Source organism: Chiroxiphia lanceolata, chromosome 17, assembly GCF_009829145.1.
Source record: "Chiroxiphia lanceolata isolate bChiLan1 chromosome 17, bChiLan1.pri, whole genome shotgun sequence".
Taxonomy (NCBI): domain Eukaryota; kingdom Metazoa; phylum Chordata; class Aves; order Passeriformes; family Pipridae; genus Chiroxiphia; species Chiroxiphia lanceolata.
Window position 1 is genome coordinate 13,206,320 of NC_045653.1, and position 137,996 is coordinate 13,344,315.

General features: G+C 49.7%; 8 protein-coding genes across 14 annotated transcripts; 5 read left to right on the top strand and 3 right to left on the bottom strand.

Moving 5' to 3' along the window:
* The first annotated feature begins 1,492 nt into the window (after positions 1-1,492).
* Positions 1,493-25,429, top strand: SLC13A3 (solute carrier family 13 member 3). 2 transcript variants are annotated; one of them, XM_032704974.1, is made up of 13 exons: positions 1,493-1,626; positions 10,851-11,116; positions 11,476-11,639; positions 15,443-15,509; positions 16,241-16,426; positions 17,310-17,435; positions 19,755-19,850; positions 21,157-21,261; positions 22,188-22,285; positions 23,538-23,650; positions 23,987-24,148; positions 24,499-24,636; positions 25,235-25,429. In XM_032704974.1, the coding sequence occupies exons 1-13, from the start codon at positions 1,516-1,518 to the stop codon at positions 25,418-25,420; spliced, it is 1,818 nt and encodes a 605-aa protein (XP_032560865.1). In that variant the 5' UTR covers positions 1,493-1,515; the 3' UTR covers positions 25,421-25,429. The 2 variants fall into 2 exon arrangements, with proteins under 2 accessions (XP_032560865.1, XP_032560866.1); XM_032704975.1 differs by lacking the exon at positions 1,493-1,626 and adding an exon at positions 2,481-2,500.
* A 6,230-nt stretch (positions 25,430-31,659) lies between these two features.
* On the top strand, positions 31,660-34,959 carry OCSTAMP (osteoclast stimulatory transmembrane protein). Its single transcript, XM_032705114.1, has 3 exons — positions 31,660-31,703; positions 32,573-33,617; positions 34,618-34,959. Exons 1-3 carry the CDS (start codon positions 31,660-31,662, stop codon positions 34,957-34,959), a joined length of 1,431 nt encoding a protein of 476 aa, XP_032561005.1.
* A 6,033-nt stretch (positions 34,960-40,992) lies between these two features.
* Positions 40,993-50,296, top strand: LOC116795550 (thyrotropin-releasing hormone receptor-like). Its single transcript, XM_032705319.1, has 2 exons — positions 40,993-41,769; positions 46,984-50,296. Exons 1-2 carry the CDS (start codon positions 40,993-40,995, stop codon positions 47,368-47,370), a joined length of 1,164 nt encoding a protein of 387 aa, XP_032561210.1. The 3' UTR covers positions 47,371-50,296.
* A 2,208-nt stretch (positions 50,297-52,504) lies between these two features.
* Positions 52,505-83,539, bottom strand: JPH2 (junctophilin 2). 2 transcript variants are annotated; one of them, XM_032705146.1, is made up of 6 exons: positions 83,131-83,539; positions 76,249-77,032; positions 62,198-62,316; positions 58,298-59,088; positions 57,129-57,226; positions 53,831-56,351 (listed from the first exon to the last, which is right to left on the bottom strand). In XM_032705146.1, the coding sequence occupies exons 1-5, from the start codon at positions 83,507-83,509 to the stop codon at positions 57,146-57,148; spliced, it is 2,154 nt and encodes a 717-aa protein (XP_032561037.1). In that variant the 5' UTR covers positions 83,510-83,539; the 3' UTR covers positions 53,831-56,351; positions 57,129-57,145. The 2 variants fall into 2 exon arrangements, with proteins under 2 accessions (XP_032561038.1, XP_032561037.1); XM_032705147.1 differs by lacking the exons at positions 53,831-56,351; positions 57,129-57,226 and adding an exon at positions 52,505-53,243 and having other exon boundaries at positions 58,617-59,088.
* A 3,939-nt stretch (positions 83,540-87,478) lies between these two features.
* On the bottom strand, positions 87,479-93,340 carry OSER1 (oxidative stress responsive serine rich 1). Of its 5 annotated transcripts, none has more exons than XM_032705041.1 (5): positions 93,256-93,291; positions 91,827-92,027; positions 90,803-90,916; positions 89,023-89,136; positions 87,479-88,285 (listed from the first exon to the last, which is right to left on the bottom strand). In XM_032705041.1, exons 3-5 carry the CDS (start codon positions 90,880-90,882, stop codon positions 87,595-87,597), a joined length of 885 nt encoding a protein of 294 aa, XP_032560932.1. In that variant the 5' UTR covers positions 90,883-90,916; positions 91,827-92,027; positions 93,256-93,291; the 3' UTR covers positions 87,479-87,594. The 5 variants fall into 5 exon arrangements, with proteins under 5 accessions (XP_032560932.1, XP_032560930.1, XP_032560929.1 ...); XM_032705039.1 differs by lacking the exon at positions 93,256-93,291 and adding an exon at positions 92,123-92,613; XM_032705038.1 differs by lacking the exon at positions 91,827-92,027 and having other exon boundaries at positions 93,256-93,340.
* LOC116795371 (oxidative stress-responsive serine-rich protein 1-like) lies at positions 93,304-98,645 on the top strand. Its single transcript, XM_032705044.1, has 4 exons — positions 93,304-93,410; positions 94,230-94,350; positions 95,835-95,945; positions 96,558-98,645. Exons 2-4 carry the CDS (start codon positions 94,274-94,276, stop codon positions 97,240-97,242), a joined length of 873 nt encoding a protein of 290 aa, XP_032560935.1. The 5' UTR covers positions 93,304-93,410; positions 94,230-94,273; the 3' UTR covers positions 97,243-98,645.
* Positions 98,646-102,195: 3,550 nt separating this feature from the next.
* GDAP1L1 (ganglioside induced differentiation associated protein 1 like 1) lies at positions 102,196-115,820 on the top strand. Its single transcript, XM_032705265.1, has 6 exons — positions 102,196-102,669; positions 105,491-105,683; positions 109,008-109,181; positions 111,226-111,323; positions 111,447-111,561; positions 114,434-115,820. The coding sequence occupies exons 1-6, from the start codon at positions 102,490-102,492 to the stop codon at positions 114,775-114,777; spliced, it is 1,104 nt and encodes a 367-aa protein (XP_032561156.1). The 5' UTR covers positions 102,196-102,489; the 3' UTR covers positions 114,778-115,820.
* Positions 115,821-121,673: 5,853 nt separating this feature from the next.
* Positions 121,674-128,718, bottom strand: FITM2 (fat storage inducing transmembrane protein 2). Its single transcript, XM_032705153.1, has 2 exons — positions 128,544-128,718; positions 121,674-126,100 (listed from the first exon to the last, which is right to left on the bottom strand). Exons 1-2 carry the CDS (start codon positions 128,714-128,716, stop codon positions 125,458-125,460), a joined length of 816 nt encoding a protein of 271 aa, XP_032561044.1. The 5' UTR covers positions 128,717-128,718; the 3' UTR covers positions 121,674-125,457.
* Between the last annotated feature and the right edge of the window lie 9,278 nt (positions 128,719-137,996).

Sequence of the window (137,996 nt, forward strand, 5' to 3'; positions counted from 1 at the left end):
GAGCAGTAAAAGAAAGGCAAGACGAAAATCCCCATGGCTTTCCCTCGGTCCGCTCTGTGCTTTCTCCCGGGCCCCGGCAGAAGGCGCGTTTGCCAGCGGGGCCGGGCGAGGCCGGGCGCCAGGCGGATGCCGGATCCTCGCGTTGCCAGCGGCCCCCGGCAGTGCCCGGCAAAAGCCTTTGTGCCCGTTCTGCTGTTTGAAAAGAGCCGCGGTGCCGATGCCGGCACCCTTTAGCCCCTGCCCGGGATGGCTGCGGGGATTAACTGGTTTGGTACTATTTGTGCAAAATTATGTGTGTGCCGTTAAGGAGACGGAAGGGAATGGAGGAGGTGGATCCAGACCCGGAGCAGAGTCCACTCAGACAAGGATGCAGTCCTGTCTCTGATGCTGGTTGTAACACCACACTCTTCCTCTCTAGTTTCTTGTGCCAGTGATCCACGGTTTGTATAAAGAGGACAGAGCTTTCTGGGGCCTGCTTTTTTATCCAACGCATTTGACTCCAACTTCCATGATGCTCTAGGAAGTAGTATCAAGGAGTAGTAACTCTTCAGAGAGCTGATTATTGGTGAAAGGGAAGGGTTTTTCTGCTGAACATGAGTTTTATACATCTTCCATATATATAGGGCCAATTTACCCAGGATTTCAATATGTTTGAAGCACTCAAAGGATACTGGTGAAGTACTAAGGATGCTATTTTGCTTCCCCATTTTTCTCCTCACCACCCAGCTGCACTTAGCCTCCAGTTGTGAGAGTCCAGGTGATGCAAAAAGCAGAGAGAAAAGCCAGCTCCCTTGACTTTGATCTCTTGCTCATCTTGATAGTGCAGCAGCTCTGTCTCCTGGGATGTTTGCTGCTCCCTGCAGTCAGGTGGAGACCAGCGACCTCCTCAGTGTTAACTGAAGTTCACTGTGGTCCGGGAGAGGGGATCCTGTCCTGTCCCATGTACTCCACCAGTTTCTTTCCTATGACCCCGAGACAGGGCAGAGCTGGCAGGAAAACCCTCCCTCAGAGTTCAAACTGGGCAGCTTTTGCATTTTCTTTTCGACTCATGACTGAAGCATCCTTAAGGTCCATCCTGATAGGACACCCAGGGGATAATCCTATGCTCCTCGCTGGCTTGCTTGGGCTCACACTTGTGTGAGCCAAGACTTTGCCTCCTGCTTTTCTGCCATTTCCCATGGCTCCATCCCGCTCTGCACCACTGACCTTTTGTTTGGTGTGTTCGCTTATTTTTAATGAAAAAAAAAAAAGAAAAAAAAAAAGAAAAAAACGGCTGGGAAACTGTTGAGATGGGGGAAAGGGGGGGATATAAGGGCCGTATAAAGGGAGAGTATCAGGGATGGGGGCCAGCATAGAGGGGACGAACTGCGGTGGGGCGGTGCGGGGGCCCCTCCGGTGGGCGAGGCAGGGCGGGGAAGGGCGGTGGGGGTCCCTCCCACCGGGAGGGGGCCCCGCCCCGGCCGTTCCCGGGGGATAAAGGGGGTGCGCGGCGGCGGGCGCGGTGATGGGCGCGGGATGGCGGCGCTGGGAGCGCTGGTGAAGAAGGCGTGGAGCGTGCGGCGGTTCGTGGTGCTGCTCTGCGCGCCCCTGGCGCTGGTGCCCGTCCTGCTCAGCCTGCCCGCCAAGGTACCGCGCCCGGGCACCCGCGGGGAGGGAGGGCACGGGCCGGGCAGTGTGGGTGGGCACTGCCAGGCGAACGGGGGACACCGAGAGGGATGCTCTGACCGGGGACACCGAGTGGGGGACACCAAGAGGGGTCATGGACCGGGGGCGCCGACTCGGGACACGGACCAAGGGTATGAAACAGTGTTACACCCCGTGGAACTCAGCTCTGGGGACACGGACCGGAGACACAGCCTGGGTGCTCTGTGCCACATCTTACCTCGGCCCCAACAATATTCGGCTCGAGAGAGGGTCACCCTCCTGCCTGCCAGGCTTTGCCCCTGGAGGGAGGGGACTGCAAAGCCTGGGGGCTGCCACAGCTCCTCACCCTTCCACACCACCTCAGAGTTCGAATAGAGGGGACATCCTGGGGTTACTTCAGCTTTTTAGGGGGAAGAAGGGATAGATAAGGGATAGATAATGTGAGCTGTTTGTTGCTTATGTAGAGATTGGGAGGTGGAACAAACTTTGGATTCAGCATCAGCTCAAGCTGAGTGGCACTAACTAGTATCGCTTGCTGGTCCCCCACTGCCTTGTAGTTTTTATTGGTGGTGCCCAAATGGCAGCTGGGGTAATGGAGGAGAGGCAGGTCTATGGCCAGCATCCCCCAGAGAGGGGCTGGCAGAGCTCGGGCAGAAGGTAAGTGCCTGGCACTTTGAGACTGCCTGGCATCGCTGTCCCATCCCCCTAGAGATGGGAATGGCAGGGGGAGAGGGACCTGCAGAGCTGGGGAATCGTGCCTGTGCTGCAGGGCTGGGGAATGCCAGGGAGCCACGAGCCCTGCACCCCTGTGGGTGACTCCTCGGGGGACCTTTGGTGCCGTATCTGGAAAGATTTTGTGAGCAAGATATTTGTGGTGGTTTGTAGGCGTGGAAAGACCGTTCTCCTGTTAAGGTTTGTACTTTAGCATGTGTGTTAGGCTGCACATTAAGCAACCTGTTGCAAAACTTTGCAGGCTGAAGGATTTTTGCAGCTGTCCCACATACACATCTCCTGGGCACCAGGAGCCTCTGAGCCTTGTGTGGAAGTCCACGGGACAGTGAAGTCACTGTGGAATTTTGCGCCGTTGACTTCAGTGCAGGCAGGATTTCACTCTTACATTCTGACTCAGATCCATTTGAGATTGACTTCGTTTACATCTGACAATAACTACTGATCAGTACTTAATGATTACAGGATAGTTCAGGTGCTGTAAGGACACAAAGTTGGCACTGAGTCTGTACAATGTTTGTCAGGTGAAACCTTTTCATTTGAGATACAAAATAAACTTCTGAAATTAAAAAATAATATAGAATGATCATTGCTTTATTTAATGACTTTATATTAAAAGAGAAATTTATTTGGATTTAATCTCCCTTTGTTTTTCTATTTTACATTATTGGCTGAGTTCTGAATAGGACTATATTAAATGTCTGCCTCAAAGAGCAGAAAGCACATTGCACAAGAGGTATTTAATTACTTTGCCAATTTATAAGTGGAGAGGTAATTACATTTCTAGGTTCATTTACAGTAACTGAACAAATGACGTCAAGTATATTTAATGGTATCTTGTTTGAGCTTGGAAACTGTAAAATTGTGAGATATGGTTAGAGGGTGAGGAGATGCACTGATCATACAGTGCAAGCTTGTGTCTGGACTGTGCAGGGGCTCTTTGTGAGAATAAATCACAGATGAACCTGGTTCTGTGGGAAGATCTAAATGCTCAGTGTACTGGTAGAAGTGTATAGTGTCACACAGGCTGTGGAAAGATTTGGGTGTTCAGGAAAGGGATTTCTCCACATGTACAGAAGAAAATGTCTCTGCCAGTGCTGTTCACACCTGCTCCACTCCTGCTGGTCACTCTGGGGTGCGATCCAGGGAGGACCTCATGCACAGTCCAGTCTGATCAATGCTGGTTTATCAAAGGAAAAATGGTGTTGGGAAAGGGGAAATGTTTGCAGCTGAGGGGGCGGCAAAGCAGTGGGGCAGCTGTGGGCAAGGAAGGAGACCTTGACAGGGCTGGCTGCTCTGCCACTCACCTTAGGAGTCTGTTCTTTATTTTCCGTGGGCACTAAATGCATTACTGGTGGTAGAGGTGAGACTCTCCAATACTTGTGCTGGTTCCTGTCTAACTCCAACGCTCCCGTGGGTGTTAACCATGTTTCAAGCAAGTCCAGCTGCAGCTTCCACAACTTCTCCCAGAGTCTGGAGTAGGAGTGAACCTGTAGCTGTGAGCTGCTGTACACAAGTGTATCTGTTCATATTCAGGGGTCAATGATTCATCCACAGTTTCAACACTAAACTCTCTCACTTGTTCAGCAAGAAAGGAAACTTGCTGTTGCACCAACAAGGGATTAAGTTCTGACGTCTGGAGCTTGCTTGACCCTCCGTCCACAGCCCGAGCCGAGGGGGGCTGTGGGAGAGGAAGGAGCAGGTTATGCTTTTAGCCACAGTGTGAAAACACCAAGGGGGAGGAACAGGCGAGGAGTCAGCAGGCAGGGGATCAGGGCTGGCAGAGTGTGGACGTTCTCCTGGCACATGATGGGAACCGCGTGCCCTCGGCTGCGCCCCTCGAGTCAGGAGGTTTGTCCCGGTGCGCCCTGGGCAGCCACGTCGCCAGAGCTGCTGCAGGTGTTCCACTGACTGGGCTGCTGCTGGTGTTACTGGGAGCCTGTCCCAGGCAGGGCATCCAGGGAAAGCAGGCTGGGGCAGGAGGAGCTCCTGGGTGAGGTGGGGTCACTGTAACCACCGTGATGCTGCTGAGTGCTCACACGTCTGAAACTCGGGACAGTTGGATGGGCTGGAGAGCCCCGTGTTCCTGCTGGGATGGTCAGTGTGCTGCCTTGCAGGGTGTAAAAGAAACTGGTAGGAGATGAGAAGCAGCAAGGCTCAGCCTTTGCTGGTCCCAGGGTGAGGTTTCCCTTGTGAAAAGGTATCTTACAGGCACCTCTGCAGTACTTTCCTGCTCTGGGAATGCTAAAATATATTCCCATGTCATGTCCCCATTTACCTTCTCCCCACTGGGATGCTCAGCAATTTTAATTCCCCAAGGGATTGCCACCATAAAAAGCCAGCTGAGCTTTGGCTTCAAGGCCAGTGTTTCACTTGGATCTGAAGACCAAGAAATCTTGACTTGAAGCTGATATAACAGAGAACCACAAATAGGATGTGGCTTCTTACATTAGTGTGTTCTTTTGAGTGACACCCTGTGGTGTGGGTGGACTGGGTCTTCCAGTGAAACCTGCACCTATGTGACATCTCCCTAGAGGAAAAAAAATCCTTTGAGGAAAAATCATCCATTAATTCTGGTCTTGCTTACTGCAGATGGACTCCAGCATTCACATCTGCAAGCTGCAATTAAAACTCTGGCTGGCTTTCACCCTGCAGTGGTTGTTCTCCAGATCTCTGTGTGAGTCCCTTCACAGAGGGACAGTGACAGGGCTGGCACTGGTGCTGACGTGATGTTAATTGCCCTTGTTTTTGTTTGATGCCCTTTGTAGGTTGCAGTTGTGGACAGAGAGACTTGCATAAGTGCTTTTGTCTGCAGCCTCCTTTCTCTTAGGTAGAGAAATGAAATTTCTGCTTTGTGAGTGGGTCTGCCAAGACCTCAGGGTGCGCTCCCCAAACCGTGGCTGGAACAGTGGCTTGTGTCTGTCACATCAAGCAGCAGAAGGAAATGCTCTGTGTGGAGCCTTCTCTGCACGAGGGTCTGTGTGTCACCTCCCGCTCCGGTTGCTGCTGAAATGGCTGAATATTTGTCCCGTGAGTGGAAGTGCCTGTGACCCCCCTGCTTGGAGGGCTGTGAATGATTGCAAAGAGCTGGAGCAGGGCAGGAGGGGCTGGAGGAACTGTTCTGCTGGAAGGGGCATGGGGGGCACTTTTAATGAGCTGTGCAAAGAGCTTGTTCCAACAGCTTCTAATGAACTCAATGTCTACAGCCTCTTGGCTTGGTAACAGCTGAGGCAGCCAAATCTGCTAAAAGGAGCTCTGAGCAGGCAAATAGGGCCCAGTGCCTTCAGAGAACAGACTTGACTTCCTTGGTGGCCATAGAGCAATTTAAAATTAACTCGGATGTAATGAGTCCTCCTGGTTAGAACAAGGAGACTTTAGGAACTTCTAGAAGAAAAATTACATTGCTTGCTCTGGAAAGCAAAGACTGTGAAGGGCGGCTTTGTGGGGAGAGGGGTGATGCAAATGTAGGCAAGTGGGGCTGGGAGCAGGGTGTCCTGCAAGGTGGAGTGGAACTGGATCCTGGACTGGAGAGCACAGCAGGAGCTCAGACAGGCAGGGAGCAGTGTAGGGAGCAGCCTGGGCAGCAGAAATAAGTGATTGTAGCCTGATTATACGTTTCATACTCAGAGTCCATCTCTGCTGTGTATGTGCTTGGTGGTTTAGAAAGGGCAGTTTCACAAAACTGGAAACAATGGTCAGTTAAAAGCTGAGAGGAAGAACTTCAGTGGGGAAAGAGGGGTGATCACTGACAGTAGGGTGACTACCTTTCATCATATGCACTGTGAGCTTCAGTTTGGAGAGAGGGCAATCCTGGAGAAAAGTGAGCTGGCACAGGGAGGATGTGAAAGCAGCAATGCTTGGGTGGGGGGAAAGGGAAGTGGACAAGAGTCAGTACGAATTGGATGCTGAGGACCACAGAAAATACGTGGTCGTATTTTATGATCAACGATCATAAAGGTCTTTTCCAATCTCAACAATTCCATAATTCCGTGGAAAGGAAGAACTGAGGAAGAACACACTGGACAGAGTATTGAGTGATGAGTGTAATGGTGTGGTACAAAGGAATCCAGCCCATGGTAATCTGTTGCCAGATGCAGAAAAAGCCATATTTAGTGAAACATTTTTGTTCTGTCCTCAGCAAAGTGCTCGAAGTGCAGTCCTTCAGCATGAGAAGTTGACTGATAATGAAATATTTTTACTGTGACAGTGACTAAAGAGAAGTACATATGTCCAACCCTGGCTACTTTAAAATCCACAGGTTTAAGTAGCTTCCAACCATAATTTTTAAGAGCTGCCTGAGGAGTTCTGTGAATAATAAATAATAAACCAGGTGCATTTCTACAAGCCCCAGGGTGGATGGAGATCCCCAGGAATGCTGACCACGGGTCAGTCTGATTTGTAGCCCCCTGTTGGGAAGTAGATTCCAAAAAGAGGTGTGAGGTAGCAATATGTAACACGAAGATGTCATATCTGAACATGTGTAATATGTTCAATATGTAATTAGTTGGACACAGCAACTGGCCTGGCTGCCCACAGCCAAGAGGGTTGATGTGATATCTGTGTGTGTGGGACACATGCAAGCTGAGTAAGAGTAGTGTGAGTCTATCAGGCTGCTGTTTGCTGGGGCAGTGACTTTTTGCCACACACTCAATTTGCCCACTTTATCTGAGCTTCAGCTATCTTGTTTTAAAACAGAGAAAATTCTTCTTTTTTTTTTTTTTTTTAACTACAAAATACTTCACGTTCAAATAAGTGTTTAATTAGCTTTATGTCATTTTAGCAGAGCAAAACAGGTTCCCTGAAGCTCCTGCAGCTTGTGGTCTTGTGTTACTGGCCCCTTTCTAGCCATTCTGGAAATAGCTGGTGGGAGCAAAATGACTTCACTGGCAGGAAGGCTGGCAAACAGGGCTTGGGTTAGGTCCAGATTACATAATGTTTACAGGAGCTGTGTTAGAAATCAGATTGACACATCCATCCCACTGGAGAGCAGGCAGTGGGAGCGAGGGGGCCACTAGCACAGTGTCAGCTGTGATGTGAGAACACTCAGTGATTTTTGCACCAAGCAGTTCTGCACACTGCAGGTAGAACGTTCCTTTCTGGTAGTGGTGGGACAAAAGGGCTTGGAAAGCTCCGATTCATCCAAAATATCTGTTGGTGTTGGGATCAGGGTCCTGGAGGAGCCCTGTTTGCCTGGGTGGGGGTGGTGAGGCTGTGACGCCCACGTAGCATCCAGAAGTTGGTGGGGAAAACCCAAAGCTTGGCAGTGCCAAGGCAGGGCTTCTCTGAGCACTGGGTCTGCCTGGTGGGGAAGCTGTGGGCACTGGGTCTGATGGAGAACAAGGTCCAGCTCAGGATCCTGGTGGCTGGCAGCGGGGCCTGGTGGCTCATGCATGTCCTGGTGCTATGTCTGGGTGAGCCAGCTTGCCTTATCTGACCTACATTCCCTGCCAGAACCTCCTTTCCCCGGGCACCTCACCTGCCCTTCCTGGAGACCTCCAGCTCTCCTGCCCACAGGAGGTTGCCTCACAGCTTGGCTTCCTCTGCCACGGCTCAGCAGGTCCCCCAGTGTGGAAAATCTCCAGTGCTTTCAGTGTAGAAAGACAGGATCTGTGTCTGGAGGGGCAGAGGTCAATCCCAAGGCTCTTGAGCAACAGGAAGAAGAGCTGCTGCAGTCCAGAGCCATCAGCACTTCCCTGGCAATCATTAAATGGTTATAAAATTAACCCAATCACAAGACCTATTTTAAAGTTCGTAGGTGCCACTATTTTTACCCCTGAACTTTGATAAACTAACGGTTGAAAAAAATAAATCCAAAGCTGCAGGGAGATGAGAGAAGTAGAAGCAGTCTGACAGGGATGCAGCCAAGGGATTGAAGGATAAAGATCATGTGGGGGTGATGGTGCCACTCACAGCAGCAGCTGCAGCTCAGCTCATCCTGGGGCAGCCGTGGCCAAATCCCTGAAGGACCATTCTCCTGGCATTTGTTAGCATTTATTGTCTGTGTACTAAGTAATCATACTGGGCACTGGGGGCATTAATTAATTAACATTTGCAAAATACCTTGAAAGCAAAAAACTTTCAATGTCACATAGAGTTTGTTTCAATTTTATTAATGGCTTTACTTTTTTTTTTTGTTGTTTTGTTTTTTGTTTTTGGGAGAGCCTGGTCCAAATCAAAGTTTTATTCTGAAGCGGTTCTGTTCTTTTTTTTTTTTTTTTTTTTGGATGATGGTCCTATTTTAAATTAAATACTTTATTATATGTGCAATTTGTCCTCTTTTGGGGTAGAATAAATTGGAAAAACAGCACTGCAACTTTCTTCAAGTGGTCTGCTGATGACCAGTACAGGTTTCAGAAATTCAGGGAAATCCTCCTACTAGCAGTTCTTTCTACCCTGTTTCAGTTTTACCCCTTGGCTTTTGATCTTGCAGTGAAGAGAAGTTATTAGATTCATGATGTATTTCATTGCAATGTTTTCCAGAACATTTTCCATACACTAGAGAATAAATATCCATTACTTATAATTAGTTTTGTAAGTTGTACTTCATCTATTTCATAATGTCAATTAAAGCCTTTACTGATATGCTCTTGTATCAACGCACTGTTAAATATTTTCAGTTGCTCTGCTCCTGTAAGAAGCAAAGTGTCTTTATTTTGAAGTTGACTTTGGTGCAACTTTCCTTCCAGGAAACGGAAGAATATTTTGCCAGTGGGAGAAAAACAATTATTTATACAGCCCTTAGAGATCAAATAGAAAAGGGCTTAATGAGAGCAAAGCTGTTTCTTTGGTGTACAAAAAGAACCAGAGTAAAGAGGAATTATCAGTTGCCACAGGAATGAAATCACTAATCTAGTGTGCAAACACTTTAAAATATGACCCCTTGTTTTTGCAAAGTTTGGCTCTGCCAGGTTTGCTGCTCTGGTCCTGCTGGTTTGGGGGAAGTGAAGCTGCCAGGGCTGAGCTGGGAGCCTGAGGATTTTACTTCACACTGTCTCATATGTCATTTTACTGGGATCTAAAATTAGGTCTGAAAGCACTCTTTAAACCCAGATCTTGGGAACTTCGTGTGAAGCTTTGGCAACACTATAATTAATATATGGAGAAAAAAAAATCAGGTTGCTCTCAGCTCTGCAGCGTTCATGTTTGCACGTGCACTGAAGTGCTGGAGCAGTATTGGCAGAACCACTTGTAAAGGCAAAGCCCAAGTGCTGAAAGCAAATCACAAATTCTGTCATTTTGGCCACTTTTCAAGCCCTCACTGCAGATGCATTGAAGGACAAATCCATGTTGGTTTTGACCCCGCTCAGCCCAGGTCTGCAGTGGGTTGTAGGCAGGTGGTGGCTGTGCTGCACCCTCAGGCACTGTGGCTGAGACCATGTTATCCCCAAAACTCAGCTCCCCACAGTCCCCAGCCCATGCTGTTCCCAGCCATGGCAGGGAGCAGAGCCATCGTCTCCCTCGCAGAAGCCCAGTGAACCCAGACCCGGTTCGGGGCAGGAAGGTCCCAGCAGAGGGACAGAGGTGCCTTTGAGTAGCAATTCAACCTGCTCAACAAGCTGGAAAAGTGATAAAATAAATAGGTCCATGGCTTCCAATTGATTCTCAGCTGTTATTTATAGTGCTGAGGGCACTCTGCCACATGGTCACTGACAATATCCCTGGTGACCGAGCCCAGCTCTGTGCTGGGCTCCCCCCGGGGCTCTCCCCTCCTGGGCTTGGGGGCACTCCCTGGACTTCCTTCCATCGCTCCTTGCTTTGGGCATGACTGACATGACAAATGGCTTTGGTCTAGTTTGTGCTTCCTGGGTGGATGGATGGATGGATCCACACTGTGGCCTGGGGGTGCTGGGTCCCTGCCAGCCTTGGCCCAGCCGGGGCAGTGCCGAGCAGGGTGAGCTCCCTGCCCGCAGGAAGCCGTGTGACACCACGGCCCTTGATTTACTGATTTCCGCGGGCACCGGGATGGGTTGCCATGGAATGGTTTCTCACAGATCTCTCAGGAGGCTCTGATCCAAGGAAAGAAACCTTTCTGTGCACTGTCTATTGCCAGTGTGGGGAATATACACCTCCCAAGGCTGTTTGTCCATAGCTGTGCAGAGCACGGTCTGTGGAAGCTGGAGGGAAAGCACAAACGTTAAATGGGTCAGATCCTGGGACACCTGAGGATGTTATCAGCAGTGCCTGCTGAGGATTAGCCCCCAAACATGGCTCTCCAGAGGTTACTTGGTTGATGCCCCTGTGCACTGCCACCCTGCAGCACAGGGGAAGTTCAGGCAACCAAGGAGGATTTGGGTTTTTCTGTGGTCTCAGGGAGTCAGTGCAAGTCCTGAATGCCTACACAGTGCAGGGGAGGAAGATGTGCCTGATGGAAATGATTTGGGAGGAATGTGATATCCTTGAAGGAGTAACTGGTGCATTTTGCTTGTCTAAGTGCCTCTCTAATGCCACATCTCGCTTTTCCTCTCCTCCTTTTGCAGGAAGGAAGATGCCTCTATGTGATCCTGCTGATGGCCCTGTACTGGTGCACCGAGGCGCTGCCCTTGGCCGTGACGGCTCTGCTGCCCATCGTCCTCTTTCCCTTCCTGGGGATCCTCCCATCTAACAAAGTTTGCCCACAATACTTTTTAGACACCAATTTCCTCTTCCTCAGTGGCTTAATCATGGCCTCAGCCATTGAGGAGTGGAATTTACACCGCAGGATCGCGCTCCGGGTCCTCATGTTGGTGGGAGTGCAGCCAGCCAGGTGACTACGGGGGCAGGGGGATCTCCGTGGGGGATGTGAGCTGCAGGGGCTCGGGAGGCTGCTGTGCTGGTCCCTGATGCAAGTGTCTCCCATACTGGGGGCTGTCCACACCCCCTTTTCTCCAGCTTATGGAGCTTGTTCAGCTGTTTGCCTTTGCCCAGAGGCCGTGGAGCACAGGGAGAATCATTCGGTTCAGTCCCATGTTTGTGCCCTGTCCAGTTACAGAATGGTCTCAGAAGTCCTTTTTGCTATTGGTTTTGTTATCCCTGCTCGTGAGCTGTTCCTCCTACAGCTGTAATGTGTCAGAGAACTTGCCAAACTGAAGATATTCTGCTTTTCCTTTTTTTCCTCTCTTTCAGACTAATTTTAGGGATGATGTTGACAACGTCTTTCCTGTCCATGTGGTTAAGTAATACTGCCTCCACTGCTATGATGCTTCCAATTGCAAATGCAATTTTAAAAAGCCTCTTTGGGGAGAAAGACACATCTAAGGATTTGAGCAGGGAAAATGAAGAAAACCAAGGTAATTGAGACAGGGCAGTAGTATAAGCCAGCTGAGTGGATTGTGGATTTGCTGCCATCAAATACGCCCCATTTTATCCACCTCACTGGCACAAGTACCACGTCCCTTAGCTTGCACCTCAGTCTCAGTGCTGGTCCCACTTTCGTGCACACTATTCCCACGGTGGAAGAGTATAGGCACAAAACTCCTTTTTATTCTGCCCCTTCCTCATGTCCTGCAGGAGGAAATGCTTATGGGTTGCCTGGAAAACCAGGAAGCAGCAATGCCCAACCAACCTGCTCCACAAACCTGCTGCTGGCACAGGTTAAAGTCCAGCTCTGTGGCACGGTGGGATTTGTGGGGGTGCCTTGCTGAGGGGATAGCAGGAGCCAGGGAGGGCTGCGGGCAGGGCAGGTGATGAGTGCTGTGCAATGGTGCAGGGACAGGCTGGGTCCCTCCCTGTGGCACACAGGGCTGCCCTGTGCTTGGGGCTGGTGCCTTCTCCTCTTGTTTTCCTATTTGTTCCCCCGTGAAACTGGAGCCTGAGCCAGAGAACAAAGCGAGGACTCAAGGGAAGGCTGGCAGGTTAAATACCTGTTTATTAAGTGCTTTGTGATTTTTCCATCTTGATGCTGCTCTTTGGTGTCATTCCTGAGCAGGCTGTGGACAGGCTGGGTTAAGGGCATGTGATCAGGTAAGGGCTTCCTTCAGCCCTCTCATTTAGCAGAAGTCTGGGCTTCTGGCAGGCAGTGATGAGAAACAGCAAGCCATAAATGAAGTCCCCTTGGCAGTTGTTGCTGATAGCTGGAGCAGCAGTCACAGCTTCTCCTTGCACTAATTAGTAATTCATCTGTCTCTGTGATTTAAAAGCAATGGCTTTTTGGTTCCCACTGAGTCCTAAGGTAGATAAATGAGACGCCAGAAGACGACTCAAACATGCACACTCTAATAAAGTTATAATTAATCATTCATCATTAACATCTAGCAATCATGAGATATTTGCACTCCAGGTTGCTTTATCACATTTACTTTATGAATTTTTGACTGTTCACATCTATTAAAATCAACCCCCTGACTTTCTCGCTATGATTTCCTGTTCTGTAGAAGCATTGTGTTTTGTCAGTCTGCTTTTAACCTTCTTGACCCCAACCTCCAAAAGTATTTGACTGTATAGTTGTGACTGTAAATACAGCAGAGTTTGGGAACACATGAAAGAAAGATGCCCCCTTGTCCTAGACAGTGTCAAGCACAGAATTAACATCCTTGACTCACAACACTTGCAGTGGTGAGAGAAGCCAGAAAAGGCAAAGGGAGAGGCACTCAGGTAGAAGAATGAATAAAGTGATGCTTTGCAAATATCATGGGATGGTGTGATGATGTATTTCTTTTTTGAGGTAGAGACTTTCAAAAGTCAGGGCTGTTGCAGTTAGGTTTTTTTCACAGACCTGATGAAACCTTGCTGAATGTAAGGAGCAAGCATTTGAGAAAAAGGTATCCTTGTTTCACAGTTCTACTAAGTTTTTATAATCCAACTGAATTATAATCTGTGTTCCAAAAAAGATATTTATTTGCTAAGAGGGGCTGTATGTGGAAGACAACTTGTACAATGGCATATGATAAGGTCAGTTTGCAAATCAACTTGGTTTCATAACCCTGTGCTAGAGTCCAGGAGATTAAAAAATACTTGGGTGGCTAAATATAATAATTAAAAATATATTAAAGAATGTGTCATGTAAAAGCATTTGATTTTCTAAAGAAATCTCAACAAGGGTATGAAACCAGCTTTGTGTAGGGCTTTGCTTACACACACAGTGCCAGAATTTGAGTGATCTCTGATCAGTTGGTCACACTTTTTTCCTGATGAGAGAATCCAAAATTATCTACAAAGAGCATTTCTGCCTCTGAGGTATATGAGGTATTTTGGTGAAATTGCCACAAGAATCCTCATTCTGCTCTGTGAGAGGTGTGTACAGCCAGATCCAACCTCAGTTATCCTTGATCTCTTCTGACTTACGGACTTGTAATCATTTTCAATTCCTTTTTACAAGCTTCATAGGAAAGCTCTGCAGTATGCCTGGATTTTCTTTGCATGGTTACCTTTGCAAACCTTTCTTGAGAGAGAACTCACAGATGATCCTGGCCAGATGGGATGGGAGTTTGGGCTTAGCAGGGAGAAAAAGAACTGAAAAACATTGAAGTAGAGCGAAATATGTCTTTGCAGAGCCAGGAGTAGGCTTGAGTTGGGACAGGAGTTAAGAGACCTTGGACTAAATGCATTGGAGGATCAACAGTCAACCACAGGTTAATGTTCATCCTTCTAATTACATCCCTCCATTGTGGCAAGGTTGGGATGAAAGCTCAGCATGTGTGTGCCCAAGCCACTTAACTCCAATTCAGTAAATTAACAATGTGTAAAACATGACACTGCAAAAATCCTTGGTTCGCTGAGCTGGAATGAGCTCGGTGTCTTTGGCACACACATGAGTGAGTCCAGAGACTTTGACCACTGGCTACTCTCCATGCCCTGCTTTAGGTCTCTGGGGCATATTGGGTAGAAAAGGATGGTGTTCCAGGCTGAGGAGGGTGCAAAGAAATTTGGGGACTGCTGGGGTGGCAGCATCAGGAGTTGGGCTCTGCATGTAGTGGCCTGCAAAGCCCAGGGACGTGCAGAGACACAGACCTCAGGACCCAAAACCACACAGAGAGCACAAGGAAAGGCAGCAGAGCCAGCTGTGATGGGGAAGAGCCACCTGTGCTGAAGATGGATAAAAGTCAAAAGTGCTCCAGTCCTGAGAGGAACATGGAAAATAGGGGCTGATAGCACACGTCCCAACCTCAGGAGGTCAAGCCATGACTGCAAATGCCACGAGCCTTAATGTCAGGTCTGGTAACAAAGGATGATTGTACTGCATTCCCATCTTTTGATTTCTGAGTTCTCCCATGTGTATCTGTGGTTGAGTGGTGTGCAACTCCCAGTTTACTGCCAGAGAGCATTGGTGATACTGGTCAAAGTATCCCTTTCCTCAAGGGCTCCTGAGTCCTGGTTGTGTTCCCTGTGGTTGGCAGTAAGGAGGACAGCGAGGCAGAGCCCATGTGAAGTATGCAGGAGGGTCCCTGGGAACTGGGTATGCAACAGAGTCCCCCCGGGGTGGCCCTAAACTTGTGCCAGGGGCTGGCTCAGCCTGTGGGGTCTGTCATTTGTGGGGGGGATGATGGGCTTGGAATGGTCCTTGCTGCCAGGATGCCTTTTGGAGGACCTGGTACAAAACCTAATCCCCAAATATGTTTAAAGAGGGAATCACAGCTTTATGGTGACTGCACTGGATGTCTGCAGGGGGTAAAGTTTTCATCCCGTGGGAATGAAGCTCAGTGACAGGAAGTGCTCCTACTGTACCCTGGGGAACCTGCCTCACAGATACATCAGGCCCAATAGTGTTTCTTCCTAGGAATGACTTACAGCTAATCCTCCCCCCCAAAAAAAAACCACCTCAAACCCATGACTTGATAAGGGATGCCCTGAAACTCCTGACTGTGTTAGAAGATCCCAAAGCCTGACCTGTGGCAGAAGTAGTAAAGGGACCAAGTGCCTGTGGGTGTTGGAGGAGGAGCTGGTGCTGTGGTGGGACTGGAGCACTGGCAGGAGGAGATGGGCTCGTTCATCCCTGCCGGGGGCTCCTGACCCCATCCCCTTGGTGTGAGCTCACCCTTCGTCTGCACAGCCCCTCCTCTAAAATGGTAGTTGTTTCCTCTGTCCCTCTGTTTGGGTCAAGGAGAATTTTCTAGATGCTTTGAACTGTTTTAAAGTCCTCATCTTTCTTTTTCAGCATCTTTACAGCAGAATAAACTTTACACTGTACCAACTGAGATGCAGTTTCTGGCAAGTACTGAGGAGTAAGTTAACTATAAAGTTTGTATTAGAGAGTTGAGAGAGAATTATCCCCTGAGCTAGACCAAGTTTTAGGAATTTGAAATTCAATCATTGCAATGTTTTGATTATACAGAACACCCCAGTCACTAGCAGCCTGATGACAGAAACCCTCCTCTGTGTGTCCAGCATCCCTCTGCATGGCCAAATCGTTGCAGAGGTTTTTTTCAGCCACTCTGAAATCATAGCCAGAGGTGTCTCCTGCTGGGGATTTTTGCCTTGGTTTTCTCAGGAACATCAAATGTGTGAAGTTGATGATGTAAATCACCCCCCACCCCCAGGAATTGCACACTGGTGATGGCCCTGCTTTGATAACAAGGATGGGAAGAAAGCATCTTTTCAGGGACACGGGAACAGATGTTTCTTTCCTCTTGGTGCTATCAAATGTGAGGCGTTTTTCCTTTTAGCAGTCCTGTGGACTTTATGCTCAGGGTCACAAGTTGCTGAGGGGCTGGGCAAGGCACAGGCATCCTCAGCTCCTCCAGACGGGTGCTGGGGGTGCTCTGCCCTCTGCAAGGCTGCTGGTCCCACGTGGGGGTTCACTGAGCAGGACCCCTCTGCAGCTCAGGTGTCCTTGGGGACAGTGTTAGCTTGGATTTCTAAAAACTGGGAATTTTCCTTGTGTCAAGGCTCTGAAGTGGTTGCACTGTATTTAAACCAGGGCTTTCACCGGATTCTCTTTTGGACTATTTTAAAGCAAAGATCTGTCGGAGGAGAAGGAGATTTCCAGCGATGCTCTCTCAGACTTAAAGAAAGAAGAGGAATACAAAACAAATATATGGAAAGGTTTCCTCATCTCAATCCCATATGCAGCCAGCATTGGAGGTACAGCAACGCTGACGGGAACTGCACCAAACCTCATCCTTCTGGGACAGCTGAAGAGGTATAGGAGGCTATCCTGGGGAGCTTTGTAAATCCTGGAAGACAGAGGCGTGTTGTCCATCCCTGTAGGCAATTCCCTTCTGTGTTGAGAGCTGGTCTGGAAAAGTCATGCTGTTCCAGAACATTTTGGAAAATGAAAGCAGAGAGTGGTTGCAGTAGCCTTAGCTGTAATAAGCAGGTTTCCAGTGTAGCCAGGCAGGCTGTCAGCCAAACTGGAGCATATGTGCTTCACCTCATTGATGCTCTTAAACTCACTGAATTTAATGGGACTTGACTCCACGCCTGCAATTAACCTGCTAACAGTTTTGATGAAGCAGGCTGTGCAGTGTTTTGTGAGCAATTATAGCTACTGCTGTATGGTAGAAAGAAAAATAATGAACCCACTACTTCTGGCCTGTTTTCTTAGTTATAAGGATTCCTCCTATGTGCACAGGAGCAGAGATTTGTGCCAGCCTAAGTGCCCACAGATAGTTCTTAACTCTGTTGGCCTCTATAAATAAGTACCTGCAGCCTCTCCTGGGCACTGCAGCATCCCTGTGAGGTTCATGTTCAGACTCTTCAGCAGTTTTTGTAGCAGGGTTTAATCCTGGGTGTTCAGGAGTAGGAAAGCACTGAAGAGAGATTTCCAGATCTTCCCTTGCAGGCTCACACAGCAGGGCAGGGTGAGATGGGGGTGGCAGGGTATCCTGGGGGGTTGTCCCAACACAACACTCCCACATCTCCTGGTGCCCAGATGACTCCTAAGGCACACCCAGCAGTAGCTTTTAAATGCACAGTGGCAGGTTTGTGGGATGTTTCGCTGCTGATTTCAGATGTTTGCTTACCCATAAATGCAAGGCTTGCTTTCCCTTCTTGCATTAACTTGATTTTTCCCATTTGCTTAGTTATTTTCCAGAATGTGATGTGGTGAACTTTGGTTCTTGGTTTATGTTTGCATTTCCTTTAATGCTGATTTTTCTTCTCATGGGATGGCTATGGATCTCCATCCTGTATGGAGGAATTAACCTGAGGTATGTTGATATGCACTATACATATATGTAGTCTGGTTATACTGGCATTGTGAAATACATGCTCATCCTGATTCTCATCCTAAATCTACTGATACCACCCAGGATCATCTCCTGGAAGGAGGGGATTTTATAATTAACTCCAGCATGCTCATCCTATAAGTCATCTACTTTTAAAAAGCTGATATACAATAGGAAAGTTTTAAAGATATCTTATAATTACATATACTTTATCCAACTGAAATACATATGTGTACAGAGTATGTATTACATTCATTTAGTTAAACATACAGTTTTTAATGGTTGTTTTACTGCCTGAACTGGGTCTGTGGAAGTCAGGGGAAGACTTTCACTGGAAAAAAGAAAAGTAGGGTCTAGCTTGGAGGACCAGGATGAAATCTTGGTTCCCCTGAAATAAGAAGTAAAAATCTCCTAGAACATACAAGAGCCAGGTTTTGTTCCTGGGGCAGAAACTTGGGTTTGGAACAGATTACTTCACAACAGGGCTTAATTTTACAACAACGTGTTAATCTGTAACTGAGAATAACATGTTTTTCCAGTAAATCTTTGCTGGATACATGCAACCCCCAGTGTACAGGACTTAAAACAATTGCAGCATTGGCATGCTGCTCGTGTGGAGCCCTTTTTACCCCTCCACACTCTCATGTGTGATAGTAACAGGGACAGAGTCCTGCTTCCTCCGGGGACCCTACGGAATTTGTAACATTTAGAAAAGTCTGTAATTGTTATTTTGAGTTTAAAATGCAAATGGTGGGTAGAGCTGGGGGGAGGAGAGAAGAGGACAGGTGTCCAAATATTTACACTGTCTCAGACGCAGGAAAAAGAAATCAGTGGGAAAGTTTTAATCCAGAAGATGCCAAAGGCAGGTCCTTAACTTGCTGGTGGGGCTTCTTAGGAGGCTCTGTGTGCTGCCCTGGGATGCTTGGCTGGCTGAGACCTGCTCTGCTCCACATCACATGCCCAGGGCTCGTGGAGTATGGAGCCTGAATTCCCGTGTCCTGTGGTGAGGGCTGGGGCATTGTCCCAGCACAGCCCCCGACCATCAGGTGAGGGAAGAGGCCAAAGCCCCTGGTGAGATGCAAAGTTGCTCTTGGGCTTGGAGAACGTGATGCTTTGTGTTTTGTTTGGCCCGTCCCTGCCAGCACAGAGCCCGGCTGTATTGGGATAGCTGGGCCAGCACAGATACCAGTGTTCCCCAGGGGCAAGGCACGTGGAAGAGACACTGCAAAGCTCCACAAGTACAGCCAAGGCTCCACAGGAGCCTGCTGGGATGTTTTGGCTGTGATGACTCGGGGACAGGGGCTGGACTCACTCCTTGGTGTCTGTCTGCAGCACAGCCCAGGCTCCAGCAGCAGCTCAGCTTTGCTTGAATCCAAAAGGCATTAAAAGCCTCAGGTGTGGGCTGGCTGAGCTGAGGCTGCTGTTAATAACACCACCCCTCCAAAAAGAAAAACAAGACATTGAAGGGGCAGGTAGAGGTGCAGGAGCTTCTGAATGATCATCCATACAGAAGATCCAGCCACGATATCCCTTTGAAGCAGTAAATGAATTAAGGAAGGGCAGGCACCACAAGGATGGGCAGATGCATCTGATGCAGCAAATTGGGTTTGTAGGTTTAATCAAGGTCACAGGCAGAGTTAGAAACCAGGTTTATTGTCATGGGGTGTGATGGGAGATGCAGTGTGAGACATGAATATATCACTTGTATGCACATGGTACAAAGGAGCAAACAGTGTGTAGGGTCAGTGCAGCCGGGCTAAGAGGCTTAGCCAGGAGCACATTAACATTCCTGGCCACTTAGAAATTCCTCACATTTTTGTTGATCCTCAGCAGCATCCTGGGATCACCCAGGAAATTACAAGTGACTTGAGAAATGAAGGGACAGATTCATTTTCCGTGTCACCCCATCCCTCCTCGCTCTGCCCAAGTAGGTAACTGCCAGAGATGAATGTTGGGGCTTTTATCTGGCAATCACAGCCCATGCTGGAGGAAACAGTTCAGAATTCAAATGAGAGGAAACATCCTCACCTCTGCAGGGTCTCCTTTGTATGAATGCAAAGACAAAGGATGTATAAAATAGGGCCTTATTGCCTTTATCTCACCAGAGACCTTCACTGTTAGCCTTGATAATCTGAAGATAACACAAACTGAGCTGCCAGAGATGTGCAGCTCTTTGGACCTTGCAGAGCAGGCACTGGAGAAGCACACTGAGTCATGAATGTGCTGCAGCAGAAAATGCAGCATTTACTGCTTGTCACATATGTCAGAGGTATGTAAAAATGTAATTGTGTTTCTTGGCAGGGGCTGGAAAACAAAAAAGTCAAATATAAGAGTGGATGCAGAAGCCCGAGCCAAGGAAGTGATAAAGGAGGACTATCAGAAACTGGGTCCAACAAAGTGAGTTGTAAAGTTGGGATAGAAATGAGAAAGAAATTGAGTGGGTTTGGAAACATCCTGTCTTAAGAGTGGAGGACTGGTGAGAATGGGGTTTTTTCAGAAGAAAATTATACCTGTATTTCCACTCAGCCCATTTGTAACATGCTGGAGTCTGCTTTTTGCATGCTCCAGCCTCTTCCCCTTCGCTGACACGAATAATTGCAAACAGCAGCTTGCACTCAAATCTTCTCAAGAACGACCTTATTACAGAGGGAATTCATGCTGGGTTGTTTAATTACTGCTTGTGATTTTTCTACTCCGGGAGCAAACCCAGTCCTGTGCATTAGGTGCTAACCAACACAGTCTGAATTTCCAAGGTTTGTGAATACCTGTCCTACCAAGCAGGAGGCATTTTCTCGAAAGGCTGGTGAATCATATGATGGATATGAATCATATGGATTGTGGATATACTTTAAGAAATCTTAAAGTATATGGAAAGTAGTCAGATCCATGTCATGGAATACATGATTTTTTCTGAATAATTCCTTCAACTGTGTTAGTTGGGTGAAGACAGAAAAAGCTGGTGCAAATTACACTGATGGGGATCATATTTTGGAGAACAGCACCAGCAGAAGGAAACATGAGTTTTAGACTTGGGAGAAATGTCAAAAAGAAGGGGGGAAGCAGGAAAAGTTGAGTATCTCTAGAAATCAACCTCTGGATATGTCCAACCAGCCACTGATATTCTGGTCAGCCAGGGCTAGTGAAGGTTGTTGAAACTGTAGGCTTTATCCTTAAATGATCTGTGTTTCCCCATCTGTAAAATAATATTTTCATACTCAGGGCAATACTGTGAAGATTCAGCAAGGTTTGTGTCGTGCTATTGACATTGTAATTATTGCTGTTGTGTGGAACATGGAGTGGCTCTTCAAAGACAATTGTCTGTGCCTGTGCTGTAAATGAAAGAAATTGGTTTATTTGTTCCATCCAGTACATTATCAAGCAGCCTGCAAAATGTCTCTGAAAGAATCAAAGTCCCACTTTGAGATCTAGGAGTGGGCAAGTCCATTAAGCTGAGCTCTACCAATTTGATTAGCAGCCCCATAACTAAAAATCAGCACAAGCTGCCTCTTCCCAAAGGCTGATATGCCCCTCCTTGTGCTCAGAGAGATTTTAAACATCTATTCCAATGTTTCACTGTGGTTGTTTTTAGAAAACCAACCTCCTTTCTCACCCAACCTGCTTCAGCTGGAGCTGGATACTTGTCCTAGCTTGGATCCACCCCTTTAGCACATCAGCATTTTAACCTCATTTCTTTTCATTTCAGGTTTGCAGAACAGGCAATTTTCTTCTTCTTCTGCATGTTTGCAATCATGCTGTTCTCCAGGGATCCCAAATTCATTCCAGGTTGGGCAAGCTTGTTTGCACCAGGGTAAGACTTTATTTTCATTTCACTGTCCCATTTTTCAATAGCATTTCCAAGTCACTGAGATTCCTGGGTTTCTGATTGTACTGCTTAACACTATTACCCTGGATTCCTGGAATAAATTAAATTGAGAATCAAGTAGCAGAGCTGACTTTGTTTCTGTCTCCCAGAGGAGGTACATGAAGCCAGTGAGGAGTTGGGATGTGTCTATCTGAGGCCATCCCTAGAGGTTAATGTTGGGAACACTGTTTATAGGTACATTTACAATGAAATACTGAATTCTTTATGCAATACACCGATTTCACTGGAGGTCTGGAGACTGAAAAGAGGTGGCAGTAGCTGACCCCTGGGTGCTGTCCTGTCTGTTTGGCAAGCTCGTGGATACAGCAGCTGGGGAATGCTAAAGCTCAGAGAAGGTGTTGTTATTTCTCAACAGAAGAGACCTTCATAGTTTTGTCATTTTGTCAAATAAAGCCCTAGTTTAGTAAATGATTCCTTAATATAACAAAGTAGTTACAGACTTTTTCTTCATCAGTTAACAGCTCCTTACAATCTAACACATGCTTAAGCTCTTTACTGGATGGAGTCTGAGAGTTTGAGCATTTTGCAAAGAGCTCGTATAAATAAGATGGTTTGGGCTCTGCCTCTCTTCCTCCCTGCAGTGAAGGAAACTCCACAATCAGAACAGCCAGAGCATCAGTGTGGTGGGAATTAGATCTTGGTTTTTACTTTTGTAGGGCAGCTTTTCTGGGGGTTTCACAGCCCACCATAGAAATGCAGCTCAGCACGGAATTAGAAAAGAACAGTGAACAAGGAGCATTGTTCAAACCAGATGGAAACTTGTAATCTTCTTTGGTAAATCCCTGTTCTCATAAACTTTGTAATTCTACAGGCTTGTGCTTCTTACATGTGTCTCTGCTGCTTTTGGACAGGTTTATCTCGGATGCAGTTACAGGAATCACCATTGTGATTATACTGTTCTTCTTCCCTTCACAAAAGCCTTCCTTCAGGTGGTGGTTTGACTTGAAAGGTGAGCAGGAGACCCCTCTGGGCAGGGACTGTGTGCTTGCCTGTGTCCTGGCAGGGCAGGCGTGGAGCAAGAGCCAAGATAATCCCCCCTTGGACCTGCCCCAGTCTGCAGCAGCAGCACTGACTGTCTGGAGCAGCGTAACTTGAAGGTGCCATTTGATCCTACAGAGGCTTTTTTTCTGAAGTACCAGGAGAGCTTTAGCAGTCACTGCCCTGCTGCTGATGGCAGGAATGACTCAGTTGCTCACGTAGCTGTCAGGGGTGATGCCATGGTGGGGTAAAGCGAACTGGAATCAGTGTTGATTGACTGTAGCAGACCTGATTGTGGAACAGGGGTTTGGTGGCTGACTCCCCAAAAGCTCCTGTCCTTTGAGGGGAGCATGAACCTCTGAGAGGGCAGAGCTGGGCTGGTTGTCCATACTCAGAAATAGGTTCACTTCCTCAGTTCCTAGAATGATTTAGAATTTAAACTCCTAAAGCTCAAACCCTCCATCAGGTTTTGGGACCAGGAGCCTTTTGATGTCTTGAGTTGCAATGAGATAAAAATTTTAATTCACTAGCCTCTTGGAATAAGAGATGGTCTTAATGTGGAGAAGCAGCTGATGAAGGCCCTTTGTGGATGATGGAGCATTGCCTGGGGTCTGTGGGAACAGAATACCGTCTGCTCTGAGTCATGCACATTTGTTGTGTTGTCCATACACAGGAAGATGTTTAATCAGGCCCCCTGTGGATAAAATATGTGCCCTTGTTCAACAGAAAATTACAGTCCCATTAGTGCATCCTTCCATATGACAGAGCTCACTTCATCACATATTAAGAGGTGGCCTTCAGGGGAGATGAACTCTCTGCTATAGAAACTCGCCGGCTGTTGAACGACAAGTGGAAAATTAATAACATCTTTATAATTCAAATGGCAGAAAATGTCCTCCTTCCACGGACTCCCATCTGCTGAAGACAATGTTTATGTTACAGAGAGAAAATTAACCTCATATTAAATGTTCCCTCAAGAAAGCCCCAAAAAAAACTTTAATGCTAGAATTTCTTTTCCTTTTTTTTTTTTTTTTTTAAGATATGATACAATGTTAAATGGTCTTTTAATTGTCTAACTTGAGAGGCTCCACATGTATATTTTGTCAGCACCTCACAGTTAGTGAGCTTCAGTGCTGCTGTGAAGCCCATGATGTCATTCTGTCGGGTGATGACTGATGCTCCTCTTTGGGTGGGTGTGACATGGGGTTTTCCTCTTTGTCCAGCACCAAACACAGAGACACAGCCCCTGCTGACTTGGAGAAAGGCCCAAGAGACCGTGCCCTGGAACATCATCCTGCTTCTTGGAGGAGGCTTTGCCATGGCCAAGGGCTGTGAGGTGAGACCCACCACAGATGCCACATGGCAGTCATCCTGCCCAGCAGGGTTGGATTTTATCCTGGTGTCACTCGGGGTTCTCTTGGCTCTGGGAAACTTGTGCCAGTGGAGTCACCCCACTCAAAGGACATGTTTCTCAACCCCAAGTGACAACAACACACAGCAGATAACCAAGGAGGTTACAACTCCTTGCAAACTGCTTGCTGTTGGACACCCCGAGGACACAGCGCAGAGGGGCTGGTGAGGGTCTCGTGTGTCATTGCTGTTCTAGGAGAGGACCACTTCCCCTGCAGGGGTGCAGGAGGACGACTCTCCTTTTTGCTGTCCCCTTCTGCAGGAGTCTGGTTTGTCTGTGTGGATTGGAGGCCGCCTGCACCCCTTGGAGGGGGTGCCCCCGCCCGTGGCCGTCATCCTGGTCACGGTTGTCATCGCCTTGTTCACGGAGTTTGCCAGCAACACAGCCACCATTATCATCTTTCTGCCTGTCTTGGCAGAGCTGGTAAGGTCGTCCCACAGCAAGCCCAGCTGCTCCTCTGGTCCCCCTCTTGCCCTGCCCCTTGGGTGGGCAGGTTTGTGCGGGGTCTGTGCTGGGACAGGCACTGTGTAGTTCTCCTGCTCCTGGGCTTCAGGCCCTTTGAAATCCTTGGGAGCAACAAAGCAAGTGCCTGTAGCACAACATGGACACTGGAGGATAACAACCCTTCAGACTGTTGGTGAGATACATGATTATTTATGACAGAGTGTGGGACAGGGCTCCCTATGGTGCACTGGATGTTTGCATTCGTTGATTCATCTGTCTGTGACTCCAAATCCCCAAGGTGCCATTTTTGTTCCTTTCTGTTTTTCCAGGCAATTCGTCTGAAAGTAAATCCCCTCTATTTAATGATACCAGGAACTATAGGATGCTCCTATGCATTCATGCTGCCAGTCTCAACACCTCCTAACTCAATTGCATTTTCTTCTGGACATTTGCTGGTCAAGGATATGGTAAGTTCTTTTAGATACAGAAAATGCTGAAAACAATCAGCCCCAGTGTTTAAAAAGGGGATTTTCTGGATTGTTAAAAGTTCAATATGTAGTGAAGTGAGAAGACAGAAGTCTGATATTGTTCTTGTCAGTGTTTGAAGGCACAGGAATGTGGAAGGTGCTTGTATGAAGTTTGTCTTTGTGAAATTTGGAGCCACCGTGGCTCCAAATAGTGACAAAAGTGGTCTTGAATGTGCTCAGCTTCTCCCAAACCCTGCTCCTGTTCATCTAGTCTCAGCAGCTCAACTTTCATAGGTTTCTGGATGCAGGAAAAGTTTCCCCAGCTCAGTGAAATAAAGCTTATGAGTAAAATCAGGCTTAGTCCCAGTTCTTGCTCACATTCCTGAGGCTGAACAGATGTTAATGTTTTTGATGGATCAAAGCTTGGTAAGCATCTGCAGAATGGCCTTTGTGGCTTAAAGCCTGCTTAAGATGTTGCTAATATTAACGGCAATGAAGCCTCCCATTTTTATAATGTTTACATTCAAATAGCTTCATGCTTCACATGCTGTAGATGTCCAGTCTGAACTCAACAGTTGTCTTTGTATTTCTTTTGTAGGCAAGAACTGGGTTGCTCATGAATCTTATGGGAGTTCTGCTTCTTAGCTTGGCTATGAACACATGGGCCAAGAGCATCTTCCAGCTGGGGACCTTCCCTGCTTGGGCCAACATCCATGCAGAAAATGCCACCTCACTTTTGACAGCTGTAGAAAATGTCACTTTAAGTGCACTAAATAAAATATGAACAAAGCCACCCCTGGGGAAGGACTCACTCACTTAGGACTGGGGCACTGGAATCGTCAGAGTATGCACAGGAGGAAAAACCACGTGGCTGCTCACACTGTGTGGGACCTTCTGGTTCAAATTTATTTTTAGAAACACTGGTCAGTGTCACAACATCCATTTGTTATTTTCTCTGGAGATCTTTCCCCACCTTCTGCAGGTACAAATCTGACTCTCCCGGAGTCCTTCTGTCATAGGTGGTTGTTAACTGGACCACCCGTAAGCATCGAGCATCTCTGGGTAGATGCCTGTCCCCCCATGAGAGCTGGAGAGCTCTGCTGCTCTGGCTTCTGATACCCTACCTCGTTTTGGAGAGCAGCCCTGGGAACAGGGTGGAGGCAACTGGATTATTTATGCACAACCCAATGTGAGTGAGTGTATCAGAGCCTGGCCGGGGGGAAGGTGGCGTGGCCGGGCGCTTCTGGCAGGATGTGGAGGATGGGGCCTCACTGCCATCTCATGAGTGATTCTCTCATGGAGGATGAAGACTATCTCTTCAGGTTTGTGTGTGAAGGGAGGATTCAGGAGATGTGCTGGTAGGACTCGGTGCATTGCTCCATGCTTTGGAAACAGGAAGGCAACAGTTTGTTTCCAAATGTGTTCAATGTTTTGAAAACCTGGGACAGCAACTGCTGCCTGGTTCTTTGCACTGAGTACACAGATGGGGGTTTGGGACCAAATTAATTTCTGACGTAACTTTGGACATTGGTGGTGTTTCACCATTGGTAAATGTGGCCAGTCTTAGGTTTGTGAGATTGACTCACTCACAAATGACCCGCTGAGTCACAGGTCAGTGGACAAGTTGCATTGGAATATTATTGACATTTCTGAAAAATAGTCTTTGATTCTTAACGTCTTTTTAGATCAGATTGCTCGGGTACTTTCAATGAAAGCATTGCAAATTGACTGTGATTTTAATCACCATTTTATCCAATTCTTTTTATTTTATTTTCTGTAAGAATCTAAAATATTACATTTAAACGATCAGTCATTGAAATAGATGATTGAATGATAAACAGTCTGGTTCTTGGTTTAGGGTAGGTGAGTGACTGGATCCCTGTGCTGGGACAGGTTTCTCTGATGATGTAAACTGGTGGAGCTGACAAGATGAACTGTCCTGGAGTAGGGATCCAGTGCATCCCCCCTGCTCCTGTGCTGCTGATAACCCCCAGGGCCAGTGGGAGAGCTGGCAGGGTGATGCTCACCAGCCACAGCTGCTGCTGTAGGGGGTTCCCCTATGGGGGTTCCCCTATGGGGGTTCCCCTGGGGTCAAGTGGCAGGTGAGGACTTGAGGGGGTTGTACTAAAATGGCCAAAACCAATTCAATATGGAATTTTGATCAATCGAGTTGAAAAAAAAATCCTTAATGTTCAACAAAATCTTTAATGATTGTGGAAAACATAAAATAAAGCACATTTGTTAGCACATCTCATCGTCCTGTTTGCTCTGTAGGTTGAGGGGAGAAAAGCAAAGCCCGAGTCTCCCCCTGCCTCAGCTTCACCCTTGATTTGGGCAGGAGGGGGGAGCAGGAGAGGGGTGAGGTCTCCCTCCTTGTCTGAGCAAGACAGAGCCCTGTTAAGCAGCTGAGGAATGGGAAAGCCCCTTGCCCAGCATCTCAGGGCTGCTCTGCCAAAGAGCCTTTGCTGGGCAGACCCCAAATCGCTGTCCTGCCTGGCTGGGCTGGGGCACTGTCGTTCTGCAAGGATGATCCTCACCATGCCTTAGTGAAGAAGGGCTGAATGGGGAAGGGAAAATTGCTCCCTGCAGTTTGCTTTCTCAGCCAGCTGTCTGTGAACAACACAGGATTGCTGTCCTGGGCCAGGGAACAGGCTGTGCCCTGCGTGGCCAGTGCTGCAGGAAGGAGCCCCGCTGTCCTGCTGCCCTGCACCGCTGGAGCTGCTGCTGCTGCAGCAGGGGATCCACCTCAGTCACTGGGACAGAGTTGCCCCTGTCCCTGCAGCCTGGGGGACAGACAGCAAGGGCCTTGGGATTGTCTAATTCCGAGGCTCAAAGGGTAACATCCAGTCCAGCTCCGTGGCAGACTTTGGGTCACAAGTTTACTTACGGTCTCAGCTCTGATTTGGTGCATCCTCATCAAATCCAGGAGGATGGTTTTTTACTTGGACTGGAAAGAAGAACTGAGACCACAGAGTTTGTGTAGAAATCTCCAAAAATCGCTCCCAGTGCCCTGGTACGTCTGTGGCACTGCCTAGGCAGAGGTCAGAAGGTATTTCACAAATGCAGCCAGGGCAGGTTTATGATCTCTGTGCCAGCATGAGAAAGTGAGGCAGAGAGGGGACAGTGACTAACCCAAGGTCCACAACAGGGTCTAAAAAGACCTGGGAAAGGTACGAAAAGCACCTGGATCCTAAACCTCTTTAGACAAAGACCTGTCAGCTCTGTCAGCAGCCTCTGTTTCCCAGGGCTCCCCAGAGGATCTGGTTAAAAGCGTGTGAATGACAAGGTTACCTAATTCTGCTCTTTCACATCCAGGCATCTGTGAGAGCAGAACTAGTCTGGTATGCCTGAGTTTGAATTTATTTTTTTTTAAACAGAGGGTTTAATATTTAGTGTTTCTGGCGTTCAAAGGTGAACAGGACTGCATGAATAATTTCTGATTCCATTTGCTGCTACAAGTACTAAAATTTGCCAAAAGCAGCAGTCTTGAAGTCTGTGATACTAGTAGAGATATGAAAATTCCCAGGAAAGGGTATTTTAAGTGCTGTACTAACCTTCTATAACTTTGACTGTGATATTTTAAAGAAACTCTGCCTGCCTATGCACCATTTCTCTAGGAATGTAAAAATGCAACAACCATCACAAAAGCCATTCACATTAGCAGCCTCCTCGTGAATTTTAATTAACAGGAAATGCCACTCACACATTGAAATTCAACATCCAGAATATCTCTGCTTCACTCCTTTGATGTTCCCCGTCCAATCCTGGACCAACATCCACATGTTCTCCTGAGACACTTGGAGGAAAATCATTTTGGTTTATTTACAGTAGGAAAGCATTTTGTAGTGTCTTTTATCCCAGAAGCATTCAAGTCACTTTACAAACCGTTCACACAGAAGAGCTGCTCTGTGGGTCCTTGGAGCAGGGAATGATTCTGGGGCTGTGCTCAGCTGATCTGCACCCAGCAGCGAAGCTGGAAGTTCAGAAGAGAAAGGGAAAGATTCACAAAACAAACAGAAGCCCAACATGACAGGGGGAATTCAGCTGTTGCAGGTTAGACAGCCTTAGTTCCCTTATCACAGTTATGCCTCATGAGTAACTGAAGGGATATTGCTGGGATTTTTCTGTATTTCTATAGTAGAAACCTAAGAAGACATGATGTGGCTCTGTATTACCATAAGTTGTTAATTTGAATGTGATCTTAACAAGCAAAGAGCCACCACTAATTGGCTAATCTTTCCCACACCCTCAATTTCTTGAATGGGCAAAATAACATGATCAACAGGTGCTGATGATATTGCCATGGAGAAACACCTTCAACCTCAGTGATTCTGTTTTAGCCCTCCATTCATCTTCTTTACCCAGTCATTTTCTTAAGCTGTACAGTTCCTGCACCCCACACACTACCTGGGATTCAGCTGCTCCTTTATGACACACCCTCTCCCACCACTGTCACCACCACAGGGTTACTCTGTTACCAGAGGTTGAACTTGCAGGTGTCTTGGTACAAACCCACCCTGAGCACTGCAATCTGCAAAGCAGGACTGGGTCCAAAACCTCTGTCCTGGGGGGTACAAGCTCAGTCCCCACACCTAGTTTGGGTAAAGCCAGGCTCTGCTTCTGGGCTGCGATGCCAATGAAGCCTTCTGTTGTCTCACAGTTCCAGCAAGCTGCCTGCAGGCATGTGGGGCTCTGTCTTCTCCTGTAAAAAGTCAAAATTGGTGATGCTAGAAAACTTGAGCTCTACAGAGATTGGGACTTGTCAAGAAAGCAAAGTCCCTTTATACCACCTGGGAGCCACACAGGGCAAGAAAAGGCACCTCAGAGCATTTCTCGTAATCTTCCTCGGTTTTCCTCAAAACTCTCCCACCCACAGACAGACTTCTTTAATTTCTGAGTCGTAACGAGCCAGACCTCGAGGCCCTTGAGCAGCGTGTGACCACAAGATGTCACAGTTGCTTCGTTGCGAGGCTCTGTCCTGCCCTGCCCGTGTCCCGCTCCCAGCCTTCACCCGCCGTTTCCCGGCTCTCCCTATGAACACACGAGCTACTGCACAGGATCAGTTCTGGGTATAAAACAGACGATATCCTACCTCTAGCCTGTCCTGTAGTGCAGCCTGCAGGGATCAATTCTGATTTGAGCCAGAGTTAAAAATCTGACTTTGCAAACAAACACTTGTTGATGCTGCCAGAGTTATGGCTCAGTTTCCCCACAGACTTCAGGTGCCTTTGCCAGATGATGTAGCAGAGTCAGAAAAACACTCACCACAATGCTGTGTGCTTGAGGGTTTTTTGTTCTTTATAGCCTATTGCTTTTTTTTTTTTTTTTTTTTTTTTTGCTGCCCCAGAAAGCTGCCTGTGTAGCCTGGATGGGGTCCCAGGGGCTGATGTGAATATCAGTTTGCTCTGAAGTAGAGCGAGAAAGAAGTTTAGTCTTAGGAGAAGCTGGTGAGCCTTGCAGGATCCAGCTATGGGCCTTTTGGGTTAGTCCCTTATAGTTGAATTCAAGACCTAATTCATGGCCTGTGCAAGCAATTGCTATGGATGCTCCAAACAAACAGCACTTTCTTTCCCGCCCGCCTGGCTGGTGCCTCTTCCCGGCTGGAGCCAGGCAGGGTTTCTCATCCGGCCCCTGTGCTCCAGGGCACCAGGAAGAAAACTTTGCTCCACCAGCCACACGGGAAAAACAAAACTTTTAACTACAAAGCAGAGCTGTTGAGTGGAACAGCAAGGGCAGAAGGGGCCTTGCCTGGTGCCTGCAGGAAGGGCAGAGGAGGCAGGCAGAGGTTGTGCTCGTTACTCCGTGTCCTCCAACTGCTGCTGCCGTGGGGTCTGGCCACGTCCCCCGGGGAAGGTGCTGCTCTCCCAGGTCTCTCTGGAGGGCAGAGCCCCACGTGCTTTGTCCCCAGGGGTGGCCAGGACTGGGCTGACCTCCAGCCCTTCGCCCTTTCCCGCCCAGGGGAGCATGAGAACATCCCGGGGGCCCGGCGGTTCCCAGCCGGCGGGAGGACTCTGCTCAGCACGGGACAGCAGCTCCTGACAGCAGTCAGGAACAGGCTCAGCTGGCTGAGCTGTGTCACCTCTGCCCACAAGTGGTGGCTCAGCATGAGAATGTCTGGCAAAGGGGCAGGTTTGGTGGGAGCCAGGGAAGGTTCCTGTAAATCCACAGGCTCATAAATGAGGAGCAAACACCGTGGTTGGTTCCTGTCTCCTGGTGAGCAATTTTGGAGGCTGGAGCTCTGTGCCCTGCACATCCTGGGGGGCCAGGAAAGTCAGTCCCGTGGGGACTGCACCTCCTGGCCTGTACATCTGAGAGCTTCTCCACAGTTTGGGAATCCTGACTGTGGCTGCAGGGGATTTGCTGGCTATAGGGAATTGGGAAAGGTTCAAGTCAGAAGCTTCATTTTCCTCTGCCAGGACTATGAGACGAGCCTTGAAGCAGCCTGTGAGCCCTGCACACAGTTTCAGCAGGGAGCAGCAGCCTGTCAGAACAGAGGAACAGTTACCAGCACATGGTTTGCTGGATCCTGCCATGCTCTTTGTGCCATGACTGATGTCTGGAAGGGGAAAAGCTCCCCTTCACTCTGAGAGAGATTCCAACCCTGCTGGTCGCTGGTGGGCAGTGTGAAGAGTAATCATCTGATTTCCCAACAAGGGACGGTGACACCCCACGTTCCATGTGATGTTTGTTCCATCTTTGTCAGCCCATATGTTATTGACTCATTTTTTCAGCTATGTGTCATGTAAATAAGCCTTGACTGCAATAACAGTAAGACCAGAAGAGGTGTAAAGCCCAAGCAGGGCTGTGCATCCTGGCTCTGTTCCACAGTGGTGTTATTCCCCGGGCTTCACACACCAGGTTTACCCCACTCACTTCAGGAATTGCCAGTGTGGCTGATCTGAATTGCCTTAAAACATCTTATTTTTTGAGTCCTGGCTCTCTGGTGCTGCCTTGGTTTTTTTATCCTGCCTCTCCTGACTGCCACACCCAGGATCCTCTCTCAGAGCAATAAGGCACTGGAGCATGGAGAGGTTTCAAGCAAGTCTGGGGTACCTCACTGCTGCTGGGTATGTAGTGTCTTCTCTAAATCTCTCCTTCTCTCTGTCTTGATAGCTTTTGTATGGTTTTTTCCACTGAAAACCTCCTTTGCTAGTCAAAAATCTCCCTCAAAGGATAGCTGAGGCTGCTGTCAAGCAGTAGGAGATGGGAATTGCCTGGCTGGGGGCAGGCTCTTCTTCCCCACCAGGTTTTCTGGTCTCCAGAGAGTCACTCCAGATGTAAGGCCTGAGAAATTATATTCTTTCCCAAATGTTTGTTTCCCCTAGACATTTAAATAGCTTAATGGGACCTTTCATCCTGTCTGTAGTGGCCAAATTCTTTTCCTTGGAGATTTCCTCTGGCCCTGCAGCTTTAGTGTGAAACTGTTTTCTCAGATAAGTTCTCTGTTCGTCACACTTAAACCTGCAGATTTGTGTTTGGCCTCCTCTTAAGGGGCAGAGAGAGCAGAAACCCCCCTCAACTGCCTGTCATCCATGTACCACCTTGTAAATACAACTTGACTTGTAAATACAGCAGCCAGGAGCCTCCTCTTTCTCGCTCCAACATCCTCTAAATAACCACTAAAGACACACTCAGCCACTGCCAATGATTTGACCCCTCTGAATGGCTCTATTACAGTTTTCATAGAATAACACAATGCTTTCCTGTGCTGGCATTAAAGGAGGAGCAGCTGCATCATACTTGGTATTTGATCTTTCAAGAAATGCCTTGAACTTCCCTGTCCTGCTGCTCATCATCTCTGCTACTCATCTTAGCAGGGAAGTAGAGAAGGGTGAGACGAGACGTACTCAGAGAAGGACATTATAAATACATTTATCTTGAGAAAGCCCCCTAACCAGTGTGTTTATGTACACCCAGGTACTTGTTCTTTTTACAGGATGAGTGCCCGTGTCTACTGTGAAGACTTTCTCTTCCCGAAGGTGCACAGAACCATGGCAGACCTATGGTGGGTTTACTCCAAACCGGTCCCAGCAGATGGCAGAGAGCTGTGGACCTTGTTTCTGCAGTGTTCCTGCGTTACAGCACTGACAGGAGGCCTCTTTTACAACTGGATGTTTGCTTCCCTGGAGTACTCCTGGCATCTCTCCACTGCAATGTCCATCTCCTTCAGCCTCCTCCTTCTCCTGACCCTTTTCCTGGTGCATCCTGCCCGCTGTGTCTTCAGTATGGTCATGCCAACACTGGGCACCAAGCAAGGCCGGAAGCTTCTCCTGTCGACCTGTGTCATGATCGCAGTGGTGAACACAACACCCAACATCGTCAGCAACATCCAGACCATCCTGCAGGTCATCAAGTGCATCTGCAAGAATTCCTCTGACAGCCTTCTGAACTCCACTGCCCTGCTGCAGGCGGCCTCCCAGGAGTTTGGGGGTGCAATCCAAGAAGCTGTTTATCTGTTAACCTTTTATAAGCCCATGAATGGGCGTTTTAAGTTTTCATTGCTCCAGAACACCTCCTCCATATACCAAAAAATGGACCTTGCAGGTGAGAAAATCAGTAGGGACTTTTTGTCTGCTGAGGTACTGGTCAAAGACTCTGTACGAGTAGGTAACAGGCTGGTTGCTGGTTTCTCCATGCTCTATCTCTGTTTTGAGTCCACCTGGTACTTGAAAAATTATCTCACCAACCTCCGCTTTGACAATTTTTACATCACCGAGGAGCTGGAGCGTTTGGCTGAGGACAGAAAAGCAGCTCACCTGCTGGTGGGCTCATCCAGAAACCTCATCCGACCGACAGGCTTGAAGCTGTCCCGGGAAGAAGGGCTGCAGTGCCTCGTGCAGGCCGTGCTGCTCACCGTGGCCCTGCTGCTGATGCTGCTGCTGGTGGCGATGGAGCACTTTGCCTTCAGCGTGGCAGACACTGCGGTGAGAAAGGCAGCTCAGTTCTCCGTGGTGCCCATCACCCTCCACATCAAATACAAGGTGGGTGCTGGGGTGCCCTGTGCTGCCCTGCACGGGGACCCTGCTGTGTGTCACATCACAGGAGGTGGTGGTGGGGGATTACAATCTTTGAACTCTTATTTACCCACTCCTGACTTCCCTCTCCAGCAGCCAGATGGATGAGCAATAGGCCTGGGGGGGAGAAGGCAGAGGCACAACCTCAGTTGCTCCTTGGAGTGCATCAAATAGCAGCAGACACCTCATCCAAACTGCAGCCCCTAAGGAGCGAGGAGGGGAGCAAATAGTGCCTCATGCTGCAAAGACTCTGCTAGCAGCAGGCAGTCTGACCTCCCTGGTCTCCAGGTCCCTTCCCTGGGCAAGGTGGAGGAAGGGGAGTCCCTGTGGCACTGTCCCTCCACTGCAGAGCAGGTGCAAGCCCAAAAGGAAGGGGGAAGCTGATGAACACTGAAGATGTCTCCTCATCTTATCGCACTGGCTGTCTTTTAAGTAGAAAGCCCTGCTCCCTGGCTTCATTTTTACCTTGTGCAATCCTTTTCACAAACCTCTCCAGTTTGTATTTCAATATCCTTTATCTGGACTAGTTCTGGTTTGGTGTTTTAGCTTCCCTTTTCTGTCACACAGCTCGCTTCCCTCCCCAGCCTCAGAATCCTTAGTGCAGACACCTGCTTACAATGGATTTACATGAAAATAATCAGGGCTTAGGAAAAGCCTCTAATATTCAGATATGCAGACACTAATACTGCTGTCTGGATGATGCCTTTCACCACAAATCTCACACAGTGAATACCTGTTATGATCTCTGTAGCAGCAGATAAAAATGACAGATAGGACCGGTTCTCACTGTGTCGAGTACTCAGCACCTGCACTGTTACTCTCACTCAGACTGAAGTGTACAGACACTTCAGTGTCCTTCTCCTAGTGCTGTAAGGTGATTCCACATCCCCAGGCTGATGTTTCTGTAGAAACCGGTTGATTTTGGTTTGTTCAGACTCCGTTTACCTTTTAACTCTCTTTATTTCAGGCTAAAATAGGGATCCTGCCCTCTTTTATCGAAGGTTTCGGGTTTCCTGCTGAGGAATTACCACTTCGGGATTTCCAGCAGAACTACCACCATTATCTGATCTCCAGCTCTGCCCACTGCAGGATCAGCCCCCCAGTGCCTCCCAACCCCTCTGTACTGCTCGTTGTGGGGCTGCTCTTCTGCATCCTCTACTCCACCGTGTTCCTGGAAACCTACGCATGCCGCCTGTGCCGAAAAATCGCCGCCTCCTTCTTCCCGAGCTGGGAGGAGAAGCGAGTGCTTCACCTCTACAGGAAGCTGTCCAGGAGGCAAAACAAGGAGCAAAGCTGTGTGAAGAACTGAGGGTGCTTTTGGAAATCGAGGGAATGTCTGAGACCCGTGGCAGTGGCTCGGCACAGGCTTCTGCAAGAGCATCACACATTTAATTTTCCAGAATTAGAGAAGTGTTGGAATCTGGAAAAAAAACATTTGCCCAAAAAAAAAGAAAAAAAAAGTTTAAATGTCACATTTTGCATCAGTTTGAGAAAAACGGGCTTTTTTTTTTTTTTTTTTTTTTTTTTTTTTTTTAATAGCTAGCGGGTCTGGAGTCAGCTGTTCCAGGAGGTGGTTGGAGATGATGGCTCATATGACTTGGAGCATATCTGTAGCATTAGCCAAGGCTAACTGCTGCCTGGGAAATACATGGGAGCTGGGGTAGGGGAAGAGCTCATTCACCTCCTCCACCACATCCATGCTGGAAGAAGTACACACTTCCTTTCTCAAGTTATACCTTCAGGCAGCAAGAAAGGAAACTCATTTGACTCGATTAATTTAATTTTCAAGGGGTTTTTCTCTCAAGTTTCATGCATAGAAACCTGGGTAGACTGGATAAATTTAGAAGAGAGTTTACTCACCTAAGAAAGTGTCATTTCAGCCTGCTGAAGTAAATTCAGGACCAATATCACCATGAGAGGCATATCCCGGGCATGGGTGGTGATGGAAATCAGCACATGAGGACAAAATCTCTTCAAAATGGCAGTCCAAAATAAAATATAAATAAAATAACTTAAGGAACTCAGAAGAGGATGAGAGCAGCCAATGAAGGTCAATTTGGGTGTTGGTCTCTTTTCCCAAGTAACAAGTGATAGGATGAGAGGAAACAGCCTCAAGTTGTGCCTCAAGGAGAGGTTTAGATTGGATATTAGGAAAAATTTCTTCAAGGTTTATCAAGCACGAGAACAGGCTGCCCAGGGCAGTGGTGGGGTCACCATCCCTGGAGGGATTTAAAAGACTTGTTCATGTGGCACCCGTGGACATGGTTTAGTGGTGGCCTTGGCAGTGCTGGGATAACGGTTGGACTTGATGATTTTAAATGTTGGGTTGTTTCAAACTCAGAAACTATGCCACTGTATCCAAAATGCATAAATCCATCACTAGGATACCGTCTGAAGTGTGTTATTTTTGAAAGAGAGGCAGATGGGACACCTCTGTAAGGGCAGGAGTCAGAGGGGGGGGAGATCCATCTGTGCCAGGTTATAAACAAAGCAACTTCACAGCTTCATTTCTTCAAAGCATCCCTATTATTTTCCTCCCTTCTTCCATTAAAGTCTTCATTAAGGTAATTATTTGACACAATGCACCTCAATGAGATTAAATGACAGAAGTGAAGTGGCAGCTGCTGCCAGATGCACCAGATTTTCTCAGCTTCCGAGGTACTTGAAGCAAGTAGGTCTGGATTATATTTTTTTAAGCATCTATCTAAGAAAACCTTGGTGCGTTCATCACCCCAGGTTTCTTAATTCCCTGCTGTTCTGATGATTAATCCAAGCACCTTTTTGCCTCTGTAGCAACAGGGGGCTTTGTCATAGGGTTTCTCTAGGAAATGCTACTGAGCAGCCAAAATTATCTGGAGTCAGGGGTTAAAATACAGCTGGGAGAAGAGAGGAGCACCTCCAGCCAGCTAACCATCCCAGTAGCATCTCCCCTTCCAACAAGAACATCTTTTTAAAAAGTTTTTCCTCGGGAAGACTCATCTTTTTGGCAGGAGATGAGCACTGGTGATGAGCTTGTGCAGCACATCAGTCACATCGCCCCTGGTGCCGATTTGGGCTGTCGTGCTGTCCCCTGGCAGGGGAGCTGGCAGGAGGTAGAGCTGCTGGAAATTGCTTTGCTCTCCTGAGAGGTGTTGTTCCTCAGATAAAGGTGTGACAAAACAGCAAACATTACAATTATAGAGCCATAGTGTGCCCTGGAGAGGTCAGCTGCCTCATCAGGGTTTGCTTAATGGTGCAACAGAGAAATGCTGAACAGATGAACCAGCAGGCAACATTCATTTATTCACATATTTTTTTATTAAGTATGACTAATGTACAAGCCTCGTTATTTGCTGAGGGATTTTCATTTCTCAGAGCCCCTCCATACTCCCACTCTCACTCCTGCTCATTGTGGCTCTCGTTGCCTTTGTTTTCCCTCAGCACATCCCTCCTGTCCCACAGGCAAGAGGACACAGGGACCAAAGCTTTGCCCTGTGTCACTGTCACCCACCAGCCCCCCGTGCTGGGTCTGGAGCCCTCGAGGTGGGTCCTGAGTGTCCACCTCCTCCATGGGGAAAATCCCTGCTGGTCAGTGCTGCTCCTACTTATTTACTTATTTACTTATTTACTTATTTACTTATTTACTTATTTACTTATTTACTTATTTACTTATTTACTGTCCCTGACTGTGTTCTGCAGGGAAGGGTTTCACTACATCTGCCTTCCAGGCTTGGCTATTCATGAAGTTTAAAGTTCAGGGTCAGACATTCATGTGCAGTGAGGCAGAGGCAGGGCTGGGGTGCTGTGGTGGGGCTGGGGAGCTTCCTTTCACTTGTTGAGGTTTCAGGCTTCTTAATTACATAGAGAAAAGTGTTAATCACAAGAGAGAAAGGCCCCTGGGTTGCTCTCTTCTCCAGGAGTGCAATAAGCCCCGGGGGCAGAAAGTCACTCACACATGGGACAGGTTCTACCCTGAAAGCCCCGATTGCCTTGGAGTTCTGTGGTGTGTTTTAGTGGATTTTTCACAGGCAAAACATATGCTAAGTTCCTGCCCACAGCTGGCTGGCAGGCAAGAATGAATGGCCTTAATATACTGAGGAGCAAGTGCATATTATTTCACTCAGTCTCTAGGAAAGATCTCAAAACCAGCCACAAATCTGCATCTACCAAAGCAGACAGCCAAGCAGAAAAAACCTCTCTCCAGAAGTGTTTCCTGATTTTTAAAAAACCTCCATTTTTACTGCATTTATCCTATCTAAAGTATTTGCACTGTTATTGCTATGGAGAAGCAACACTTCCTTGCACCAAACTTTAGAGAAGGAAGTATTAGTGACCACAAATAAAAGCAAATAAAAGCTGTTTCATAGCGTTGTGCCTGCAATTCATAGCAAGGGTTTCCCTGGTCCTGGCTCTTTCTAATGCAGATTGTGTCAGGGTTTCATTCTGAACTCAATGCCTCACATTAGAAAATTTCCAAATTAATTGTAACAGTCCTTCATCCTGCGACAAAAACAGTTGAAATGGGGTAGAAGCAACATTGGTTTTCCCAGAAGGCTGCTGAAAGCTGGGATGTGGATACAGAAGCCAGTCCTCCAGGCACCTTTCTCAGTCCCCTGATTTCCAGGTTTCACTCTGAAATCACTGATTTCTCACTCTCCAGGCACTCAGAGAAGCCCCTCCTCATCTGCAATATCTGTTTTCATCCCTTTACTAATTTCTGTGAAGTGAGAGGCTTTTCCCTCGAGGTCTCAGGCTGCGAACGCAGCAGGGAAGCAAGGGAGAGGAGAAGGGGTCATTTTCCTCTATGTGTGAAAGTGGCCTCATTTTAATGTCTTTAAAATTTTAATTTCTTCAAAATATAGGGATTAGCTGCAGAAAGATCACCAGTTCCTCTGTGTCCTCAAGGCGTTTTCAAGACATGGTGCATCACAGATTTAATAACAATGTATCTTTAAAAGAGAGATCATACAAACCAGAGAGAAATGTAACCAAAAGCCAGGAGGGAACTGTGCCGGCCAGATGGGGAAGAGAGGAGCCTGAGATGACCTGCAGAGCTGCCTGTGCTCCCTGAATCTGGAAGTAACTAACCATCCCTGTCCTTACTTGGGGCTGGGAAAGCATCATTTCCCTGTGACAGCATTGCCCTGGGCTCGATGCTACAATCAGTGGTTGGAGCTCCTTAATCCTGGCACCAGCAGGTCCATCAGGCACCCCCTGCCCGGTGGGAAATGCTGCCTGCCCCACTCCCCAGGCAAAGAGCCTGAAGATACTCTTGTCTTCAAGCCTGAATTGGTTTTCACCCATAGAAATCTTTATCACTGCCTTCCTCTTCGTTGTTTTGCATTCCCTTGTCCTTCTCTTCATCCCCAAAGTTTTCCACATGCTGTTCCCTCCCTCCCACATCGTTGGCACAGATGTGATGCAGCCCAGGTCCATGACCTGGTCCCTCTGGGGCTGCTCACAGGAATCAGTAGAAAACCACCAGGTAGTTCAGTTCTGTGTGCATGTGGCACTGCCCAGTCGCTTTTGCATCTGTTTAATTCCTTCACAACTGCCTTTTTTGCTCGAGTTCAATCTCTGAGAGCATTAACCCATAAAGCCCCAAAGTGATTTGCTTCTTGGCTGTGACTCTGGAACACTGAAGGCGACTTTGCCAGAACTTCTCTCTCCTTTGTCTTTCTGATTGAGCAATAACTGCTGCTTCTGTGAGGTTGACTCATAGCCCATCTCTAATTGCACTTGTCAGCCCTCAGGCTGCTTTGCAGAGCCATGAGCACCTTCCTTCCTGGTCCCTGTTGAGCTGCAGGGTGCAAAAGTGGGAATTACTTCCCCGCCATCACTTGCAATCCAAAATTTGACCATTGCCTAGAGTGCTAAACCCAGTAAAAAGTCCCTGAAAACCACTTGTGGCTTCCGTCATTCCATTTCTCCACTGGCACTGTGTGGATGCAGCCTCTCTGTCCCAGCTCTAACAGCAGAAGTTTTATGGGTTTAATATTTGTAGGTTATGAAGCCCTAGGGAATGGAGAGGTGTTTTATCACAGATTTGGGTAAGAGGATCATTTTCTCCCAGCTTTGTTTACTAAATATATGAAGCCACAGAGGTCTTTTCAGTCTTTCCACCCAGGTTTGTACAGACCAGGCTTAGAAATTTGCCTGTGAAATGCTAGACTTGAATCACCCATCATCAGGATGATCCTTCATATTTTGAATATGCATCTCAGTGTCTGGGATTAACAGAACACTTCTGACTGTAACTGAAATCTAATCTAATAAAAAAGCAAGCTCTCCCCTTGTCCTTTCCTCCATCCACAGGTTAGGGGACCTTTAGCATTTAGCCCTGCAAACACAATTGCTCTTTAAATATGAAAATGCATTTTCTGAGTGCAGAGACATCAGGAGCAAGCACAGAGCTGGCAGCAAATTCTGGCTCCTACTGTCCATCAGGGAGACTCTGGATCTCCCAGCCTGACCATCAGGGAGATACCAGACACCCCAGGCTCATCGTTGGAAAAATACAGGATCTGCTAGTCCAGAACTGGGTAAGCCTTTTCCCAAAGAAGTAACAGCGATGTGCTTGTTTGGGACAGGGATGGCTATGGGAAAGACAGCACAAGGAGGTCACTACCTCATGTCCAGGGAAGGCATCCCTCTGCCCCAGCCCAAGGGATACAGGAAAGGCCTTGGACTTCAGTGGCATCGCTCCGGTCCCATCCTGAGGAGAAGGAAGGAAGGAAGGACTCCTCATCCTCAGCTCTCTTTGCCCGGGGACTCTCAACCCCTCTGTCTCTGCACCCTGGCTTCTCTAAGCTGCAACCCCATCCCCTGCCTGGGCTCCTTCCTCCTCCTCCTCCTCCTCCTCCTCCTCCTCCTCCTCCTCCTCCTCCTCCTCCTCCTCCTCCTCCTCCTCTTCGGCTCAGCGGCGCGCTAGGACCCGGCGGGAGAAGGCGGGGGATGCCGGAGGGAGGCGATGGGGGGTCCCGGGGGTGGAGGTATCCCTGGGGGGGCTGCGGGCGGTCCTGAGGGAGTCCTGGTGATTCCTGCGGGTCCCGGCAGCTGAGGGCGGTCCTGGAAGCTCCCGGGGGCTGGGGGTCTTGGGCAGTCCCGAGTGGTTCCCAGGGCTAGGGACTCCTGGAGGGTCTCGGGGACTGGGGGGATCCTGACCGCTCCTCGCCCCTCTCCATGAGGAGTTTGCAGGGGAGGGGGGTGCAAAGCGCCGGGCGGCTGCAAGACTTGAGGTGAATCGTCGGAAAGAAGGCAGGGAGGAGCCGGGGTGGGCGGGAAGGCGGGGAGAGGGCGCGGGGGCAGCCCCGGCTCTCGCCGCAGGGGGCGCGGGGCTCCGCCGCGAACGGCTGCGGGGACGATGGAGAACGGCTCGGGAGCCGCTCTGGGCGGCAGCGGCAACCTGAGCCTGGGCAGGATGCCCCGGCAGCCCCTGGAGCTGCAGGTGGTCACCATCCTGCTGGTGCTGCTCATCTGCGGGGCGGGCATCGCGGGCAACGCGATGGTGGTGCTGGTGGTGCTGCGCACCAAGCACATGGTGACCCCCACCAACTGCTACCTGGTGAGCCTGGCGGTGGCCGACCTCATCGTGCTGCTGGCGGCCGGGCTGCCCAACATCTCTGAAGTGGTGGCTTCCTGGGTGTACGGCTACGCCGGCTGCCTCTGCATCACCTACTTGCAGTACCTGGGCATCAACACCTCCGCCTGGTCCATCGCCGCCTTCACGGTGGAGCGGTACATCGCCATCTGCCACGCCATCAAGGCGCAGCTCCTGTGCACCGTGTCCCGCGCCAAGCGCATCATCGCCTCGCTGTGGCTCTTCACCTCCCTGTACTGCCTCGTGTGGTTCTTCCTGGTGGACACGACCCAGGTCACCTTCTCGGATGGGGCACAGGTCAGCTGTGGCTACCGGGTCTCCAGAAGCCTTTACCTGCCCATTTACTTCTTGGATTTTGCTGTCTTCTACGTCATCCCACTGGGGCTGGCCACTGTCCTCTACGGCCTCATTGCCCGCATCCTCTTCCTGAGCCCCCTGCCCGCCACCCCGCAGCATTCCCGCCTGGCCTTCGTGCGCCAGGGCAGCTCCCTCGGGCTCTCCTGCCGGGCCAACAAGAGGGCCCTGAGCTCCCGCAAGCAGGTAGGGGCTCCCCGCCGTGCTGGGACACGCTGGGCTGCAGGCAGCACTGTCAGGGGCTCGGGGCTTTGAGGGCCACCCTGGCACAGGATGGGGTGCCACAGTATTTCGCTTCCCTTTGTGGGGGGAGTGGAGAGGGTTGGTTTGCTGCAAAGAAGCCTCCCCCAGGCCCAGCTGGGGTCTGGCAGCACAGATGGGCTCCCCTTGCGTTGGCTGGGCTTGGTAGAGCAGGACAGGGCTTCAGCACCACTTGGGAGCGGCAGGAGTGCAGGCATGTTTGCTGGCTAATTAATTACTGATTGCCTCCCCGAGGAGGGGAGGGCTGGGTCACTTTATGCCAGAGAGACTCGCCTCTCAGGTAGGGTCCTGGGCAGGTGACCTTGGATTTAAAGGAGCAAAGGGAAAGGAGAGCTTCTTTCCCTCTGAGCCCAGCCCGGGCTGCAGCCCCTCGAATCCCTGCAGCTGGGGAAGGTACTTCCCAGTGGTGTGTTTGCCTCTCGGTGATTCCTCTGTCATTCAGCTGCCTGCTCACTGCCCGTATCCTTCTCCTTCCACCTCCTTCTGTCCTCATTCATCCCCTTTCCTTGTACACATGGACAATCACTGCCTCATGTTCCATCTCTTTGGACAGGTCAGTATCTAGACATGGGACACTCCTGCCTGCCTGTCCACTCTCCTGCTGTTTGCAGGAGCCCATCCCTTTCTGGGTAGGCAGAAACATAGTCTGTTTTAAAGGGAAGGGCTGATTTTGGGAGTTTGGTATGAGTCCTTGAAATCATTAGTTCTGTTGTGATGTCCAGACAGCCCAAAACAGGCAAACAGGCCTGCCCTAAAGTCCTTGTGTTTCCCACTCAGTGTCTTGTTGCCTGCCTTGTACAGAAACCTCCATTCCCCAGAAGAGAGGAGTCAGAGTGACGGAGGGGAAGCGAGCAGCCCACAGAACGCGCATTTCTTCATGCACTTCTAAGTCTTTCCAGTTCAGCTTTTCCTCCCTTTTTCTCCAGCACTGAAAGGTTTAAAGCGAGTGCCAAGTTCTGCAGAAGTATTTGCCTGCTCTCTCAAGGCCACTGGCTGCTGTGGGAGCCTCAGGCAGGGTGTTCAGCAGGGAGGGCTCTTGATACAAGGCAGGTCAATGGATCTCTCCTTCCAGAGCAGCTGCTGGAGGGGCTGTGCCTCTCCCCCCGCGGTGCTGTGCCGTGGAGTGGCTGGGCTGCACAAAGCATGCTCCAGCATCATTAGGACAAGTGGCTGTTGGGGCTGAATGAGGGGCACTCCAGCTCCTGGAAACATTTTGTGCTCTTTTTTCCTTTACACCAGGAGTTTACTCGAGATCATCATTACCTCCCGAAATATCTCAGCATGCAGGCTTCTCCTGGATGGCCTGGCATCACAGAGCTGGCATCGTTAGGAATGAAGATGGCACTGAGTTTTTAAAGCTATAAAGCAGTTTTCCAGGGCTTCCCGTAGCTGAGTGTGTAGCTCAGGCAGTCCCTCTGACCGGAGTACAGCCTTCCCCCTCTGGCCTCTCTTTATAGAGGAACTGGTTCTTCCAGGTCCCGTGCCCAGAGTCCCCTGGGAGAGGTCCTGCAGGGGCTACCTCAGAGGTGCCCATTTTTCTCCCTTGACTCTAAAGAGCCTGGATGGCTGGGGGTGTTTTGCTGTGACTGTGCTCCTACACAGCCCCAGCACTGCATTGCTTTCAGGGTGTGGAGACACTGTTCTTCCCTCACTGGTGCCTCGAAAACACGTAAGTCCAGAGCAGGACAACACAAGGTGTAAGTTTTACTGTGTTCATCACTGATACAAACACCAGCCACCTCCAAGCACTTTTTTCACCTGCTGGGGAGGGACCACTAGAGGGAGTGGGATTCCTAAAAAAAGGATGTGCAGCTCAGGATGATGGTGCAGGAACTAGGAGGGGAGACATTGGCTGGGGAGATGAGCTGCCCCTCAGCTTTGGCATAGGGACCCAGGATGTAGTCAGAATTGGGTACAGCAGATATCCTTGGCCATCTAGTAATGCTGGTTCACGTGCTTAAAAGTAGTTTTCATCTTAATATCAGTTGGTCTGGTAAAACATCTCCTTCTGTCTGCAAACCTGTGTCTTGCTTCTATGCACAGCTCATTTACAGCTGTTCTGTGCACACACTGTGTGCAATAGAGTTGTGGCAGAACACTTGGAAAATTGTTGTCCCTGAGCTGGTGCCACCCTGAGAGAGATGCTTGAAGGCCACAGCAAAGCTCTGGCTTTGCTGAGTTCAGCTTTTTTGTTGTGAGTCATAATTCAGGACTGCTGTAGAAAGTGATAAATGGCCCAAACTCTCCTCAGTGCTGATTAGGTTCATTTTTCACAAGAGCACCTGAAGTAAGTTCAGAGCACCTCTAGTTGCTCACCTCAGCAAGGTAGGATGAGGAGAGACACCAAGACGGGTTTCAGCCAGTCATGCAAACACTGGAGGGTTTTTTTTCCCAGGATGGAGGTACAAGAGTAAGTTTGGGATAGACCATTAGGTTTTATCCAGGGGAAACATCCTGTGTCCACAGGACTTTGCTGAAGTCACACCCAGCAGAACATGGTCCATCCAGCTTTAAAAGGCAAATCTCAGTGTTACAGCAAGCTCGGGGCAGGGCTGACTGTCCCAGCCCATGGTCTGGATGCGTCGTTCTCAGGGAGCACTGAAGGGATTTAGTGAGACAGAGGTAACGGATCCTCACGGTGCTGTTCCCACCGGTTTCTCCTCCCAGGGAAAAGGCAGTGCTTTTTTGCAGGGCTGTAGGACACAGCATGAAGTGCTTGTGTGGTGACAGCACTTTGTGGTCCCCTGTGGGCTGGGAAGAGGTGCTGAGGGCTCGCTCAAGTGGGAGCTGGGGCAGTGCTCGCTGGCATCACAGGCCTTTCCATAGCAACCAGTCAAAAATGAGGGGCAGTTATGGCTTAAAAGCAGATGAATCCCTGGTTCTTTTCCAGAACACATTTCTTTTGGTCTCAGAAAGGACTGGAATGAACTTACTGTTCAACCTTATTAGGATACACTCCCCTGGTGTTGTCACTTAAATGCAGAGTTCAGATCACTCTTCACAAACATCGTGAGTGGCTGAGCAGTAAAATGAGGCAGGGACTGACAACAGCCAAAAAGCCAAAGAAGTTTCAGCTTTCAGCCTCAGGAGATGGCACAAGAACAGGATTAATGTGTCAGCTTTAAAGTATACATTTTAGCCCTACAGAAACCTCCCTGCAGAAGACACCTCCCAGAGAGCAGAGCAAAGTATAAAAGCTCAGAGATTTATTTTCTCCATTCCTGTGGGGAAAAACTTTGCATCTTGAGACATACCCTGCTCCTGGGGCATGCAGGACAAAGCAAAATCTGCTCCTTCCTGGGTTTATCTGGTATCAGGAGCTCTCTGCTCCCAGCTCCCACCACAGCAATATGGTTTCACCACTGCTGTCAGGATGCTCTTCCCTTGGCAAGGGCTGGGTGAGCCTGCACTGCCCTGCCAGCTTTGGCTGAGGTGGTGGCTACAGCTGTTCTGGTTTGTAGAGATTTTGGTTATGGTCACTCTGTGCCAGGCAGCCCCTGTCCAGGAGTGATTCTATAAACCAGATTTTCACACTAGGTAGGGTAGCCAAAAAAACCAAAAGCTTGTGAGATGTGTCTTGCTCTTCTGGATCCAGCCAGCCCTTGTAAAGGCATTGCAAAGCTCTGAAGCTTTTACTGACACCACTTGCACATTCTCTCATATCTTTCCCAAAAGGCAGCAAACTGTGGCAGCAAACAAGCTGGAGTCTTAGCAACAGCCTCCACACTCATTGTATCACTGTGAGATCTTATTCTGGGAAGTGTCCTCACATTTCCATTAAACCACACACAGCAAATCCCTTCTATTTTGGCCTCAGCTTGATAACAGTCCCTTTCTTGCAGGGAAAGTTTTGTTGCCACTACCAACCACCCCCCAGTTTCTACTCACAGCATTACAGGAAGGCATAGTTCCTTGTGAGGAAGTAAAAAAAGCACTCCAAGAAAAGTTGAGACACTGTAAATGTGATCTCTGATTATTTCCATACCGAGAACTGGAGTTATTGCACAACTCCCCTCCTGACGTTTGCAACGCCACTGCCTTGATATGTATGTGGCATCAGTGTTTAGTCATATTTTCCTCCATGGGGACGTGTGTATTTTGTAAGTATTTGTTGCATGAGTATTGTCACCTCCCAGAAATAGCTGTTGAAATTATTAGAATCACTGAGGTTTCAGTACAAACACCCATTTTCCTAAACAAGCTTATGTCGAGCTGAGGGCAATTACTGCTCACTTCTGAATTCTCAGTTGCTTCTTGTTCCCACTATGTTAATGTAGTACTTCCCCAGTGTGCTGCAAATTAAAGTAACCCATGCCAATTAGCTGAGTAACTCCCATATCAGCCCAAGGAGGAATTTCTTTAAGACTCCTGACAGTCTCCTCTGCCCCCATGTGTTGCTCTGTATCAGGAGCCTATTTCCTGGAACAATATATCTGATGTAGGAAATCAGGAAACCCTAGGCAGGGAGATGACATATATCCTATGACACTCCCAAAACTTAGGTCTCCACCTTTGGACAAGTATTTTCCCCATTGGTTTATTGTTAGGTACAACTGTCAACTTGGTTTTTTTCTGGTACAGAAATTTCTATGATTATCCTAGTCCACTTCCAGGATGGTGGATAGTTCTGAAGCATTTTAGAGGATCTTCAAGGGCGGATGAAAACCTATAATTTAAGGGTTTATTTATGCAAGATTGTTTCCTGAGAAAAATAGTTTCAGAGAGGAAGAGCTCCATGGTTTGGGTGCCTATTTTAAATGCTTAAAGAGAGATAGAATCATAGAATCATAGAATCAGCTGGGTTGGAAGGGACCTCCAAGATCATCAAGTCCAACCCTTGGTCCACTACCGCTGCGATTGCTAGACCATGGCACTGATGCCACATCCAGTCTTATCATAAAAACCTCCAGGGATGGAGAATCCACCACTTCCCTGGGCAGCCCATTCCAATGTCTGATTACCCCCTCTGCAAAGAAATTCTTCCTAATATCTAACCTAAACCTCCCCTGGCACAGCTTAAGACAGAAGCACTGTGTAGACTGAATGAGCTGCCTGCAGCACTTCTCTAGGCGGGAAAGTTCTGCTGGAGGTTCAGCATCACCTGACTATGTCTCTTTTTTGCATATCCCCACCGGCAAGGTGACCAAAATGCTGGCTGTGGTGGTGGTGCTCTTCGCCCTGCTGTGGCTGCCTTACCGCACGCTGGTGGTGGTGAACTCCTTCATGGACCCTCCCTACCTGAACACCTGGTTCCTTCTCTTCTGCCGCATGTGCATCTACCTGAACAGCGCCATCAACCCCATCATCTACAACCTCATGTCTCAGAAGTTCAGGGCTGCCTTCAGGAAGCTGTACAAGTGCGAGAAGAAGCGCCCTGAGCCCCCTGCCCCGTGCGCCGCCCCGGCGCCCTACAGCGTCGGGAGGGACTGTTCCCACGGCAGCTCTGAGCACAACCTCACCCAGCCAGAAGACCTGCACAGGCTCCCTGCCCCTGCAAAGAAGAACAAGCAAATCCTGGGACCCTGAAGCAAATCCTGGGAGCTGTGTGGCTGTACGGCTGTGTTGGGATAACGCCAAGGGGAATCGCTGTGGCGCTGCAGCAAGCTGCATTTAACACTTCTCCAGGGCATTTAACAAAGCACATTGTTAAAGTCAAATCGGTTTGCTTTTCCTTCATGCTAATTTATTCTTGTTTGGTGAAGTGTTAGGCACAGATCAGTGTTTAGCATCTTTAAAGCATCTGTTGTAAATACAGCAGGGCAATGTCATTCTGTGTTATGTGCAAGAGCAGTTGCTTGTTGAGCTGGGCCAAAGCACTGAAACGAAACCCAGGAAGAGAAGAACTTTCAAGGAAATAAAAAACAACCTCTTTTTGCTGGACCCATTTTCTTAGAGAGTGAGACTCCCCTACCTAAATTTATATACCTTTGACACAGACACCTTATGGGAGCTGCTTCTCTACAGACCTTATAGAGTTAATGGGGACAATTAGGCACTTCTAAGTAATGTCTCCTCTCATCTCAGCACAGTCCTCTGAGGAATACACAGCCCTGCTGAGGAGATCAATGCCTCCTGAGATGTGACTACTTCTGATTGTAAAGGGATTCTCTCTGGTGGGGACACCTGCTGTTAGGAATAACCAAACTTGGGTGTCATTAACCTCACATGGTGTCTCTGGAAGCATCACAGTGCTGGTAGCACAAGGTCCAGACCAGTTGAATTTGTCACAGAAAAATGAACAAACTAATAATGAGTTTTCCCTAAGGTAACAGTAATACTTCCAGCATTGTGGTCTAAGTTTCTTTTGGATAATTTTACCTTTCCTGTCCAAATTCCTCTAGTTCTTTCAGTTGGAAACTGCGCCCTTGTCCTGAAAGCCCCAGTGTGGTGCAGTTGTGTACTGGAGAGCTCTCCATCCCAGCTATAGTTGCATTTCAATGGCAGGTGAAGAAATTCTCTTATTTCCTGAGAAAATTTTGTGAAAGTCCCTCAAGTGTTTCATGGTAAGTGACACAATTTATTGCTGCTGTCATCCTGTGAGCGAAGTGTATATTCATAACCTTCAGCATCCAAGAAACCAGCCCAAGAACACTTGACCCAGACTTGCAAGAGACTATCTGGACTAAGAGTAAAATGAAACAGATTACACACGAGCCAAACCCTAAGGATCTTGCCAAGTAAAACAAGTCTCAGCCACCAGTAACCCTCAAGTGACTGCAAAATATTATTTGAACAGCCAGTGCAGCCTCACTAGTCAGCATTGGTTTTCAGCAAACTATAGTGTTAAAAGATCTTAGAATTTTGCATCCACTCAGGAAAAATATCTGTGTGATATGTTTAAGAGCATAAGATGTGGGTAACCATTCTGCATCACTTCATTGGGTGAGTCAGGACAAGACCTCAAGTTCCCCTGGTGTGTCAGAACTGTCCAGGACCTATTTTATTGGGTGTAGGGTGGTTTTGCTTGTATGATTATTATGTTGTGAGTTATTAATTATTTACTTTGCCCCTAAAATTACTGTAGGACAAGAACATTGTTTTTTGCAATTATTTGAAACACAATGGATTTGGAATTTAAGGATTCATGACACTTTTGCACTCTTTTGTGTATATTGTGTATATTGGGAATTTAGGCACAGAGTTCCTATTTATTGTTGTTACGGAAGTTCTACAGAGACATTTGGGATTTGCTTCTTGAAGAAGATGGAAGTGTTTTTGCTAACATGGGAGAATTTGCTTGTAACAGTATTTTCTCTGGTACAAATTTTGGTTTTTTTCCCCTTAGAACAGATTTTTCCTTGGCAGCTCAGAACAAGCCATTGATAAAAGCATCAAACCAGAGCAACAAGGATCAGGGAGGAGGAAGAGGAGGAGGAGGAGGAAGAGGAGCCCTGGGCCATTGCTGGGGCCTCCCTGGGGCCTCAAGCACAGGCAGCATCTCCTCGGGATGGGCTGTCCTGTGTCCCCCAGCCTGTCACCTGAAGCTGTGGGTGCAGAGAGCAGCAGGGAGACCAGCTTTGCCCTGAGGCCATGTGGGAAGAGGATTTACTGTCCGAGCTTGGAAACCCACTTGCATCCTGACCTAAGGCATTTTTCAGGCATGGGATGTGCCTTTGACAGACAGCCTTGATCTCTGCCAACACAAGGAGCAGCTTAACTGTGAAGTATCTCCAGCAGGATATTTTCCACCTCCTCATCAAGTTGCCAGTCTTCACTGTTCCCATTTGCGTTTTTTCCCTCCCCGGAGAGAGACATTCTAAAAGTGCTATTCTCTTAATTAAATTTCAGCCTCAGGCCGACAGTTAATTGATAGTTCTGAAATTTCTGTTCAACGTACTTGGGATTCAATTAAATCCCAGTTCTGTTCTCCCGCTTCTGCCCTTAGCTGCCAAGTACAGCATGACCCTGTGTTATTTTTTGAGAAGTAATTGGCAGATAAACTCCCCTAGCACCACGAGTTCTCCGGCAAACGCACCAGAGCGTTAAACTCTGTAGATGAGGAATGAGTTCCTGCTCTTTCCCCTGCATGTATTCTGACACTTCAGGAGGAGCTGAGAGAGTTTTAGGTGGAAGTGGAGGCAGAAGGTCAGCACTCATCTTGCTAAAGAGATGCTGGCTAAGAGGACAGGCAGCTACGTGCTGCTGGGAAATAAATCACTAGCAGTAAGGAATTAAAAGAATTAACTCACCACTGTAACTTCCTCTGGATATCCAGGGTCTGAACTCCTTGTAAGAAGTCAAAGAGCTCCCTTCAGGCTTCAGCCTTCAGCCTGCATTACCTTGTACCTTGGAACATCCCACACTGCTCATAAAGTCTGAAGCTGTATTTTACCCTCAGCATTTATTTGTCTCAGTGGCATGAATGTAGGCTGTGAGTTTATAAATATGCCATCAAATAAAGAATCTATTGCTCCCAAATAATCTACCACATTGAAGCTGCTCCTCAAGTCAATCTAACCTGCTACATTCCTAATTAAAGCTCATTATTTCTAACCCCTGCCCTTTCAGTGCCTGTTAACCTGCTTAAACACAATCTGGTTTCTTCAATTACAAACAAATAAGTCCCCTGGGAGGAGAGGAGGGACCTGGTACTGCTGCAGAGCCTTGGGGAGAGGGGAAGAATTTGTGAGCAGTGCAAAGAGGGGGATGGAGGAGGCAGAGCCTTGGGGAAGGGCTGCTGGGAGAGGGGTGAGTGAGCTTTCTGGGCCTGAAGAACCACAGGTTGGCTGAAGCTCCTCACATTCATCAGGGACTTTCAGTCTAGGAAACACCACATCCAGCACGTTTACCTGAATCTGGCTGGTCCCAGGGACAGAGCCCACACAGTAAGTGCCTCTATGCAGTACATGGAACCTCAGCAAGGGTTATGTACTCCTACAAAGCACACAAGGTTAAATAACTTATCAAAATCTTTAGTTTAAGCCCCAGTCAGATTGTCTTCTTACCTTGTCTTTTTGAGTGGTGGAATATTGGGAAATTTGGGCATCTATGCCAGCCTGTGCCAGAGGAGAGCATGGCCATGCTGATGGCTCTCTGGGAGAGCCTCTCCCCTACAATACTGGCCAGCACTCCAGAAGCCAGACTGCCCCAGGGCCACGTTAGGAAGTGACCCACAAAACACCAGCAGTTCCCTTAACAAGGGGCAAAAAGGCCATGAGGGTTCCCAGCACCTCCCTGCAATCAGAGCAGGTTTCCACTCCGTGGTACCAGCCTGGGGAGAGCACAGTACAGAGATCAAACAGTGGTACCTTTAAATGAATAATACTCAGGTCACTGAAGAGGATGTTGAGCAATTCCTTAATTTTTTCAGAGCCACAAGAAAGCATGGACCACACATTAGGGAAGGGATTGGACACAGCACCTCTTCAATCTGGTCTGGCCCCCGGCTGCTTCTTTGAGCTAATTAGTTCAAGCAGGCCACAATTAAGGAGATGCTGTTAAAGCCGGGGGATAGTCCTACAGCAGTATTAATGTAATCACTCAGCAGTTATTTATTTTGCACTTCATGTGCACTTCAAGGCTTCTGGAGGGCTCTTTGGCCAGTGTTGCCCCCAAACCTGCCTGCTCTCTGCACTGGCTCAGGGGCTGCTCCTCAGGACTCCTCAAACCAAGGCATCTGTTCCAGGAGCACGCTGGGACACTCAGCAGATCAAAGCTTGTCAGTCCTGCAGGACTGACTTTTACTAAAATACCCTCAGTTCAGCAGTTAACTAGCCCTGCACATTTCTGCCCTGCCAGGGTCTAAATGCAGACTCCAGTGGGAGGGCATTGCCTGTGCCCCCAATCCTATGTGCTTTCCCAGCTATTGCCCGAGGGAGGGAACATGACTGTAACACCACAGGGTCCCTCTGACATGGGTGTCATGTCACAGAAATATTAAGGACAATCTGCTTTATAATTGCTGAATTTTCTTTAATAACCACCTTATGAATTGGGCTCTAAGTGTGCCGTTTCTATAGAGACAGGGGATGCTGTGACTGCACTGGTGGCCCCTCTCTGCTCCTCCAATAGGGAATGAATGCCTGAAGCCACAAGCTGGGCAGCTTTTAAAAGCTTTTTCCTCTCAGGGAGAAGGTTCTGGGGTCGTCCTGGTGATAACATGATCTTGAATTCCTCAGTGAGGGCCCACGGTGCTCCCAGGCTGGGTGATCCTCTCTGCCCTTGTGGACACAGTGTGAGTGGCTGCTCAGAGGAAATAAAATAAACGCAAAATAAAAGCAACTTTTTCCAACTGTGCAGTGCCAGCATTTCTGGCAGAAGAGAACAGGAGAGAGTGGCCACTGTGGGACCCCTTGATGCCATCCCCGAGCTGGGCATGGCATGCCCTCGGCTTTCAGAGCAGGCTGGGGTCAGGCATGGGAAAACATCTCACTGGCATTGCTGATGGTGTCTGTTACTGCTCCTGGGACTCACACTGGCTTCCTCCAGGAAGGGTCCCAAAGCAAAGGTAGTGGTGTGGAGCCAGCCCCATTCCTGGCTCCACAGGAGCACAGGAACCCCTCTGCACGTTCTCCCTGCACCTACTCCCTGCCAGGGCCACCCTTACCCCAGCTCTGGCCCTTCCTCTTGTGCAAAGATGAAGGCCAAGAGAAAAGGTTGCTCCTGAGAGCCCCAATGCCCTGCAAGGACAGTGGAGCTGTCTCCAGGACGCCTGGGCAGGTCACTGTCAAAGGACACTGGGGCTCAGATTGCACCTTCCCTCCTGCCAGTGGAGGGTGAGGCTGCTGCCCTTCGACACAGGATCAGGGCAGTGCCTTTAGCTGGGTTCTCACATATCAGACACCTCCCTGCCCGCCCCTGGGGACACTCGGATGGACACAGTGGGGGGGACATTACCCCTGAAATCAGCAGTTATTGAGGCACAGACCCCAGCACTGTTCCCCCTACCCTGGGGAAGGTGCAGGCTTCTTGTTTTGTCTTTATTAATACTTTTAAAGCAACATGTCATTGCTTTAGTGACCGACCCACCTCCCTGCTGCCTCTGCCGTACATGGGCCAAAGACCTGCTCCATTCATCAGGTTGAGATTTATGAGGTGCACAGGGCTCCAGTTACCCTGCTGTCCCCAACTGATGAATGAGATGCGGCTGGTTCCTCGCATACCAGAAGCAAAACAAGCCCAGAGGAGAGTAAAGCCATCGTTTAATCAAACTCAGCTCCTTAAGTCTCTACCAAGGCATGAAATCTGCCACAAGACTCCTTGCACTGAACAAAGCCAAGGGTGGCACTCCTGCCTGTGAAGACTGAGCCTGCATCCCACCAGCCTCTCTGCACAGCCCAGCTTTGCTCATGTGAGACACTCCAGAAATAGAAAAGGGATTGAAGGTTTCAGCTACTCTGGATTCCTCAGGCCCTGGGGCTCTGCTGCCCTAGGCTGGTGCTGGGCTCTGCTCTTCCATCCTCCCCCATAAATCACCCGTCTGCCATCTCCCTGCCCCTCGTGTCTGGCTTTCCTCTCCCTTGGGTTGTTTCAAGAGGCTGAGTGAGAGGACGGGTCACAGGCAAAGGAGAATCACTCCTGCCCAAACCCAGGAGGAATGTGGCACTGGAGGAGCAGCCAGTGACGCACAGCTTGGAGGAAACTTGGCAGCAGCCCTGGGGTCGGGAGGCAGCAAAGGGACCTGTCAGTGGCCGCCTGCATTACCTGGGCAGGCTTTGGGCCAGTGTCCTGCCTTTCCTCCTGGCCCAGGGCAACCTCTGCCAGAGGCCAGCTCGATGGTGGCACACAGAGTGTGCTCAGAGAGCAGGGGGTGTCCTCAGACTGCTGCCACCAAACTCCTGAAGAGCAGTAAGTGAAAACAGCTCTCCTTGCAAAGTACCCCCAGTCAATAAAAGAATGCAAGATTTCGAAAAGGATAACTGGGAAAAAGCTGAAAAATATCCAGGTGCCACCAGTGAAATTCTGCACCACTCTCTCCTTTAGGACCGGAGTGAATGTGTCAACATGGGAAGAAACCTGTGGATTCCCCTGCAAAGATCCACGTGGATAAAGTGAGCAGATAACTGTTTATTATTGCACATAATCCAGCAGAACAACTGACAGAAAACTGCGGACAGTAGTACACAGATTGTAGTAAACAGCTTGCGAAATCTGTGATGAAGGTATTTCTGTGTGAAGAGTGAAAGGTATCTGCATCTTTGTTGTAAGACCTGAAAAGTATAACACAATATCCTAGTCAGTTTTGAAAGCATGCAGTTTGAGGTAAATCTGGTATTTTGCATCTAAGAAAATGAAACCCCTAAGGGGCTCTCTCTCTATGTATGTATATCCATATCTCGGTGCAATATGGATATAGTTATATGTCACATAAAAGCAAATCTACCACCTTTTCTCAGAAGGTTACTAGGAGGAAAGCACATTAATGAGTGCATATCACATGCATAAAAAATTGGGGGGAGGGGGAGTTACCTTAGCACTCTTGAAAAAGATCCATTTTTGTGCTTAGTGATAAGTAAAAGCCCCTCAGGTCTCTGGATGGAAATTCTCTTGGTGGTGAACAAAAGCAGCTGGCATATTGAAACTGCAGAGCTGGCAAGTGAATGCCAGCAAACTGAGATAAAACGTCAAAGGCAGCAGAGCCTGGGGTTTGCAATGCATTTATACTTAAGAAAAGAAAAAAAAATAAAAGAAAATAAGCAAATTGCTACTAAACTATGCTCTGTGGAAGTGTAGATGATGCTGCACAGCTTTCTCAGGACTGGTACAGCCACATGGCTTTTAGGGATCACATTCACTTCTCCCACAGTTAACACCACATATTTACTACTGTGGCAAAGTTCCTGAGCTGAATAAGGATAAAAAATAAAATTGGTTCACAAAGAAAAGTACTGAATTATTCTGACTCTCTTATGCCATAACTAGAGTAGATAAATTAGGCAGGTTTTGCCCTGTGTCTCCAGTCAGTGTAAACCCCTGCGTGTCTGCCACCCCATCTCTGAAATCCTTCCAGACTGACCTTTGGAGCAGACTGGGCATCTGTTTTTTTCCTTAACCATCATTTCCCCATTTCTTCCAGTCCAACAAGGTTTTCCCACCCAGTCCTGTGCTGTGGGACTTCAGGATACACAGAGGTGCACAACCAACTATAAATAACATCTCCGATTATCTTAAAAAGGGATAGAAAATACACATTGCTCTTAAAAGAAAGAAGAAACATGTCCAAGCACTCAGCCTCACACTAAACTGTAACTTCATCTGTGCCGACTTTCCAAGCTCGCACTGCTAAAGATCAGAGCAGATCATGGTGGAAAAATCTCCTTCCAAAGGTCACTCCCTGTCGCAGCTTTGGGAAAATCGGTGCAAACCGCCCAGGCCTCAGCCCCGCACACAACAGCTGGAACTGCCCCACTGTACTCTGCCCCTGCTGAAAGCCTGGCTGCTGCGTATTTCTGAGCCCAACACCCAAATACACTGGAGTCACTCGTGTCTCTGCACCTCTTTTCTTTCAGGAATAAGGTAACCTCTCCCAGGACAGCCACCCTGCATCCTCTGGCTGGAAAGTCTGTTCGCTCTGTGCAGTGAGAGCCCAGGAGCCCCCCTGCAGCCCAAGGGGAGGAACCTGCAGGTGTACAGAGGTATTTTCAGCAAGTACCTCCTTTTTACTGTAACTTGCAACATTTTCATAGACAAAAAGGGTGTAAAGGGACAAATTCAGCACACCTGCTTCCTTTTCCCGTTACAGCGGGAAGCCACCCACTGCAAGACGCTTCTGTGCAGAGCATTGTTGGTGGCAGGAGAACACTCGGACGGTGCCTGGTCCCAAAACAGGCACCATCTCCACCCACAGCACCCCCACATGCACCAACAGCCTTGGATCCACCAGTCCCTCGCACCCCACCCCGCGGCCCCGTCCGCGATGCGTCGGCCGGCATGGGCAGGACTCGGGTTACACTTCAACAAGCCCAATTTCAACTTGCTCCCCCTCTCAGTCCTCCATACATGGAAAATGACTCCAGGTGACGGGGGGGAAAGGAAAGACTTTTTGTTCATCCCTTTGGATGACTTCCAAGCACGGAGAGTGACATCGTCCACCCCTGGCCATGGCGCGGCTCTCAGGAGTCATTCTGGTTGCTGCGCATCGCTTCATCTGCACGCCATGGATGCTAACCTTTGGAAAATCTCTGACACCAAGTCAACCAAGGGAGTTACAAAACACATCAGTGTGCACACATGAGACCTTCTCACTCATTTTCCTACAGCTACAGATAAATCCCTCATCCCCGGCGTGGCAGGACAGTTGATGGCTTTGGTGAGAATAATTTAAGGCAACTGCTATTTTATACAAAGAAGAGAAGGAGACCACAGTGCAGAAATCCTGGCTTTTCCTTGGTAGATTGCAGAGGCCAGCCCCAGCCTGGGAGCAGGAGACTGAACTGATCTTCAGGTGCTCTCGTTTAAGGTTGATGTTTGCAGTGCAACCTTGGGATCCCAAGTCCTCCTCTTAGGTGTTTCTGGGTGGCTGAGCTTTAATCCCCGCCAAGGCCTGAGGTCTCCATCAGCAGCAACGCCTGTCCCAGACACAAATGAACAGGAGAGTCAAGGGGGAGCAAGACACACGACCAACATGTAACTGCAGTTGTCTGCAAGGCTTTCACCTGCATGCTCTGAATGGGGACTAATAACACGACACAAAGCAGTGCCCAGCAGAGCAGTTTCATTCCCCAGTAGGCCTCAGGAAGGCAGCCCAACACCCTCACAGGGACTTGGGAGGTGCCTCTTTGTGTTACATTTACATGAGGCTCAAGGATCAGGTTCAGCCTTGATGGCAGATTTTTTTGAACCATTTGAGCCCAAGGTGAAAGAAATCTTGTTCAAGCCCAGGACACACTCCTGTTTGTAGGAATCTCACAGGCAGGAGAAACCCCACAAAATTTTACTGCCACCAAATCCATATTCAAACCCTCATCCCAATTCAAGTGGGAGATCTGAGCGAGCTCCAGTTTAACCTTAGTCTGACAGACATCTTGGCTCATATTTATCTTTAGTAAAGCAACCATGTAACAATGGCTGCAAAACTTGCACTGGTGCAATTAGAACTGCAAATTTCAGTTTCATGTTTTCTATGAAAAATGAGAACCAACCACTGAAGTTACTCCACAAACCACTGTTGGAACAAACAAGGGGTAACTGAGAATCTCAATGCTTAATTGCTTTATTAAGTGCCCCTGCATTTTCATCACATGGGCATCTATCAGTGAATGATTTGCATGGGTGGTAAAGCGAGTCAACCCTAAAATATCCAGTGAGGCCTACATGTGAGGGTAAAATCTCATTCCTCTTCTTACCTTGTCCAAGAGGCTCATCATGTCAAAAAATGTACAAATAGGATGGCCAGACCAATGTTCAATAAGATGACCATGCAGATCACGATTGTGTTAGGTCCCTGAAGGAAAAACCCAAAACAGAGTATTACACACCACAGCTCCAGCAGAGACAGATGCAGCTTGATTCTGCTGTTCAAAAATACCACAATCACCCCCTCCTGAAATCTGGCACTTAACAACCAGCCTGAATTTCAACCTAAGGGAACGTTTATCAATCCCTATTCCTACTTTTTCCCTGCAAACTCCTTCGAAGGAGGCTGAATCAGGCTTTTTCTGAGGCTACATCAATTTAAAGGAGACCCCAACCACAGGCACATGAACTGCTGAGCCCATGTCAAGTTGCTCCTCCCAGCTCCTTTCTGCACCCCCTAGGTCCATGTTTGTAAAGTTGCCGTTTTTAAGATGAATGAAAGTACCCATATGAGATCATCATAATGCTTTAATTTCAGACTGAAATATTTCCAAACTGGGCTTTTCTAAAGTTGCATCGGAACCATTCATGTCCAAAGGGCTGCAAGATGAGACTCAGTGGTCTAATAAAATGTCTGGGTTTCCAGCTGTATTTGCTAACAGCAAAATTGAATTTCAGTGAGTATATTTTAAACCTGGGAAATCAGCTGGTGATTTGACACCATCTTTCAGCTCACCAGGTGCCCCTACAGCAAAAAAGTAAATGTAACAGATAAAAGAGAAACACACTAGGTTTTTTCCCTGCTTTTTTTCCCCCCAACATTCAGATCAATGTTGGCTGGTAAAGCGGCGGGAAAAAGGGAGAAAAGTCTAAAACATGATTTGGAAGATGCCTGTTTTCCCCAGATTTTGAAATAGGGATGTGTCTGAAAGCATATCTGCCCTGGTGCAGAGAGGAGGTCAAAACAGGAGGGTTATGAATGCCAGCCCCAGCATCTGGAGCAGGGCAGGCTGGGACAGTGGCAGGATGGGGAGCACCAAGGCTCTGCTCCAGGGAGCTCTGGCATTCTGAAAGGAGCCTCTGGGCACTGCTGGGGGCCCACTGCAGGCTCAAACCTGTGGGCTCTGCATCTCTATGGGTTTTGTCAGACCTCCTGGGGAACAATAAATGAAAGGCCAAGGTAGTTCCCTGGGGGACTCCCAGGGCTGCCCCACTTCACCTCTTCACACTCCTCCAACTTCTGTGCTGCCACCACCGCTGCCGCCACCGGGGTCGGGCTCCGCTTGGCCCCCGCCTTGGGCTCCGTCCGCCCCGGTGCCCTGGCCTCAGTCTTCCTGTCGGCCGTGGGCTCAGCCCGGCCCGTGGGCCTGCGCTCGGGGCTGTGGCGCTGCTGCGGCTCCTTGGGCCGGGGCGACCCTGGCTTGGCCTCCGCCACGGCCGCCGGCTTCTCCTCCCGCTCCTGTGGCAGGGCAGGGGTGCCCCCCCGGCGCTGAGGGTCCCTCCGGGGCTCCGGGGAGGGCGACTCGTGCTCGGGGAACTGCTCCTCCTCATAGTCCGTGGCAGGGGTGACCGGGGAGGTGCGGACGGCGTAGCTGTGGTAGCCCTTGAAGAGCTCGACGTCGGGCTCGAGCGCCATGCGCTGCAGCGGCCCGATCTCCATCTGCTCGGCAGGGCGGGCCCGGTCCCGCGAGGCCGGACGAGCCTCGCCCTCGGGGGGCGCGGGGCTCCCACCCGCCCGGCCGCCCGCCTCGGCCCAGCTGCCCGGACGGAGGGCACCGTCCTGCTGGGGGGCCGCCTTGGCACGCTTGGCCTCGGGAGGGGTGGCGGCAGGGCTGGGGGCCGGGCTGGTGCGGCGCGGCGGCTCCTCGGGCTCGTGGAGCTGGGGGCTCTCAGGCGGCGTGGGGGGTGGCGGGGCACCCTCGGGCCGCGGCGCCTCCTCCTCCATGTTGACCGCGTGCTCCGCGTTCTCGATGATCTCCTGCAGCAGCTTCCGCTTCTGGTACTCGGGGCCTGCGGAGAGAGGGGTTGGTGTGAGGAGTCTCCCCAGGGCTGGGGGACGGCACCATCGCGGCTTCGGCAGCTGCGCCCCCAGCCCTGATGGATTTGAGGATCGCTGTGCGAGGGTCCAGGTTGGAGGACACAAATAAGAGCCTGCTGCCAGGAGGGATTTCCTCCAGGAGCAGCCAGCGGCCCCAAGGCCCATCGTGTGCTGCCTGGCTGGGAAGAGCCAAGCAGGAAGGAGAAGGTGGGGAGCTCTAGATGAGGGCAAAGAAACAGTGAAAATTTGCAGTCCAGCTTCTTGTGGTCACACAGATGGGTCATGTTGGGGCTAAAGAGGATACCTGGCACCATCACATGAGGTGACTCAGGGTTTCTTTCTGGTCTCGTCTCTCATGCAGACTTGTGAGTTCCTAGCAATGTTACCTCACTTCAATTATTCACTTATCGTTAAATCTTTACTTCTTATTAACCCTAGGCCGTGTCTGCACAGCCCAGCCTGGGTCTGGGGAAGTCAGCCAGAGCCTGACACTGAAGATATCGATCATGGTGGATGTATGGCCAACCAAAATCCACCACTAAGCAACGGGGAACATCTTGTGGAATAACAACCCTGCACAGTGCTCTGCATGCTGTGACATGTGCTGGGATAGGGGTCCTTGCACATCACCATGATGATCATAGCAAGGGAGAACAAGAACAGCATCATGGCCTTTATGGGCAGTGCAAGGTCACAAAGCATCTGGTTAGAAAGACAAGCGCCTGCTTTGCCCTTATTCTGCTGAAGCCCAGTGATGCTGAGGGGTGCAGACCTTGCTCTGTGCTCCTGAACAACACAAATCCTGAAGCTGCACCGTCCCTGGCTGCCTCAAGGCCCCTCCCCTTGTCTCCTCCACCCAAGAACTGATGCAGACTTAAGTCTGGTTGGGAAATTTGGCATGGTGCTCCTTTCCCTCTAGTAAATCAGTGGTATGATTTGCACACTGCTACCTTCCCTTCTGCTTGGAGGGGCAGTGGGGAGAAGGAGGGCACTGATTTTAGCTGCTCTGCCCTGCCTGCCCACTCCTGTCAATCAGCAGGTGACCCATTCAGGGCCATTTATTTCTGGCTGCCAGTAAGTTATTTGGAAGCCGTTTCAACAGTTGTTCAGACTCTTCAAAATAGGCTGCCTGCAGCTCCAGGCTCCTTGCTCTCTCCCGCTGCTTTTTTCTCTTCCTAAATAATTCACACAAAAAAAACCCAAACCAAAACAAAACAAAAAACAAACAACTGCCTGGAGAGCACCACACTCACCTCCTCACTTTCATCTCCCAGCACAGCATTTCAGGAAGGGCTTTGGCTTACATCCCTCTCCTCATGATACCCTAACTGAAATCCAGGGCTCAATACTTATTAGAGATATGAGGCTTGCTGAGCAAGATTGCCTGTGCCAGACACAGCAGGGTCTATTTGCCAGGATAGCAGGGAGAAACACAGCTACAAAACACTACTGGGCTCTCTTGGCTCTGTGACCAGCAGCTCCCAGTCCCAGTAAAATCCAAGGGTGGACTGTTGTCTGTTTGCTCCTGAATGGTGCAGCCACACAAGAAGAGACATCTGCCCTTGTTGTGCACTTGGGGACTTTAGAGGTGTAAAAGAATCATGGAAGAACAACATGCATCAGCAGCTTACAAGGCCTGGAGAGGGAGTCCAGGACCCAAGTGAGGCCCTACATAACAGCAACATCCAGCATCTGAGGAGCCAGAAGTGGAGGTCAGGCTGCCTCGAGCATTTCACAGAGACCATTTCAATTGTCTCATTCAATCGACATGGGTGGAAAAAATAATCCAGCTGGATGTCCAAAACCTCCCATTGGGAATTCCAGTTTCCTTTGCCTCTGTGCTATAAATACCCCAGTGTGCAAAGAGTGAATGTGGAGCTGTGAGTGGCAGCTGGGGGGGCTTATGTGAGGATCAAGCAATGGTTAGCCATTGTTAAATGAAGTGCCACACGCTGGCTCATGCCCATGGCCGGGTGCTGTGGTGTTTCCCCACTCCAAGCAGCTCTGACAGACCTTGCTGGGCAGTGGGGAGGAACAGGCAGCCCTCCAGCACAGTGTCTCCCCAGCTGGTAGGTGCAGGGCAAGGTGGGAGTACAGGGGATTTAGGCAAATCTGTCAGCATGATTCTCCCCAGCCAAGTGCTGGCTGTGAGCTGTTCCCTGTTCCCACTGTGCTGGGGTGTAGTACAGCAGATGCAAAGACACCAAAATCAGACCAGGAGCAGGTGTCAGGTTTTGCTGAGCAGGAATCAACCTTTGGCTTCTAACCCCAGTTCTGCTGCTGTGATAATCCCTCGTGATCCTGCCTCAGCAGCCATGGGGCACTCATTGCAGGCAACAAAGCCAGATAATAAGAAAGATGCGATGCAAATGTAGGCACTTGGAATCTTATTTTCTGCTCTGTTACTACCTTCCCTCTCTAGAAAGGAAAGTTTTCCAGGAAGAGCTAACTCAGTCTAGGGAAAGGTAATGGCATTCACAATGCTGCTTCTAATATTACACTTCCTATCTACTAATCCTCAGTGCTTGGTCTCACAGAAGGAACCTCCCAAGTGCTTTCCCAGCCAAATAATCAGCAGTGATGCTAACAAATAAATAGTGAATCAGGGAAATAGTATTTTGCATTAGCTGCTTTCTTATAGGATATTACAGCCCCTAATTAGCAGAGTCTGATTGTGTCCTTATGCATTGTGGGGCCCCACAGGATATGGGCTTGGGAGGTAATGTGCAAAGCTGTTCCAAGAAAAAGCCATAAGGGATGTATCTACAGGAGTGCTGCAAATAGCCCCAAGCTTGCTGCCTGTCCTGCCTGGAGTTCTGAGGGCTTCGGTGTGTGGAAAAACATGGGGAGAGGTTGAGGGACTGTGGGATTTTCCTCCAGGCTATGGTAACACAGTGGGTAAAACAGTGGTGTAAGGGGAGCAGCAAAACAGCCAGGGCAGGGGGCTGGCTGAAACTGAGCAAAAAGAGGACTTAGGACAGACAGGAGGGTAACTTGTAGAGTTATAAAGTGGGTAAAATATTTGAACAGATTCCCCAAGGAAATTGCAAAACCCCTCTTAGAAGACGCCTCTGATCCTACCTGGCTGGTAGAAGTCTGGGGAGAGCTCCCTGGCCATCATTCTGGCTATGCCCGACTCGTTGTTGGCTGCCTGAGCTGCCTGCTCAGACCCCTCAGCCTTGGCTTTGGCATGAGCCGTCCTGTGGAGAGAAGAGGGGACAACAGTGAGCACCCTCTGAGCCAAGGTTGTCCCAGCTTGAGCAGCAAACCCTGTCCAGCACCAAAATCAAACCAGCCCATCTGGTATAACAGCACTCAGCATTTGCCCAGGTGACCCAAAACGTGACAGCCAAGGAGAAAAGACCAGATTTTCAAGAAGGAAGGGGCCCAGCTGCTCAGGGAGAAGGTGGGAAGGTTGCACGTAGCTGCACAAGGGCACAGGGCAGATGTATTTGCAAATGTGAGCGTGTTCTTGTGTTGCAGTGAAGCAGCAGGTGCTGCTTGTTGCCGTGCTGCTCAGAGGAATGCCCAAAGCATCACACAGGCATCTTTGGAGCATAAAGGGACAATATGTGGTGGCCGAACTCCGCTGTCACCAGCCCTGAGCTGCTGCACCTCGCCAGAGGCAGCGTGTCCCTGCCCCACACGCCCCTAAGACAAGTTTTACCCCAAATGTCTCTCCTGTAGCTCTCCAGCAAACACCACACATTGTCCAGGGGCTCCTTTACTCACCACAGCCCATGGGGCTGCTCTCACCAGTGAGGGAAAGACAGAGCTGTAGCCTCTGTCTCATCTTGGCTTCCTGAGTCCCCTCCACTTCTTCCCAGCACATCTCCTCCTTGCTCCACAGGGCTACAGGGCTATGGGAGTTATTTTACTGGCCAGCTGTCATATTCCTCACATGCCTCACGCTCGGAGCCCTGTGATCTTTTTGCTAAAAGCAGGGTGGCTTTACAGCCCAGCTGCTCAGTCTGGGAAGGAGCTGACTTCAAACAGCAAAGTTGCACCTTAAAAATAAAGGTGGGTGAAGCACCAAATATTCATCTGCTTTGTTCCACCTGGGGCTTACCAAGAGCTGCCTTCCCCATGCTCTGACTGTCAGGTTTGCCAAGGCTGCCCATAGTTCCCATTTTACATACAAACCCACATATTTTTGTGTGGACAGTTAAGATAAGGAGTTAGCATTCCTCAAACACCAATTCACCCCAAATCACAGCCTTTAACGTGGATTTAGGGTGTCTGATGAGCCCTTTTCAGACTCAGTTTGGCATCTGGTCATGTTTTAGGATAAAAAAAAGAGGAGGAAAGATGCAGTTCTCGTCCTGGCAGTGAAAATGCTCCAGAGGAATTTTTGGACGGTTAGTCATGAAATCAGCATAAATTCTTTCCCATTAAACAGAGATGCAGTAGGCAGACAAGACTAGCTGTAGTCTGAATACTCAACAGGTGCAATGAAAAAGTGATAGAGAGCCTGTTCTGAGAGCCTTGGAAGGGAGAAGATACACACATATGCCATTCTGAGTAGCTGCAAGGAAAGAACTAAATGTGGGGCATCAATCCCAACTGACACAGGCAAGAGTGTGACTTGACAGGGAGCCAAAAACACTGTTCAGGGCCCTGCAATAGAGAAGAGGGTGTGGAGCTGCTGTGGCTCAGCCTATCCCTCCCTGGGATGACATCCCACTCCACTGGAGCCATGATTCACCTCGCTGCCCACACTCATATGTTATCTCCCTGCTTCCTCTGCAGGCTGAGCTGCCTGGGATTGCAGTCATTCTTGGTCTTTTTATCCAAAATTATTACAGCTCCTGACAAACCCAGAGACCAGACATGATGAAGCAAAAACCAGCATTTTTAAGCTGCTGCTCGCAAGCAGGGGGTCTGAGCCAGCTCCAGACAGAGAAAGCACCTCCTTTTTTGGTAGCATACAATCAGTGTGATTAATTCCACTATAATCTGGCAGGGGCCAAGGGGGATATCTCTGTGCTCTCCATGCCTGGGGGATCAGAGTGGGCTGGGCACACTGTGCCTGGGGCACACAGCCTGCCTGGTGCTGGCCCCTGGGAACAGCCTTTCAAAAGGGGGATCCAGCTCTTCATCCTGGCAGGATGGGCTCCAGCCCCTGGCTTTGTCCTGCTGCTCTTGGAGGATAAGACTCACCACAAGAGATAAAATTCTCCCTTTCAGTTGCTTGCTGAGCCAGGCGGATGCTGCCCTGACCAATTCCCAGCCAGACAATCAGCCAGCTGGCCCCAGCTGGGGGAGCAGCAGGCAGCTCCTGGCAAGTGCTTTCCTCAAAGTGGCTCCCAAAAAAGTCGTCCGCAAGTGGACTAGACGTGGGGTCTGCTCTCACTAGTGAGGTCAGAGCTGGACTCCACGTGTCACCCAGCGGGTGCAGGTGGCTCCCACATGCTCAGCTCTCTCCCAGCATCTCGGAAAAACAGAGGAGAACAGCCTGGGGGTGTTGGAGTTACAAGGTAGCTCCCAGTTATGCTTTTCTCCTGGTAGAGATTTCCTTTCCTCCAGAGGAGCTGCTGGATGCTACTTGGTTGCTGTGTGGGGCTGCAATTCCTGCAGGTAATGAGATGGCAAGGCCAAGGAGATGCCAGCCTGGGTTGCAGAGCCTGCAGTGAGACACTGTGGGGAGCTGAGCCACTGCTGCGAGCCACCACGGCCCCAAGGCTAGAAGGGCTCTGTCATGAGCCCTCCTGGGCACAGAGGGGTGTCCAGCTTGGGCACCTCCCAAGCTCCACACAGGAGCGGTGGCAAGAAGCTGATTAACACAGCTTTGCCCAGGATGCTCACTCTGCAGGACACATTTGTCTCCGTGCTTGCAAAATCATCCAGAAGTGTTTGATTTGGAGGGACTACAGTCAGCACAGCTGCAGTTTCAAATCTGGCACCTCCAGCAGCCCAGGTGTTGTCCCTGTTGGCATCCCAGGAGAGTGCTGTCTCCCAGACAGCAGGGATGCTGATGCCCCACGCTGGGTCCCTCCACTGCTGAGATAATTTATTATGGCAGCAGCCAGGTGATGAACATTTGGCTTTCAGAGACATGGTGTGGTTTCTTAAGTACATCTCCCCTGGCTGTGCCACACATCCCCGGAGCACCAAGTGAAGGCAGAGCTGCTGCAACCCTCCAAAAACCCACGCCGAGGGTTTAGTAGCACTGTGACAAAGCCCAGCCTGGAGGAAAGGGCCCAGCCATAACAATAGTATCTAACTGGCCTCAAGTGTTCCTGAATTTATTATTTATCCTCATGGCTGGCAGTCCCTGGGAGCTCAATGCAGAGGAAAACCTGGCTCTGGCATCAAACAAGGAGACAAATACCAGCTGCCCTGGGAGAGCCCAGTGCATGCAGCCCATGACACAACAGCCTGTCCCAGCCCAAGCCTGGGGTCTGCCAGGAGCAGGAGTTAAGGAAAGAAAAAGCCCAGGGAGGTTCGAGGGCGTCAGGAAGGTGATTTTTGAACCTCGGACATGAAACATGTAAAGGGAAAAATTTCTTCCAAGGTTGAAATCTTCTGAAAAAGTGGAATCAGCTTTCGCAAAATGGAAATGCCAGCCTTTTATTATCTGAATGTAAATTTGATGTTTTTCAGGAAGCAATTTAATCAGGGCCAAAATTTTTTATTTACTGCTGGTTGTACTGTCAGCTCCTGGCACCTCTGCAGAAAGCAGCCCCTGCAGAAACCAGCAGAGGAGAAAGTTTTGAGATGGAGGAGGTCAGGGGGAAACACAGTCCCACGGGTTTTAGAGGAGCCAGCAGCAGAATTCAAAACCCCTTTTCAAGGCAGTGCTGGAAAATGAGCCACAAATGATAAACACATCCAAGTGGGGGGATAAGCACAAAGAGGGGCCTTTACAAACCCACGTCCCAGCCGAAGCAGTGCCGCTGGGATGAACACTTCCCAGCTGCACCCTGAGCCACCTCCCTGGGCAGCACTGTTAAAAATAGCTCCAGTGAATTCTTTGCAAGGAGGAGCAGCAGCCCCGTGCTGAGCTGAGGGGAGGCATGTGGGCAATGTCTGCAGCCCCTGTCCCAGCCCTGCTGCTGCTGCCTCCCGGCTGGCTCCCAGCGGGACGGGAGGGTTAAATGCATCTGCTGTTTTATTTGCTCCTCTGGCACAGCTCTAGTGCTCTAATCATTTTTCTACTAGTGCAGGACAGAGAACCACTCCTGTCCTTCCTGGCCATCTCCCAGAAACACTGCCTGAATCATTCCTTGGGCTGCTGCTGAAATCCCTGTGGACACACGAGCCGCAGCCGAGCACCGTGCGAACAGGTGAGCCCAAACCCAGCCAGCATGCCCGGCTCTTTGGACAGTTTATGCTCTTTTGCACATCCACGTTGGATTAGACTGCAAATGAGATTGGAATTAGCAGAGAATACTGCAAATACCAGGTGGGGTTGGGGTGCCTGCAGGTGCAGCAATGACCTTGCTGCTAGAAATAGGGCAAGAGCTCAGCTCTCTGCCCAAGCTATTCACATTTGCTTATTGAGGGAATGACAGACCTGTCCAGAACTGTCCTTCCTTCTCCAGGGTCTCCCTCCTCCCGTTGTTTCAGCAAACCCTGAGCAAGGATCAACTGAACATCTTCTCTAACCCAACCCATTCTATGATTCTTGCCATTCCTGGTATCATGAGTTGTCAAAAAGACAAGGAAACAAATGTAATTCATCAGTCAGCTCTAGGAAAGGAGACTTCTGCTGAACTCCCCTCTCCTGGAAACTGACTTTTCCACTCCCAGCCAAATCCCTGCTCCAGCATCCAGCAGGAATCATTTTGTCCTTCTGAAGAAACTTGAGATAACAGTTTGTCTTGGCAGGAATGTTTGCAGCACTCAGAAGGGATAGAGGGAAAGCTGCAGAAGTGTTTTTGCTGATGGCAACGTGGTCCTTTCTGTGTTCACAATCATGAAGGGTGAGAGCACAGACCTGACCAGCACACACCTGTGCTGAGGCTGGGACTGGTTGACCTTTAAAGCTCCCTTCCAACCCAGGCAATTCTGTGATTCTACATCCTGACCAGGACAGAACTTTATGGCTTCTCCATTTTCCACACTGTCTTTGGACTTGTGTCACCTCTAGGGCTGGAGCATCCCTTTCTTCCTACTTAGTCCCAATCCATCTCCTTTGTGTCTCTCCGTCTGCATACATGCAGACACCTGCAAAATTCTGCTACCCTCATTCACCTGTAACCAGCCCATGGGACTCAATTTCCCTTTTCAGTCCACCTCTCGTGCCACTTTCCCTACCTTCAGTCAAACCCATCTGTGTGTCCCACCCCATGGGTGCCCTGCTCTGACAGACAGCTGGACTTTCATCCTCCTTTTGCTCTTTTTGCTCCGTTCCTCACATGCTTGGACTCAGACATCCCTGGGATGCGTGAGCCTTTGCTTCTTTATAATAGGGACTCTTTGAGGGGTGATCTAAATTGTGAAACAAGCATAAATCAACACAATTTGCTTCCTAAAGAAAACGCCTCCATACTACTGCAACAGAAGTACAAAAAAAGAAGTCATCCTGACCTTGCAAAGCAGCTCAGAGGTGCCCCAGGTTTTTCACTCTTGGTACCAGCACTTACACAGAAGTGGTGGCACTTTGTACGTGCCCAGGCTACTTAGCTGGATAAATCAGACCTTTTCTCCTTCCTTCCACAGAAAGGGCACGGCCAGACCATTCAGCCAGGAGAAAAGCATCCTTTTCTGTGCAGTGCTTCTGGATCACAGGCCTGGCAGAGCTCCCTGCCACCTAACGAGCTCAGCACGCATTAGCCTTTATGATTACTTGGTGAATTTTTAAAATGCCGAAATGTTATCCTTAGCTCTAAATAGCTCCGGGCCACTTGCATCTTTCACCGAGGGACACTTCCCCTTGGAACAGTTAAAGTGATATTAATCTTAGAGCAGACAGATCTGCAGCTGTCTTCAATAAGACGACAACCTACGCACCCCAGCCCCGTGTGTGGGAGATTTGCCCAATTAATCTCTGCCACCCCGAGTGCCCCGTGAGTGAGCAGCACTGGGCAGCCAGTGGCCCTCGGGGCTGGGCTGTACCAGCCTGCATGGGAGCCCACAGGCTGTGAGGAGCTGGGGGCACTGGCACAGGGCACAGCTGCTCTCTGTTCGCCCCACAGCCCCAGGATGCCAGGTGGCAGCTGCCTGGAGCCGGGTCTAAATGGAGCAGAACAAGCCAGAGCCTGCCAGCTCCAGGGGACCAGGGACACTGCCCTGGCCTTGGACAGGCAGGACAGGCAGCTCCTCGCTCTGTTGGAGCCTGTCCTGCCAGCACAGCCAGGCTCAGAGCAGCTCGTAACACCATCCACAGAGATACCTTTGGGAAAAAGAGGGATTTGCTGCTGGCAGCTGGACATCTTCCTCCTGCCCCTGGATTTCAGGTCTGCTGTCCTCCCTCCTGCCCTGGGTGCAGATGGAATGGAGCTCCCAGAGCAGCACAGCGTTGGGGCTGTGCCCAAATGCATCTGATTTATCCCGGCTTCTAACCACTCCGTTACCAAAGGGGCTCAGCTCTGGGGACCCTGATTTAATTGGGCACCACTGCAAGATGAAAGCCGGGTTATCCTGCTGACAGCACACCAAAACATCTTCACAGCACATGTGCAATCAGGGTCTTCCAGCCTTTCCATCCCCTGTGTGCTCCTGCCTCCCTGCCTGTACCTGCACTGCTCCCTGCCCTGCCCTCGGAATTCCCACTTCCAAGAAAACATCAGGGATGCAGCAGCCATTTGTTTCGAGGGAACCCAGCCTCACCCAGGAGCTCCTGCCGAGGCCCAGGCTCTGTCAAACAGATGGATCCATAAGCTGAGCGTGTTTTACCTGACTGCCAGGTCCACCAGAGCTAAAATGGGTCAGAAAGTCTGTGTTTTCACTTTAAGATTGTTGGTTTTCTTCAAGAAAAAGTTTTAGCAACTTCTAATTCAGATGTTTTTCAGGTTTCAGCAATCCAAACCAAGAGAGTGAGGAACTGCTGTATCTGTTTTGTGGGTTTTTTCCCCAGTCAAAAAAAAAAAAATTATTTTTTTTTAATTTCTTAAAATGTTGCATTTGGCCAAAACCCAAATTATTTATCAAAATTTAGGGTAGAAGCCTTTTTCTTCCAGCCCTCTGGTCTCTTGAGTAGACATTCACAAATCTAAGGTCTCAGAGAGAGAAGAGAGGCAGCTGGGAGGTGTGAGGGCAGCCAGCCCACAGCTCCCAGGCACCTGCACCCAAGGCTACTGAGGGAACCCAGGTAGATGGGACACCAGGTCCCTCCTGGTGGCCACTGAAGGCTCATCAGGCTTTGCAGGAGCAAAATGAAAAAACTTGGGACTCAGAAAGCCAAAAGGGTTCTGGCTCAGCACCAGGATAAGCTGAAAAAACTGCTCCTCCTCCAGGAGGAGGGAGGGTTTCTTTATCACTGGCTTTCTATTTTAATTGGACATTTTACTGAAATATTGTTTCTTTTTCAAGATAAGCCTGTTTCACATTCCACTGAGATGATGATAACCTCTGACCAAAGCCTGATTGAATCTGGTGATTTTAAAGCCCGGCTCCCTCATGGCTGATTCCAAGCATTTGGATGGGGGTCAGAGCCTTCCCGCTCCACGCAGCACCAGATCAATTGAATGAGAAGCCATCATTTTCCACAGTCATTTTTGCAGATTAAAGTCCCACTTCATTTTTCCCTTTCTGTGTGTGTGTAAGCTGTTGAGATAAGGATTTCCCACAAGGTTGGAATGAACAGCCCATTAATTCCACTTTCCCTGCCTGGCTTGGTATCAGAGTCATACCCATCCCTGGGGCTGGCATCCTGCCATCCCAGCTCTGCTCCTCTTGAGGGGATCCCTGCAAGCCACAGCCTCGCCTGCTCCAACCCCGATAACCCGGGAAGCCCTGGAGAAAGCGGTTTGCTGCCCAGCAGATGCTTTCTCCTTGGAGCTACTGAAAGTGCACGTTCCCTCTTACCCTAATAGGGCATGAAAGTGCCTGAGGAAATTCTTGTGAGGCGGGTGGAAAACAGATAAAGCTCCTCTGGAGTCGCATCTCGGCGTAAGGAGCACGGTGGGCCAAAAATGTGTCAGTGCTGGAACCGCAGCCAGCCCGGGCTGGGGACAGGGCTGTTCCAGGAGAGGGCTCAAAGAAAGGGGTGAAAGCATCTCAACATCATTCACCCAATGGCACTGAACCCCTCCAGCCCAGAGCCCCACGTGTGAGGGGACACACTGTGGGGGTCTCACAGCTGGGGTGGGTGTCTGATCCTGGCTCGACCCCAGTGCTGGGGCTTGCTGTCCCCAAGGCCAACGGGACCAGGGATGGAGAGGAGCTCATCCAAACCCTGAAGCCCTCTCCCTGCATGGCTCCGGTGTCCAGGTGGGATGAGAGTCAGGCAGAGGTTTGAAAAGGGCAGTACTTGTGCAGAGCTGGAGGCTGCTCTGCCACACAGAAGGTGGGAGAGTCCCGGCCCTGGCTTTGGTTGGTGCAGAAATAGATGCCACCAACTGGGTTTCTGTTAGCCAAGTGATGAAACAAGATTATTCTCTTTATAAACACACCGAGCTCTGTGAGAAATGTCTTTGCTGGGACAGCAGCACCAAGGAACTGCTGTGTCCTGGCCCTCAGCTATAGCAGGAGGCTGCTCTTGTCTCCCCCTGCTCCTGTGTGCACTGGCTCTCTCTGAGCCCTGCCTATGGAAGAACCAAGACGCAGATTCCCACTGTGGGGGCTTTGGGGCAGCCAGAATACCTGGGCCAGCCAGAATGCCCAGCCATCGAGGACCTGTCCTCAGCTCAGGCCACTCAACTCCCTCCAGGTGTGGTTGCACCTTACTGGGAGTGAGCTTCACCCTGCACCCCTTGGGAAGGTGAGGGGTGGTCTTGTCCCACCCCTTCATGTGATGCATTTGTCTTTTCAGCCCCCTGAGAGGTCAGGCTGTGATGTCTTTGGTGTCTGATCATACAGCTGCAGAAATGCTGCTCCCAGCTCCTGTGTCTCTCCCTGGCAGCTCCCACTTGGAGGCAAATCACAGTCAACAACCCCCCCAGGGTCAGGACAGGCTCTGCCCATCTCCTGCTTGCTGCTGCCTCCTCATCACATGTCCATCCATCACATGGAGGTATGGGGTCCTGGAGCAAAGAGACTGTGAGAGCAGAGGAGCAGGGAGCCCTCCTGTCAGGGGCTGCCTCAAACCACTGCTGCTGCCTGCTCTTCCATGGTGGCCATGAGCATCCTGCCCTCTGGCCTCTGACCTGAGGGTCTGGGAATGTGCTGAACTCCTGAAGTGTCTAATGCCTGTGCCACTGGCTAAAAGCCTGAGGAAAGCAGAAATCAATGCATATTTAAAAAAAAAATCCTAAAACTTTCAGAGCAAACCCCAAGTCTGATTCAACAGACCTAAAATCCCAGATCCAAAATCCGGCCTCGGGGAAGCTGAACTGTGCTGTCAGCCCCAGGAGGGCCGAGGCCACCACGGCCACCAGTCCAGCCCAGCTCTGTGCTGGACACACACCGTACCTCACCAAAAGGTGACATCCTTTTGGCTGCCCACCTTCCCCACCTGCAGCTTGAACCCCCAAGAGCAGAGGGGCCAAGGGCAGGAGCTCGCCAGGGCAGAGCTGTGCCAAATAAAGCAGCTTTTGGTGGGAGTGTGTGGCCGAACCCCGGCGGCGTGGGCTGCCACGGCCCCGGCTCTCAGCTGTCGCGCTCGGGCGATAAAGCCCCGCTCTGCCTGCCCTTATTTAGTCAGGAGTCTCTGCTGACTGCAGCGATTTCAGGACGTCATTTGCACCACACACCCACGTTCCCCAAGGAGCCGCTCGCTGCTGCCCGGCCACGCAGCCTGGAAATGCTGAGCACAGGGAGACGGCGGCGGCGCGGCCGGGAATGCGGCTGGGCAGGGGAGGGCTGGAAAGCGATATGGGAGCCGGGGAGCACTCTTGAAATTTGAAGGGAGAGCTAAGATGTGCCCCAAAGCCATGGGTACTGACAGAAAACCAGCTTAGGCTTCGAAACCAGGCAGCAGCTCACACTGTGAACGATGCCCATGTGTTGCTGCCGGGGAAGCCGATGTGATTCCTGACACCAGGAGCCCTGTGGTGCTTCCACACGGCCCAGGCTCACCATGATGAGCAAACCCTACTTGATCAGGGCTTGATGCCCCACACTTCAGAATGCAGTCTAGAAATTCTTACAGATATCTACGGATGTTACATTAAAACAAAAGAAAATCCAAAATGTATTCATCTCTAGTTGTACTCTCCAGGCATAAACCCCTCAGGAGCTTCAGAGCCAGCACCCGACGTCGAACGGGTGAAGCACAGCAGCCATTATTGCCTCTACTATCTTGCTTTCCTATTGATCCTGTGACATCTGGCAGATGTATCTGAGGTGTTATTGCCAGGACATGCATCCGTCAGAGGATCTCAGAGCTTGGCCAGGCCCGTGCCTTGCAGGACACATGGCCAAGTCCCTCCATTGACTTCAGTCCAAGTCACTGGGAAGCACAACCACGTGCAGAGGCAGACCACGTCAGATGCTGTTGCAGTGGGACAGAGATGGGATTTGAAGCATTTACACTCATTTTGTCCCCCAAAAGCACCAGTGAGAAGGAAAACCCCTGTATGAGCTGCCCAGGTACTGAGCACACAGTTTTCAAAAAATCAAAGATTCCCCCTGCAGCCAAGTCCTGCCCTTACTTTAGCTTTATATTGTTTTCTTTTGTTCTGCAGAGGTGAAAGCTGACCATTTTCATGCTCCTTCTCCCTGTATCCACTGGGACCATCCTCCCCATGGGATAAGCAAGCACACACTACTCCGCAGGCACCCTGTTTGGCACTAACCCACGTACCCATAGAACTCCCATTACACACCCTAGGATGGCTTTGAACTGCCTCACTCGCAGCTTGGTGGTGGCTGCCCCCTCCTCACTGTCCTCCAGCCAGTTTATCACCTTGGCTATGGTCCCAGGCCCTCACTGCTTTTCCCATCCACCCCAACATTTTTTCAGTGATCCCCCAGTCAGGGTGGAGAGTGGAGAGACACAGCAGGTACCTTCACCCAGCACCTCAGGAACAGCTGTGTTCCAGTTCTGATGGGAATCCCTTGGGATCACAGCAGGACAAGCCCTGGAGCACCAGTAGAGCTAATGAACACCAAACATGTGCTAACCCCAACATCCATTTGTGTCACCCCTGGGCAGGGGGTAAAGCTGTGTCTGCTGCCTGCCACAGAGGCTGCACTCCAAGATGACTCTTCCCCAAATTGACAGCAGCCTGGGCGAGGATTCCTACCTCAACTTCCATCAGCTCCATCCCAGTACCTGATCCCCAGCGCTGCCAATAGACATGCCCAGGGTTTGTATCTGAGCAGCACCAAGAGGTCTTGCCCAGGGTGGAGCTGGCTGGTCTGGGAGGGCTGCTCAGGACAGCAGGACACTGAGCCAGATGATTTTCACACTTTGAAATAATGAAAAACAGAATGGGAAAAAAAAAAATCGCCGTTCCCTCGCTGACAGTGAGATGACGTCCTCAGCTTCTTGCACAATGGGGAAAGCAGCAGGATTGACGACCCAGGAGGATTCAGGAGGGAGCTGAGGAGGCCAGGGCAGCACTGCTTGGGCAGAATAGGCAGTAACTGGCACAGGAGCTGTGAAGCAGCCTGGCACCTCAGACACCCTTGGAGTGGAAATGGGACAGGGAGGGTTTGGTGACCGCACTGACCATCATCCCCGGCTGGCACTGCTCTCCCGCCCGGCAGCACCAGGCAGGGCAGCCCCAGGCAGGGCAGCCCCAGGCAGGGCTCCTGTCTCTGCTGCCCACAGAGCACCCCCAGAGCTCGGCACGTGCCTGGCATTCCTGCAGTGCAACTGCCTGTGGCAGCTTCCAGCGCCTGGGCTTGTTTTCCTCAGGATTTCTATCCCTAAAGAGCCTTTTATGGTGCAAAAGGGAGAAATCTGGACTTCTCCTGACACTTCACCCCCAGACAACAGAAGGCCGGATGTTACAGCACTTTAGCTCTCTATTGCAAGGGGCTCCCTTGAGTGTTAGAAGCAAATGAAACTCAAACACTCATATACAATGGCACAGGTACGGAGGGGTACCTGGGAATCTGCAAAGCCTGCTGCGTCCTTCCAACTAATTCCTAGTTACAATCTTACATACAGATATGCCACATCTTCCCCCAGAAAGGGATTAGTGCAGCCTCAAAGGCATTTTTGTGGGTAAAGTACACACTGCAATCCGAGGAGAAACATAAATGCTCCATCTGGAAAACCCCACCTCGCAGTTACAAGCTCGGGTGATGCTAATGATAGTGCAGCCCTTCTATAAACTGTAATAATGCATTTTCACAATCTGTCTGGAATTACTCTGTCCTGGGTGTGGAAACTGAGGAAGGGTTCAAGGCCAAAGCGAAAGTCAGTGGCAGAGCTGGGGATAACCTAAGGACCCTCTTGAGGCAAAATTATCTGTATTTACTCTCAACCGCAAAACTGAGCTGAAGGGAGGAGGGAGGAGAGCACAAGTTGGATTTACAAAAGACATCAAGTAAGAGAGAGTGGCTCTGCCCAGAGCAACATACAACAGGAATAAACACTGATGGAAACACTGAGTTACAGTTTAGAGGATGGAGGAGCCTGAATGCTCTCTCAGTGGGTCCAGCTCAGGGAACAGGATTGGGGTTCCACAGTGCCAGGGAGCACAGCAACCCCTTTCCTGCCCCAGCAGCCACACCACTGCAGGGTCTGATAGCCCAGGACTCCCTGGAGGAAACTGGCTCTCATGTCTTATTTCCTCCAGCTCCAAGGTTTCCTTAATAGGAAATTATTCCCCGGCACTGGGGAGGGATGCAGTCCCCCGCCAGGGCAGCGGGCGCATTCCAGCTCCTGATGGAAAACACTGCAGAGCCGCTTTTGATCCAAAGTGTAAATAGTGTATAATAAAAAGAGGTTTGTGTAAACCAGCCAAGCTCTCGGGGAGCAGCGTTTGCAGCTCCAGCCTCCTTATTCACGCCGCAGCCACACGCTCTTCCCGGGCACAGCAAAGCTGGTTGGGCTGAGCCTGTCCTGCCAGGAGGATCCAGTAGGCCCCACGCTGCCCCAGACTGTTATTTTTATCCCAGCTGGCCCTGCACGGAGCTTCACTTGCAATCCTGCTGGGTTTTCTCTGAGGCAACTGTGTTTTGCTAAAAAATCTCAGTCACGCTCCCCACAAAACTTCAGAGCAGAAACGGCAGCTGGGAGAGTAAAGCTGGGGTTTTTTGGGGGGGAGGAATGGGGTTTGGGAATAGGTGTCCTCCTTGCTTATTTCCCCTCTCTGCTTGATAATGAAGTCACTGATAATTAAACAGGAATTAAAAGGAGTGAGACAGGACAGATGTGGAGTCGCAGCCACCAGCTGAGCAAAGCCTATGTGTGGGGAGGTTTTGTGGAGAGGCCAGGTGAAACCTCAAAATGTCCTACAACCACATTTCCCCAAGGAAAATGAGAGGAATGAAGGCTCCAGCCCTGCCTCCCAGATCTCTGGTGTTTGCCAGGTCAGCTCTGAGACTTGCAGGAATCCTGCAGGAGGAGGAGCATGCTGCCAACACAGCTCAGACATAGGCAGGGATGCAAGCTGGAGAGGGATAACTTCCCCTGCCCTCCCCAGGCAGACCCCAGAGCCTCTCTTATTTCCTCCCTCCTCTGTCCCAGGAGAGATGTTGGAGTAATGACACTGTGCTGCTAAAATTGAGTGACAACTCTAATGCATCCCACAAGCTCCCCACAGAGCCACACCAGGGGCTGAGCCATGCTCTGCTGCAGCCCTAGTTTGTCTGGGACATGTCTCGCTGCTCGTGAGCCTGTTGGATTTACCGCCATCAAACCCCACTGTTTGTCATGCTGCCCCATCAGTGCCCAGCAGCTCCAGCAGCCTGGCACAGCACCAGGGTGCTCCCCATCCCACCAGCTCACACTGCCCATCCTGCTGAGCACCAGGGCTGGTGCCAGTCCCTGCTGTCCAGCAGCATCCCCGCAGACCAGAGCTGCAGGGGGACAAGAGTGGGGGCAAGAAAGAGGACAGGTTCTGAGCATGTGAAATGGGGACCACCACCACCACCATCACAGGGACCTGCATGGAACTCCGAGCACCCACCTGGACGCTGCAATCTCTGACTTCTGCCGGGCGATGGCCGCGGCCCTCTGAGCCCCCTCCACGCTCCTGTCCACCTTCTGCCGGATCTTGGCGCTCTTGAGGGGTATCACACGCTTCTTCATGCCCTTGACGAGGACATTGTGGCGGTACTTGCCCTCCTCCTTCTTGCCGTCGGGCAGGGTGGTGCAGCCGTAGCCGTGCCGCAGGTTGTCCAGCCACTCGCCCTCGTACTTCAGCCCGCTGGAGCGCTCGCTGACGCCGAAGCCGGCGCGCTTGTCGTTCTTCCACTCGCCCATGTAGGTCTCCGTGGTGGTGGCGTCGATGTCGGACTCGAAGGGGGTGTACTCCTCGCCCTCGGCGCCCTCGCCCAGGCTGACAGTGGAGGTGGCGTCGCTGGCGGCCGAGCTGATCCCGCTCTCGCTCTTGAGGAAGCTGACGCGGCTCTTCTGGCTGGCCAGGGACGACTTGGACTCGGACTTCTTCAGCTTGCCCAGCAGGGAGCCCCTGCGGAAGAGCCCCCCTTTCTTGGGCTTGCCGGCCTCGGCGTCCGCGTAGAGGCTGAGGGCGAAGCCGCCGCGGGTGATGGTGGGCGAGAGGGGCAGGCTCTCGGGGTGGGCGGCGGGGGAGTCCTGCTGGGGCAGGGTGCCGTTGCTGTGCTCGCTGCGCAGCGAGGACAGCGAGGTGCGCAGGGGGGAGCGCACCACCGAGGCCATGCCGTAGGGCACGCTCTGCCGCACGCCGTAGCCGTGCCGCATGCCGTTGGTGAACTGGCCCTGGTAGGTGCCTGCGGGAGAGAAGAGGGATGGGGTGAACGAGCGGCTGGGCCCCGGGAGAGCCAGCAAAGGAAGGAAGGTGGGCCGAGGGGTGGCACCGACCTAGAGGAGATGTACCCACCGTCCCTCGGAGCCCCAATTCCACCGGTGCTCACCCAGACACAAAAGCATCAGCCCCCAGGGAGCAAAGAGCAGAGGACATTAACCCAAGAGACTGTGCTGGCAGGTGACAGCTCATTGGAAAGGGGCTGGGGCATCAGGCAACACTGGTGTAAACCCAAAGCCACTTCCTGTGTGGGATTTGCACCCAGAGCAGGGAGCAGGAGGCAGCCCGCACATGATTGTGGGAGAGCAGGCACGCCCAGGGTCCTGGGGAGGCTCAGGCAGGGCCAGGCTGAGATGAAAGGGTGTGACCCCTCTTCAAGGCATTCATCTGCCCCCTCAGACATGGTTACTGAGCCCAGGGATAACCCTGCTCCCCAAGGAGCAAATCCAGTTCCTTCTTTGGCGATTGTGGGAGTGCATATTTTACAGTCTCCCAGGCCACTTCTGCAGCATAATCTCTCCTCCCAAGCTTCAGGTTTCGTTGAAATCCTCTTTGGACCCGCCTGTGGAGTGTTAACTTACAGTGCTGAGGGCCAGGAAAGACAAGAAGTGCCCAAGCAGGCAGCAGCTGCTGCCCCAAGTGAGCTGCCCCCCACCAGCCCCTGCCGACCCCACGGCATGCAGGATTTTGGGCTCACTGCAAACAGTTGGTCTCCCCTACAAAAAAAAGTAAGGGTTCAGGTAGTGAAGAGGGCAGCCAACCGTGGGGAGCCATCTGCCAGAGCAAGGGGCCATTGCCTGGTTTCTTGGCAGAGCTTGAAGCTCTGTTAGGGAAAAATAAGGTGGGCGGCGTGGGTTTGGGCATGATCCAGGAGCCAAGAACCATCACTGGAGATGCCCAGGCACCTCAGCATGTTCCTCACCATGGTCCTAAATCCCCCTCCATAAAATGGTGATGAGTCTCCCTAGTGAAAAATAAAGTTATAGAGACCCCCCACAGTGCCCCCACATCACTCCCCACTGAGAGCTCATGAGGTCAGAGCTCCACCTTGCCCGCCCAGCCAGCCAGCAGGGCTGACACACGATCGGGGTGACATTGGAGACCTTCTCCTAGGATGGGAACAACTTCACACGTATCAGGCTGCAGCTGATAGTGCTGCCACGTTAATTCCCTGGAAAACGAACTCTGGAAAAGTCTTGCAGGTTTAGGGGGGCTCAGCTGCTCCTTAGGAGCCATGTTGGAGCAGCCACTGCATTCCAGAAAGTCCCTGCCCCACTCTGTTCCCCTGGAAGCATTGGAGCCACATGGATGGGAAAAGCCACATGGCACAGTGGGTCTCCATGGAGCAGAAATTGGGGTGCCACTTCTTAGGCCAACACAGGATTCGACACTAGCTCAGCAGGCTGGTCTCTGCTGCCTGATTTCAGCCCATTCAGCACAAGCAACGTTGTGTCTGTGACACGTGGTGTGACCAAACCTGCCAACCCCGCCCGGATGAACGGAGGGCACCGACACACGGCGAGCAGGCACTGCCAGGCCCCTGTCATGCTGCAATTCCCTGTCTGGCTGAGGCTTCGTGCCAGGGCAGGGCCATAAACCACCCCTGGAGTGGAGCCAGAGGCCGCTGGGAGCGGCTGGAGGCGCCGGGGGCCGTGTGTCAGGGCACGCAGGGGCTGAGTGGAGCCGAGTCCTGTCTCACCAACACGTCCCAGTGCAGCCAGTTCAAGAGACAATGGGGCTGTGCAAAACCTCTCTGCAGCAGGGTGGCATATCCCTGAGCCACTGCCACCCCCCAGTACCAAAACAGCCTGGGCAAGGGGGGACAGGCAGGACTCAGAGCTGGCAGCCAGGCAGCCACGGGCTCACACGTGCCTGAGGTTCTGCAATAGATCATTAAAAAGCAGTGGATGTGAAACAAATAAATCTCTTATTTAGGACGAAAATGGGACAGAGACCACTTCCCTGACTCCCCAGCCCTAAGCCTTTATTGCCTGCATTTTTACTTGTCATAATGACAAAAACCTCTGCGACCCCCAGGGATGCAGTTCGTCACCTCTGCCCATCCCCAGCCAAAGCAGGGGATGCTGCCCAGGTAACTTCACAGCATGGAGAGGATTCAACTGTGGGATTGATGGAAATGGCAGCCCTGTAGCTTTCACCTCCAGACACACTGATGGGGTGGGAGAACCCTCTGCTTCACCCTGGCAGCAGGATGGGATGGTGCAGAGCTGCAGCAGAGGTGCAAGTTTCAGCTCCTGGTGCCAAATGACAAAGAGAGTCCACCATCAGCAGTGTCACACCTCCCTTTCCCAGCCTGCCTCAAGGCTCTCATATAATTAGTGATAAATGTAAATAACACAAACAACCAGGTAAATAATGCAAACAGCTCAAATCGAATCCCTGCCCTACAGTCCCCTGCTGTCACCCAGATATTGCAAGGACAGATGCATTAGAACTCAGTGTTAAAAGAATGTTAAAAGAATGCACAGCACCACGTGCAAGATGGGCCAGCAAAAACTGAGCACTGCTTTTCGGTGCCAACTGTACTAATTGATGGGTTCTGCTGGAAAAGAAAGGCAGAAAAAAAACCCCTAGAGGGTAAAAAAAATCACCATATTAATTCATGGGTCCCATTCAGCCAGGCAGGAGCTTCTCTACAGAGGCAGCAGACACAAGCCAGCACCATCTTGGCTCTCCAGAGCCCTTTCCTCCTTTCCCAGCTGCAGTCCCATGGGTGCTGCTCCTTCTGTCCCAGCCCAGGCCACTTCCCACTGTATTTTCCCTGCCACAGGCACTCAGGGAGTTGTGCTGCTCCATATCACCCATTTCATCTCCCCAGTAAAGCATACTTCTGCATTTCTCTTCCCCTTTTCTGTGGTCTTGTGATCACTGACTGGTCTAATTGTTTCCTCATGGTTAATTGACACCACTGTTTTCCCTGGCGCCCTAGAGAGCAAATTGCAGCATCAGAAATAAGTTGGTTTTAGGCTGCTTTGATTGCAAGTGAGTTTTTTGACCCATACAGATATATAAGCAGTTACTTGTACAGCAAAGACAAGCTTTGGGCTGAATCCTGGGTGTGCAGCATGATTCAGCATTAGCAGTGAGATTGCTTTCTGCAGTAACACTTCACTGGGTTTTGACTCAAACACAAAAAAGTATCCAAAAAATGAGGCCTTCCTTACAGCATGGACAAAACTCACCAGTGGAAACCAAATAACTAGGTGTTTACTCATAGCTTATGTTGCAAAACTATGCATTCCTTAATTCTGTGCCTTTCACAGCCCCAGTCACCATCCACTTTAGCTCGAGCATCCTGCCCCTGTGAAGGGCTCTGACCTCTTCTCTGGTGACAGCAGCAGACACAAGTATATCCAGCTTGAATATCCAAAGACCACAGTGTCACTGCCTCTGCCCAGCCACACCAAGAGCTCTGAACCTCTTGACTGATTTCAATCATTGTTACAGAAGGCTCCTTTAAACCATCAGTCTCTCATAGCTTTCACAAAAATGGGCTTTTGGTAGCAGAGAGAAAAAGTGAATGACCCGCACAGTGCCTGGGCTAAACTGTACCATGACTCTGCTTCTTACTAGACACCAAAAATCATATGGAATTTCCAAAAGCTTTACTCCAGATATGGGCTTTATTTAGCCACCAATCTTGGCCAGACACAAGATTCAACACAGACAACCCTATAAGTATATTTTAAGTGTATTTTGAAGTATAAATTTTTTACACATGTCTATATATATATATATGTATATATAAAAAGTTAAAGTCTATTTTAAAACATTAGAATCAGCTACATTTCCATGAAATCCACAGACAGCCCAACCATGACCTAAAGTTTCTGCTGGTCTGGCAAGAGCTGCATATTCCCAGAGCCCTCTTCCTCATGTGGCTGGCTTCCAAGGGGCTTGGGAATGGTGTCCCCTAGTTGAGGGACGGCACATTTCCAGAGCCTTTCCAGATGTTTATATTGGCCACCTCAAATTCAAATATTAACAGGTCCCATTAGCAGCCTGGCCACATCTGGATCTTGCAGGTGGTTACTGGTGTGCAGGTGAGGAGACAAAACAGAAAAAGGTCCTGTAGGTCAGTAAGACTATCACACCCCTGTCCTACAGAGGTGCTGCTGGACAGTGATCCCCACCCTGGCTTGGGATGCAGCTTCCTACGTGTCCCTGTGCCATCAGAGGAGCTCACGTGTTGAGTGAACAGCTCGGACCAGCCAGGATGGGATGGCCCAGCACAAAGAGTGGTTGCTGGGCACCAGGGCACAGCTCTCGTGAGCCCCTGGGGAGAGCCCAGCTCAGCACTGCCCAGGGTGGCTTTGGCAGGGCACATCTTCGCAGATCGGGACCTCGCTGCCAACCTCAGGTGGCACCAGGGATCATGCAGCTGGCACGTTCTGGGTGTGGGACAACACCCCGGGGAGCTGTGCTGACAGAAGCAGTATATTATATATCCTTACAGGAGAAAACATTGACTCATCTTTCCTGCTCTTCTCTCCCGAGCTTCCAGTCCAAGATCTAATCAAATTCATATCCTTCATCAAGTTCTGCCTCTCAAAATTCTTCCACATTAACTGGAACTCCAGTAGCCTTTCACCCTGAGAGGAACCTGCATTTTAGGAAGCAGTGAGGAAGTGGTTGTGCCAATTCACAAGAGACCTTGACATCTCCAGAATGAAAGTCCCAACGGCAGCCGTTGCTGACAGCGACCTGATCACTGCTCCTCATTCATCAGAGCACACCTCCCATGTCACCTACCCTTCTTATGGCCTCGGGGGAAGGTTCTGGGCACTGAACTCTCACTATGGCCCTGCATCCTGCACTTATTAAACCCTTCCATGGCCACAGGACAGAGAAGGGAAAAAATTTAAGGAGCTGGAGGGATGTGTCAGTTCATGTCTGCACCTACAACCGCCAAGGGCACAAATAAAATGGCTCAACTTCAAGACTGTATTCCCAGTTTTAAAATTAGCCACAAACCCATACAACTCATTGAGAAATATTTATGTAAAAGCATAACCCTGACAGCCAGTTTTGAATTAGTCCATTTTTCTAATGCCTATAATTGTGATGCTTTTCATTCTGAAGATTTATACTATTCAGCTATTTTTCTTTATAAACTAACTCCAACGCCTGTCGTAGATAAATGTAGATGCAATTCTGATCTGTATTTTGAAGGGTATTTCTTTCAAATCACCCTCTCTATTTAGCCATCCTAAATGTGGCAGCCTGGAACATCACAGTGCTGAAGAGCTACAGAATTACTTGCACAGAAATTCTTGCGATGTTTCTAACCCCAAAAATTGCCACTAATGCAAGAACACAATTAGACTGAGCATTTACAGCGCACGACAAATATCTGACTACGTTGGTGCGTTTCTGTAGTAGCAGGGGTTGAAAGCTTCCAAGTAATCAAAGGGATTTATTTTAGGGAAAGACTTGTGACCACATATTCTAAACAGCTTAGATGGACTCAATCAAAACGGTTTGGCAAAGGAGGTGTCCAGGCAGCCCGTCAGGGGCAGGCAGGCAGCGTTTAAGGCACAGGCAAAGAGCGTTACGGTGCCGTGGGTGGCTTATATCTGACATGAGAACATTCACAGCTCGCTGCCTGGGGAGCGAGTGAACGGCTCACTGTGGTTGTGCACCACCCAGGAGCCTCTGGTTTGCTTCAGGAATACCCAGTCCCTGGGGAACCAGGAGCCACAGACTACACAAGTCAAGTCGGTTGGTGTTAAATATCGATAGGGACACTCGAGAGCAGGTCCCGCGGGAGGGATGGCGGGGACAGTGCTCCTGCTGCTCCTCCCTCGTGTCTGCGGACAGCGAGCCACGCACGCTGTGCCCAGCTGGGAAAACCAGGGCACACACAGTTGTGCCCCAACTCTGCTCCTTCACTGAAGCACCCCAATGGCTCATGATAGACCACTGTGCCCGTCTCACTAGTGGGGACAGGACTAGGTCACCTCTTCAGCAGGGACAACACACAACCTCCGCTGGGTGTCCTGCTGTTCAGCCCCCTCCCAGCCCCTCTGGAGGCACCCTCACCTCCGTCAGCGTAGGTCTCCGTGCCGTAGCCATCCTGCAGGCCGTTGTTCCAGGTGCCCTCGTACTTGGCTCCGCTGCTCATGCTCTGCCTCGCGCCGTACCGTCCCTTAAAGCCATGGGTCCACTCTCCTCTGTAAACCCACCGTCCTTTGGTCTCGATTCCCAGGCCGTGCCTCTTGCCTTGGGACCAGTAGCCTTCGTAGGTGTTGCCGCTGGGCCACGTGTATATGCCCACCACTTCGAAGCCGTAGTTCCAGGAGCCCGAGTACTCGCCCTGGCCCTTGGGGCCGGTGCAGATGCCATGCCCGTGGGCTTTGCCCCCCTCCCAGCCCCCGCAGTAGGCACCTCCATCATCGAAATCGAACCTGCCGCCACTCATGGTGCCCTCCGGTGCCCCTCAGCCGGGCAGCGTTCCCAGGGGCAGCGCTCCGGGGCTGCCGCATCCCCGGGGGGAGCGGGCTGGGCACCGGGAGCGGCCGCTCCTGCCTCGCCTGGCCCGGCCAAGGGGCTGGGGCACGGGAGGAAGGAGAAATTGGGAGAGAGGGAGGGGAGAAGGGCGGGCCGAGCCCCAGCCCCCCCGTCGGGGCAGCCGATCTGTGCCGGTACCTGCCCGGCGGGCACGGGCATGGGCCGCCCGGGGAGCCACCCCCGCGGCGGCGAAGGGAAGGGGGTCCCGAACCCCGCGAGGAAGGAAAGGGGATCCCGAGCCCACGGCGGAGGAAGGGAAAGGGGTCCCGAGCCGGCCGCTCTCCCCGCCCGGCCGCTGCCGCCCGCCCCGTCCCGCTCCGCTCTCCTCCCCCGCCGGGAGAAAGGTCAGCGCTGCCCTAACAAGGCCATCGGATCCCAGGAGCTGCTCCCAAAAATAACCCCCAAGAGCCCGGCCCCCGCCACGGGGCCCTTTTATGAAGGAGGGAGAGAGACACATCCCACTCCCCCCGCCGTCCCCCGCCCCGGGCAGGGATCCAGGCGGAGAAGAGGCTGGGAAAGTAAATGTCTGCTTAAAATAGAGCCTGGGAAGGGGCCGCCTCGCTCCCCCCCAGGAGCACCGGGAGCCCCGCGGGATGCGGGGATGGAGCGCCGGGGGACAGGTCACTCACACGGCAGAGGTGGAAGGAGGAGGAAGAGCACAGCTGTACACACCCAGGGTGCAGTGTACAGCCCACGCTGCCCCTCTGCTTCTTTCAGAGTGACTTTCTAAAGCTGCTTTAGGGTAATGAAAGGAATTCACAAGCAGTCATTCACCCTTCTCTCCCAAAAAACAACACACTTCCCAAAATCTTCTGTTTAACAGCCGGCAGCATAATTTAGTGTGGAAAAGAAAGGTGAGACCGTGCCTCTGGGACAGTTGCAGTGACAGGGCAGTGACAGCCCACTTCGTAACAATTCACATCATCAAATGGTAGAGGACAAGGAATGAAAGACCAGGTAACAGGCTAATAATCCAAACCCTCTTTCTTCCAGCACCCCTGTCCCATTTCCAAAGACACTCACAGCAAGACCACGGGGAGATGACCTTCCCCTTACTGAGCACCAGGCTGGGAAGCTGCAGGAGCTGTGGGGTGCTATCAGCAGGCTGTGCCATTCCATGCCATGCCCTGCCCTTCCAGGGGAGCTCCCAGAACCCACACCAAGCTCTGGGGCAAGGCTGCCACAGGCAGTGGCGAGTTCCAGATTCACACAACACCATTTTACCACCTGGACAACCTCACTGCCATTTCTAGGAGGAAGATGTATGGAGAAACCACACAATATATATAACTGCAAGAAAAGCTAAGTGTGTATAGACAGCACATAAACACAGAGCACCTGCAGGCCCAGGTGAGAAGGACCAAGTGCCCCCTGTAAAGCTAAATTACAAAAGGCTTCACTTCTATTCAGCCACAGGCAGGAAGAGGCACTTTGCTAAGGGACTCCAACGCTACTCAGAAGTGCTGCTTGGCAGAACCAGCCCTCAAAAGCTTTCTTAATAAAAAAAGTCAGACTTTGAAATTGGCTCAAGTTTGATATTTTTTTTCCATAAATCCAAGCTTTTAGACTACTCAGGCGTGTTTTCAAAGTTCTTGCTGCATGATCAAGGGGTGGAAACTCCTATTTTCTCAAAGCAAAACCAGAGGTTTTAGTTCTGTGGTTTCTGGGAAGACCAAAACATCTTGAAACACCTTGTAGTAACAGAAGGGAAAGTGTTAAGGCAGCAGTTGCAGCTACCCATGGTGTTCCAGCACTCACCAGCCCAGAGATGTCGTAACTGTCCTAAGAGGATGCCAAGTTCAGGACCACGTAATTATTTACTTAGCAACTTTTTCTAATTGCATAGCACAGTTTTGTGAACGGATTTCACACTTCAGTGTTTAAACACTTCATTTAATGTTTGTTTAAACATCAATAGCTTATGCAGATGTTGGCATTTAAAGAGCTTTTTTTTTGACCACCAACAAATCCAAACCTCAGAAAGCACTAACAGTGTGTGTGCACAAGGGCACCACACAAAGCTGGTCGTATTTCTTCATTTTGGCAGAAAAATTCACGTTCTCCCCTGAAGGCTGAGCCCGTGTCAGCAGCCAACCCACAGGGCCAGGACTGACCTCTAGTGGCCCAGCACTGCTCCTCTCCCTCCACAGTCACCAGCAGTTCACCTCTTTCTACTCTGTATTTTTTGCATTATCTCCTGGATTTCAAAGCCCTTTAACGCAGTACTGGGCAGTGGACAGCGCAATCCTAAACCCTGCAGGTCTGTGACTAACGAAAGAAATGGTAAAAAGCAGCTCGGTCTTGAAAGGCATTCTCAGCCCCACAATGATGCCATGGTTGGAATTTGCATTTGGGAACAGTAAAGAGAATAATTGTTTGAGAAATAAGGTCACTTTGCAGACAATAGTTACCAAAACAGTTACCAAATAACTGCCTTGAATGCAGAACACGGTGGCAGAAATGTAGCTATCGAAGAGCAGGGACACAGAAAGGAGATGTGGGACCCAGGTACATTCTGCAAGGGGTAGATGACACTTCAGAACTGGCAAAACAGGTAACTCTACAAGGCAACTTGTTCTAAGATACCAGGTACTGCCACAGAAACAACAAAAAACCACAAGAGCAACACCAAAGGATTTCACAGGGAAATGTTTGTGCCTGTTTCTTCTCCAGATCTCACAGGTCAGAAAAGTTCAGGTACTGCAAATAGTGAAGACAAACCAAACATAACTCTTCTCTCCCTCAAGAAATTATATTATTTGATGGAATGCTCCTTTGCTAAAGGCTTACAAAAGAGACACTGTGCTGATGCACACTATGGGTAGCAAGCTGCTTGCCTCCAAAGTAGTAAATTCCAGGAAGAATGCAAAGCTGGATAAGGCAGCTAAAATGACAATGGTTGAGCAAAAAGACTGGAGTGGAGGAGAAAGAAAACAGTGTTCAAGACCTCCCTACAACTGGCAACTGTTCACTCAAGTCCATAGGTCTTAAAACTTGAAGGAAGGGTAATACTTGGTGTTAAGAGTAGGATGAAAAGGAAGCCAAAAAAAAAACCCTCAACCACCAGAGTGTGTGAATTAAGACCACTGAAGTGAGCAAATGCTGCTTTGGCCTTCATTAAAACTACACTGAACAGAGCCCATAGACTTGTTTTTCCTTTGGCTAACTGCAGCAGCAATTCCCCTAAAGGACACAGGGTGTTTCTCCTGCTGCAGACAAGTCTCTAAAGCCTGTTGGACATTTAATAAAAGCTTTGTTTCCACTTTCCCCATATTTTCCACTGATCAACGCTACAGAGATCAGACACCTCTTGAAACAATCTTGCTTTGATCACCCAAGTTTCTTTTCTCAACAGGTAGCCCAGCAAAGAAACACTGTTAACCCAAGAGCATCTGACTCCATTAACCTTATCCCAGACAGGGAAGGAGGATGCCTGATCAGCCCATCAGAAATAAAGCCTCTTCAGGCACAAAGAAATACCACTGCCTCTACTCAAGAAGAGGTGACTGCATCTCCTGAATTTGCCCAGAGTGGTAAGAGTACCAAGGGGAGATGGTCACACTCCTTTATGAAAAAAAAAAAAAAATCAGAGGGACAAGCATCCAAAAACACAAGCCTAAGTGTTAAAACCTGAGGTCAAAGTACTTTCAAAGAAACTGAATTACACCAGGTGTCTGACAATAAGGGCTCTAATCACCATGCAAAATAGGCACTCTTTTCCTCCAGCAAAACAAAAACAGGATTTTGAAAACAAAAATAGAATTTCCCAAGTGCTGGGTCTTAAGTACAGGTAGGTACGTTTTACCTCGTTATCTATTCCAAGCTTAAATTATAATGCTGAAACTAAACTGTTGGTCCAGCTTAAATAATGAACATCAGCTGAGATGCAAAGAAGTGTTTTTATTGCAAGTGAGCAGGGAGTGGGTTGGATCTTCACGAGTGTGACAGCAGATTTAAACCAGCCACCCTTCTGGTGCTCGTTAGCGCTCACTGCTGTCAGGTGTACATCATTTCTGCCATGTGAGACATTTTCTTTGGAATATACAAGTAATACTCCATGTATCCTGAAAGGTCTTCAATTGTCACATCATCCACAAAGGCCCTGGCTTGCTCAGAGCAAGAGCGTGGAGAACTTGAGGGAGTTCTTGATGGCAAAGGCTGCGAGTGATCCTCAGAAACTGTTCTGTCGGGTGCCAGGGGGAGGCTGTTCTGCAAGCCAGAGAATTTGTACACTTCCATGTCTTGCCACAGTTTGCACTGACAGGCTTTACCTGCACAGGCACACGGCTCACTCGTGTTCAGCCTGCACATGGACTGGAAGTCAGAAAGCTCCGTAGTCTTTAGGCTGGCTTTGGACACCGGAGAAGCTGCAGCTGGAGAGTTCTCCTGCCTGTTCTCCGATGTCAACCGTGTACCAGAAACCCCCAAAGACTCAACCTCAGCTCCCTTGTGGCCAGGGTCAGGAGCAGCGCTGCATCGTCCGTGTGCACCAGCTTCCCTGGAGACTGGCATCCCAAACCCACTGCTGTCGTCCTGGGCATCCAGCTGGCTCTTCTGCACCAGCTGGCTGCACGTGGAATGCGACTTCGTGCTGCAGTGGATGAACTTTGGAGGATGAAGAATGGGGGACTTGGAACGCCTGCGACGCTGGGTTCTCACGACTCCTCTCGGGGGCTTCTTCATAGACCTGCCAGGGAAGGACACAAGGGGGAGTGAAGACTCACTACAAGACTTGTTGCTGGGTCACAAATAGCACTGGGCAAAATCCCTACTGCATTTATACTGCATGCAAGAGCCTTAAACTCAGGGTGTTCTGCTATCTTGGAATTTGACTTTGTACTAGTCAAGCAGCTTATAAAATACAAAAGGAACACTAGAGAAATTAACTCAAAAGAGAGGGTTTTTAAAGTTAGAAAATGAGTAAAGCATGTGAGACATGACAAAATAACCCCTAAGAGAAGGACAAAGAACAAGAAGGCAGCACAAAAGCAATGAATCCAGGGCAAAGGGAGCTTTTGTTTCAGATGAGCATGAAGTTCTGCACAGACACTCCAGAAATCAATTCTTTATTTTAATCTTGTTCCCAAGGCACGATGACAGCTTCTGCAACGTCAAAGGATGATTGAAAGAGGTGCATTCATCACTGTCTGATTCAAAACCAGCAACTCACATTTGTATTGAGAAACATCTGTAACGTTTAGCAACCTAGAGCTGACCAGCATTTCACTTCACATAACTGTAAATTAGAACAGCAGTCATATATGAACAGAAAAAAAGTGGGGTGCAGTATTTGAAACAGTTCTTTAATAAAGCACATTGAGGTTCCTTGTTTAGGGGGGTACTTACTAGAAACCTTGTCTATTTAAAATTCCCTTCCAATGCAGTATCATTTGAAGTAGTCTGACAATCCCAAGCTTCTCTTACCCATGCCAGGTTTCCTTAGAAGCACACACAGTCTTAGGTTTGGTTTCATCTGCCACTGTTCTAACTAGTGCTCTGGGACTTGTCCCTTCACCCACAGAGAGAGAAGTAGTAGATCTGTGAAAGACAGAATGAACAGTTAACAGCCTAGACTGGTTAGCAATATGATTATGAAAAAAACCCTTATGAATCTTCTCTCCCAGACAACATCGCTCCAAATCATTTAGAATACGTCTTAAAATCCTGCCCATAAAGACCCAAATTAGAAGGATAAGTGTTTACATATTCCTCTCTCAAAGGTTTGTATAACACTCTTTCACCAAAGGATGCCATTCAGCAGCAGGCCCAAACCCCCCGTGTCAATGATGAACACACACAATGACTGAATTTCAGCTTCCCGAGAGAGGGGAGGGGAAAAACACCATCACTGAAGAAACACGTCTCTTTTTCCAGAGACAAATAAGCCTTTCTTTCCTAAAAATAAATGTTCTTTGGACATAAATAGACTTTGTTTAGCTGAAGAACACTTGAGCCTCTGTCTAGGGCAACATAAGCTAAAACTCCTCATACTACTGAGCAACACAGACGTGTCAGACCTTCAACTTCTACTCGAGCCAGGGATCTCAGAATATTTACTAAATTTTCTGGTGCTGTAAGTTCATCCCAGACTCCCATTTCGAATGACTTGTAATAAGAACAATTTTTCTCAGTCGTGACTTCACACATTACACTGGAATTCACAAGAAAATTATTTTCTGAATCCTGTATTAAATTAGTTTGTAAGCAGGGTGGATAACCTGAGAAATGAAAATGAGTCCCACACACTAATCTAGGATGGGGTTAAGAGAATCCAAATCCAAATCCTTAAGTTTCCATTTAAAGGATAGTGAACAAAGAGAAGAAAATTGAAGGCCACCAGTAAAAATTCCAAAGTAACTAAGTATGCCCAGCTAGGGGGTGGGACTAGAGATACTGTAAAAAGGAGAGGCAATTCACTACTAATGAGTTTAATTACTTAAAAGAAAGATAGCTTTAGAAGCCCATCTACTGACAATCTCAGCTCTGTGGTAATTCCAGTTAACACCTTGATCTTTACATGCTGCCTTACCTACACTGTCATTTCAGACACTGCATAATTGCATCACTGACAGCAGCTTCCTGATCATAAAAATGATCAGAAGATACATGGTGTTTGTGTTCCCTTACCTGGGTCAGTGAGGGAAAGTGCCACGTGTCAGATCTCCCACAAAACAAGACAATACAAAAAGCATTCTTTCCCATGTAATGATTTTGGTTATAAATAGAAAATCTGTGACAGCAATGAAAATAGTTTGTGTGGGAATCATGCACTGAATCTAATGCACTCTTTCAGTGACATGGAAAGAAAGTTTCTCTCCCGGGAAAAGATGAGAGTTTATTCTCATGCCAGGCCTTCAGAGCCATGACAACAGGCTCACTTCAACAGCAGAGCTGTAGCACTATGGACTCCAGTACTGGTGAACTCTGGCAGGCAGATTAATGCCAAAATTCATTTCAAGCAGCTGTCAGCTGCTCATGGTTGTGAGGTCTGTTTCAAGCTGCAAGCTGACAGCAATCAAACAAATTACAATTCCTTGAGAAGTGCAGCCCACAGGTGGGGAATTCAGTTTGTTTAACTGTAATGAAGGCTTTCCATGCCTAACCTTTTGCAGTTACCTCATTCCCTCAAATTTCACAGCAAGGGTGTTCCCCTCGAGTCCATCTGTAATATGTTAACTCTGTGCCTCCCTGTGGTGTTACTTACCCAGTTGTGTCAACTCTCAGCTTTTTGAATGCTGTCTGCAGGCTTTCCTCTTCTCCATCCTTAGCTTCTGATTTCATCATTGGGATGGCCAGAAGGTGATGGAGTTACCATGTACTGCTACGAGCAGAAAAAAGGCATAAGAAAATAAAGGCCAAATCCTCGTTGAAAACATTAGTTGCCCAGCAGCACCGTAATACATGAAAATAAACTCAAAATAGCACACTGTGCACGCTAAGCTGAGGTCATTCTACCAGAACATTTTTGAAAGCTGATTCAGAAGCAGCTTTATGACACCCAAGAATGAAACAAACAGTCTCTTGTAGCTGAATTAGCAATTCAAAGTAAAATTTGGTGTCAACAAGAATCTTGCACATCCATTACAGTCCAGTAAGTCTGCTACTTGTCTTACAGTGTTACCACAATAATTGCAGAAGAGGGGAAAGTGAGAAGGAGCACTACCACTAGAAACAGTCACTCTGTTACAACTGTTATTTCCACATCTGGGACTCGATGTTGGGTCAAGACTCAAACCAACAGATTTTTCTTAGAAAAAGATAAAGTTTTAAGCCAAACAACATTTTTTGACTCTATGTCTAGGCCCCAGCAAGAGCTATACAATCCTACCAGAACATGGTATTGCAAATAGCCATTAAAATGTTCCAATATCAGTTGGTGAACAGTCCTTTTCATCATCTTCATTAATGATCTGGCTGATGTGGCAAAGCACCTTCAGCAAGTCTGCTGCTGTCACCAAACTGGGATGAGTGGCTGATACACCAGCGGGACCTCGACAGGAACAAGGGGAAGGAAAAGCCCTGCCCTGGGGAGGAACAAGCAGAAAAGGCCCTCGGGGTCCTGGTGGACACCAAGATGGACATGGGCCAGAAAGAGGCCCTTGGGGCAAAGGCACTAAGGTATCCTGGGCTGCAAGTCCAGGGAGCTGATCCTTCCCTCTGTTCAGCACTGGTGAGGCCACAGCTGGAGTGTCCAGCAGTGGGTTCCACAGAACAGGAGACACACTGACCTGCTGGAGAGGACCCAGTGAAGGGCCACTGAGATGAGGAAGGGACTGGTTATCTGCACCTCTGCAGCTGAGTTACTTATGAGGGGCAATCTCTGCTCCCTCACCACCTCAATCCCGTTGGAGGTGGCTGCTCTCCCTGCTGCTCTTCTGGCTGCTCCCTGTCCTGTGATTTCACCTGGACACCCTGGATTGCAGACAGCTCTGATGACACACACAGAAGGATAATGTATCATAACAATTTCAAGGCACATGTTGTCCAGTGAGTCAGAGAGTGAGTAAACATGAGAGGAACTTACACAGACACTGACAACAGGAATCTGAGCAAGTTACTATTTTGTACACTCTCTTAACCAAATACTACTGCTCTGGTGAAACAGAGGATCCCTACTTCAGTTTTTTCCTTGGCCCCCTTAATCATCTTTAAATGATTCTTTAAAATAAAATAAAAATCAGGCCACATATTTTTTCTTTTTTTCATACCAAACTCCTGTATTACATAACCTTAGCAGGAGGATGAGGGTTAAAATTTTAAAAATCATTGTATATGACTGAAAATATAGTACCAGTTTTAGAGGAAGTATTTTATTGTGCTGCCCTTCACCACCGACCCAGCAAACGCTCAAAACAATGCAGAACAAGTACTTTTAAAACTTATATTTTAAAATTTTATCTTTCAGAATTTTACAGTTTTTAAATTTTGTATCTTCAAAATTTTATCTTTTCAAATTTTTACAGTTTTTAAATTCCGTACCTTCAAAATTTTATCTTTCAGAATTTTATAGGTTTTGAATTTCGCATACTCAAAATTTTATCTTTCAAAATTTTGTAGTTTCTGAATTTCATCTCTTCCAAAGTTTTATCTTTTAAAATTTTAAAGCTTTAAAATTTTATACTTGTAAAATCTCATCTTTTAAAATTTTAAAGCTTCTAAGTTTTACGCTTCTAAAATTTTACACTTTTAAAATTTCACCTTTTAAAATTTTAAAGCTTTCAAATTTTACACTTTTAAAATTTCGCCTTTTTAAAAGTTTTGCTTTAAAACCCGCATTAAAATTTTTTTTGGCATTTTTAAATTTCGCATTTCTAAATCTTCTGGTTTTTGTTTTTTTTTTCAAAATCTCCCATTCTTAAATTTGACACTTTCGAATTTCGTATTTTTTTTTAAATCCCGTATTTTTGACACCACCCACCCCCCCCGGACTCCCCTCCCCAGCCCACCCCCGACCCCCGCGGCGGGGCCGGGCCGTGACTCAGCGCGGACCCCGCGGGGCTCCCCCGACCCAGCGCGGGGGGAACCGCGCGGGAGGGGCTCGCCGGGGGGACACGACGGCGCTCACCGGCCCCGGGGGAGCGAGAGGGGTCAGGGACAGGGGATGAGGACGAGGACAGGGACGAGGATGAGGATGGGGATGAGGGACCCCGCACTCACCGCGCTCAGGGCCGGGCCCGGCGCCTCCCGCCGCCCCCTCAGGAACAGGCGGCGCTCGCGCACGCGCGCAGCGGGGGCGGGCGGGGCCCGGGCGCGCCCTCGCGGGGCCGTGACGTCACGTCCTGTTGTGCTGCGCGCCCCCGGGAAGGCGGCGGGTGAGTGACGGCACCGGGACCCCCGGGACACCTCCGGGACACCCTCGGGACACCTCCGGGACACCCCCGGGACAGCGGGATACCGGGACAGCCGCCACACCGCCCCCGGGGATGGGGGCGCGGAGGGGCCGCCGCGGGTGTTCCCGCGCAGAGGCCCCGGGGCAGGGGGCGGCGGGGCCCGGGCTCGGGCTGGGGCGCGGGGCGGTCACGGGGGGCAGTGCCGGCCGCCCCGGTGGGAAAAGGGTCCGGAGGGGTCTCAGCGAGGTGTGTGGTGGCCGCAGGGTGGGCGCGGAGGGGACAGGGTCGCGCTGCGCTGAGCGGTGCCCGGGACGGGAGCAGAGGCCGTGAACACGCCCTGACACGCGGGAGGTGCTGCCCGAGCGGGACGGGGCACTGAGGGGGCTGAGCCCGGGCAGCTCTGCAGCCTTCCCTCCTTGGGGGTATTCAAGAGCTACCTGGGCAGCCAGCTCGGGGTGGCCCTGCTGGAGCAGTAAGGCAAGACCTGCGGGATCCCCTCCAGCCTCAGCCAGCCTGTGGTTCTGTACCTTCTTGAGGCTCTGCTGCCCGTGCTCACAGATCCAAGTTACATATGGATTGATAGGATCCATAACATCTGTTTGCTCATTCCCTGTTATTTTTGACACAGGCTGTGCCTGTTCTGAGAAACTCGGGGTTCACAGTGAGCAGCCCTGGGCAGGCCTGATCACAAAGGAGTGGTGTTGCCCCCAGAAGAACGAGCACCCATGGCAGGGTCAGTCAGTTTTGTACAGACCACTCGTGGTCAGACCTCAGCATCAAATCCCAATCTCTGTATTTCAGTTTATTCTATATGGCACGGTTGGTTACCCACTGAGAGCTCATCAATGGACTTGGAAGCTAAAGATGAAGAGGAAGAGAGTCTACAAACAGCATTCAAAAAGCTGAGAGTGGATGCAGCAGGGTAAGTGAGCAACCAAAAGGGCCATGTAATCCGTCAGATTTTTGTTACTTGTTTGTATTTGTTTGCTGTTACTTTGCATTTCAAAAAGAAAAAGTAATTTGGTGAAAGTTTCTTTGCTCTTCAGGAGAAGACAACTGCATCACTTCAGATGAAATATAGTAATTATAACTGTCCAATATGCAAAGGAGTACTTTATTACAGACTAATTCTGACACAATATCCGACTGAAATTACACACTGACTTTAAGGAAATACAAATGACTTGCCTAAAGCAATGAACCCACTCTTAACTGTCAGGGTAGCTGTAGTCACCTGCTGTGATACAGAGCTTGTTTCTGGTTTCAGGGGATTTTGTGGAGCAAAATGCAACCATTCTGGTATTAAAAACTTGTTCCATAACACGCTGGGTGTGCTGATTATATGCAGGATAAGATTTTCCTTAAAAGTAGGAGCTAATAAATGTCTAACACTCTGTGAGGCAGTTCACTGGGAAGTCTTTTAGGAATTCACAGACACAGGAGAAAGCTTTGTATTGACATTGTTACCCTGTGAATTCATCTCCACAGCCGTCAGTACTGCAAACTCAGGACTTCCCCTGCTTGTGGAAATACACTTTGCTTTGCTACTTGTTTCTTCTGCTTCAGGAGGTCTTCTGAGAAGTGTGGAAAAAAATGTCTGTTCTCTAACAAGGAGCTGTGCTTATTAGACATCCCACTTCTGATGTAGTACCACTGGCAGACTGTGTGGGATTCTGGGTGATTACTGATGATACCTTCTTAGGCATAAAAAGATCTTGTTTTGCAGGCATGTGTTTTGAACTGCTCAAGGCTTGTGAATCATCCCTTAAGATCAGCTTTGGGCAGAGTGCTGGGGCTCTTTGCTAGAATTTCAGCCTTGTTTCCTACAATTTCCTATCCTATGTTCCAAATCATACCTACAGCCATCATAAATACAGATTCGTGTGCCGAGGCATTTACGTTTGTCATCTGGACCTCCAGGGTTATTCCATGTCTATCTGGGAAATTTAATGATGAATGAACCAATAATCTGTCCTTATCTGTTGTACCTCACCCCCTTCCCCACTGACTCCCCCTCACCCTGCTGCTCCTGGTTCCTGACTTTGCATTTCAGATGAGTGGGAGGCTATTTTAACAACTATTGTCTGACCAGAACGCCTGGAAACCTGAGTTTACATTCCTCTAACGTGTCATTTTGCTACAAATAGGGCATGACATCGGCCTCTGGGCATTTTGGCTGCCTTTCATTTCATCTCACCTATCTTTAGCCACTTGACTGAGGCCAGTGTAGTAAAGAGGGGTCGGATAAATCCCTGTAAGTGCCCTGTTTCTACCCACTGACTACAGAGGAAGTCAAGGCTGGGAATTTAACTGTGATAGCTGAGCAACCAGAGGGAACAGACTGAATCTGGACCTCTGGAGCTGGGTGCTCAGGCATTGCTGTGACGTGGCATTTCCCTTCCCCAGATGCATTGCAGCTCTGGCCGTGGGCGACGGGACCATCCTCAGAACAACAACAAGAGCAGCTGTGGATGGAGCCAAGCAGCAGACTGTCTGTTCCAAGGAAGCGTGGCATGGGTAAAACATGAGACATTTAACAGTTGCAGGCTGCTTTCAGTGCCAGTTGTTGTTAATTAGTTGCTTCAACATATCTCTTCTCTCCTTTCTATTACAAAATTTTTCCATAATCAATACGATGTTTCTAAGGGGATTTCATCAAAGACTTCAAAACCAATATTGCCTCTTCTCTTAGAGGGGGTTCCTAAAACTTCCTTTTCCACTGATTTCCTCGGTAGTCCTTTGCAACCCCCTCTCACTTCATTCTTGGGTTATTTTATATCTGTATCGAAGTATCTGGATATTCAGGGTGATTCTGCCTGCAGCTCCAACTGGTACAGGTTCTCTACTACAGTTCAGCTTGGGATGACAAAGTATCATTTGCTTAACACAGGAGATTGGGGGAAGCACCTTAAATAAGGGCTGTTTGTACATGTCTTTCCTTTGGGGGAGCCCAAACTTTTTCAGACTCCTCCGCTGTTCCTGTCAGAGGTAGTAAGTGACCAGTCACCTGGCTTTTCTAAGCAGGAAAAAAAAAATCTTCTGAGGCATTTTCAGCCACATTTTAGAGCTTGTTGAGCTGTGGTGTCGATTCTGCAGTTACCTACCTGCTCCCCCGTTGTGACCCCGCAGGTGTGTGAGGAAGCCTTCCCGAGGGTCGGCGAGGGTCCCGCGCCGCCGGCGCTCCAAGTCTCCGGTCCTGCATCCTCCCAAATTCACATATTGCAACATGAAAGCCAACAGCCAGCTGAAACACAAATCCCAGGCAGACACATCGAAGGGCATCGTCAGCTCAGACGTTTTCGTCCCGGCAGAACACGGTACGAAGGACGGGCAGGATCCTCCCCTCGAGGCCAGCGAGGGCAGAACTGAACCGCGGGAAGCGTTCACCGCCGAGCAGCCTTTGGAGAAGTCGAGAGAGCATTGCCCTGCTCCCCCCTCCTCCTTTGAAACCAGCTTGCATTCGAGCCAAACCTCAGATTTCCAGTCCTTATCCATGCTTGGCAACGGCAAGCAGTGCCCTTGTATGGACAAGAAGTGCCAGTGCAAGCAGTGGAGAACCATGGAGGTGTATTCCTTCTCCGGCCTCCGGAGCGTCCTGTCGGAGTGCGAGAAGGCAGTCCTGGGAGTCCATGCCCACTCTCTCCAAAGCAGGTCCCCTTGTGGGACAGCCTCGTCAAGCTCTCCCAGGTCTTGTTCCGAGCAAGCTCGAGCCTTTGTGGATGACGTGACTATTGAAGATCTTTCGGGATACATGGAATACTACTTATATATTCCCAAGAAGATGTCTCACATGGCAGAGATGATGTACACTTGACTGTAAGCAATAGAGAAGCCTGAAGCAGAGTTTGTTACAATGGTTGGGTTAATTGCCTTGTCAGTGCCATGTTTTCACTGTTGTGTGTTTGATTAAATGTTTCTTTGCCTCACACAGTTTAGTTTTCTAATAAAATGAAAAATTAAATATAGTTTCCGAGCTTAGTTCTAAAAAGAATGCACTAAAGTCTCTGAATACCTTAAGAAAAGCACTCTAGATCAGAGGAGCTCTGTTTGATTTTTGGTTTTTGCTGTGGATATTGAAGCTCTGTATGCTTTTTCACTATGTTTTGGAAAAAGAAAACCAAACCAAAACAAAAAAACTTTAGGGTTTTTTTTCTGAAATTTTGCAGTGTTTGGAAGGCTCATTCTTAATGTGTCCCAGTACTTAGAGAAAAGTTTCACAGCTGCAGCTCTATGCTCCTCATCCTGCTCTAGGGAGAACGAGAGGGCATTCAGCATTTTGGATAGGATGAATCTCCTTTCCTTGAACACTAGCTGGCTCCTTTTTAGTTGGATCAAATTGTGAATGCTGCTTCCTCACAAATTTTTTGGGAGGTCCAGAACCTGTAGGTGTGTGCTTGGACCCTTCCATAATCTAACTTGCTCACTCTTAAGCAGTTCTATTTTTCTGCAGATAAGTGAAGCTCTTAGAAGTAAAAATATATTTTGTTATTTGTGCTTTACAGATGGAATAATTTAGGGGGGAGTAAAGCAGGCTGACAGATTTTTGGGCTGTGCTGTCTCAGAAGTGGAGATGATGGAGCCATCAGATTGTTTCTGAGCACATCTGATACACAAAGCAGTGTGGAAATAGGGTGAACAAGAAGTGTGTATCATCCTGGCTTTGTGCTGTAGAGCTGTGACATTGCTGCTGGTTGAAAATACTGCAATAAAAAACTTTGTTGCTAAGACTTGCATTAATAAATGTTTGTCAAAACCCAGCAAACTAAAGACTGAATAATTTGACTTACACTCATCTCCCCTCAAGACCTTTTTTTCTAAAAAAAACCACAACAAAACTGCTTTCAGTGTCAGCTGTACATGCTCAACAACCATGTCTGAGTAAAGTACTGTGATGTTTACTTACATGCTAAAAAATGAGTGGTCAGCAAGCCAAGGAGTCACAAGCAGTTGTGTAAAAATAGATGATAGCAGATGTGGACACTTGGCCTTGTATTCAGTGCTGGAGAAGGCTCAGGCATTGTAGATGATAATCACTGTAGATTTTCTTCTAACCATCCCTAAAATTTACACTGCACATCCAGGAAGTTCGGATTTAAACTTCAAATAAATCAAAAAACAAGAATACAACTAAAACTGTTACTTTGCTCTTCGGTTTCATGCAGTTGTTTCGCTTGCAATATTTGCTCTTACTCAAATTAAATTTAACTGATTTCTCCATTTTCTCGGGTTAGTACTTCACTGTCTCCTTCATTTCCCTCTCCCAGCACTATCCTGCAATACCCACACACACACTTTGGGTTTTCTCCTGTTTGCCTTCTTTCTCCCTACAGAAAAGCTGGTATAATATGTACTTTGCTTTTAAACACAAATATTTAGTAATAGTTACCTTTGCTGCTGCTGCTGTTTTTTGAGGGGTGTTTCTGCTTCAGGAGAGAGTGTCTGCTCCTGCTTTTATTTATGTTTTGGCTCTGTGCCCTCCTTAAAACCATTGGAAGGTATTGTTGCTACACACAGGGTTTGGACTCAGTTTCCCTGCCTCTTGGTGAGCATATCCCAGAGTCTGTGTGTGTGAAGCTGGGGCACAGCTCTTCCACAAGCACAAAAATACAGTTATTTAAACCCAGGGTTGGTTGTCAGCACTCTGCTCTGCATTTGGAGCCCTATGGAGGGGCACAGCGAGGCTCTTCCCCAGAAGGGTGGTGTGGCAGCCTGGCTCAAGGTCACCTCAGGCTGTTCCTGTTCTGCTCTTCAATAAAGCCTGCCCAACCCCGGGAATGTCTGGACTGGTGTTACATAAAACCAGTACTGATCCACCCTGTTGGAAGGGCACGTTTTCAGCTGTGGGGCAGGACAACACGCTGTGTCCAGGGAGAGTGGAGGAACTGGGGAAATTCTGGAGGTTAAACTAGTCCAAGACATGCCCTGAAACAGAGGGCTGAGAAGTGAATTCAGGTTGCCAGAAGGCTGGGTGAGAGGGAAGAGTCTGAGAGCAGGTTCTCAGGGAACACTTCCATAGTGTCCTGTGGAGGAGTGGAATAACTGGTAGCGAGGGGGGAAGGAAAAGGGGAAAAAAGAGACAATAAGTCAATGGTTTTGTGCTCTGCCTGAACCCCCATTTGTGCTAGTGTTTAAGCACATCTAGTGCTGCCTGTGGCAGAGGAAGGGCAGATATTTTGGTTCTTGACTGCAACTGTGAGGTTTCCAGCAAATGTACTGAAACATTGCTGCTGACACTGGCACGGCACAAACCAACCCCTTGGGGTGAGTGATGGGCCCTAAGAGAGGCCTCAAGCCCAAACTTACTGTGTCCTTTGAAGCTGCCTCAGCTCAGCTCATCCACACCACTGACAATGCAGTGACTCCTGCTTTCTGCCTGCCTGAAACCTCAAGATTTATTGGAAAACTGCCTCTCCTCCGGGAGTGCCTGCGCAGCACCATCAGCTTGACTGATGAGCAGAGGTGTCCCAGCACAGACAGTGCTGAGTGCAGCCTTGCTGCTCCCAGCCCGCTGCCGTCCCTGCCCCGACAAGCCTGGGGATATTTTCTATCCATGGATTCTCTAGGACCTGTCCCTAGACAAGCTACAGAACAATATGTCTAAAATGTTCTGAGAAAACACCAGTGGGCTTGTGGTGCTTCCAGGACTCCCCTCAAATTGGATCCCACCTCTCTGTTTCCTGTCTCAGCAGATCCAGCCTGGGGGTTTTCCAGCGGCTTTCCCCACTCCAGGAACTTTACAAGTTCTTGCCTCTCTAGTATCAGGACTAGTTCAACCGAAGTGGGCTGCAGAAGGGCACCCTGGATCAATGACAGCCAAACCAAATCCAAGCTAAGCTTTGCATTGGCAGATGCTGAATCAGGCCACCAGGAAAAAAATCAGCGGAGCCATTTCTACAGCCTGATTTCCACCCTGTCCTTCTAAAACAGGGAAGGTTCTTCTGTGCCTGCAAAGTGCCTTGACTGACTCCAGCCTCCTGTTCTCTCCTCTCAGTAAGCTTTGCATCAGCTCTGAGACAAGAAACCCTGGATTCTGTATTTCCAAACCACCAGCATCCACAATCCTGCTCCAATGGCACCTTCTGCCAGAGCTCTGCCAGTGCCACCGGGTCGGGCTGCACAGCATCCCTTGAGGTGGTCCCACACTGACCCCTTCGGCAGTCAGGAAGGCTGTGGACAAGAACTGAGGATGATCTCAAGGTCACACAAGGTCAGGGCACCCCTAAAGGGGGCTGTCACCCCTCCTGTCCTTCAAGCCTTGATCAGTTTAGCAAGCCAAAACTCACCTAAATAAATAAGCCCCTCCAGAGCTACCATGTACTCCCAAGACCAAGACAGATGCAGTGACCTGTCATTTTTTATTCCCCATGGTACAGCATTAATTCATCACAAAATATACCACTAGATGGGGCCTTCCAGACAGCAATTCAGGGAGAACCACTGCTCCCTGGTAAATCTGCTTTTTGCCTTTTCTAAACCCAAAGTGTCCCCTTCCAATGAAAGGAGCCCCAAAAGATGCTTCTTGGGCAGAAAGGGGAGGGCAGGATGGTGCTGTATGGTGGGGCCAGATCTTCAAAGCTCAGTTTCCCATGAGTTTGCAGCCCAAAAGCAGAGGCCAAGCAAGAGCCTGGCCCTGTGGGTGTCCCTGAGGCCAGTGCAGGGTCTCTGGGAATGGAGATGGAGGATGGCTTGGGGGGCTGCTGCCTAGGGGGGAGAAGGCAGAGAGGAACCAGGGCAGAGCACAGCACTTCCCAGTCTCACTCTTCCCATCATCCTCCTGCGCTCCCTCAGGAGCAGGACATCACAGCTTCAGAGAAATCATTTTCACCTTCCAGTGCCCAGAAAACTGCTCCTTGCAGTATGTTCAGCTGGGTACCAGTTTGACCCCACTCCCCTCAGTGCTCCTGGGTAAAATGTGCCTCAGTTTCCCCACTCGAACCAACTCTTCCAAACCCTCCCCTGTTTCCAACCTCACCAGCTCCAGTGGTTTGCACTGAGAGCCCTTGCCCAGCCCTCAGACACAGGCTGGCTCCCTGTGCCTGCAGAGTCCTCTTCTCTTCTCCATCCTCTCCAGAACCTGCTCCTACAACCCCCATAACTGGGCTGACTTTGTCCTGCAGCACTGGCAACAGTTCCAAGTGTGGGAAATTATCTCCAGGCTTCCAGATTGCTGGAGATGGAGCATGACAAAGCCAAGTGTCATAAAGCACAGGTCCAGATATCCAGGTCGCTGTGTCCAGAAAGGGGTCAGCTGCCTGCCTACCTTTACCTGCAAACCTCTGGGTGATGCTCATAGGACTTGGAGAGCAGCAGTCCCAGAAGCCCCAGTGCTCTCCAAGTCTCCTGACTGGTTTGGAATTGCAACACACCTTGCTAATTCTGGAAGTGACCCCCAGCTGTGCCTACTTTGGCACAGGACAGCAGTCCAGTTTGGGCAGGCACCCCAGGGCTGCAGTACAGAGCAAGGGCTCCTGGGCTCTACCCCAGCACAGGCTGCATAACACCCGTTGGGCAGAAATTAATCCGTGTTCTCCAAAAATCACTGAATACGTTTAAAGAGCCATTGCTGCTGCTTCTTCCCACGAAGGCTGCAAGGCAGGCAGGACACCTTCTAGGTGTTTCAAATCTAGGTGTTTCAATCCATCCCTGTGGCTATTTATTGCACATCCACCATATCTAAAGCGGTCCAAAAATAAAATAAAAATCTGAATCTCTGCTGAAAAAAATGTTCTTAAGGAGCCGCAGGGGTTGGAGCTGCCCCGGATTGCCGAGCTGGGGAGCAGGCGGGCAGCAGGAGCCTCGGCTGCTGACTCCTCTGTTGAAGCGATGCCTGCACGTTTCCGTGGGAGCCCCGCCACGAGCGGGGACGGGCTGCGAGTCCACCCCCAGCACCGCCGGCGCTGCCACCACCCCGTGCTGTGACCCCGGCACCCACCGCCCCGCGCTGCCCACCCCGGCCGGGCAGCGGGAGCTGCCCCGGGAGTGATGCTGCTGGAGGAGCCCATGTGATGCTGGGCTGGCGCCGCTCGCTCCTCGTCCCTCTCCCGCTCGCTCGCAGGCTGTCATGGCGACTCCCAACAATGTTACTCCCACCAACTGCAGCTGGTGGCCCATCTCGGCGCTGGAGAACAACGCGGGGAAATCCACGGAGGGGGAGGAAAACCAGGACCCGACGGACCCCGCTCTCAAATCCCAGGACAGATTGGTTTTGTACCACTGGACCCAGTCCTTCAGCTCACAAAAGGTAACGAAAAACCATCGCTCGGCCGGGTTCCCGGGCGAGAATCACCTCCAGTCTCCAGGACATCCCCTTGCCTCGGGAGGATGGATGCGCTCGGGGAAGAGCGAGGGGCTCAGCCCCGGGGGCTGGCGAGGGCAGCAGCGTGTGGCCGGGCAGCTCTTTGTACATTTTAACAGCATCTGCCTGGGGACAGGGATAGGGATGGGGATGAGGATGGGGATAGGGGAGCTCGGTCAAATCCTGCCTTTGTTTTGGGATCAGAGCTTGCACCGGGAGCCGCCTCGGCTTTGTGCTCGCTCGCAGCCCCACACTGGCGTGGCCGGGAGCGCAGACAAAGGCTGAGCCGGGCCCCGGGACCACCCTGCTGCTGCTGGGAGAGGGGAGAGGCAGCCCCGAGCCAGGCGCGCACCAGGGAGCGGATCCCGGACCCCCGCACGCAGCGATGATTCACCCCTGACACTGCAGCAGTGCCCTGGAAATTCTATTCCCGGGGTGCCCCAGCCAGAAATCCCGTTTTCCAGACAATAGTAAATGCTCATTTTGCAGCACGGCAGCTGTGTAGCAAACCCAGCCTTCTCCCCAGCCCCAACCCCCCCTATAATTCCCACGCCATTGATATACCATACGGAGAATGGGCTATTTGGAGGGGTGGGGGAACACCAAGTTCCCCGGTGCAAGGGCCTCCTCGAGCCCTTCAGCCCAGCGGGAAGGCGGGGGCAGAGGGGCCCGTTCCTGCGTGCGGGCACAAAGGAGGGAGGATGCCCGATGCAGCAGGGTGGGTGCACAGGGTCGCCGCCGGCAGCAGGGGACTGATGGGCTTCGGATCCGCGCTGGCGAGGGATGCTCGCGGTGCTCCCCACCCCACGCCGGGCTTGTTGTTATTTTTTGTCTTGCTCATTTGGCCGCCAGCGGCGGGGAGGCAGCGGCTGAGGCACTTCTCGTGCTGGGTTTCCTACATTCTGTGGGGCAGGGGATAGGCCTGGCAGGGCAAAGGGCAGGGCAGGGGACAGGGCTAGGGACACCTAAAGCCACCACACCTGCTGGCACCTGGTCTCTGGCACCGTGTCAGGCTTTGCTTTTGAGGTCACTTGCAAGGAAAAAGCACTTGCTGTAAGGAGGAGGGGCACAAGCTGGTCCGATGGACATCACAGGGTGGGGAGCAGCGGGGCCTCTACAGGACCCCCATGCACAGGGGGTTTGCTTGGAGTCAGCTACAGGCAAAGCTTCCCCTGCTCTGCCCCGGGACCTGCTCGGAACCACCCTCTGTGAGCACAGGGCTGCTTGTGGGAGCGACTCTGAGCCCCACCAGGACCTGGCCTTGTCTGCAAAGGGATTTTTGGAGTTTTACACAAGATGCCAGCCATATCCCAGTGCTGTGGGAACTAAGAATGTATCATCATCACCCCTGTCTTGCCTTAAGGCTCTGGGGTATCTTGGGAGCCTGCGCTGCCTCATGCCCAGCAGCTGCCTCCTGCCAGGCCTTCGGCCTCAGCTCCTGATAGAAGAACAGGGAAACATGGGGAGCTTGGGGCTGGATACCCCAGGTGGTCCTGGCCAAGGTTTGTTTATCAGCCGGGAGGAAAAGGCCAAGTTGCAGCTGAGGGACTCAGGCTCTCTCTTGTTTGACTTTAAAAGAAAAAATTAACTTGCCAGCCCTGTGAATAATTAATGACTAATTCCCCAGGAACTCTGAAGTACTCATAGAAATGCTTATATATGTTAAGTTGTATTTTTAGCTGCTGCTAGTTGGATGAAAACAAGCACTTTTCTCTCATTCAGTGTTTCTGAAAATTGTGGCTTTCTCACATCCCCCGAGGGCATTTTTTTTTTGTGTGTTTGACATAGTTCATAATGGTCAGGTTTTATAACCCAGAAGCCTAAAATGCCATCCCTGAGTACATATTCAACATCATGTCATACACAAAGCAAAGCAGAGGGATAAGCCCTGAGGGCCAGCAATTGGGATGGGGATGGTGTCCTACATCCAGCCCCACTCCTGCCTCATCCTACCCTTCCACAAGGCTGGACTCAGCTTTCCCACCCATGAGACAGGTGGGTGCCTCCCCAGCAGTGCTGCTGGCTGGCCCTGGGCTGGAGGAGGGCAGTGGTAGGGGAAGGGGGAAGCAGTGGGTTTGGCACAAGAGCTGCAAAGACTGTGGGTGATGCCCTCAGGCTGGAAGCAGCATGGAGGAGGGGGAGGAGGAGACATGCTCCTGGGGCAACAGGGGCTGCTTGAAATTCCCCACAAAACAGAGCCTTCTCCCTGCTCAAAATGTGCTGCCAAAGCCAGAGTCCACTCCTGAGAGTGGGACATACCTGAGTCAGCATCCAGGTCTCCTTCAGCCAGGCAGCAGGACCCACTGGTGCAAGTGTGAGGCACAGCACTGCTGCAGCCTCTGCTCCCTACTCTTCTTCCTCCTTTTCTTCCTCAGGTATGTGCTGAGATCCACAGCAGCATCACTCATTCTCCCCATCTGGGAGGGATTGGCTCTCAGTCCTCTATCCCTCCAGCCCCTCTGCCTGCCACACAGTCCACCAGCCACAGAGGGAGAATGGTCCATGATCCTGAAAAGATAGGAGGGGGTTGGGTATCCCCTCGTTGCTGGGAAAGCAAATCTTTTCTTGGCTGCCTGGATTTTGCAGCTGTCCCACGCCAACAGCTGCTTGGCTCCCTGCAGGAGGAGCACATGTCCTGGCACATCGTTGTGCTTAAGCTGCAGGGGAGGGTCTGGGGGTGCCATGGGGCGGTGGTGGGGCACTGAGGGCACTGGGGAGCAGCTCGGTGTGTGGGGCTGAGCCCTTTCTCCCCGGCCTCTCGCCCCAGGTGCGGCTGGTCATCGCAGAGAAGGGGCTGCCCTGCGAGGAGCGGGATGTCAGCATGCCCCTGATGGAGCACAAGGAGCCCTGGTTCATGCGGCTCAACCTGGGGGAGGAGGTGCCCGTCATCATCCACAGGGACAACATCATCAGCGACTACAACCAGATCATCGACTACATGGAGAAGAACTTCACGGGAGGTAAGGGAGGGGTGGGCTGTGTCTCAGAGGAAACTCAGGTCTAGCCCAGATGCTGTTTGCCAAACACACCCACTTTTTACTTCAAAGTTTAACCTTCGCCCCAGAAGAGCAGCAAGACACCATCTCTCCGCAAGCTTCTATGTTTTCCCATGAAATTGAAGATTTTCCAGCAGAAATCCCCAAATGTCCCGTGCAATGCTGCGAGAGGGTTCTGAGGGGTGCATAGCTGGTTCCCCCTTTTTCTGCCTTGGAAGCCACACTCCCAAACCAGACCATTTCCATCAGTTCCCATGGTGCGTGGTGATGTCTCACCAGAGCCAGTGCTGGGGCATGGCCTATGGGAACATTTCTGGCTTTGGCCACCTTTGTACTTTGGGCTTTGGCAGTTGTATAAAAGTGACCATAAGAGGCCCTGCTGGGGTTTAAACGAGGTGCTGCTGCCCCTCTCCCCTTCCTCAAAGATCCCTGGGCTCACTGGCCCTGGGCAGGGGACCCTGCTGTCCCTGGTGCTGCTGTGCCTCAGAGAAAACGGCCTCTTTAAAAATGCAGCCAGCGGTGCTGGGGGACCATGGGAGGATGATGTGACACAAAGCCAGAGGAAGGGACAGCCAGGAGAGGGAAGCTCTTATTCCCCCTGGAGCAGGGCTGCAGGCAGCGGCCGGCTGAGAGCAGCTCCTCGGGGTGCTGAGACAGCACTCACAGTCAGTTGTTTGCTCAGCTGCTGTGGCGAGCAGCCTCTCCCTGGCATCTTGCACCCCTTTGCTCTCCTTTCCCCAAACCTGGGGGCTGGCGGGCTGGGACACCCACCAGGGATGCTTCAAAGCTGAGCAGGGAGCTCAGGCTGTGCCATCACGACGTTCGCCCCAGCATCCATCCCCCCTGCAACAGAGACATCAAAAACATCTCAAAATAGCTCCCGAAGCAAGGGCGCCTTGCCAGCTCAGCTGCTGTCCTCTCCCGGCCCCGCCACCGTGCTGCTGCTCAGGGGAGGCACGGAGCTCCCTCAGCAGTGGGGCAGCAGGGGTGGGCTCTGTCAGGAGCATCCCACACCAGCAGCAGGTCCTAGGGAATGGCAGCTGCCTTCCCGGCCGGCAGCAATCCCGGGACCGAGGGGCATCAGGGAGTGTGGATCCACAGGGCTGCGTCCCCACACAGCTTCACCTGGTCTCTGCAAAGGGCAGGTGGTCCGACATATGTGACAACAGGCTGTCCCCAGCAGGAGGGGGACACAGAGCTGCCCGAGCACTGGAAACTCCTGACGTTGAGATTTTCCAGCCAGGTGCAGTTTCTTACCTTTTTGCTGAGAAATGGAGAGGGAAATCTCCAGGGAAGAGGGCCCAGAGCATCACTCCCTGCTCCATGCTCTGCTCCAACCATTGCCCAGCAATGCAGCTGGCAAAAGCACTATCAGGATGCTGTGGCATTAGTCCGAGGGGGAATCACCCACCTTGCAGAAACGTGTAAAGCTTGAAAAGGCCTTTACAAGGTGTATTTTCTGAGGTATGTTTTCCCCTGGGCTGGGAGCATGATCTTTTCAGCTGCTCACACACACACACTGAGGGTCAGCTATCAGTAAAGGGTGGTGTGATGAGAAATTGTTTCCTTTCCCCAGAATAGCAGTGAATAGTGCCAATAAGCCACCTTTGAGGGTGCTTCTCACTTGGGCACTGCCCAGAAACCACCAAAAAGTAGACCACAATAATATTCCCCCTGGGCAAGGGTCTCCTCCAAGGACTGCACCCACTTGCACGGCCCATCACTCGCTGGCTGTATGTATGCAGCAGCAACCCATACATGCAGGCCTGCCATGGCATGCAAAGGCAAGTCGAGCACCGACCCACTGGAAAACCTCCCTGGGACATGCTGAAGGACACAGGCCAGCAGCCAGCACGCCACAATTTCATTGTGGTCACTCCGTCTTCCTGCCGGATGGGGCAGCCACTGTGGATGTGCTGCTTTCCAGCCTCTGCCCCGGCCCCTTGGTGCTGGCCAGGAGCCCTATGGAAGGAGCACGCAGGCTGTAGGTCAGTTATTATTATTTCATTCATCCAGTGGCTTTTTTCGGATGGAAAATCCCCGCTTGGAGAGCTGGAGCCCAGGCAGCGCAGGCAGCAGGGAGGAGCTCCCGAAACCTCCCCTCGCTCAGGGGACAGGGACACTGATGCCCCACGGTGGGAACAACTCCACGGAGCCCTGCAGCTGAGACAGTCTGGATCAGAGCTGTGAGGAGGTTTGCCATGCAGGAGCTGCCAAAATTTCCCTGGCTCCCATCCCTCCGCGGACACCGGCGGGCACGAGGACAGCAAGGCGAGATGTGCATCCCTGCCAGGAGGGCATTGCTGTGCCCCCTGGCAGCAGGGCTGGGCAGAGCAGAGCTGTCATTTCAGGCCCTGAAATAAGGGGCTGCATTGGCCACACCTGCCAAAGTCCTTCTGCCAATGTGCCCTGGCTCAGATGGAGACACCGGCACGCGGATGGCATGTGGGCAACAGATTCACTGAGTCCTGGTGGCAGACTTACTTACCACCTGTGAACTGCTCTCTGCAAACACCATAAACATTTATGGTCCCATTAAAAAATGGACCTGGTGTTCGTGGGGGAGACAAGAGCAACACGTCGCTTCCTGTGGTGTCATCTGTGTGTATTTTGAGCTGAAAGTGTAATAAAAAGGGCACGATGCAAACTGCCATCCATGAGAAGTGACTAAAACCCAACAAGGCAGGGAGAAGCATAGCTGTGTGGGGTAAGGGATGCTCCTGCAGCTGAGACACTGGCTGAGCATGGAGGGAAAAACCACTGGGCTCCTTTGGTCACCCTGATTGCCCATTTTGGGATTTACAAGGAAGCCCAAGAGAATGAGGTACCTCGTTGCCACTGATGTAAAGAGAGTGTAACTCAGGAGATCCCAAACTCAACCCCCCATATTTTAGCTCTTTTCTGCAGAACATGAAGATTTTGCTCCTGTTCTAAGAGATGTGAAACCACAGTGTACAGATTCAGGGGCTGCAGAGACCCGGGGCTTCCTACCCTGACCCTCGGGGACATGGGGGCTGTGGGGCTGGGCAATGGCATCTGTACACTTCCCTGTGGTCCCGTGGGTTTGCCCATCTCTGAGCATGGGTTGGATGTGCTCCTGGACGGGATGGGCAGTGGGGAGAGGGCGGAGTGCGGGTACGGATTTGAGTGGATGCACCGCCTCAGCCAGCCCTGCTGGGGGTATCTCAGACAGGACTTCACACCGGTGTCCAGCGCAGGCTAATGAGCCACTAACGAGAGCCTGAGCACCCCCAGGTGCCACTAACAGCTTTCCCTTTGTCCTGGCAGAGAACGTCACGCAGCTGATCCCGGAGCCGGGCAGCCTGCTGCACTCCCGCGTGCTGCAGTACCGGGAGCTGCTGGACTCGCTCCCCATGGATGCCTACACGCACGGCTGCATCCTGCACCCCGAGCTCACCACCGACTCCATGATCCCAAAGTACGCCACCACTGAGATCCGCAGTAAGTCGCCTTTCCAGCAGGGCTGCCCAAGGGCTCCCAAGCTCCCTTCGGCTGGGATTGGTTCCACAGCCCAGCCAGACACCCTGATCCTGCTCATCGCCCCTTTCCACCAATGCAGGCAGGGACAGAGCTGGGAAGTGGCAAAGCACAACTGATCTGAGAGCAGCAGGCATTCTGTAGAGGCTTCCTGACTCAGGGGGTGTGGGGGCTCCTATGGGCCATGCATACTTCTCCCCAGCTCTTTTGGAAGCACAGGAATTAGTCCCTCCCTCTCATCCCAGAGCTCTGAGGGCAAAGGCAGGAGAGCACAGCCAGGCTGAGTTGCAGGCAGTGGATGAATCGGCATAAGTGTGTGTACCTGACCTTCAAGTGCTCATGAAACATTGACGATGCTTAATATAACTCCACGGCAAGGATTGCTCCTGGAGAGAGTTCCCAGCCAGAAAAACGACCTTGTCAGGAGGGTATGTCCCACATCTCTCCCTTCCTTTAGGCTCCAGCTCCAAGCAGCACCCATAGAAAACACTGTTCCCATCCCCATCCCTTGAGCTGCCTAGGTCCCAGATAGTTCCCTAAGGTGGGATGTACTCATGCACAAAGAGAAATAGGCAGTTCCTGAGGTGTAGCTCGTGGTCTGCCCTGCCTCTGCTGGCACCTGTCACAGACAGCTCTCCACATGTCACCAAGTGTCACCTTCACCTCCAGACCTTGGGCAGATGCAGAGCAGAGCTTGTCCCCTCCCCAGAGGGCACTGCTGTGATGGCTTCAGTCCCTGTCTGCCTCACACCACCTCCCCAGCACTCTGCTGAGATCCCTAAAGGTGTCTCCTTGTCCAAACCTCCCTCACTGGTGGGATTTTTCCTGAGCCAACAGAGGGGCTATGAGCAGGTCTGTGGACCCATGGTGCCCTTCCTCCCCAGCACATCTCCTGCACCCAGGTGATGACTCAGCTGCTCTGTTGCAGTGGGTGCTGAGGAAAGTCTATGTAGTTGTGTCCCAGGGAGAGGGTGAACTGAGGGCCAGGCACTCCCAAGGGGAACCGTGGAACAGAACCAGAATGATATCCAGTTTTCCATCTGAGTTACAGCCCCAGGAGAGCTGGTTGGCAGCCTTAGCAAGCACGAGCTTGAAGGCTTGTGGCATAAAACAGGGAGTTTCACCATTTTATGGCAGCATAGAGCCTGCTGCTGGCTGCCTCCCCAGCCCACCCTGGCACCTTCTGCACCCTCACATCGGCAGAGCCAAGCCCTCGTTGGAGGGAACAAGGAGGGAGAGACAGATGGTCCCTGGCAGGAAGACATTAGCCCAGCTTCGGGTAATTTATGTTGTCTCTGTGGTGTTACTCTGCCTCTCATATTCCTTTCTCCCTTTGCTCCTTTCCCTCCGTTAGCTCCCTCACAAAAAGCCCTTCCCATCCTCCCCAGAGCCAGGGAGGGAGGAGGGTGAGTGTCTCTCCTGTGCTCCTGATGGGCTCCTCGCCATGGAATTGCATCCCTGGACACCAAGCCAGGGCAGGACAGCTTCACTCAGGAGGGAACATCCCCTCCTGTGCCACTGCCTGCTGCACTGCTCTGAATGCACACCCACATGTGGGCAGCCAGATCCAACATCCCAAAGGATCAACCAGCCAAGTTATGGGGAAGCTCAGGGATGTTCTCAAAACAGTAAAGCCACAGATAGATCTTCCAGTAGGTCTCATAGGAATTCAGCAGAAGAAATGAAGAGCTGAAACCTGCAGAGCTGGGACTCCCCAAGGCCAGGGAGGGGGACCTGCTGTGCCCTGCAGCCAGCACTGCCCTCTGAGTGGATGGCAGGGCTGACAGAGCCACAGGCCCTCAGACACTGTGCAGTGCCCCAGCCACCACCCTGTATGGCAGCATGGCAGAAGCAAGCCATGAATTTGTCCCAGTTTGGCTCTCTGGGGTGTTTTTCTTGGTGGTAAAACAATATTCGAATGCAGGACAAGGTGCTTTGCTATCAGATACAAGGTCACCCCAAACCATGCCAAACACAGCCCCCAGCCCCTCTGTCTGTCTCCCCCCAGGACATTTAGCCAATGCCAGCACAGATCTGATGAAGCTGGATCACGAAGAGGAGCCACAGCTCTCTGAGCCCTACCTCTCCAAGCAGAAGAAGCTCATGGTGAGTGGATCAAAGCCACACTGCTGGTGGGGGGGGACATGACCCACGGACCTGCCGTGGGTAACAGGTGCCTTTTGTCCCTGCATCCATCCATTCCCCATCCTAACCCTGCTCTCCACCCAGGCCAAGATCCTGGAGCACGACAATGTGAACTACTTGAAGAAGATCCTGGGAGAACTGGGGATGGTGCTAGACCAGATTGAGGCCGAGCTGGAGAAGAGGAAACTGGAGTACCAAGGTAGGCACTGGGCTGTATTTATGGGGTGTTTTTTGAGGTGCAACACCAGGAACAGCCAACAGCTTTGTGCCTGATGAACATCCCCCATGGGGAACCACTGGTGGGTCTGGGGCTGCCTCTGGTCTCTTCTGGTTTTGGGTGCACTGATGTCATTGCAGCCATTCAGCTTAACATGGTTACTAAACTTACTAATCTCTGGCAAACCACCCCTGCACTCCTTGCCACATGGGATAGCAGGACCCCTGTTCTCGCAGATGGTCTGTGGGAGCTCTGAAGTCATTCCAGCGTGGTTTCAGGCCCCCTCTGCCCCAGGGAGATGCTGAGAGTGACTGATGCTCTGTCTGGTTTAGGAAGCAGCAGGCTGGCCCCAGGCACTTGCACCAGGAGGAGCACAGGCTGCTGAAAGTGCAGGGCTGGGGACATGAGCTGCAGCCAAGCCCCCTCTGGCCACAGGGCTGTTGCACATCCCACACGGAACATGAGCAGGGAAACCAAGGAAGCTGAGGGGTCCTGGAGTGGTGGGAGCCTTTATGGAACCTGCGTCACACACCAGCAGGGGGGAGAGAGTGACACCAGCCATCCCTGACACCAAACACACGGTGCTGGCACCTGCCGAGAGTCACCCCAGTGCCCTGGCAGCCAGGGGTGCCTGGGCACAGCTGGGCAGAGCTTGTCCCGGGATGACATCGTCCTCCTCCTGTCCCCGCTGCTGGCAGGGCTCAATACCCCCGCCCTGAGAGGGCTGGCAGCTGTCAGATCCAGAGCAGAGTCCAGCCACAGTTCATCAGGGGACAGCCCCAGAGCTGCCCCTGCCCTCAGGGACAGCCTGGGCCGTGGGGAGCCGTGCGTCACGCTCGGGGCTGCACTGAAGGGCCCTCGGAGGTGCCAAGGCTGGGCCCTACAGGGCACAGGGGCTGAGGATTTGCCAAGATCCCTGATGTGTTCACAGCAGCCCCCTGTTTTGCCTTAATTTCCTCCAACACCCTCATTAACTGATCCAAGGGCTGGGACAGCTCAGCAGAACTCAGCCTGGTGAGGTGCCCTCGGAGGACATCCCAGGTGCCCGGAGCAGAGGGGTGGCTGCTGCTGCTGCTGCTGCTCTGCCAGCACCCGGGTGCTCCGCTGCCTTCCATCCTTGCGTGCTGCTCCTGCCCTCTGCTCCGGGCCCCAGAGGCCCCGCCGTGCCCAGAGCCAGGTCAGGATCTCAGCAGTGGGCACAAGCACCAGCCCTTTGGCAACGCCCCAGGATCTGCAGTGCAGCAGCTCTCCTCCCACGCAGCCCAGGCTGCCGGCGATGCAGGCAGGGCAGGGCAGGCGGCCGTGAGGTGGGAGATGCTGCAGGAGCACTGGGAGACCCCTGCCACGGGTACCCCGTTCAGCCGGCACAGGCTGATCCAAGCTGGGGCTGCTGTGGATGCAAAGGGGATGAGTTGCTTTTGCCTGTGCTTCTGCCCCACCTTGGTGCTGGGAAGGGCTGCGAGGGGCTGGGGCATCCCACAGCCAGGTCCAGACCTCAGCAGCAGAGCCAGGAGGGACAGGGGTGGATCTCTCCCGAGGTCACCATCCTCACACGTGCTTTCTCTGTCCCCTGCAGCAGTGTCTGGGAGTCAGGCAGCCACCTCAGCCCCGCTCCCCTCACCTCTGAGCTACAGCACCCACGAGGTCCCTCCGCATCCAGAAGGCTCTGGCTACAGCACCCCCACAATTCATTAGTCACCAAAAACATTTATTGACTAATTAGGCACAGGCAATCTGTCCACTCGGGCAGTGCCTCCAGCAGGATTAGGCAGGCTGCCAAGCAGCTACAAATGAGGGCTGCTAATTACCAGTAATTGCCCTGGCTTGGTCCTGCAGGCAACCCTGAAGCACCAATGCCTGCACTGGGGTGCAATACAGGGGCCTCTCTCCCCTTTTGTGATATAATAGCCACAGGACAGTGGAAGAGCCCCAGAAGTAAGGATTTGGAGCAAAGCTGGGGGCTGAGGCTGGATGGGAGCAGGTTTTTTGCCCCTTCTGCTGTTTTTCCTTACCTGCACCTCCCTCAGCTCCATCCTAGCCCTGCTCCTCAGTATTGAAAGGGCACTGAAGGAGTGCTTAACAATCCTGGCCTGAGACTGCTTTTTCCAGCCTAACAGCAGTTTGGTTTATTTCGAGATGTCTCTCTGGTGAGGTTACTTCCAGTGTCACCCATTATCAGCAGCTGTCAACCCCTTGGTGTCTTTCTTCATGCCCCACACTCACATCCAGCTCTGCCTCCCCCAAAAGCCTGGCTTTTGGCACAGACATGCTGCCAGTTTTGGTGTCCTGAAGCAGGATCCCTAGTGCAGGAGAGAGAACAAAGGCAGAACCCCCCCAACAGCACACAGGGATAGCAGCCAGGCCAGCCAGCAAATGGTTTTGATTCCTGAGGATTTCTTGCATCCCTAAAATAGGACAAGTTGACGTGACACTCCTGAAACAGCTCCTGGTGCAGCCAAGGGCAAACACTGCTGCTCTCCCCCAGCACCAGCACAGCAGATGGGGTCACTGTATTTTCCAGGGCTCTTTTCCAAGGACCTTCTGGGTACAAGAGGATGTCATCTCCTGCTGCTCTTGACTTGGGGGAGAGGCAGCAGAGCCGTTTTGCAGACAATGATTTGTATATTCACTTGAGCTATAAATTATCATCTCATATTCCCAGCTTTACAACCCCACGTACCCTCTATCCCATAGCCTGGTAGATGGGGTCTGATCTCTTATCCCATCAAAGAGCTGGGAAAAAACATCCCAGAATGAAAACAAATGCTCCTGCCTCCATGGACCTTTTGAGCAAGGCTTCAGGTGCCCACCCAAGGGATCCTCACCTTACCTGCTCTGTCTCTTCTCTCTCCAGGGCAGAAGTGTGAACTTTGGCTCTGCGGATGCGTCTTTACTTTGGCTGATGTCTTGTTAGGAGCCACCCTGCACCGCCTCAAGTTTCTGGGACTCTCTAAGAAATACTGGGAAGATGGCAGCAGACCTAACCTACAGTCCTTCTTCGACAGGATACAGAAACGCTTTGCCTTCAGGAAAGTTTTGGGAGACATACACACCACGCTCCTCTCTGCAGTGGTACCCAACGCCTTCAGGCTGGTCAAGCGGAAACCCCCCTCCTTCCTTGGAGCCTCCTTCCTCATGGGATCTCTGGGGGGAATGGGATATTTTGCTTATTGGTACTTAAAGAAAAAATACATCTAGTGCTGACTGCTTGGTGTTTAGTTTGGTGTCTCTGTGCTGTGTGAAATTATGATGAAGCCTCAGTAACTGTAATGAAATTTGAAGCAAGGTAATGAATAATTATATTGTTTAATGTAACATTCCATAGTCTAGAAGTAGAAACCTGTATTCAAGGAAATAAGACAACAACAACAACAACAAAAATGGTCAACTTGTAAATGCCTTTTTTAGGTTTAAGTGTTCAACTCCAGTGAGAGGCTCAGGGGTTCACGTGCCCACTGGGAAGCGACGCTGCCTCCGGCACCAGCTGGCTCCAGTGGGAGAGAAAGGAATCCCAGGAAGCTTCCTGACACCCAAGTTGACTAATGGGACTTGGATACTTGGTCCTCTACGTTTGTGTTTCCAAATTGTTCACCGGCCACATTTCACACATGCAGGTAGTGGGGACTTTCTTCTTCTAGAAGGCGTCGTGTTGTGCTCAGAGGCTTTCCTGGGAGCAGGGTGCAGTAGCTGGTCACAGTCAAGGTGGATTTCCATTCTTCAAGTATCCATTTTTTAAATTATTTTCATTGAAAGGAATATTTTTTATTGAGCTGCTCTTAGAATGTATCCACTTTCTACGTCTGGTTTCGGTGGGATTTTTTTTTTAAGGAATTTAATGTCTGTCTTTAACTGCCGCACTTTTTTCTTGAGATAAATCATTCTGACTTCCATCCCGAATTTTGGCACACCAAGGAGTTTATTGGTTTAAGCCTTTTGGCTCCGTCTCTTGAGTTTTCCTTCACGGATTTGCAAAGCATCTTTCACCGACTGAGCATATGTGGACTCTGAAAAAGTACAACCATTTTCAGAACTTTTCAGCACTTTCCTGAAGGCGCTTTGGCTTCCTTCCATCCGGGGCTCCTTTCTGTCATTCCCTCGCTGTGTGTTTTCTTAGGGACACTTTGCACAGAATCACATTGATGACTTTCTTGTGCCTTTTGCATGCTGGAAAGAATAACGGGCCTCACTGCTACTCATGCTTTGGAAACTGAGATCCTCAATAAACCATATGGGAGGAGTAACGGCCTCGCATCTCTGAATGTGTTCCACATCCTCCTTGTCCCAGTGCAAGGCGTGCCCAAGGGCAGCAGGGTGTGCAGGTGGTCAGTGCTTTGGCTCATGTACTGCACTGGTATAAAACTCACATGGAAACAGTATGTATTCCTCTTCCAAGGCACTCATTTCTGTAAGCACTCAGCCTGCTAGGATCTCCTCTGGCTGGCTTTCCGGGCACTCCAGTGATCCCTAGCGAGCCATGCTGCATCTCCAGGCTTGGGGAACGTATGCCAAGTGTGGCTGAAATAATAGGAATTGCTTTTTTCTCCAACTCAAAAGTTATCTTTATGTATTTGAAAGCAGCAAGCTTTCCCAGGAGATTTTAATACAACCCAGCAGCCACAGAACTGGGAATATTTGGCAGGAATTACAAGGAATGAGCACGTAGCGATTAGACAGTGCAAAACACACACATTTATACTGTGCTTGTCACAGTCGTGTGGGCTGGCCTGACATGCTCCTGGAGTACAACAGGCTGTGTAGCTGCAAAGGCTCTGTGTTACCCATGTTACCCCCCAGCAATTAGGGCTGCACCTAAAATTGGTGAGTGAGAACCCTAATTCACCATCAGCTCATGCACCAGCAGCTGAGGCTGCTGAATGAAACCTTGCAGATATACATCCTCCAAAATACATTCAGTGTTTGCTTCATGGTACCAATGACTTCAGAAGAAACAGTTATTTCCCTTCTTGTTGAAGAGGGAAGAAAGAGGGTGCCCTGAGGTCACTCCTTTTGCTGAATCTGAAAGAGCCAAGATGAACTAGGGGTCATCATCTATTTGGTCCACTAACTGATCCTCACCTCCCCAAGGGTTTATAAAGATACACCGACATGAAACCCTCACCAGGACTTCATCCTTTTACCTTTGTCCCTTGTCCTACACACACTTTCCCTGGTGATCTCCAAAAGCTGATAAAATGCACATTCCAGGTGTAGAAAGGACTATTAACAGGGTACAAGTCCAGGAAACTCTGAGGGAAGGAGAGCAAATACTTGCTCCATTCCTGGGATTTTAGCCCAGGAATGAGGCAGAAGGAAGCTGCTTAGCAGGACTGCTGCTGGTCACTTTGCTCCTCGATTTTTTTATTTTTTTTTTTTTAAACCTCAGAATAAATTTAAAATCATGGAGCAAATCAGAACTCTAAACACTGGAGAAAATAGGTGTTGTTTTTGCTTGGAGCACACTGTTAAAATACGACTGTTACAAGGAAACCAGACACATCCAGCAGCTGGAACCAGGCACAGGTTGGTTTAGATCTGTGTGTGACAGCTCTCACTCGTGCTGCACTGTGGGCTGCTGCTGGGAAGCCAGAGATGCTGTGGTGAGGGGTTTTTTTTTACAAGTTCTCAGCTAGGAATAGTCACTAACAAGCCTTTGTTTTGTACCAAATTAAAAAGAAAGCAAAAATTGGTGCCACTCCCAGTCACTAAGCCTTGTTTCCCTGCCCGGGTAATGAAAAGGTAGCAGGACTTTGCTCCAGGGAAAAGCAATCTGTGAGAGCAATAAAAGACAATCACTGTGGCAGGCAGAGGCTGGATTGATGTACAAGACCCTGGACCAGGAGAGGAATGTCAGCACCTCGATCCATCCAGATTAGCCAGTTGCTGTAAGCAGCCCTGTGCTGATGACAGGCTGTCATCATAAAAAGCTGGTCTTGCTCTAGCTGATCTCAGCCTAATCAGACTTTTCCTGCTCTAGTTCCACTGCAAAGGGGAGCCCACCACACTACCTGGCCATGAGCCAGGCACTGGCCCAATGTTGGTTGCCCAGGGCATGCTCTGTACACAGAAATATGATAATGATGGCAAAAATCTGTTTTCTCACTCCAGGACTTCATGCTTTGCTCTCAGTAAGGTGTGGGGTTAGCACCAGCACTCGAGGGGTGAGGCTGGAAGGTGAGGCACCTCAGAGGTGCTATTTTATACTTCAGACACCAGAGGGAACGGCTCCTGCTGCATCCTGCACCAAACACTCCTGTGTGCCTGATCCCACCCCAGCCAGGGTCCTTCTCAGGCTTTACTCTAGAGGTACTTATTTACCCAAGCAAACTTTTATCCTTAAAAATCCCCGTGTTTTAGAGACAAATGCACTTTTAGGTACCTCAGGGCTTTCAAATCTGTATCTGTGCTGAAATGCAAAACTTCTAGTTATCAGAGGGAAGAAAGTCAGAGGCTTCACATCAAGTTTAAGTTTCATTACACAGAGTGGGATCACAGGGAGAGGGCTCTCCCTCCTGCCTCCCAAGCCCCCTGTCTAATGGGCTCCCAGTGGTCACATTTGCAGAGCTGCAGCTCCCGAAATCTTTTTACTCCCGCGGGATTTGCTCAAAAGACTCAATTATGAAAATTGAAAACGTTGGTTTTGGTCTCACAGCCGGCTGGCAGCTTTTCTCCTTTGCTTGGCAAGGGATGGGGAAGACTCTCCATGCAGAATAAAGGATTTCTACACCGAGTTTGCCAGAGGACAGGGAACACTGCACGGAGCCCGTCACAACCAGCCAAATAAATCGAGATCTGTGGCTGCCTAAGCATACCTAGTGACCATCTGGTGGCCCTCTCAGAAATTATTTGCTGAGTCTTCCTCTGTTTCTGAATGAAAAAAAACATCCTTATCACCCAACTGTAATTTCAGAATCCAGGCTAAGGAGGGAAGAGAGATGGTGTAAGGGCTGCTCCTTCCAGTGAGGAGAAACTTTCTTTCTGCCGTGAAAATAAATGAAGGATTTCCCCACATAAGGATAGCAGACAGAAAACATTAAAGCTTGTGAAAATATTTAACATCAGGTTGTGTTTGGTGGCATTCACTGCCATCATTAAGATCAAAGCCAAAACCACCCAGACTGGATCCACAATGCAGGCAATGACAGCAGCTGAATTTCTCAGGCTTCAGAAAGATATATGGGATTAAAATAATATGAGATAATATGAAAATAGTATTTTGAGAGGGATAATATAAAATATGATAATATGAGATTAAAAACTAAATAACCAAAGAACCAGTAAATCATGGACAAACCTAAGAGCTAACTACAGTAAGCCCCTACCTGCACTTACCTTTGGCATAGCAGAGGATAAAAGGGCAATTTCTCAACTGCTCACACCATCAGCAAAGTTGTTCTTGCTGCACGAGTCTGTAGAAAAAAAAGCTCCTTCTGCCATAGTGGGACAGAATAAAGTCCCCAGTCCTCCCCATCCCACCCCATCCCATCCAGCACCCAGAGAAAAGTTCAAACCCACGAGTATGAATGAGAGTGGAAACATCTGTGTATGTGGTGAACAGGAATAGATTTGTACCCCTGAAGGATTTCCTAAAGCAGGGCCTTGGTGGACAAATTGTAGAGGTTTCACATCAAACCATTCTAATTCTCATTCTAAAGTTCTAAACAGTAGCAAAACCACACAGGAACTTGTATCTCAGATGAAGCCCATTCATGACAGACATATTTCCTGTTATTTCTCTCAGACTGATCCCCAACTGTGCCCAAATGACATGTTCACTATCATTGTCTTTCCTTCTCCTTTTAACACGCTTTCCTCTGAAGGATTAAACAGAGAGGAAGCAGCCTGCACTGAACAGCTCCCAGGGAAAGCAGGAATACCAGCTATGCCATAAATGATGTGGATGCAGAATTGCTCTGTCAGAACACAGGTGTCCCTCCCTGCAGCAGCCGTGGGTACTGTGCTGCTGGCCAGGCTCTACCTGCAGAGAGAGCAGATTATTTCTGCTTCCACGTCACTTTGGTGCTGAAGAGCGTAAGTGAGCTAAGTGTCAACCTCCACCCACTCCTCGGGAGGTCACAGGAGGTTTTTTTCTTCCTTTTTGTCCCCTCTGCACAGTGACCTACTTTCAGCCCTGTTTTTCTTTTCCCCTCTGTGCTGTGCTACCCCTTTCCTCTCTCCTGCACTCCCTGATGTCCCTCCCCTGTCACAGGCAGCTGGAGACGTGTGACCACCTTCAGACTTGTTTCTGTTGTCAGGGGCCCACAGGCTGCTGAGTTCTGCATCAGTGGACACAGCACCTCCCATTTCCACCTTTTGAGGATGAATTGCTAAGAAATGAAGGAGATGGGATCTTGCTAAAAACCTCTTATCAAACAGCACAGATCAATGGCTTAGAAAACATTTCTTTAAAAATAACACCATCCACCCCCCTACCTTCATTGCCTTCTGCCTCAGCCCTTTCCTACCAGCACCTCATCTCTCCAGCGACCTAAATCCTTTTTAGCTCCAGGAGAGTTATCCAAATAAAGCTACTTTGCAATCAGAACAAAGTGTAACCAGGTTTGAGGGTGCTGTGTAATGCTGCAGGCAGTTCTTGACACAGAACCAAGTATCCTGCATAGTTAAGTGCTGTTTTGCACATGCTCTTTACATCACAAGGTCGTGTCACTCCACCACCCCCCTCCTGAACGCTCCTCTATTTTCAATTACTGAAAGCAATTTCTTTCCATTCCATGCCCTTGGAGCCAACCACTACACAACAGCAAACAGAGAGGATGTTTGGCCACAAGGAAAAGAAAAAACAAACAAAAAGGTCTGAAAACAAACAAACAGAAATCCCCAGGAAACAAAATAAACAAAAAAACCCACCATTGGCGTAATTTTTTCTCTTAACTTCTAAGAGAGAACGATCAATAGAAAAAAACCCCCCATATATACTTAAAAACCTTCTGCAGGGCTTTCTCCATCACAGCCAGCTCTCCTGAGCCACAGCCCACTGAGCTGAATTCTCCTCGGTGGTGAGTCAGGACATTAAGCCTGTCACAGATACAGTCACACCACGTGTCACCTCCCGGCACAGTCCCCACGGGACGGGGAAGGCACTTCTGAAGAGCTGACATTTACCTTGAGGATGTGCCTCGTTATTGCTCTGGCACCGCCCGTGCTTCCCACAGATTAAAGGCATTAAACGACACGACTGAGGGAACACACGACCCAAAGCTGCAAACAAATGAACCCAGACTGGACACGGGAAAAGGCTTCAGAGGTGTGTGAGAAAAACATCATCATCAGTTGCATTTATTCTTGTTCCACACTTTCCTGTCTTCAGCCTTCACCACTGGGGAGATCCTCAGTACAGCTGCAGATCTTCTGCTGTTGGACACCTTGTCTGGAAAAGGGTATTTTTCTGAGTGATGCTTTAACATGATATCCAACCCTCCTGAAGGGCTGGTAAAGCTCTTCACCTACCTCTTAATTTCTGTGCCATGTTATAGTCCCAAAGCTTTATGGAGAAGTTACTCAGCTTGTTCTGGTGCACAGGGCATTGCCTGTGTTTTGTAGTGGGCAGGAGACAGTTTAAAAAATAAATAATCTTTCAGACTAAATATTACAACTACATAATTGGCTGAAATTTCATGGCCTGCACTCAGCCCTGACAGTCACTTGCATTTTTGCTCTTCCAGCTTGTAACCTTTATGCTCTCATTCCATACCTCATTTAAGCACTAAGGTACTCTTCCCATATTAAAATTAATAACTTCCTGCTAAACACCTCGGTGAAACCACCCTTTACTGAGGAGCAGTGATTACTCCCCAACAACAACTGTAACTCTACTAATATATGAGCTGTACTGCCCCCCTCTTTCCTTCCCCAAGCTCAAGCACATTACGTGTAGTTCTGCTTCAATAAATGAAGCATGTGCTATTTTCCAGGTAAACACCATTACAGTGACAGACCAGCTCTGTTTAACCACAGCTAAACATGAGTTCAGAGTCACAACAGCCTTTTTTCCCTTCTATTAATTGCTTTCATCTTGAGCTTTGTCAAAGTACTTAAAAGAAGGGAAGGCAAAATACAGAGGGAGAGCACACATCAAGCAGAGGTGAAGAGCATTTATTACTAATCTGTGCTCCAGGAGGAGAGACGAAGCTATGAAAAGAAATAATCCCAGGAAACAGGTTTCTGAGCAAATGGAGATAAATACAGGCTGATCAAAGAGCTGGAAAAGGCCGATTGCAGAGAAGCTGCAGGGATTTACTTTAAGCTACAGTGGAAAAATCAGATACTGTTTCACTGAGAGAAGTGACCATAGCCTTGTGCTCACAACTAAAGGCTGATTTTCCAAATGTTTAATCTACCCCAGCAGCCTGTTACAGTTCTTCCCATTACAGTGCACCTCAGGGCATGACTGGGTGTTTATCACTCTCCTGAGTTGCCACACACCAGAACAGAAAACAGGATTCTTTTTTTTTTTTTTTTTTGCAGCCACCCACAACCTAAGTCTCGGCACACACAAATAAATTGGCAAACCAGGAATATCATTTAGCACCAGCTGAAGGAGCGTTCATGGACCAGGTTTGCTTTGAACAAAGATCTTTGAGGAAGAATCAAACCCTGGGCTCAGGTGTGTTTAAAGTCTGAACTCTCACGTGGCTCTTACGAAACACCTGAACTTTCCTGTTTGCTGGTCTTGCCTCCAGTGATGCAAACACTTGAATGAGTCCCAGGTAAGTGAAGAGTGAAATGAATCCTAAGCCAGTTACTCATCCCACTGTGTTCCAACCAAGACTCCTTTCCTTGCTGCTCCCAGCAGAGGAAAAATTTTAAGGCACCAAGACTTGCCTTGGCCACATCAGCCAGGCCAAATGCTGCTTCTGTGAAAGAACTGTGACACAGAGCCCAAAAACAGGCCAAACACAGGCAGTGAAAAATTAGCAGACAGATGTTGAAATAAATAATATACTAGTAAGATCTTGGGAGACAAAAATTCCCTAAGTAATTCTACAGACACACAAATACAGCTCTGTGGGAATAAGAGGGATACTTTAATGCAGAAAAACAAACAAAAAAAAGCAACCTAGAACATGAAACAAGTCAGTAATACCTGTTGACAGTTGATTTGTGTCCTTTGGCACAGGACACCAAATCCAGCTGCTCCCAGCACTGCTTCTCTGTGGCTACAAACCTGTTGTAGAAGCTGCATCTTTATTTTAATGATAAAAGTGCATTTGGGAGAGGAAAGGAAGTCAGACAAACGTGATGGGAAACACGTGAGCAAGAGATTTGCAACCTTTAGTTTCCAGCTGAAGCACAAGGAAGCAGATTCCTACTCTGGAATAGAGTCAAAAGGCACAAAGAAAGGTCTGGAGCTCAAGGGAACCCTCTAAGGCAAGAGCTGGCACATGGTCTCTGGGTACTGAGAGAGACACCAAGATTTCCAAACTCATCAGCATTCCTACAGCCCACGGGAATTTTCCCAGATACTTCACTGGATTAGGCTTTCACTTTGCTACAATAAACCACTGAGCACGTCTACGAAATGAGCTGCCTGGTGTAACAGGCCCACATTGGGAAACTTGCTTTAGTCAGCCATGGCTTTGTTCCATTTTGTTTCTTTTCATACCCTGCACTCCTGAGAACCTGTGCTCTGTTAACCCATTCAAATACTGCAGAATTATCAGTGTCAGCTGGATCACACAGTTTGACCAGTTTGTCTCAGCAGTCACAAACACACAGGCAGGCTGGATCATCCAGGGAAATGAAGAGCAACAGCAGCATCTTTACAGATATCAGAAATGGATTCTCAAAGACACAAACACTGATAAAGTTTTCAAATGTTTTTCTTTCATTGTTTAAATAAAAGTTTTGAGACTAACCATATCCTATATTATTTCCATTAAAAAAAAAACCAAAACAATCTGTATGACACTGGTTAAAGTGGACAAAAACATCCACAGTGATTGCACAAAACGTTTGTGAAAATGAACAACATTTCAGCAAGTCAGTTGGTTTAAGCAAACAGCATTTCCTGTTCCAAGGGCTTGTCTCTACAGCAAAGTTACATAAAGATAACCTAAAATAGAAACTTAATGAAATTAATCACAAAACCTTCTGGGTATATAATCCTTTTTCATGGTGAGAGTGGCTTGAGGTCTGTCTTAACTCTACTGGGAGCAGGCTTACATTACATCAAAAGAATGTCTGCAAATAAATTTGCATTGTTCAAACAAATTTAGTTAAACCCAATATGAGTTAATCAGTGCAATTTTCAAAGAGTCAGCTTAAAAGGCAATTTAATACAAAACCCAAGAGGAACTTGACAGAAAATACACAACCCCCTGGACAGCTTCTTTCCAAGAGGTGATTTGTTCTTTCTAAGGACACACAATGACTCCCACTTGCCACTGAACTCAGTGGGAATTCCAGTGAATTCAGCTCTGCTCAGAGGCAGAACCCAGCGTGGAACTAACCCTGCTGCATTAACTGCAAATGCTTCCACTCTCTCGCTGGAAGGGAGATGTGGAGATGGTAAAATGTGCCATGATTAACCTACAGTGCCTCACACCCTGTATTCAGCAGTCACCCTGGAGCCACACCAAGCCCCCTCTGGGGTCAGTGCAGGTGCCCACAGACCTTCCTGGCTGTTTTGCTCATCACTGTCAAGCACATTTTGTGCAACTGCGTCGTGAATGAGCCTTTGTCAGATAATAAAAAGCTTTTCAAGATAAAAACTATGCTAAACATCTAATTGATATGATGAATAAACCCATCTCACCCCTATGCATTATCTAGTAATAGTGTTTTATTCAGTAGTGGGTTTCCAGCCACATCAAAAGTGGCCACGGCTTTATGTGCAACCAAAATTAAGTAGCTTATTGATATTGCTGGATAAGCAAGAACAAATATTGCTTCAAGCACACTCTGCTTTGCAGCTCCCAGGATAAACAATGCATTTCACTCATTACCAAGCAGGCTATTTGAGAAATAGCAGGCTAAGCTAGCTTGTTCAAAACATCAGATTTTCATTGTTCTTCTAGAAGAAAGAACAAGAAAACCAAAGAAATTGTTGTTGCAAAGTGTGCAACTCACTAGATTCTTAAAAAATTAAAATCCCAATCCTCGTAACTAGATTTTTTAGTAAAACTTTAGGAAGGAGTTTGTTTTTTTCCTCTCAAGAATAAAATCACAAAATATTGTCTCTACTTCACCTAAGGAGAAAGTTAAGGCTTGTTTTTTCAAGAATTTCCTTTTCAGAGGCAGGCAAGAATTTAAAGTCACAGTCTGCTTAAGACATTACATCTCAGATTTGCTCTCTGTTGCAGGAGGTGCAGACAGCTATGAGGCTTTGGTGGCAAGTTAGTGTTTTTAACACTTGAAAACACAGGATGTTCCAGTTTCACTACAGGACTGCTTTAACAATTGAAATTTTTGCAATGTCATTATTAGAGCTTTCCCATAAGGCAATATAAAAGAGGAACACTACAAAAAAAGTAAGAGGTTTGGATCATCCACAATATTTTGACATGAACCAAAAAGAAAGAGGGAGAATTAATTGTGATCAGTCAAGCTCTTAAAGAGCAAAGGTCTCTGTTGGCCTTGGGTCTGCTCCTTCATTTATTAGTAAGAGAAAGAGATTCAACTTCTGATTTCTTTGCTGACAATGCCAGTCATCAGCTCCTAAACAAAAGCAGACATCTTCCAGTACCATTTTTTTTTCTCCCAAGGAAGAAGCTCATTACCACCTGCCAGCCACTGGCTAGTACAGATTTGGTTTCCTCCGACCCATCACCTTGCTCCTTACAGTGGAAACACAGTAACCATTCCTACATTCAACTACTCCAGTACTGAAAGCAAAATCCAAACTATTTTAAAAAACCCACTTTATCTGCTATAGCTGTATTTCTTTGAACTCAAAGGTATATTTGGAAGAGGTAGTCCAGGAGAAAAGGGTTTCAAATACCAAAACCTGTACGTGCCATACCAGCCCGACAGACCTATCAGCACACCGAGAAGCTTTTGACTGAAGTCGTGGAAATACAGGGCAGTACAGAGGAACATGAACACCCAGATCACGGTGAGGAGACACAAGGAGACGAACAGCACGTTGACCACCACGCGCAGCCTCGAGCTGTGGTCCATGGACAAGCCCTCCAGCACGGCCACCTCCTCCAGGATCATCAGGGCGCAGTAGGAGAGCAGGAAGCAGTGCCCCGAGATGTCGAAGCCGTTCCAGACCCCGCTGTCCTGGTGGCATTCCCGCTTGGTGGCGTAGAGCCGGGGGGCGTCCCCGGGCCTGGCGGGCACGGAGCACTCCCCGGTGAGGTTCTCGATGTACACGAAGAGCTGGGTGCAGCCGAACCACACGGCCGTGCCCACGGCCAGCCCGCTCAGCCGCTGCAGCGCCAGCAGCGCGCTCCGCGTGCGCCCGTACAGCAGCTTGGTCCGGGCCAGCTGGTACGAGGTGAGAGCGATGAAGGGCAGCAGCAGCCACAGGGTCCAAGCCCAGGCCACCTTCACGAAGTACCTGCCAGAGACAAAAGGCGAAAGAGAAACGAGCACGTGTGAGACGAGCGCCAGCGAAGCTCCACGGCAGCTGCGGTGCTTCGAGGGTGCTTCGAGTCTTCAAGATCAGCTCAGAACCATCCAAACTAGACACTTGTGCCCTCCCCTCAAAGTACAGCATAGCTAAAATCTTAACCCTCTCCCCAGCACTTCCCCGAGGCCCAACACCTGAACACTTTCCCAGCCAGGTCCTCGTCCCCCAGGCAGCGTTCCCCTGGCCCCAGAGCCCTCATCTGTTGCAGCAGACTTGCAGTTCAGTTTTGCAATCACTTCGACCCTACGAACCCACTCAACTCTGCCCTACTCAAAATGCAGCTGCAAAGGATGTATTTTTAGCTTGCCACCCTGACCATAGTAACCCTTTCTCTGACCCTTCCTCTGTCTCAATTATCTTTGTTTCCAAAGCCCTTCAGAACCTCAACCTCTTAACACTGAAACAGCCAGAAGGGCTGGTTCTTTCCCCTAATCAGTCCATGAAGCTTTTCCTCCCTCATGTCCTTATAAATAAATGAAGCAGCACAATGTTCCTTTGCCATCCTCTCAGCTGCTGAGAGCTTTTCTTTGGCTTACACAAATCCTTCCATCTCTTAAATTTACTCTCTGCCTTGAAAATGCTGGAGACAGCATTGTGTAACTAGTCCTCTTTTCAAATCTTAAAGTGGAGCATTTGCAAGTGAATTTACTAATGAGTTAAGGAGGCCACAGTCCAGGATTTTCTTTCTCCCATCAGCACCTTCCACTGGATTTTGTTTCCTATCAGCTGGTGGGAAACAGCCCCCTCATCACCCAGAGCCTGGTTTGAAAACAGAGACAGCAGAATTCTGCTCTGTGGCTGAGCTGTGGCCAGACACACACAGTCCTCATTTAATCCTCACCTCAGCATCAAAGCCAAACAGGACTAGAGCTCTGTATCTTCCTTAAGACCCTAACAAAACTGCCAGGGTCTTGCCCAGGATTTTGAGGAGTTCCTCCTTCATTCTTTAATTTTACAGAAGTGACATCTGTGCAGCAACTACAGCTGCTACCATGGAATAGTAATTGAAAATAAAATCCCCATTTTATTTAAAAGCAAAATAGGCTTTACTTTCAACTTTACTGCTGACAAACCAGCAGGCAAGTAATTTGTAAAGATAAAAACTTCCTTCAGGAACTGTCAGTGCAGATCACCTTCCTCTATTTAAGAGGGAGAACTGAACTGTAGTATGCTTTTACTGCAAGATCAATTTTCTCTAAGTCTTCCTGTCAATGCTCTTTCAATCACACTAAAAGCAGCTCCTCTCCTACATGTCACCAAATGACAGATCTGAATCAATAAAGTACAAAATTCCCCAAGTCACAGGGGGGAACAGCAATTTTAGCTTCACTTTCTGACCTGCAGCAGGTAGAGCACACGTGCTCTGGCCCAGCTCATCACTTCCTCATGCCCTTCCAAAACGCTCAAACGCAGTTTTGCAGAATGACTAAGCCAGTTAAGTCGTTGCCCAAGTGCTAAAAGAGGATGGCTGTCACTCTGCTTCTAGGAAAGATGCAGAGGTTTGGGCACTGACCAGGCTCCCCAGGGCAGTGGGCACGGCCCCAGGGCTGCCAGAGCTCCAGGAGTGGATTGTTGGAGTGTCCTGTGCAGGGCCAGGAGTTGGACTCGATGATCCCTGTGGGTGCCTTCCGACTCAGCACATTCTATGATTCTATTATTCTAAAAGACTTACTCTCTGCAGCTCAGAAAATTATTTCCTTTACAGATCAGTTCACTCAAACACGAGGAATTACTTGGGAGTTACAGAAAGAAAAAAAAAACAAAAATCCTTCCTCCCCCCACCCTTTCCAGTAAAAACCGAGCGAGAAACCCCTCGAGGTCTTGAAACCTCCCAGTCCTGCAGGTCGCCGCGGGTGTTGAGATCTCACGGGGAACATCCCATTTGAACCACAGAAACGCCCATTTAAAGCACAGAAACACACTTTTAAAGCCCAGAAACATCCATTCGAAGCACAGAAACATCCATTCGAGACACTGAAACACCCATTCGAGGCACTGAAACACTCATTCGAAGCACAGAGACACCCATTTAAAGCACAGACACATCCATTTGAAGCACAGAAACACCAGCCTGAAGCACGCAAACATCCATTTAAAGCCCAGAAACACCCATTTAAAGCCCAGAGACATCCATCCGAAGCACGGAAACACGTTTAAAGCACAGAAACACACATTCGAAGCACAGAAACACCCATTTGAAGCACAGAGACACTCATTTAAAGCCCAGAAACATCCATTTAAGGCACGGAAACACCCATTTAAAGCACTAACCCCCCGCGCAGCCCCGACCCACCGCGGGTCGGGCCGAGCCCCGCGTCCTCCCCGGACCCCCCCCCGGCCCCACCGCGGGCTCCCCCCGGCCCCTCCTCACACGTTGAGCGGGTTGCGCTTGTTCCGCAGCGGTGTGTCGGGCACCAGGCCGCTGTCCTTGAGCGCGGAGCCCAGCAGGGCGATGGCGAGGAGCGCGGCGGGGAGGCGGCGGCGCACCCGGCCCCCGGCCAGCGCGGCCCGCAGCCACCGCCCGCAGCGCTCCAGCCGCTCCATGGCGGGTCCGCCCGGGCCGCGGATCCGCCGGGACCGCCCCGGGACCTCCTCCGGGACCTCCTCCGGGACCTCCTCCGGTACCGCCCCGGGACCTCCTCCGGTACCTCCTCCGGTCCCGCCCCGGTCCCGCCCCGCGGGCGCCCCCGCCCGGTACCCGCCGGCAGCGCCCGGCGCGGGCGGCCCCGCGCCCTCTGCAGGGACCCCGCGGGAGCGGATCCGCGGGGACGCCGCGGGAGGAGAAAGCCCCGCTCAGCGTGTTTTTAAAATCAGTTAGCCTGAAAGATTTCAGCTTGAATCAGGCCGTGGTTTGGTGAGGTTAAGGAAAAAGATACAGTGAAAGGGAAGGACAGCCACATCTGCTATACCTGACAAAATAATTTGGTTTAGCATGGTTTATATCTGTCACAGCTTGACCAAGTGTGTTTTCCCTCGCTCGCCTGTTTAAAGCGAGAACGCACACGCGCTTCTGCATCCGCTTCCAGGCGGCGCGATGTTGCCGGAGCAGAGCATCAAGAAGAGATGCTCCAAAAAATACATACATATATATATATATATATATATAAATATATATATATAAAATATATATACTTATATTTATAATTTTATATATTTTTATATATTTATAATTCCATATATTTTATATATTTATAATTTTCTATATTTTTCTATATTTATAATTTTATCTATTTTATATATTTATAAATTTATCTATTTTTCTATATTTATAATTTTATATAATTTTATCTATTTTATATATTTATAATTTTCTATATTTTCCTATATTTTTAATTTTATCTATTTTATATATTTATAAATTTATCTATTTTTCTATATTTATAATTTTATATATTTTTATATTTTTCTAAATATATATATTTATATTTTTATATGTTTATATATATATTATATATATATATTTTTTTTTTAATATGCAGACTTATATATTCAGTTCAGAGTAACTGAACTCCCATTTGGGTGCCAAAGTCTAAGCATCTGTTCATTTACAAAAATGACAAAAGCTCGCTGAGGGCTCGTTTCTAATGGAATTGCAACGTTTTAATAATGAATGTCTTAAAAACAACTAAAATGCAAACTTTAACCACCAGCTTGAAAAGCAGATTCTGCTCCTAAGCGAAGTGGCATTAAACATACAAGGGGTTTTGAACAGGGCCCTGGAGTTACCAGGGAGTGTTAGCAACTCTCACTGTCGCTGGTTGCCCCCCAACTTCCCCTCAGGAGGAAGTTGTAGACTGAGATAAGGAATCACAGAATCATTTAGGTTGGAAAAGAACTATAAGATTGCCACGTCTAACTGTTAACCCAGCACTGCCAAGCCCTCCACTAAACCATGACCCCAAGCACCACATCCACATGGCTTTCAAACCCTTCCAGGAATTGTGACCCCACCACTGCCCTGGGCAGCCTATTCCAATGCTTTATAGCCCTTTCTGTGAAGAAAGTTTCCCTAATTTCCAATCTAAACCTGTCCTGGTGCAACTTGAGCTTGTTTTCTCTTGCCCTATAAAAGAGCATCCAAACTTCCAAGTAGGGTGGCAGCACCCCTGAAAGAGAGGGTCTAACCATGATACTCAAGAGAAAATCTGAGAATTTTCTTGCTCAGTAGAATTGGTTTAATTTCTCCCGGGGTTTAAGAGAGAGGGAGAAAGTATTTCTGGAGCTGTTAAGGCTCCCACGCCTTTTCACTGTCCATGTTTGTGGCTGAAAGTGGTGTCCAAGCACTGGCTGTCACTGTGGTATTTGAGACCTATTTCATCTATTGAACAGCTGCTGCTGTCATTTCAGCTTAGTTTTTAAAATACAAAAAAAGCATCAGCAAGCAGAGAAATGGCTCAATGAACAAAGGGCCTTTATTCATCCCAATGGCCTTAGTAAGAAAAATGTGAGAGCGGGGAAAAAAAAGCAGGCCCTATCTGAGACAGGATGGGAAAGTGTTTCTTGCCAGAGCGCATTTCAAAGCTGTTTCACCGTCATCAGCAGCAGATCCACGACAACATCTGGGCTGAGAGGGCAGAACGACACATCAAAGCAGCCCCAGCAGATATGGGGTGTTTCAACTAAGGAGGTTATCCAGGGTAAATGGCATTTGGCAATTTATTAGACGTTGTTTTTAATAAGGCTGCCACGGCCTCGTCCAGCGCTCCCAGCCCCGGCATCGCACCCCGAATTAGAAACGACAGGCAGCTGCGTCCACTCAGACGAGCGAGGATGAGAGGGGCTGGGAGCAGGTTTCACAGAGTCCGTCATTGTCTGCCTAAATCCCCTCTGCCTTTGAAACCTTGCCTCTCCTGTGCTTCCCAGGTTTGGGCCCGTGATCCCCAGACTGTTTGCAGTGCCGGCGCTGGAGGTGGGAGCTGCTCAGCTGGCTGCTAATGAAGCGTGCTGTGGTGTCTGCCACACGCAGCAGGATTTCGTAAGCTTGGCACCTGCTCCAGATGAATGGGAGCTGATGGCACGGGCTGGAAATGTGTCTATCCCCAGCCCAGCTTGAAATGTCTGAGGATTATCTCTGTAAATCACCGATTCTCACAAGTGCAGTGAGCAAAGCTCAGCCGGGTCCAGGTGTTCTGCAGATTTAGAGTAAATCTCTACATTCAGGCTGTGTTTTTGCTGCCATGAGCACCAGCCAAGGCCGACAGTCCTTCTGAGGAACCGACTGCCATTCCTCTGTAAAGAACCAGAGAAGCAGAATTTAGGCCTTTTAAAACTGCAGAAAAAGGTTTTAATCATAAGTAGGGAATAAGGTTTGCTTTAAAGGGATTGTAGAAGGTTCCTAAAGACCTCTCACAGACACTTGGTCAAGCTGTGACAGATATAAATCATGCTAAACCAAATTATTTTGTCAGGTATAGCAGATGTGGCTGTCCTTCCCTTTCACTGTATCTTTTTCCTTAACTTTGCCAAATCACAACCTGATTCAAGCTGAAATCTTTCAGATTAATTGATTTTAAAAACTGTTTTCAGGTTTGGGATTTTTTCCTTACTTATTTTGAACCAAGACCTCCAACAAATCACTTCTCTTTGAGAAATCCCACTTTGCCTCTAAAATCCACAGGGATAGATTCACTGGAGGCTGAGATTTCTGGGTCCACTGCTCTATGTTGAGACCAAAGAAGGATGCCTGGAGAGAAGAGTTGCACAAATTTTGTTACAAAACACACACAATGGTTCTTCTGTCCCTGTACTGGCCATTCACTTAAGGGTTGGACTCAGTGATCCTTGTGGGTCCTTTCCAACCCAGAATATTCTGTGATTCTCTAATTCCAGTTTGGGCTAAGGTGGGTTCTCACAGCCCAGTCGAGACCAGAGGGAAGGTGTGCTCCAGGGGCACAGAAGTAGATGGTGGGTGCCCATCCAGGCATCCAGCCCGTGCCCACACACTCAGTGGGAATGACCTACCCCTCTACTAACAGCCCATTTGGATCTGGGAGACCTGCTTTCTTCCCAGCTTGTCCTCCTGCCTCACAGCAATTCCCACAGCCCTCTGGCACCTGCTCACCCACTCCTGCCTGCCCAGGGGCCCTCGCAGCCCCCAGCCCTTCCCCTGGGGAGCCAGGTGCTCATGGCAGCTCATTCCTGCCAAGCCCCCCCTGCTCTCTGTTTTCCTTGGTGGATTCTGCTCACATCTCCATGATTGATCGTGTTTGAGTTTGATCCCGGAGCATCCCGGGGTGTTTGCACGAGAGGTGCTACATAAGCATAATTTGGGCTGAATTTTCTTTGCCTAATGGGAGCTTAAGCCTGGAGTTGAAGATAGTTTTGGCCCTTTGCTGAGACGCTGTTCATCAAAGTCAGTGGTTTGAGCTCTGCAGCCTTCTCTATTCACTGTCGGTTTAGAAAAAAAAGATTAAAAAAATAATATTGTGCTTTGTTCCCTTGTGTCAGTGATGCCTTTGAAATGCAGCCCAGGGTGGAGGCATAGCAGCCTTTCCCTCACAGGGGCCTGGATCTTTGCTGCCCATCTCTGATGGGAAGGGATTCTCTTCCTACGAGCCCCAGACTTGTCATCGGTCCAGGCAGACCCAAGGCTGACCTGGGAGTGGATGATGTGCTATTTACAGTGGAGATGCTGAGTCGAGACACAGAAAAAAGACACTGGTAACTCACCACCTGTGTGGCTGCACAAATTAATGGGAAAGGTCTTTCCCTGTGCTGAAACCCCAAGAATTTTAGAAAAAGGTGTGGAAATTAACCCCAGACAATTTGTACAGACTGAACCATTGCTGAGCCCAGGCTGAAAACCTCTGCAGGTTACACATTTCCCCTCTGACTCTCCTAAATTGAATAGGAAGGGTATGATCTGAGCTGCAGGGAATTTGCAGCTTGTTTGGCGGTTACATCCAAAGATCAAAATATTTTGGCATATGGGTCAAAATGTAAGAAAGAGCCAATTCAGTTTTCAGTGGCTCACACTTTATTAATGCTACAAATTAATACCTACTGCTACAAAATATTTACATTTCTTGCTTGGCACAGCCAGATCACAGCAGAGCAGACTAATGATGGGGTTTAATTCACAGGAGAGAATGGTCTTGTGATGAGCATGGACTCTGGGGAGCTGGGTTTCATTTGTGACTGACAAACTCCTTCTCCAGCCACAGGACACATAATCTCTGTGTCCCCACACCCTGAGAAGAATACAGGACAGGTTCTGTTCTTCTCCTTGCTGAAGTCCTTTCAGAGAAAATGGCTGCAATAATGGTCTGAAGAGCTTCAAAATAAGCAGAGTTCACGAGGATGTAAAATAGCTACTCTGCCTACAATACAAATTAAGGAGCCCATAAGCAGATGAAGTGGGGATGAGATTACAAGTGAAAAAAATATATAATTCATGTGATTAAGTGTACATGTGCTTGGGCATAAAATGGCCTTAATTAATCATGTTTATCTCAAAGTGCCTGACTTCCTTGAGCAGCTGTGGTGGCTGCACTTGCAGCTCCTTGCTGAAATATTCCCCTTTTTTCACACAGTGTATAATTCACACCTTCCATGTTTGCCAAAGAAACTCCCCCCCCTCCCCTCCACCTGCACATTTGAATTAATTTGATTCTCGATGTCTTTCAGGGGTAGCTGCTGAGCAGGTTTTTCCCTGCAGGCTGAGCAGGCAGTGCTCTCCCAGCAGCAGATACTGGGAGTTAACTCCTGCCCAGGCCAATTAACCTTTCTGTTGGCCACCCATAAAAAGCATTATTTGTTGTTTATTCCCTTTCTATAAGGATTATCAATCCTACATAAATGAACACCTAAAACTTGACAACAATTTCCACAAAATCCTTTGCTGGGTGGCCCTTGAGCCACTGTACCAAAACATTGCCCTTTTTATTAGATGGATAAACTGCCACTTACTGCAACTGATCAAATATGGGACAGAAATGGTCTGTGCTTATTAATTCAAATTCAGAAATATGAACTTTGCAGACCTTAGTGGTGCATTTTTAGCTCATATATTTGCAGGAAAGAATCAGTCATATACTCAGGTGTAAAATTTGGAAGTGACTTTGTGTTGATTAACTGCAGGACCACAGTTCACAGTCCTGGTTTCTTGACTGGATACCTGGTACAGCCAGCCACAAAACATGAGCTGTGGCTATTTCAGTCCAATATATAATTACAAATATTTAAGTGTAAAACTAAAATATATACATACATAATATTTAATCTGTGCTTTACTGGCTTGGATAATGATAAAAGCGTTGACTGGAAGTGTGATTTGGATCTGTCCTGACCATAATGACCATTGAAATGCTCTGCAGATAAAAAATAATAATTACAAAAAAGTTCAAAGGGTGTGCACTTAAGATTGTCATAGGCTTGATTTAGATATGCAATATAATTTTGTTTTTAACTATTTGTTCCATTTTTTACCCGTGTATTCCCTGTGTTCAGTAAGCTCAACACCTCTGCTTACCTGACCCTACTCTTTCACCACATCTCAACCTTCAGCAGAAGAAACAAGATGCCCCAGGGCATGGAGTTTATTGGTGTGGTCATCAGCCATGGGTGTCATCTGAAAGCCAAGACAGGCAGAAAGACAGTGAGGTGAGAGGACGTGTCGGTGTGAAGGGTGCTGAGCAATGCCCAGCTCAGCTACCCCCAGGGGTAGGGCAGGGAAGAAATGAATTTGCCTCTAGAAGCAGCCCAGAGCTGCTGTGGAAGCACATCCCAGTCTGAGCATCTCCCAAAATACATCTTACCAAGTGCAAGGAAAGTGTGAAGGTGGTCAACAGTGCACAGAGACCACCCCCTGGCACCAACAGCCCGAGGAGGAGGAGCAGGTAGGTGATGAAGGTTGTGCTCCTGCTGCCTAGACTCCATCTGTTCTGAGAATACACAACATTTTTTTCCTCCTCTAGCTTTAAATCTGGCGAAAAATAAAATTAAAGCCAAGTCCTAATGCTTTAACTAAATCAGAGCATTTACCAACTTCACGTAAAGAAACAGGATTCTTTTCACAAGTGTTTATTTGCACAGTTCAAACAAGCTATTTTTTAAAAATATGACCCCACCACAGATGTGCAACTCAGCCCAATCTCTGTTGACATCATTCAGAGGTTAGGAAAAAAAATACACGAGAAGCATGGTCTGCTTCTTTGCTGGAAGAAGACTTTTCTTTGGGCTGATTATTTAACGTAGGCCCCAAACAATTGGCAAAGCAGATCTTACCCTGGTGTGGGGAGATGAGCAGGACCTTGTGAGATGATGGAAAATACCAGCACTGCACCAGGTGCCCGAGGAGGAGGATGGGGGATGCAGTTCCCCTCCTTGTAGAGCAGAGTTTTGCACGCTGGACAGAGCTCGCTCCTCCCAAGACGTCAGAGCTGCTGGGGCTTTGAACTCCACTTCAAAGCTGGGGCTGGAGTGAGGTTTCTGTAAACCCAGAGAAACAGGTAAATATTTGTCAGAGTCAATTAACCCTCCTCATCACCTCAACGGTCATCTGTGCAAGACAGCTGGAGGGGTTTCAGCAGGCACAGAGGGGAGCCTTGTTGATTTACTGAACCACTTCGGGAGGTGGGCAGACACAGCACACTGTGGCCAGGAGACCTGGAGGTTTTCCCCTTAGCACAGTCCATGAACTCCTGGAGACACCTCACCCTTTTCACCACTGGAGGAAGGTCTTTTTCTTGTCCAGGGAGAAGACCAGTCCCACTCCCAGCACTGCTGCTGTAGCTTTACAACTTTAGAACCACTTCACTCATCCCAGTTACTCCAGATGGGCATCAGCTGTTCACAGAGCCCCAGAGCACACTGGATCTCCCTCCTGCTGTTGCAGGTTTAATGGTGAACGCTGTGAGTCATCTATTCCATGAATTCATCAAATTCTAGTTTCTGACATCCCTGTGCAGCCACGAGAAACCTGCACGTGAACTGGTGCCAGGTGCTCAGTTTCTGTCTTAATTTTGGTCTCGGAAAAAAAGGGAATGGAGTGAATACACAGGGGCTGCAGTCAAGCTATGGCACACCCCCGGCCAAGCAAGCAAATTACAAGGTGAGGCTGCCAGGGTGTCCTGACTTCACTTTGCTGGGCCTAGGCTTTTGGGGCTTTGATCCACTAGCCCCCATCCAGCAGCTGATCCAGCCCTTTGCTGGAGCCACAGCATTCCCAACCACTCCACAGGTAGCCCCTACTGTGCCCAATGATGAGGAAAGAAATGATCTCAGCTTACAGCAGATGATGCCCTTTTGTGCAGATCGGTGGGATGAGGAGCTCCAACCAGAACCTCTGGGTGGGACTGATGGGTTTCCCACCACTGAGCCTGGGGAGCAGGCAGCAAGCACAGCAACCCCCCCCCCCCCCAGCACCATGTTTCCAGGGCACAGCAACCCCCCCCCCCCAGCACCATGTTTCCAGGGCTACTGTTTGTGGCACGTGTCCGTGTGTGCAGGCACAGCTGGATGTGGGCTGCACCTGAATGGGCAGGTGCAGTGGGGATGGGGTGATGGGCACAGCACTGTGGTGGAGCAGTGAGTCCTGGTACCAGCCTGCATGTGGCTGGTGAGGAGGTCACAGCTGATGTTCAGCTCCGAGGTTTGGGTCCATCTCAGATTCAGCTGACTCGTGGTGTGATGGGTCCCTCTTCCCACTGAGCTGTGACATTCTTCTCACCCTGGTGGAGAGCAGCGAGACCATCACACATCCAAAGTGCTGGGCCAAGCACCAATTTGTTAGCAAACAGCAAATTAACTATCTTCCAAATTGTGCTGAGAGGAGCTTCCATGTTATTTAAGTGAATTTCTAAACTTAGCCCAGTTACCGTAAAAAATACCTTTGCGAGAAACTACCGTCCACAACACTTGACTTCAGAGACATTTATTTCTAGAGCCAGCGGAAAAATTTCTCACCTTTCAAAGGCTCCAATTATATCTTGGTGCTGGCTGGAGCCAGTGGCCTTCAGAGCTCCCTCACAGGCAGTGTCTGGCTGATGGTGGGGATCACAGCTCTGACGGTGCCACAGGAAACAGGGGGAGTGGTGAGGGGCTGACACCCACCTATTGACCCAGGAGTTCATGCAGGATCATGTTAACCTTGATGGACACCTCAGTTAATACTCCAAAACTAGTGTTCTTTACTTCATGACACTCAAGCTTTAGTCTTCCAGTGTTTTCAGCCAGGGTTGCTGCTGGTACTAAAGGCTCCCAGGATCAGGCTCCTGTCAGGACCTGGCCAGCTGCACCAGCAAAAGGAGCAAACCACAGCTCTCAGGGCTGGGCCAGTGCCCAGGTGGCCTTTGGAGAGGGGTCAGTAGCCAGGCTGAGGGCAGGGCTGCTCTGTGCTGCCCTGCTGAGCCAGCCTGGGTGATCACACCCACAAGTGCAGGATCCTGCCCACGCTCTCCACTGCTGGCTCCCCACAGCATGGCTATATATAAAATGGGAAAGGGGTTTTTTCCACCTCTATTTTTAGTTTTTCTCATGTCCTAGCAAATACACAAGCAGAAAGAGTGGGTTATGAGAGGACATCACCTCTGAAGCAGAGCCAGGTGCTGGACATTATATGAAAGGCTCCAGGAGAACCCAACTGCCTTTCCCTGTTGATGGTCACATCTTCAGTGTGAGACTGGACTTTTCCAGTACCTCTTTCTCAAAGCTTATCTTGGTTCCACAAAGGAACCAACCATGCATTCAGTATTTTCAAGGATCTGGTCCTAATTAGCAAGAAGGATGACTCTGAACTCCTCAGACTTCAGGACTGATCTCGCTTGTGTTACAGCTCAACAATGTGTTTCATTCCCAGGAGATCCCAAATTAATGTACAGGAGCT

What these genes read in the sequence shown, in the direction of transcription:
- LOC116795550 (XM_032705319.1), top strand. Translation starts at nt 40,993, where the DNA reads ATGGAGAACGGCTCGGGAGCCGCTCTGGGCGGCAGCGGCAACCTGAGC. An exon ending in CCCTGAGCTCCCGCAAGCAG is followed by an intron (nt 41,770 to 46,983) that starts GTAGGGGCTCCC and finishes CCCACCGGCAAG; the next exon opens with GTGACCAAAATGCTGGCTGT.
- SLC13A3 (XM_032704974.1), top strand. Translation starts at nt 1,516, where the DNA reads ATGGCGGCGCTGGGAGCGCTGGTGAAGAAGGCGTGGAGCGTGCGGCGG. An exon ending in TTTCTGGCAAGTACTGAGGA is followed by an intron (nt 15,510 to 16,240) that starts GTAAGTTAACTA and finishes ACTATTTTAAAG; the next exon opens with CAAAGATCTGTCGGAGGAGA. An exon ending in GTGGTGGTTTGACTTGAAAG is followed by an intron (nt 22,286 to 23,537) that starts GTGAGCAGGAGA and finishes CTCTTTGTCCAG; the next exon opens with CACCAAACACAGAGACACAG.
- JPH2 (XM_032705146.1), bottom strand. Translation starts at nt 83,509, where the DNA reads ATGAGTGGCGGCAGGTTCGATTTCGATGATGGAGGTGCCTACTGCGGG. An exon ending in GGAGACCTACGCTGACGGAG is followed by an intron (nt 77,033 to 83,130) that starts GTGAGGGTGCCT and finishes TCTCTCCCGCAG; the next exon opens with GCACCTACCAGGGCCAGTTC. An exon ending in TCAGAGATTGCAGCGTCCAG is followed by an intron (nt 62,317 to 76,248) that starts GTGGGTGCTCGG and finishes TTCTCTCCACAG; the next exon opens with GACGGCTCATGCCAAAGCCA.
- OCSTAMP (XM_032705114.1), top strand. Translation starts at nt 31,660, where the DNA reads ATGGAGAGGTTTCAAGCAAGTCTGGGGTACCTCACTGCTGCTGG. An exon ending in GGGTACCTCACTGCTGCTGG is followed by an intron (nt 31,704 to 32,572) that starts GTATGTAGTGTC and finishes TTCTTTTTACAG; the next exon opens with GATGAGTGCCCGTGTCTACT. An exon ending in CCCTCCACATCAAATACAAG is followed by an intron (nt 33,618 to 34,617) that starts GTGGGTGCTGGG and finishes TCTTTATTTCAG; the next exon opens with GCTAAAATAGGGATCCTGCC.
- LOC116795371 (XM_032705044.1), top strand. Translation starts at nt 94,274, where the DNA reads ATGGACTTGGAAGCTAAAGATGAAGAGGAAGAGAGTCTACAAACAGCA. An exon ending in CTGAGAGTGGATGCAGCAGG is followed by an intron (nt 94,351 to 95,834) that starts GTAAGTGAGCAA and finishes TCCCTTCCCCAG; the next exon opens with ATGCATTGCAGCTCTGGCCG. An exon ending in TCCAAGGAAGCGTGGCATGG is followed by an intron (nt 95,946 to 96,557) that starts GTAAAACATGAG and finishes GTGACCCCGCAG; the next exon opens with GTGTGTGAGGAAGCCTTCCC.
- GDAP1L1 (XM_032705265.1), top strand. Translation starts at nt 102,490, where the DNA reads ATGGCGACTCCCAACAATGTTACTCCCACCAACTGCAGCTGGTGGCCC. An exon ending in GGAGAAGAACTTCACGGGAG is followed by an intron (nt 105,684 to 109,007) that starts GTAAGGGAGGGG and finishes TTGTCCTGGCAG; the next exon opens with AGAACGTCACGCAGCTGATC. An exon ending in GAGGAAACTGGAGTACCAAG is followed by an intron (nt 111,562 to 114,433) that starts GTAGGCACTGGG and finishes TTCTCTCTCCAG; the next exon opens with GGCAGAAGTGTGAACTTTGG.
- OSER1 (XM_032705038.1), bottom strand. Translation starts at nt 90,882, where the DNA reads ATGATGAAATCAGAAGCTAAGGATGGAGAAGAGGAAAGCCTGCAGACA. An exon ending in CTGAGAGTTGACACAACTGG is followed by an intron (nt 89,137 to 90,802) that starts GTAAGTAACACC and finishes TGTCTTTCACAG; the next exon opens with ATCTACTACTTCTCTCTCTG. An exon ending in TCTAAGGAAACCTGGCATGG is followed by an intron (nt 88,286 to 89,022) that starts GTAAGAGAAGCT and finishes CTTCCCTGGCAG; the next exon opens with GTCTATGAAGAAGCCCCCGA.
- FITM2 (XM_032705153.1), bottom strand. Translation starts at nt 128,716, where the DNA reads ATGGAGCGGCTGGAGCGCTGCGGGCGGTGGCTGCGGGCCGCGCTGGCC. An exon ending in AAGCGCAACCCGCTCAACGT is followed by an intron (nt 126,101 to 128,543) that starts GTGAGGAGGGGC and finishes TGTCTCTGGCAG; the next exon opens with GTACTTCGTGAAGGTGGCCT.